At 41.7% G+C, this 109775-nt stretch overlaps 2 protein-coding genes and 1 long non-coding RNA gene across 3 annotated transcripts; 2 read left to right on the plus strand and 1 right to left on the minus strand.

Moving 5' to 3' along the window:
• Positions 1 to 8105: 8105 nt before the first annotated feature.
• Positions 8106 to 41372, minus strand: LOC147796473 (uncharacterized). The gene is made up of 4 exons (XR_015427970.1): positions 40936 to 41372; positions 39187 to 39427; positions 12539 to 12606; positions 8106 to 11653 (listed from the first exon to the last, which is right to left on the minus strand). It is a non-coding gene; the product is annotated as an uncharacterized LOC147796473 (long non-coding RNA).
• A 2913-nt stretch (positions 41373 to 44285) lies between these two features.
• On the plus strand, positions 44286 to 45649 carry LOC110982643 (trace amine-associated receptor 1-like). The gene has a single exon (XM_022241212.2). It carries the CDS (start codon positions 44483 to 44485, stop codon positions 45647 to 45649), a length of 1167 nt encoding a protein of 388 aa, XP_022096904.1. The 5' UTR covers positions 44286 to 44482.
• A 2409-nt stretch (positions 45650 to 48058) lies between these two features.
• On the plus strand, positions 48059 to 78016 carry LOC110982642 (histamine H4 receptor-like). The gene is made up of 2 exons (XM_022241211.2): positions 48059 to 58153; positions 73444 to 78016. The coding sequence occupies exon 1, from the start codon at positions 48067 to 48069 to the stop codon at positions 49306 to 49308; it is 1242 nt and encodes a 413-aa protein (XP_022096903.1). The 5' UTR covers positions 48059 to 48066; the 3' UTR covers positions 49309 to 58153; positions 73444 to 78016.
• The last annotated feature ends 31759 nt before the right edge of the window (positions 78017 to 109775 follow it).

The raw sequence follows: 109775 nt of genomic DNA on the forward strand, positions 1-109775 counted from the left end.
GAAGAGGTTCCCGTGACCGATGGATCCATTGTTTTCCACACCAAAGTAACTTTGAAGGAAAGATATTCATTACCCCCAAATGGATTAGCCAATCAGATCCATCCTTTCTGCCTGTTAATTAATGATAACTTACATAATAAAAGCAGGAGGGAATCGCCACGCTCCTGGGCGTACACAAACCCAGACTCGTTACTCTGTGATTGGCCAAGGAGTAGTATAATTCAAAATACAGACGTCTAGCAAATATGAACAACATAAACAGAGTATTCTCCAAACTTTAATTTGTGACAGAGGGTCGTAATTTCATTTAGCACTATTTTTATAATAGTGCTATAAATGTTTTGATAGCTTAGTGTTGGTGTTTTTCACTCAGTGAATTATCTTTTTGCCTTTTGTACGGACGGCCTGCCAGAGATTTACCAGTTGCCTAGTTGTATTGGGAAAAATACGACTGTCACGTAGGATGAGCAGCATTATATATGACCATGTAATTCAGGTAGGCGCGTGACTACCTTGGGACAATTTTCTTCACAGCGATTCCGCCAAGCGAACCCCGAAGAATATCGTACATTCACTGGTCTCCTGCTACGCAGAAATGGCTACCAGCATTGCACGGCGCCGGGAGTCTCGCTGCTAAGTTGCATTAATGGTCAGACAGAAACGTTTTTACAATCAGGGAGAATTATATTGTTTTGGTTCTCATTTTGTGCACTTCGTCGCCAAGCTATGTCATCGGCATTAAGTATGCTTGAAGGTATACGGTATTGTAGCATTGTTTTTTTACTGAGACAAACGCTGTCTCAGAATTTTATTAACTTGCACTTGCTGCACAGCTCAGTGCAAATCGCTGTTATTCTGCACAAGTTTTGGCGAGATGCTCTGGATGCATTTGAATTTGAGACATTGAAGAAACGACCTTCGACACTCCAGCTCCGAAGTGGCTCTGCGTTTTTGTTTGTTTGGTTGTTTGTTGGGTTGGTTGGGTTGTTTGTTTGTTAGGTGGGGTGTTTGGGTTGTTTGTTTGTTGGGGTGTTTGTTTGTTTGTTTGTTTTGGGGTTGTTTGTTTGTTTGTTGTAATCTGTGAGAGAGTTGGCATTCCCATTCCAAAATATTTTGGGTAAAAACACTGATTTTGAAAAAAAAACAACATGTTTGGAATCATTTCTATTCGCGCGCGTGTACGCTTTGGGATTGGCTATGATTACATTTCCATGTTTTGCACAGGAAGAAAATTAAACAAGACTAAAGAGGGCCCAGCTAGGCCTCTGAAGGCCAAAATAATGTCTATATTGGGCACCTTATCCTCCATAATTACGAGATTGACGTTCGTAATGGAATCCCACGCGCTTCCACGTCAGCTGAGAAGAAGCTTCCGCACCGGGCCGGAGGTTCTTCTAGGCAGCAAATCTGATTTATTCTCCCTGGGTTATTCTGCTGGCACAGTGGCATTTTTACTCAGTGCTTTTGGAACATTTCGCCACTTACCATATACGCTTTCCACATAAAATATGTCAGCAGCGGCGTGGCTAAGGGGCGTAAATTATTTATATGACACTTCATCATTGTTGCATTTCGTTTGTGTCAGCCCTAATGTCGAATGGTTTTGTTGAGATTTTTGTACTGTCCAGTTCCTTTAACCGATACGTTTACATTTAGTGCTTCACGAAAACTAATTTTCTGTGTCATTTGTGTGTCTGGAATTTCACATCACGCAACACATTTTTTACCAATAATGCATGACTGATTTTTACACATTTTAGACGGGCCCCTTTCTCTGGCCAGTCCAAAACAAGACAAATCAAGTAGGAACTCTTTTGCAAATAGGTGAGCTGCTCTATTTTTACCCTTCCTCTCTTGAAGTAATGTTCTGGCTTTAGAGAAAATACAGAACACGAAAGGTGAGTGCACAGCAGCCTACAGTGATGAATCATTGCATGTTGATTTGGCTTACGGGCCATTGAGACCATTTTTGTATTTAAACATAAATAGCAAGGAGCATGTTCATTATTTTCATCCAAACTCAAACGGCCCAGTCTACGTTTGCTGTTAGTAAACCAGGTATTACGGAAAAGCACTTAGCCACCAACCAGTAATTCTGTACTAGTTTACTTTCCTCAGGAACGAGGTATTAGTAGTGCAATGATAACTGGAGCCGAAACCACGTGTGCCACATTATTATTGTCCTTGGTAGAATCCATTAAGTAGAGGAGAGGCCGCTATACATCTTGCATACACACGTGTAAGAGATTATGTAATATTACCACACACGACTCCGTGTGTGATCCGCTGTGTGTGATTCGCGTTTGACCCCAGGCGCGGTTAATGACTTCAGTGTACTGCAGAGTTGTCTTATGTTTTCTAGTGCACGTTAAGGAAGTCTGTTGTCAGCATACGTCCTGCTATTTTTGTTACGTAATAATAAGAAGTTTGTACAAACTAAGAAATTTCTAGAAGAGTTGGAGACTATAAAATTCGGGTTGTTGCAGGCAAAGCGAGAGAGAAACACGCACACCTAGAAAGGCAATAGAGACGCAATTGTACGGTACGTGGGCTGTGAGAAGTCGTCGACTCGTTTATGTTATGCGCGTGTACGAGATCTGGTTAGACTGTCCCCGGTCCCTTGACTGTCCTTATGAAACCAAAAAGATATGGAGGCGGGATGGAACTTTCTTTCAGGACAAATCTATCGTTCATTTGCTAGAGTCGTGCTTGTAGCCCCAGATCAGTGGTCCCTGGTTGACCTCACGCAGCCGAATGCAGTATGGGTTTGTGCATAAAAACTGCGGAACATCTCAGTTAGGATTCTGTTTGCGAGTGCGGTCTATGACTTCTGGTATCTCATTACGGGAGATAATAACAATGGAAGAGCCGGTCACTCACATCAGTGCCCGGGAGATCGGAAAGTGTAATGTTAAACTATACCTGTTTCAATTTGTAACGGCCAAACTATCAATTTCTTCTCTTTAGTTTCATTTGCAGTTTGGAGGTTTTAGCTGCATGGCCCAGAGTGTTTTACCATCATGTCCTGCCTGGGTTTCAATTAAGAGAAACATTGGCAATTTGAAACCGAGACCCCACAAAGAGAGTAAAATACACAAACAGGTTGTAAGTGAAGATTAATCGTCAGGGCAGCAGCGGTTTCAGATCTACCCGTGTCGAGTTTCCCCGATCCTTTCCGCCCCATGTCTCGTTCTCGTCCGCTGTTTCTCAAGTAAGCACATTGTCCATGATCAGGTCCCATCCAACTATCTGACAGCTCAGAAAGTTTCAGCCGCGTCGGCGCGCTCGGCCCCGGTTTACCGATACGTGCCTGAGGATGCATATTCATTACCAGGTATAGATGTTGCGAGCGTGTATACGCCATAGAGCCCGAGGGTCGTCTCTGTTTAATCTAGCCGAAGCTGACGAAGAATTTCCCCCGTCCACGCCCCCACTTTGCCGCTGTTTGTCTCCACGAATACCGCCCGCGCCAAGCTGACTGCAAGATTAGGCGGCTGATGATCCGAGCTGGAAGTTAAACTGTTGCTGCAAGGTGCTTCCTCACAAGAGAATAATAAATCCGAGCAATATATCGGCCTGTTTTTACAGGAACACGAGGAAGGTTTGTGTAAGCAGGCTGGACTCACCTGGCGCCTCACTAATAGGAGTTTGGAAGGAGGGAATACTTTCAATATACCGTAGTCCAGACGTCCTGGACCATAGGATGACACTGCACGGCTTTGTTGCCTACATGTATATACTTCTTTTTGTAGCAATTGATCATCACCAAGTTCTGCGGTAGGTAGCCAAAGACAGAAAATGAATAGATGTGTCCACGAAGTGACACGCGGCTTTTTCGAAATTTGATAGGTTTTTTTATCACAAAGGCACGAGGGAAAGGCCAACATAAGCATAAGCTGTGTCCCCAAAGCGGAAAGATATCTCGGGGCTATTTTGTACACGTGCGTGCAATCACCGATTTGGGTGCCAATAGCGTCTTACAACTTTCTCTATTGGTGTAAACACCCCTGCCAGTAAAGTACCTATAAAGGAATTGGAGTCGGTGTCGGCCCATCACCAGGCGTCTTTACGTTAGCTTTTGCGCAGCCGCGGTTGATATACTGCGAACCTTAAGAGAGACTTAAATTATGAAAATTGCCAAACGCTTTCGCCAATTTCAACCCAACTTCCAATTGGCCGCACCAACAACTGATCCAAGCTCGATATGTGGTGCACTCTGACTGAGGTCACAGGCCACTCATGGCCATTTCACTGAAAATTACAAAATGCGTCTTCATCTGATGTAGACCGAACTTGGTTGCTACCCCGAACTGAGCCTCATATACATCAATTTTGATCAACGCTCGCCAAGGAACGGACGCTAGTGGTCATTTCATCAAAATAAATGCGCTTCTTCTGCCGCATTCTTCAGTCGATTGTAGTCATGTGGTTAACTGCGTCCATATGGAAGCCTGCATTAGGTTACTGCAAGGTTGGAGCAGGAAGATCCCAAAGACGGGGGCTGAAATGTTAAACAGTTGCCTGGCAGCTGGATTGGAGTCAGTAGATACACTCGTCATCACTGTTTTCACCGCATCTAAAGGTCTATCCTTCGGTCAAGTGTCCGAAGTCCTAAGGACAAAATAGAATACGCGCACATGTTTCATTTTGGCATATTGTGAATCACAAGGCCTGTGTACTAATCCAAAGGGCTTTCTAGACTTGACTCTACCTTTCTTCTGCCTCCACCTTTCAGAGTTTAAAATTATAGGGTCTAGGAAAAAGCTCACGTCTGTAACTAACTCCTCACAGGCTGGTTATGAAACTCGCCTTATTTCACCTCAGCTACAGCGTCATGTTTAAACGGAGTGAGTGAAATGACATTCTGTCAGGTTTCTAATCCATTTCCATTTACCTTCACCTTGTCATCCATTCCCTGCTCAATCATCTCCCAGATAAGCAACGGTGGATGGTGCGCATCAAGCCTGGTGAAGATGGACGGGGGTAATAATTGGCCGTGTTTTATGAGTAGTGGCAGCGGGCAATGCGCTGCGCTCACCTGGTAACTTAGGCCTCTGCGCTTCCAGGGAGAAGTAAATTTGTAAAGGGATCAACTTATGGGCAGAGTAACACAGCGAGACAGCGTCTCCGAGGCGATTAGCTGTCCGCTACGTCACCTTCATCTCTTAGTGCCGGACTAAACAGAGTTACCTAAGAGGCCAAATGTCGTTGACTTATTGCACCCGGCGGTGCACATCCCACCTGATGTAATTACACTCTGTCGGGTCAAACTGACATGTCTCAGTGCACCAGCCGACTATGGAATACACAAGATTGTTTTCCTGAGCGGATTATTTAGGCGCGCTCGATTAGGCTATTCTTTTGGCCCTCCTCTTGTATTGGTGTACCGATATTGGTTTGGTTTATGTAAGTTGCAGGCCAGGGGCTTCAGTTGAACAAGTAGATTTCTACGCCATGATTGCTGCGTATGGCCTGCCTTGTCCATGGCTGCTGCGCTTTGTAAAAAAAAACTGATCATTCTACATTTTGTGAATGAGATACAGTATTCTGAAGCTTTACCAGTAGTTTGTGTTTTTGAGTTTGAGTTTTTAGAAACAATTCAGCACGAAAGCAGAAAACAAACAAACAACCCAACACCCCCAACAACCCAACAAACAAACAAACAAACAAACAAACAAACAAACAAACAAACAAACAAAACAATTCGAGGAATTAGAAAGAAACAATTGGAAAAGTCAGCACAAAAAAGCGCACTCAGAAATATCATTTTCCTTTTAATTGCTGATATTGAACTACATGCTACCTTTTATTTGGTTATTGCTCCCAGTGATGTGTTATTCTTTCAAAGACCTTAAAACGACTTGAGGTTCAGACAGTATTCTGGTGGAGCTGAAAGAAGCAAAGTCTGATTCAAACCGCAAAACACCTGTGCTTGATTAACTATAAAATGTCGGTGACAAAATATTAATGTTACAACTTCATATCAGCTGATAAAAGTGCACCATTTACTTAGTAAAGAGTTAAAATCTAACTAGTTTTAGGCCAAAACATTCAAATAAAGCCGAATATCTCAGAATGTTTGTTGACCCATAGAAAAATAAATGTATAATTCGTTACAACTTTATTGTGACGAAGATTGGTAATTCCGTTGTACATAACCTATCGATTATGATGGAAAGTGCCAACCTGATTATATCACAACTTCACAAATCCCTCACTACAGATGTTGGGTTTTGTACTCTAGTGCCGGTTTTCTCTTCTTTAACCGAATAGTGTTTGTAATCAGTAGCCGCTTGTTTTAATAAACAGCTGGGTCTTAAAACTTTGGGAACTTTGGCTTGGGGGCTGGTGTGATTTTAGTTCTTACTAGGTAGCTGTATATCAACAGTCCCCCAAAGTGCAGACGAGCGTTTTTTACGGTTTAGATTTATCACCCAGAGTCACCTTCGCAGACCACGCAGACTGAAGCTTATTAATCTTAATCCCAGTAATAAACTTCACGGTTCGTTCCTCTGACAGGTGAGAGCAGCTGCAAATCATGTTTTAGCTGATTCCCGAATGTCTTGTTCTTGGTAGAGCTTGAAATTTGTTGAAATATATAGCGTCATGGGAAAATTGTCTGTTGTTGTCCTTACCAGAAATGACACAGCTGAGCCCAAACAAACAAGAGTATGAAAAATACAGGGAACTGACTATTTTCTTTAAAAAATTCCACACCCATTTTCATTAGGATTTCGTTGTGTTTTAGTTAGCAAATACGAGGCACCATCGTCAAAAATGCTTGACCCCTACAGGCAGGCTTTCTGTTTGGTCTGGCAATAATTTCATGTTAATTAATTAAGCGGCCTTAAATCATCGATGTGTGCGTTTTGTACCACCGTGATGTTTACCCGTTCTTTGCTGTGTCTGTCGCTGCAGCTGAAGCTCTCGAGTTTGGCACGGAATGACGTCGGTTTTGCCGGGGAAGAGCCCGTTAACGAGTGGCAGAGCAACTTTGGGGTCGGTGAATGGTTTTAATATGTCGAGGCAAAACTGGAGACGTCAGAACACTCTGTGTTCAGAGCACAGACAGGACATTGCTTATACTTCCATTGGTTTAAATTTTCTTAGAAATGCTGAGCCAAATCATTGAAATTCTACCTAGGCTACAATGGACGGACTTAAATCATACCCAAATCCTGCCGCACTCGGTTTATTTGAAGGATATGCTATTTGTCGTTTTTATTTTTTTTCACCAATCCAATCCCGCAAGTAGGATGATTGCGTTTGGCATAGTTATGAAATGTGTCTTCGGTGCCAATGTAAGCCTCCGAGTTTGTCTCATTGATGTTTTATGAGTCATTGTTGAAAGCTTCATAGAAATTCTCTTCAGAATTTTGTTTCACCAGACGAGGTACGTTATTTCTGGCTGTAGTCCAGCGGAATAAGGGACCAGACTAATTGGCATCAAAGCAAAAATATAAAATACCTCTACTTTGAGTGTCCGGCGGAAAAATGTGAAGCCAATAATGGAGACAAAAAATGAAAGAAAATAGCACTTGTGATTTAGGATGGTAAATCATTGACTTCTAATATAGGTTAAAACGTGAATGATTATTGATTGATATCCAGCCCCCTGACTGGCAGTCCTCGTTCTTTGAAATAAGGACAATGCTCAGTTCAATAAGGGATTTCCTTACTCCTTTAACGAAACTTTTCCCCATACGATGACGTCAGTCAATCAAGCGGAGTGCCACATTTGGTCGTCTCCGTTGTCCCTACAAGGCACCGGGAAGGAACATTATTTCAGAGGAAACTTGGTGTCACTATTGTCTAGCACTTGTTGGACATGGTTCAGTAATTAAATGCTGGTTAGCACTTCGATAGGCACTTGATACGTGCTCCCACAATAAGGCAGCCAGTCAACCAAGTATACATGGGCGTAAATCCAGGGGGATGGGGGTTATATATCCTCCCCACCGCTTTTTGAGGTGGGGATGGGGCTATTGAAGATCCCCCACACACATTTTTTGATGGACAAAACATTAATTAAACCGAATTGTGAAAAATTTTTTAAAAGCCATAAATATACCAGTCTGATGTAAGAAAATGCATCAATTTGATTCACATTACAAACGTACCTTTTTAATCAAGAGCATTACCCCTTAATATCGTGTATAATTATGGTGTCGCTCCCCTCCCGCCTTTCAAATTTCCATGGTCGGGCAAGTCATCCCCCAACATGCATTTTCGTGCTGGAGCAGTCATTGCATCAGCTATTGTTCAACATGCAGCTTATAAGTGTTAAGGAGAAAGAACAAAACAGTGGGTTGTTTAAAATGTACGCTAGTATACCACTGACACGATAGGGGATGTAAAAATGGAATGTAATGGAATTCCCTTTGTTGTGGTTAATTTTACTGACCCCTTAAAATGTTCTAATCCTGAAAATGATGGCGTTATGTGTGACGCGCATTTGAATCAAGCACTCTTTCGGTACATGAACATGTAAACGTTTACGTTGAATTGCATAACGTGTTGGTGTCGTGGTGTACATTAATGGGGCACCACAACTCAAACACACGAGTACATTAAGTGGAGTAGCCCGGGCCGATTTAATTTTAAGCATGTTTTATCCATTATTGTTGGCGTTTTATTAAAGCTCCAGCGTTCGGTATCTATTGTCCATCGATCAGTGCCTGTACATAAAAGATATACCCCTGACTCTAAGCTATTAATAAGCCACTTGCAAGTTAAATTTGAATAAAATCCGGTACACTGTGTTATCGGATTGCACAGGAACGTAACAATGTGAATTCCCCAGACTAAAGACACTGTTGCTATACCTCGTGATTCGGGGCAAGCTTTTGCATAGCGACCGCCATCTCTGGAATAGACTGGCTCCTTTGTGCCTTTCTTAGCCATTGAGAACAGTGTATTGTTGCAATGCGTCTCTTATGTAACTAAGAAAAAACTTGCCCCGAATCACAACGTATAGCAACAGTGGTTTTAGTATTCAAGCTGTTATGTTCACGTGAATTTAAAGAACTAAGTGCATCAGATTTCATTCAAATTTAACTCGCAAATGGCTTATTGTGCAACCTTTGGCTGGTTGCGCAACTAGGTTTTTCTTATTCACATGTATAATGCCTGCAAATCAAGTTAAACACAACGATATGCAGTCAGGTCGTACGGCTCGTACCGCTGTCTTCATTACTTCACAGTTCCAAATGGATTCATGCGTCTGTGTTAACTGCAGAAATACAGTTGATTCAAGTTATCAAATGCTGTCGAAATGACTGTCCAAAGTTGGTGACTTTTTACACCACAGACTGTAAAAGAAAGTTTGATGAGCGACAAATTTGGGAGCCACGGTTCATTGTCTCTTCAAATGAAGACAACGTTTACAACCTTGGAATTACATGCTTACTCACCGAAATCCCTCAGTTGCCGATGGATATTTGTTTGTTTGGAAATATAGGCATTTGGAATATCACCTGGAAGTATTAACGGGTAAGTCTCTAAATCTGTTTTGTAAATTTAAACGAGAATTGTCGTCGTGGAAAGTGAATTGGCTAAATGCAAATTTTAAATTAAAAAGAAAAAATACAAAAAGACAAAAATACTAAAAAAATAATCACTACAATTAACATATAAATATCAATAAATAAAAAGACACAAAACGATAAAAGAGAAATAAATGGAAAGTGTATATATGTATATATGAATAAAAACGACACGTTACAGGATAACTTTAATGAAAGGAGTGGAACCTGAAAATCTGTTACTGCCACCAAACTATTACAGGCATTTCTCAGTGTGCCAGACTTGTAATAAATTAAATTCTAGGTCACAATTGTTACTCCGTGGCTATCAAGTCAGTTATGAGCTGCCAGTTTAAACAATGTACACACTGTACATTTTTAAAAAGAATGCACAACTATTAACATTCTTATAATAAGCATAATCAACACTTTTTTGAAAAGGGTAATGTCACCAGATTAGTATACTACACGTAGGGTACACATCAGGGATGGTGAGGAACTCCTAATTATCATAGTATGCATGCTTTATGCATTGTTAAGCACTAGCTATTTCCCGGCTTTAAGTTATACCGGGGAAAATGGGTTTCTAAACACTACCAAGCCTGGATATCACTGAGGTTTTCATGAGAACTTGTTCACTAAACTGCAAGATTGATAGATCTCTTAGTTTTAAAAATGCTATAATGCATTGTGAATTGGGAATTGATACTCTGTGGTACGATGTGACACTTATTTTCATTGGTTGAATACCAACGTGCCTATCATGATCCCTTGTCGTTCATTTATTGTTTGTAATCTCTTAACTTCAGAAACAACCTTGAGTGCTACTTTGGCGTCAATTCATGTGCTATATAGGTGAGAAAGTCCAATATTATAATGCAAAGTCTCATGATTAGAGATTCATGGATGTGCTGTTTCAGTTAGGTGTTTCGCTAACTTAAACGGCACACTCATGTATCTCCAATCGTGACCATTTTCTAAGCATTTTAATGGAACGTGGGCGAGGGTTGTACCCCTTGGACATCTTCATGTTTCAGTGGTTGTGCCAATTAGAGTCGGCCTAGTACTTAACCGCACCATTTAGCAGGACTGCGATGATTTAGCGTTCTGATTAAAGAATCAGGCGGTACAAAATCTGATTTAAACCGAGGAAGATCCTTGCTTGACAGGTGCATGAAGTCAGGCATGCTGGAAAATTGATGAGTTTGTCCCCGTCCACCCGATAGCTTGCACTTCGGCGAGATCGGCAAAATTCATCAGATTCAACAAAGCAGGAAAGATTTCATGGCAAAGCGTCTTCAAAGCTGGTTGTCCCCTTGGTGCATGACGGAGCCATCCACAAATTTGGGGTGGGAAGTGTTTTAGTTCTGAACTATGAGCCCTTTAGTTTCCCTTCCCTCTGTGTGTAAACAAAAACGCCTGAAACTTTAGCCTCACTCCTCATGCATGAAGAAACTCCAAAGTATTTCCTCCAAAGCAACACCAATAAGGATCCTGAAAATTGGTTCTGGATCCACCCTTGCAGACAAATAATTGGGAAAACCACACATGAAGCATTTCGGTCAAGCAAGTAACTATTTTATGAGCAATGTTGGACTAAAATCAGATGCAGCTGCTTTTGAGACTATAGGCAGTTATGTTCTAAACAAAGCTCATTTTGTGCACGAAACCTGCTATCCAGCGTATAGGCTAAAGTCTTGCATTTCGATATACGCCTTTCTGTCTCTTGATTGGTGGCAGGACATCAATGATTATGTTTTCTCTTTCCAGTCCTTTCCCCAAAGGCAGCATGTACCCAGGGTTTCTGTTTAATTTTCTGCGTTCCATCCCGCGATCTGCATAATGGAAGACAATTTGTGCCAGCCGTTGGCAAAATCTGTTGCACAAGAGGAGAGACAGAAAGGGGGCGGTTGTAAAGCTGCTGCAGCACAATCAGCAATCTTTGATCCCCCTCTTCCACCTTCCGATGCAAAGGTTTGGCAGGAACGCTGCAGGTGTCGAGTTAACGTGATATCATCTCATCACCCTCCGAAACTGGAGGTTCATCCCCGCATCCTTCCGGGGCTCATCATTCAGTATCTGACCCAGAAATGTTGGCTGAGAATTCGTCGTCCTGGATTCTCCATGATCTATCAGACCAAAAAAGGGCAATGTATCTGTTGAACGCAATCGATCGGTATGCGCGATCACCCGGTCGCTCTGCGCGATCAGTCGATCTTATTGCACAATTTTTCAATAATTACACCATGAACATGTCGCTTTTTTCAAATTTACGCTTGGGAAAGATTGCTTCAAAAAAGTAAAATTAATGACGAGATTTCATGCAGGACGACCGATCACTCAGAGCGACCAGGAGATTTCCTTTACAGTTGACCCTTTGTCATTAATTCGATGGAATCAAAGAGTCCGACCATGTAAAAGGTGTGCTTTGAAAAAAAAAGGTATTTTCTTGGTGTGGGACATTGAAAATCTCAAGAGGAAAGTAAATTAATATCAAAGATTGAAATGTGATACAGATTTTCCAATTCGACTAATTAACCGCCACAGGCCATTTAGAACCGTCCCTGGAGACTGATATTTTTGTTTCTTTTCACTTTTTCATTCGGACATCCAAACATGTCGGAGTGAGTGCGACTGCAGCAGAGCCAAATTGAGCCAAGTCATCGGTTCAAAGGATGATGTAAGTGGCCGGGATGTGCCGGGATGGATAGTTACGATATATATAGTTGCCAGCGGTATTCTGGTCGCAAGAGACTTCTACAAGGCGTAGGGCCCGCTGTTTCTTGCTGACAACAAGCTACTCAATGTAGGAGAGAGCTTTTACCTCAAAATAAAATGCCCAACCCTAAAACTTGTACTTTTTTACCAGTTCTAACATAAAGGATGTTGACACATGATACTGGTGCGAGGGTAAAGGTATTATATTCCAAAGAAGTTTTCATCCGTCGCGTCAGAGCAACCGTAGGATTTGAACAAACACTGGCCCATGTATAAATCAATTTTGAATGACTTACTATTGTGACTGCAAACAGAAGGTTCATTTTCCACGGGAATCGAAATAGAGTTTTCTCACGTTTGTGCTCTGCGAGAAAAAAAAAATGAAGCGACATTTGAATTAAAAAGGGGAAAAATAGAAACGCACACAATAAAAACAGCAACGAATATTGCTTGTTCAGTGTTAGCTTTCCACTATCATGTTGTCTGTATTAATCCTAGAAAACTTTTCCTCAGCCGTTAAGTTCACGGAGCTATAAAAGCAGGGTAAGATTATTCGCGATGGGGACATGATATGCGCTCGTGAAAAAAAAATAGTACAATGAAACCGAATCTTGTCTTGATTTCCCGTGTGGCCGCCTTTGCTGCTTCTTCCCTATATGAAAACCAAGAAAGTAACCAAATGATATGACGGGGTTGTAGTATTCAGGTGTCTTCAGGATACGAGAATAGTTCTTCGATTTCACTCCAATCATGTTGCCAACAATCCTGCCAGAGCAGGTTTGCTCATTGAAGGGGCCCCTGATTTTAGCGCGTGCCCGTCCACGCCCCTCTGGGAATGGAGTCACAAACACTTCGCCGGTGACGTTCATGATTTTAGGAGGCCATTTTCCCCCGTCTATCCTGTGTGCTATGTCAAGCTCTACCCTTCGGTTCGAATGGTTTGTATAACCTAGGTTATATAATTTAGTTCTTTAATCTAGTCATCAGCGCTGAAAGCGTCTGTGAAATAAACTTTATTAGACCTGTTTTGATTGAGCATTACTTTGAGCAAGACAGTCTGTACACAGATCATAACTAAAATGTAGCAACTGTTGCACAGAGTTCTAACGAGGAAACTTTCACATTAATGCCTCCCACACAAAAAATTATAATGTACATACACTGTGTATTACATTTTTATAAATAAAAAACACGGGAAGCAGCGGCATCATGGCTTGAACGAAGTGAAGATGTTTCTTGTGAGAAGGGACAGTTTTTTCAACACTTTCTACTTCCAATATCCCAACATGCATGTCCACCTTTAGCTTTAGAATAAGACATTTAAAAAGAAACCACTAATTTCTAACCTTGTGATCCACCAGTTTGTCTTTTCATATGTTTTATTTAAAACATTATTGTAAATAACGACCTCTTATGATTCTTATGGTACCACTAGACTACATAAATCCTTGAACAAGTTGCGTCAAGACGCCTTTAAGTCTGCAGCCTTGGTGGAGGGTAAATTTGCCCAGACGCGCTATATTCTTATCACTATTCTTTGTATTCCGCCTTATTCAGTTCCTTCTCAAAGCTTTTGTGAGGGAATTAAACGGCTGGAAATGAATCAGGAGGGAAAAACACCCGCGTCCCCGGGGACCCACGACGGACACAGACGGAGAAACACGATGCTTGGATTTGCACAGAGCCTGTGATCACGGAGAGACCTTTTTTGGCTAAATTGGAGAGTTGACGAACTGGCGCGAAATTGAGAACAAAACCTCCATAGAATCAGTCACACTATGGGCTAGTATATAACCTTACTTGATTCGAAGCAGAAAGAAAGGAGAAAGAAAAAAATCCTAAGACCATCCCCGGCACCGGGGTTGCTAGTGAACCAAAACTCTTTGAAAGTGTTTTAAAAATTGACTACGGTTGGGAAAATCCAAGGAAGCCATGTAGCAAAAATGTCCACATCAAGTGAAATTTTTAAGATGTATTTTTTTTGTTCGTTGGCTACAGAAAGCACACTAAAGCGACTAATAAAATCATTTATCATCATCATTCCTGGATTAGTAAGTTAAATACATTGGAACTGTGCTTTGTATACTGAAGCAAAGGCTATCGCCTTTACGTGGATGCAGTTATAAATTGACACATGCGCTTAATTCCCCGCACTTCTTACCGCTCATTTTGTTCATTCTAAGGGCTGGTCGCGATATCGAGTATCACTTTTCCCCGTGCTTCCCAAAAATAAATGGTTTCAGCTGGGAAACCCAGAGCCGGCTGAGTACCCACTCAAACAGCCTTTGGTCGATTCAATACCTTGGACGTAAGTATGGGATTTGGTTTCGCCTATCTTTCCTCTTTCCCCTTTGCTATTAACATTGTATGCAAGTTAGGGTGAATTTGAAAATGTATTGATCTCGGGGTGTTGCCCCATGTTAGAAATCCCCCAGCCCCGGTCTGAGATGAAAAGGCGTCTATATCTCGTCTCCTTTTTGTTCCTTCACAGGAAAAAAAAATCTCAGGACTTTAAATGCTCGAAAATAAAAGGTGACGGACTTTCTCTTTCTCTGCTTGGATAACAGGGTGGGTGGAATATTATTTCCATGAACTAATTTGATAATAACAGAGACGTACAGACCATGTTATGACGCTTGCTGTCTCATTTGCCCTCAATAAAGGGATTCTATTTACCCCAGGGCCATACTTAGGTGTTATTAAGCTAAGAGGGTTTTTTTTAGCAGAAAAGAGAGGCTTATAGTCAGCAGTTTATGAATGTACCAAAGAAACAATATGTAAGGAGGCCTTTGCTTTCGGGGCCAACAGTTCGTAGTTGTGGAAAATCGTTACCTTTGCTTTCAGGGTTATGTCTCCCAATCTGTCTAGCAACTAATTTCAATAACAGTAACTGTGCATGCTGACGACACGGTGTGTATCTCAAGGTCTATAATACAGTAACTATGGCATGGCGTCTTGAATTTTGTTGCGCGAGTCGGAAGCCCGAGTAGGATAGCTTCCTGCTGTGGAAACGTACAAAAGGTTTTGAAGCTCTCCCAAACTATTAGGGAGGTATTGAGGGCCCGGGATCTATACTGGCTTCAAAAGAGACCTGTTGAACAGTGGCGTAACTAGGGGGTTAATTTTCCGAGGAGGGGACCCGGGGTGAAAACGTTTTTTGAAGGGGCACCAGAAGAAAATAAGATGCAGTTGCATAGCTATATAAACTCAATGGAAGTTATTTACACTCTTCGTATTGGGAGCGTAGGAGGGCACTGACAAAGCCCTAACTGCCTGGTGATGAAGTCTTATTTGGAGAATACCCTGAATTTTGGTCCCTGCCGCAACTCAATAGACTGCAATAAAACAAGAGATTAGTTTAGACTGGTCTTTTCTAGTCTACGCGTTTAATCGGTGTGTTTCTCAATGGTTTCCAGACTTCTGTTCAGTATCTCCTGTTTATTGTATATGACGTTCCTTCATCTTCTGCATCAGCATTTCACAGCAGTCTACAGTCTACATGGGAGAGAAAAAAGGTATTGACATTCTCATCGGAATTGGATAACTGAAAACCACAGATTTTATGCAAGGACTTAGAGAAGTTACCCAGGATAAACGCAGGGTAAATGTGTTTTAAAGTCTGATTTCTAATGATTGTCGGGACCAAATCATTGGCAAGCACGGTCAAAGTACAAAGCAGAAACTGGTGAACATAGAAAGGGTTCCTCAAACTTCCCTTTTCTGGTGTGCCTTAACATTCGGTTCTCTTGCATAAATCTATTCAAAATCTTCAAATCAACATTATTCTGAAACGGCAATGACTCGATTGAGGTGTAAACCGATCCTTTTTTTCTGGTCGATCTTTTCCACCGAGATGTTGCATAAAAGATTGCCAGATTGTCACACGGTCCCACGATGCAATTTCAATGTCGACAAATTTAGGCTCGTAGGAAACAGATTCCACGCATGGGTTGAAGTTTCCGTACTGGAAACCCACCACAGTCCTGTACGCTTTCTGAATTACCCTCATTCCGGCGCTTTGTTTGAGGAATGCCATCCGCCCTTCCTCCAATTAACGTGCGCCGGAGTCTGTGAAGCCCAATATACACAGGTGTGGTAGTGTTTGACTGACCCCATTTCTGCTCTGCAGGGAGACCAACAATACACACTCCTACCTATCTCGCAAGTGTCACCGCTTTATACTGCCAAGGAAGTCTCTTGTTGAATGTGGGAACTACCAGACTAGGTGGTGACACCCACCACCTCATATTACACCCGAGTGTAAGAAAACACGATCTCTATTACCCACTGGTACCCACTCAGGATCCCTCCTTCCTTGAGAAATTGAGTTACTCCATATTGATTACCCTTTGAAGGTACAAAGGCAAACTGGCAGTCTTTGTAGGATTTCCTCTTTTGAGGGGTCTAATTTGATGCTGGCCAGTGTGTAATTGTTTGTGAAAAACCCTGAGGGGTTTTTCTTTACTTTTTTTTCCAGCGGTGAATAGATGTTTTCCTTTCGAGACTCTTCTGGGAAATTGATCTGGTAGCACTTTGTGCGGCTCAGCAAAGCAAGCTGTTGGTTCTTGGAATTTCTTGTGACAAAATGTATACCTCCTAAAATTAAGCTTTTGAAAAAATATAGCTCATTAAAACCAACTTGGAAAAACATATACTTCACTTTTGAGAATGTATGCTTGATGGTTCCACGGGGCTTTTGTAGAAGTGAAAACAAAATCAAACAGATATTTTATCTATAATTTGCAATGAAGTGTGTGAATTTGTGATCATCCACAAACTTATGTGAGGTGAAATATCAATCGAGCAGTCGCTTTAATTGTGATGCTTTCAGCCGTTGTTGATTGATACGTTCCTGGGAGCTTGTTTAATTAAGCTCCCAATTACTGCCACTTAACGCGTCGAATCGTTGCATCATCTCACCGTCGTGCCTTGGCATGATGGCATCTGTTGTATTAATGGATTCTTTCTACCCAGCAAGTGGGACAAAAGGAACGGACTCACCAAACGTTGGTTTAGCTTTTCATGGGGGCTGCCATCTTCTATCTCTTAATTCCCCCTGCAGTCACTGTTTTAATATAAAACGTGTAGTTGGTGCCTGGGTACACGTCAACATCGTCGCATTTGACATCTGTAGCCTAAAATGAAATGTTTCTTTTATTTCGACCACAAAATGCACAAAAATTATTTGAAATAATAAAAAATTCATGTCTCACTGTAAATTGAGATTAAGTTGAAAAAGTTAGAACGAAAACGAGAAAGCGGTGGGAAGTTACACTATGGCGAATAATAGCCTTTTTGTGGGCTTTTTTTAGTTTACTTCACCACTTTCCTACTTGTATTTTTTTGGGTAGACCTGTGTGGCCAGTGATAGATCAACAATTCACAAGAAAGAGTTGTGGTTGCAACGCCTATGTTGCGACGTTGGGGTGACCCAAGAAGATATGGGACGTATCTTTTGTGAGACTTTCTCTTTGAAAATATAAAATCACTCTGCAAGATGAAAGCAAACGAAATTGGTGGTTATAACAAATGATCCGTCACCGCATGTATTGGCCAATAGTAAACATGCACTATACACCTCACCGCTTTTATACTTTTTTAAATGAAGCTTAATCAGCATCAATCCTTTAGCTTACTTAGCCAACCTAAAACATTGCCTTGTGGGTTCTATGCCCAGGGTCATGGAAAAAATGTGAGGGAAAAATCCAAAAGTTATGCGGTGTTGACCAAGCATTCTGGTTCACAGTCTCCTGAAATTCGCAAGGAATCGCAGTTACCGGCTTTCATATAGGACTCTTCTAGGGTCACGACCCACCACACTTCCTCCCTGCCCATCCATTTAAACCCCCAAAGGGTTCGAGTGACCATGCAAGGGAGGAAACGAGGCAAGCCCCTAAGCCCTGGCCGCCAAGTCGGCCATACGTCTCAAACCTGTACAAAGTCGCAGACAGTCCCAAGAGAAGAGCTTACCTGGTCAGCTATTACTGTTGGTATTGGACGGGGGTGAATTAGAGTCTTTATAACTACTGACCGGGAGCAAGCGTTTGGGGAAAAAAGCCACCCGCTGGGATTCGAATGATCTGATAACGGCAAGCTTAACCAATCGGCCTTTTCAGAGATACTGCTTTCGTGGTTCATATTGAGCTTTATACCCGTTTATTTTATACGGCTTGCAATAAACTGCCATAGCCAACATGGATAAAATACCCGAATAAAAAAAAAAGGACAAATACTCACGACCAAGGAACAAAAAAAGTCTGCAGGCCTTAGGAGCATTCCTCTCAAACACTTATGGGAGCAATTTCATTCAATACCTACAATGCAAACCATGTCGAATCTCCAGAATGCTACAAATTTCAGGATAGGTGTAATCTGCTCCATAATAATGACAGAGCAGCTCAGCTTCTGACAATTAAGTCAAGGTGAACAGTTAAATTATATGCAAATTAAAAAAAATCTGTGAACGTGAAGTGGGGGAAAATTACACGACAAGCTAATTCATAAAATCGAAGCCATGAACTGCTCAGGAACTATTACATGGATATAGTACTAGAAGAGATCGTTTAGTTTGGAACGTCTGCAACATTCGAGTTTTAATGATTAAAGGGCAAATGCCGGCCAGATCCATGCAATCCAAGTAAATGGGTACTCCTTTCCCTATAGCATTTTAAGGTTTTATCTGTATCACATCATACACAAAAGAGTATCATAAACAGAGCAAAACTAATGTTTAATTTTCAGGCAAATGGAAAGCACCCAGCAGCCAAGTTGGTCGGATAGGCACCGAAGAACGTCATGCGTAAAGTCAAAAAAGTATACTGTCAAGTTGCCAGCGCGAAGAAGGGTTCATTAATGTGTAATCTGTCTGATGAAGTTGTGTTTATCCCTGTCAAGCAAAACGAGTTCTAACACGACAAAATAGTACTAAAAACACTCAATAAAGTATTGCAAGAGACTTGAATCTTTCCACTACGTGCGAAATTGCACGGATTTATATAAATAGTTTACATTGGGTCATCAAGTCTGTGGCTGCTATCAAAATAGTACCCCTTACATACTAGCGAAAGAGAATCATAGAAATGTTGAAGCGACGATGTGACGGCACGATAATGCGGTCGCACGACGATGCAACTGTACCGTCACGGCACGACGCGATTTTGCGCCGTTGATGGCGCATAAGGCTACAGACTCAAGCAACAACGCCAAACATGCAACACGTAAAATAGCAGAAATGGAGTTCCATTTTATGGCCCATAGCATGTGGCACCGTTGTGTTCCTGACAGGCTCCATGTCTCACAGGCCGAGCAAAGGCCTTGATGTTTGAAAAAGACGCGGGATTGTTCTAAGAACCTGTCCCCGTCCATGTTAGCTGGTTTAGTTGACCTTGCGCCTCGTGGTAATAGGCAAATGATTGTTTGCTAGTATCCATGGGCATATCAAGAATCATACCCTGGGGAGAGGGCTATGACCCCACCCCCAGTTATCGACCTAATAGGTTTCTTTAGGGCGGGGTGGGGGGTAAATTTGGGGCTTAATAAACGCTTTGGGGAGGAAATGAAGTATGATGGTCCAAAATATTTCCTTTCTCTTTTTTTTTCGTTTTTTAAACTTCAACAAAATTCCCCGTTTTTCCGGTAGAGGGTGTGACCTCTGCTGCCTTTCCCCTATCGAGAAATTTACCCCGTACATGTGAGAGTTTCTATGCTACAGAAACTGCAGGGTCTAACGTAACATCCTTGTTATATTTCTTACACTCGACAGTCTGTCTTCGATACCAAGGGTGTTGCCTCGATGCAACTGGATTATAGAATGAAACACACTGATCGGTTTAGTGTCAACGTGTTAGAAACACTGCCTTCCTGACTTCTATGCACGTTATCGGTCACTATCCAATCAAGGCAAACCATAGTCATGCCATTGATACATTCTGAAAAATCGGTGTCAGGCGTTAATTAGGCCTACATGCCTTTCGTTACTTATGAATGTCAGAAAAATAACGAGTGATTCCAGACATCGCCGACGGTCATACATAAACTAAGTGAGCCACCGACAAATATTGGTGAACCAATTCATATCTAGACGCATTTAGGCCCATGCAAGTAGACCTTGGCTGATTCAGACATGAACACTAATTTCCCTGGAGTGAAAAATATATATAGGCCCTACTATCATAGTTCTTGTTCTTTGGTTCCTTTGAACCCTTTACGCTATAATGGATGCATGACAGGGAAATTACCACAGCAGTTTTGGTGCAAGTGTGATAGGACAAGATGTATACATGAAGTTAAAACGAGCCACGAGGGTTTTGGTCCTGTTTGGAAAGACAGTGTATTTTTATGAGAAAGCTTTGCACTTGTTTTTAGAGCAAGAAAATGATTAAGACAATTTTTGAGTCTTCAAAATACACGATACCCTCTTTGAGTGAATTTCTCAACCACTCCGTGTCTTTTAATGAATTTCCCAACCACTTCATTTCTTTTTCAACTTAAACCATTCATAAACAACATCGACGCATCACCTACCAAAAAGTTTACCTGCGTGAAAACTCAAACTAAAAAACAAAACCCCAACACCACAGTCCCACTTTAGGATGGATAATGGAAGCGGACCAGCCAACGACTCAATTAAGCCAGCCCTGCTGTATGTGGCCATGCATATATTTGCACAGTTACTGTCCCCCGTTATTTGGTTGAGTCTGGCGTTTTAATTAACCGACCAAAGCAAACACCATATTATCCAACTACCGTTGTTTATTTCAACCTGTTGTGTCACTCCACGCGTGGCCGACCGTTGTCCTGCGTACAGGCGGGTCGTTAGCACGCCGATGTATCGTACATAATTTGATCTACGTTGGACGCTTCCTGGTCGAAAGCGACTTCGACCCATTTCCAACCATTTACTCGTAAACAACATCAAGACGTACATGATGCCCTACCTGCCAAGCTCCTCGAGATCACAGGACGTTGTCCAACTTGTCTGTACAACCGGACATGTATGAAAATTAACTTAAGTTTTCATAAGTCCCTGTTTTTCCCCAAGCCACTCAATTTATTGGTGTGCTAAGAACGAGCCTGTCTCCGCATGCCGAGGGCCCCGCATGTGTAGCTTGCCCAAGAGACAAGTTTCTCTCTTAATTTAATACCGACCTGCTGATGCACGCACAAAAAAAGGGCCGCTGCGAATTTTCCAGTTGGTTTGTAGGCCACACGGTGGCATCCGGACCAGGGGGGCTTGACGACAAACACCCCACGCTGGCTAGCACCTTATAAACCGCGTGAGCCTGCCTCCCTGTCGCTGCGATGATACCCGTCTTCCTTCCTTGCAATGCCCCCCCCCCGACGACGGCGCGAGGCAACCGTTCACTTAATGAAGGCTGGTCGTCGCGTTCCCTTAGCAGCCCTGGGGTTTCTCTGTCTCTTGCTGCCTGAACAGATGCGTCAAGGGAAATCATACCAATAGCTTAATTTGTTTCCCTAAGATGCCTGAATGACGGTTGGAGGGTGGCCAAGCTGGCATGGCTGACCACGCGTCATGTCTTCATCCAATTTGCAACGTCATACAGCGAAAGACATTTAATATTGTGCATTTACATCACTGTAAAAGGCACAGGCTGTCATTCAGATTCACAAATATTACGGTATTACGTAATGTAGCACTCTGTCATATTGGATAATCATAAAGTTTATTATCTAAGTTTATTATATATTATTTTATAACAGACCAGCGGTTTCCATATTCTCTCATAAATCTAAAATGCAACAAATCCGTCCATGTAGGATCCAAATTACATAAAACATACTCCATTTTTAAAATATATCTTTTAATGTTTATACACAGTACTAAGGAATTCACTCAGTCTTGTTCAAAAAGGAATTACCAAGGGCATGTTACCCAAATGTCCTTTTTGCCGCTCAGCAAAACTAGACAAGTGCGCAAAACTGTCGTATTTTACGCAAAAGATTATGCGAGCGCTGAATCTAGGGTGGCTTCACTTTTCGGCGAAAGTCTTGCTACGAGGAAGCAAACATCTCAACAGATTGAAATTACTTTCTAAGGCGAATACGGAGGAAAGTTCTCAACCGCATTCCAAATTGGCCAAGATGCCTGTCAATCACCTCCAATAATTTACATTTCCTATTGTCAAAATGTTACGTCTTGTACGCTACATTACGAATAGCCACCATTAGCTCATGTTGGTCCACATTCTTGGAGTAAAACGTTATCAGACCTCAACCAAAACCAGTCCTCTTCTTGATTTTGAAAAGCAGTCTGGCTAATATCCCTCTACATGATTAAAAGTATTTCGATTGTTTGTTTCCCTTGTAAGGACGTAAAACGGACACCTCTGACGATCACTCGCGACCTAGATCTAGGACTCTTGGACCTTACGATAAATCTAGGGCTCAACCAAATCTATCACTTCGGTGTTAAGCCGGTGGGGCCTGATCAATCTGTGTTGCAGGAAAAGTAAAGAGAGGCAGAGAGAGAGAGAGAGAGAGAGAAATCGGGTTACCATGGCAGGGCGTTCTAGGGACTTAATCCCGCTGTCTTGTGAACGAGACAAATTGAAATCTGCTAAAGCTCCCGCGTGTAATCAATAGAAACTTGTCTAGGTTGACTGCAGACAATGAAGCCGTGGGAGACAAGCAGCGACTGGATTTTATATTAGCGTGATTGATTTTGAACTGAGCACCATGTTCTTTTTTTTTACAACCAACATCTGTCTCTTCACACGCTCATAGGCAGAATAATGCACATTGGCTAACCGTGCTGATTTTCCGCACGCTTTATGTAGAAAGGCTCTCCCCAAGAGTTTGAGTGTGTCCATGAAGCCACGGGGAAAAAATAAACATGATTCTCCTTATAGAGAAGGAGCAACGCAATTCAACCGCTTGGAATATCATCGTATGAGAACTTAAAGAAATTGAAACCCTGAGTGCGTCTAACAGGTGACCGTTCATTGAAATAGGCAGACTCTATTTTGATAAATTTGAACATTCAAAACTTATGAGATTCTCAGAGAATGGAATTAGAAGTCAGTCGTTATTGCTAGTTTCAACTGGCTGTTTGTCAGTTTTTATTCGTTTGTTACAAGTGAAATAACCTTTTTCTTTTGCTGCAGTGTCCAATCTGTCGATTGGCAGCTAATATGGAATCTCCTCAGATCTGAATCTCAAACAGACATGTTGAACAAAATTGCTTCCTGGTTTCGAAAATTGCATTTGCCCCCCCCCCTTCTAACTCAGAAGAAAATTATTTTGAAATATCAACATACGTCAAACATGCACCTTACTACCCCGAGGGGTCATTTCTTACCCATTAAGGCACCACCAGTTATGGCCGTTCGTCATACATCGATGGTATCGAATCAAGCTATTTATTCATTTCCCGTCAACTGCTACACCCAGGGACCCTCCTTTCAGTCGGGAAATTAAATTTCTCTTTTTCCTCACTTTTTTTTAGCTTTTCAAAAAGCCGTAGTTTTCCGGTCGAGAAATGTCTCCCAAGGGATCACTACGCGCAATACCAGCATAAGCCTCACTTGGCATACCCCCCAATGGCAGACACACTTTTCGAAAATTAAACCTGGAATATTTTAGACATCTTTGGCATTTGAAGGCGACCACAGAGCAGGCATGACGCACGAAGGTAAAGGGAAATAATCCAACAGACGGGCCACATATCTCGTTGAAACCGCTCGCCAATATTGGACAGGTTGAGGGGCACGTACTCCGACTGTCATGTGGCGGAGCTGCAACATGATTCTACGCGGAGGTTACGCGAAAAAGCGCCACTGGTCCAACTCTCACTGACTGATAAAAAATCTGGACAAGCGCCTCGAGGCTGGAGTTATTTGAGAAGTGGGGGAATTATTCCGACTTTAATGATCTTCAGGCAATAATCTTGTAAGTGCAGATATACGGGGGGGAGGGACTGAAGCCCGTCGAGACATAGTTATCAGACGAAGTATTGCAGAAAACTGCTTCTTTCTTGGAAACATCTCTTTTTTTATTATTTCTTTAGAGCAAGAAAGGACAGAAGATTAGTGTCAGTTTTTCTGTCGGCTTTTCGTATTAATTAACTATGCAATGTCGAAGTTTGAAAAAAGACAGCAACAGCACACAAAAATATTTGAAAACTATACGCAACAACAGCCAATTTAGTTGCAGAACTGATCTGAAATTTCAGACAGGGCACACCCAAATCAGATGCTTCATCTCAGTTGGTGTTTTCCCCTTTGCCCTTCTTTCGGTTTTCTATCTCTTTTTGTCAAAAAAATTACCATTTTAACCTTACATAATTCCATCGTAATGCATTTTATAGAAGTCGATAGAATTATCATTGTATGCGCGATATTCTCAGCTCTGAGTTCGTAAAATATCTGAGGTTATAATGCCAACACAGACCAGATACACATTTCCACTGATTTGTTGACATTTGTCGATAAGTCCAGATGTTTACTGAACAGGAAGATACTCCCTTCGCCGGAAAATGATCCCCAGCAAGCAGTAGGCCTTATTTAGCCACTCCGTTGCATTAAAACTGGGACATGTTTGATCGCCACGCAGCACACCACTCGGCTGTATATATGTATATATTTTAATATATGTCCACAATGTAATTACCAGGCCTGGCCTGGACAGCTTCGACATGTCAAAGCAGGACTTACGCTCAGTGCAAACTGATAGACTCGTGGGCGTTTCTGGTAGAAGTGCCACAAACCATCCGACCTAACAGGTCTCAATCATCCCATTTTTTACGTTTAATTTTTGACACAAAAGCGTCGAGATAAGCTTTGATGGCGTGAGTTCTCTCTCTTGACCCCGAAACATAATATCCAAAGGTTTGTTATCCCAATGCATTTAAAACAGCATGCAAAGTACGTAACTTGATCTTATCAATTCGTTTCTATTCAGAAAAGACACGTTATGAATTAAACTTTACTGTTATAAATAGAGAATAATTAACACCATACGATGCAAAATCGACGTACAGATTTATCTGTCACTTCCAGAGGATTCTAAATCAACAGTATGGATGCCACTGTGTATGTTAACAGGTCTATACAGAGTGTAACAACAACAACAACAACAACAACAACAACAACAACAACGACGACGACAACAACAACAACAACAACAACAACAAACAACAACAACAAACAACGACAACAACAAACAACAACGACAACAACAACAAACATGCTATTTATTACTCCCCACGTGTTCCTGCGAACAGATAGAGGTTGGACCAAGGAGTAAATGCCGTTGGTACCTTTACCTACAGCGGACGAACTTACACGCGTTCATACAAAATCGGACGTTGTTCATGCGTGCTCTACCGTGCGCCATGTTGTGCGTACCTTAGTGCGTACGCAATACGTTAGCCAATGGGGCATAAGCCGTTGCTTGTTAGTATTAGGGATCTCCCGTTCTCCGTTCTTGCTCAGCATTCATATTGTTCCATTAGCTCCATTGCAATTTCCGATGTCGACATGTATTCCTCTATCGTTTCAGCTGTCATGATTTTGATTTTTGATGATCCGAGATCATTTTGACACTAATTATATGAAAATTGGGCATGCTTTTCTTCCGAGATTCACTATCAACGCGTACTGGCAGATTGAAATGAAACTTCATGGAAGTAGAAAACGAAATGAAACACCCGGAATCAGGGTTGAGACCTTCGACTCTGAGAAGATCAAAGAAACCCAGAATCTCTTTACGGCATTCGACCATAATTATAAGACACAGGAACGTGCCTGATTTGAAAAATCCGCATATCATAAGCAGGTTACTACGTCAATTTTTTTAATTTATTTTTTTCAAGCTACTGGCCGATCTCTGCGAATGGCCGAGCAGTAATCTGATGCATGATGTACGACATTGACAAAATATAATGATTATCCCGGGTCAATTGTGACTCGTCCATGTATGCGAGAGTGTGCAATTTGCAGAAACATTGGTTGATTTTTGTCTGCGATAGCAGAGGCAGAAGCAGACAGCTGGAGGCAAGATTGAGTCAGCGGTCATCTCAAATCACGATGAATTGTTTCCACTGGAGTGCAGGAGTACCTAAAGGAGAAAAGAAATGTCTTCAGAAAAAAAGACTTATGGTAGAACTTATGTTCATTTTGAACTACAGATATGGCGCATCAAATGAACTGACCCGCAATAACCACGTCCTGATGCCCCAGCTCTTACAATAACACGTTTATTTTATTCTTTAGAAGCCCTGGGCCCCTCCATACAAAAATTATAAAATTACCGAATATCACTGGAGTTGCAGACGAGAGTCATCTATGTTTTCCACCAAAGCTCAAAAGAAAATGCCTCTGTCCCCGTTGTTTCACAGTCGAACACTATACAAAATGTACCCATTTCACGCACGCCAGGCACTTGTGGCTTTGTATGTTTGTTGTACCTGCATGAGTCTGATGCGAAAGTGACAACATATGGACACCTTAATTGCATAAGGGGATATGAAAGATTTAATCTGTAGCAATTCATGGGCTTGGAGAATTATTAAGCACACATGAAATGTGCCCTCCTCATACATCTATATGTACATGGGACTTTTTACCTGTTCCATGTGACATACACAATTAAGAACAGTTGACGCGTTGCCCGCCTTCTGCTTGAAGCAACAGTATTCTTGGAATAATTTTTCTTTTACCTTGTGTGTGGGTGCACGTGTGCGTCAGTACCTGCTGCTTGTATAATGTGTAATTCAATACGAAGAAGCATTACGCAGATTTTGAAAAAAAAAAGTTCTCATCCTCGAGTCAACTTGCATGTACCAGTTACATCTCGTGCTTATACGAAATACGAATACGTACACATTATGGTTTAAAAGTCGCACGGACAGGATAAAGGCCTCAGTTGTAGAAAGGACATATAAAAAGTATACGTAACACAACTCGAGTGTAGTGTAAAACTCTGTGACTGACATTTCGTTTACATGTAGGTGCTCTGAATTTTTTTAAATCAAGGCTCACGGGAGATCATTTCAATTTGAAATTTAATTTGCGCCTCGTAGCTGAATTTGCTTTTTATAGCGAGGATGAGGCACTTGTTTATCTGCCTTGCATATCCAGTGTTTTCTTGAATTTAATAAACATGTAACATAAAGCAGATTAACGTCAAATAGGCTATACAAACCAATAGCCAACGTCGGCACGGAGTTGGCATGCCGACGTCAAGGTGCATACTGGACGCTAAACGTCGGCGCAAAGTTGGCAAGTCAACGTCAAATATTCAAACCAATAGCCAACGTCGACTGAACGTTGGCAGGCCAACGTCGAAATTTTGACCATTTACCAAGGTGAGAACAACGCTGGAAATACGAGTGCGACGGATCTGACGATTGCCGACGTCGGCCCAACGTATCAGGGCTAGGTGGGCAATTTGAATTTTATAGCACAGAACCCTTATACAACCACGAGGGACACCAGCGTGTTTGGAGATATAAATTGGAGGCAACATCTAGATGGCGAAAATGCAGCCAGCTGCTTCAGAAATCTTAAAAGAGATATGATTCATTGTCTGTCTTGATTGTAACAAGCTTTAGAAAAGTTTGTTGTGGAAATGTGTCCCCGTATAAAAAATACGTGGCGGAGAAATAATCAGCGTCATGAAAAACACGTCGGAATAACGACAGATCTGTGGCAAAAACTGTGGGGCCAACATCTCAAGACGACGTTGTAACGATGCCGGAAAACGAAGGTTGGCCCAATGTTTGCATCAAGTACGCCGGGCCTTTTTAAATCGTCAGGCCAACGTTGAAATAATCTGTTGGGTCGACGTCCAGCCAACGCACCGGCATAACGATGGTCCAATGGAGAAAAAAAATACGTCGGACCGATGTTCCTAATTAATTGTCTGCCCAACATCGATATAATTTGTCGGGTCGACGTCCAGCCAACGCGTCGGTATTACGAAGGCCCGATGGAGAAACTTACGTCGGGCAACGTTGCCTGACAACGTCACACTGACGGCTCGACGGTTGTCACGCCAACGTCGGCCGACGTTGGTCCAACGTAAGCATGCTATCTAGGTAAGATTGAATTGAAGATTGAGCTTGAATCATTCAGGACAATACCGACTGAATCCAGTCAAATGTACTTGATGGTCCCACTCAACCCCAAATTTATTTCAAGACATGCTTGTGAATTATTCTTCATGCACGGGCCCCCTTTCCGGCACCACTAAAATGTTTATGAAACCGCAGCCCTGCTCACAGTAAAGTGCCATGGGTACCGTGAAATACAGGCCAGTGTCAAATATGGAGATGCATCTATTGTGTCGTACTACGGTTCGTCTCACTGAGGTACCAAACTTTCTCCATGCCAACAGTACTTCGTGTGGGTTTCTATTAGCAGGTTTCATTTGTCTACCCCGAGAACAACAATAGCGTTAACGGCGATGGTGCCAATCCATGCATGCCAAGGACTTGACTAAGCATATAGTTGATTAAGGTGTTAACACTTGTTGGAAAATAATAAATTGTTCATTTGGGCACAGATAGAGTGGGTACTATGTGCAGACATCAGCTTTTCACAACTGCAATAAATATTTATTTCCAGAGCAGCATTGTGTTCCCATTCCGATTGTTTTCCAAAGGGTAAGTACTCACTAAGCTCATGAAAAACAAGGCCTTTCCTGCCTATCTTCTAGTTGCCAGCATACCCATCCCATGAATGATCAGGTGTATCAAATAACTACACTAACATTTTTTCGGGGTTGATATCAGGCGGTGTCCCACTCCAAGAAAGAATACTTGATTCGCTGTGACAGCACACCTTACCTCGGACCCTGTATTTGGCAGATATTTGTATATTTGGTTGAAAAAGAAAATTTGATTTTCAGTTAAACCTTTTTGTAAAGATGTGTGGACGTTGTACAATCAATTCGACAGTATCAGAGAGGCTTATTTCAACAGGGTTTACAAGGTATAGCGTCAAACACATAAATACTTTCCTATATTAGTTTCATGAAACGGTTATTTTCGAATCAAAGTGTACTAATTGTCTTTCCAGCATCCCGTAGCCAAAGTGTGATTTATTACTTATCACAGACTAATCATACTAACATTGTTACTGATTGTTAAACCTGGAATTGCCTTTGTTGTTGAAATAAGCTGTTTGTCGGATCATAGAGCAACGAAAATATATAAATCCAACATACGGGCCTTGGAGATTTTTTCTGTGAAAGCTGTTGCGTTCCCCATTATTGTCGTTTGATCACGATGGATGCATTTACATTTTATATGCTTAAAATCGATGCGAAAATTAGGTCTCTTGGCCGAAGTCATTCAACTATGTTTGGGTCTGCATATTGTCCGCATTTAACTGTATTTACATTTTAAAAATGCAATCAATCAGGAATATGTGAAATCTATCAAAAAACTTGCTAAAATTTACTATATCAACAACCTGTAATTTCTGACCATATTCCTTTTAATTCTTATATTTGCAGGTTATTATGATATGCATAATTTCATTTCAAAGTAGGTCCCTAATGATGTGTCTTAATTTCCAGTAATAAAGTTTGTTGTGATTTCGTGATTCGATATTTGTGTGATTTGATATTAGTTAGATTCATTTCAGGTATGAATACAACTGCCACTCCACCTAACACGAAGGTAGACTCTTTTAAACGTTATCTGTTAGTACATTGATGAATAATTTGTTTTTTACTATCTGTGCATGTACTATCGCAAGTGCTGGTCAGTACGTGTGATCAAATCTCTTTAGTGCTGCCTCGTGTGTCATTCATTTGAAGTGACAAAACTACTTCAAGTGTTTCTTTATTCACAATCTAAGGCAAAGATGGTGCCAGTCATAACAGGCGCTTGTTGAGTAAACTAGCACGAGACGCACAAAATAAGTAGCTCAAGTGGCCATTAATATGAGACTAATATTTGCTAGTCTGTGCTTGTAAACCCGCTGGTCGAGTAAGCTGGCACCTACCCGTGCATTGTAATGTGCCTCAAGTGATTATATTTGGGGGGGCAATGTGCTCGTAGTGAGGTGGTAGTGAACATGTGCTAACAGAGTCATCAGGCACACACGGTGCATGAAAGAAGTGTCTTGAGTGTTTTCAGGATGCGGGGGAAGATATCCGTAAGCGCACAAGTGCATGGTGTGGTGTGCATTTTTAGTGTAGAACGGTGAGGTCAGCTTAATTAAGTCTGCTCTTCAAGAAGAGTTGATTATCGGTTGTAATTGTCATTGGCAGGCAACAAAGATGTAATCTTGGTTACCTGCTCCACTGTACAAATTTAAATAAATTCATAACGATACAGAAAAAAAGTTGTTCGAATTATTACCAATTCTCCTTATGGATCTCACGGTCAACTGCTCTTACGTAAACTAAAATAACTTAAGCCTCACAAATTGGAATAAATATCAACAAGCATTGTTCGTGTATATTTTTTATTACAAATTACTTTCCAGTACCAACTCAGACATGTCTACGCTGAACTGTAACGTACATAGCTATAATATTCGCGCGTCCGCTGACCTAAACTTCATTACATCACCTCAACATAAAACGTTTACATTTAAATACAATATCAAATATTCCCGACCTAAACTATGTAACAGTTTACCGATTTCTCTCAGATGTTTGAGGTCTTTAAACACTTTCAAGCAGAAACATAAATTAACTCAGGCAATAATTCTTTTGCGTATTAGTATCTAAGGTCCCAGTTAGATGTGCCATCAATTATATGTAACCCCCTCCCGTAGCCCTGTCGTTCATTATGTTTATTTGATGTTCATTATTTTTGAATATATGTAATGTTTTTCCTGTTTGCGTTTTGTTGTTTCTTTTGTGTTGTCTTTGTTTCTTGTAATGACATGCCTGACACAAGCTTTGCTTTTAAGGTTTTGTCACACCTAGAGGCATTTTTACCTCATACATTGTTTCTACTTGTATTTTGCCACGAGGAAAGAAGTGTAATTGGATTGAATTGAAACATTGCATTGTTTGAAATGTCATCTTTGAGTCTCAAATACATCAAATGCGATTTGATTTTTCAAGGCTTGTTTGGACACTACTTTGAATACAACGCGCTGCGGACACTGAAACCACAACAGATATCATGCGTATTTTTAATACTCATTAATTGCGCCTCAAAGAGCCTATCGTGAATTACCGTTACAATGCCGAAACGCCCTTCCCCCCCCAAAAAAAAATAATAATAATAAAAATGGCTGACCTGCATGGAAGACTAAAGAAAAATACCGGTATGGAATTGTGCACGCCATTGCTGAAACAGATTTTATACCCAGGGGTGGCACATACATGGGAAGTCGGACAGATGAAGTATTGATCTGTATCGTATTCGGTTGACGTTTCGAGGATACAAGGCAAATATATGATTTATATCGGGTTTTTGATGACTGTCTATTGCACATATATACCGAGTGTGTCGCAAGGGTGTTTACTATTGTCATGCTGTTCCTCGTTTGTGCAATTCCCCTACACACGTTGGGTCCATTACTATAATGAAAATCGTCAGCGGGGTTATTAGTTGGCGCAGCGAAGCACTCGTGGGTGCTTCTGCAGTACTTGTACGCGATTCCCAGACGTGAATGGAGGGCCTGAGAGTGGCTGCCTCCGGGACCGCACTGAGAGGCTTTTTATGGCCAAATCCATGAACGAGTTTTGTGCCTCGACGAGAACATTGGGCGACGACCCAGGGCCTTACCCTGGAAAATGTCAGTTTCGAAATTGCACCAGTGGTGTTTGGAAGGGAGAATGATGTGTTGCGTTTCGTCTGTATTTTCAACTTTGCTCGTTTAACCTAAAAACAGACAAAACCAATAAAATTTACCTGATGATCAAATACTGCCTACAATGGTGACTCAAAATCCTGATCGTTGTTTATATGTTGTCTGTATTTACATTTTCATTTTGATAAGTACTAACTGGATTTAATCCAAAGATTCTTAGAACTAACCTCCCTCCTCCAAAACCCTGTATGTGATCACCTAAATGCATTAAAGTTTAAAATTTACATAGCTTATGCAGAAATCTACGATTTTCCGTCTCTTTGCTGAAAGTCTAAATAATTAATAGATTAACGTACATTTTCCGGCCACAAATCATTATGAGTAAGTCAATCTTTTGATTTTTTTTCCAGCCTTAGACGTTTTTACCCCTAAATGGAAAAGACAATGTAATTACGTGTTGTTTAGCACCATTTTAAGCGGCACGTAGTCTTTACTTACAATTTATATTAGAACTTATAATTTAACAGTACAGTGAGAACTTTGGAGGATCCCAAAACATCCATTTTTTGTGCAAATGAGACTTCTGTGCAAATGGACCCGTGTTTGTGAGAAAATTGCAAAGTTTAAAGGTTCGCCCTTCCAGGAAACACGATCTGGTACTGAGTGTCCTGTTGGTACTTATGGATTGTGCCGACCTCATGAAATATTATCGTTTATAAGTATACCAGCGATTCCTATGCCTCTAGTTCCCACTTTTTGCTCCAGCACCATCTTTATTGACCACTGGCTAAGATTACCGACAGTTGACGGTCGAAAAAGAACTACAATTTAATTCAAACTCCCAGCATTTGCCGAGCTATGTTTCCCTCATCTCCAAATGCCCTGTGTGTAATTGATTAAGAACTCTTCAAAGCCTATTGAGCAACTTTGCGTTGACGCAGGCCTATTTTTCCCTCTTACATTGCACCAATTGTCTGAGACATCACAAAACTCACCTAGAGCGAAGCTGTCGTGCGCACAAGCTTCTGCACTTGCAATTTCTCCCACACACGACCTCACATATGAGCGATCTCTCTCCCTCCCTCTGTAACTCTATTTAGTGTTAAATTGAATCACAGTTCCAGACCTACCACCCGCTTAAAAGGGCAGAATCAACTCAAACGTGTGGATATCAGTTTTGGCGGGAAAAGATCAACGGTTTTGGGCTGCCGATGTTGTCACTTACAAGGTGCTCTGTAATTATTCAGCCATCCGTAAACTGTTGACGCACTCTTCGGCCAACGGGCTGTGACACAGAGCAGCGCCAGCGATGTGATAGGCATCTGTCAGAAAAGCACGGGTCTAGGTGTAAAGTCAACCAATGGCGAAGAAAAGTACATTTCCATTAACCTTTTATCTTCATGGTCAACAAAAGGTCTCCAGGTGGAGAAAACATTTAGATTGGCGTTTGACTGATATTTGTTCAATTTACAATAATGTTGATGAAAAGATGTCTGGGGTGCACATGCTGGAGAGTATTTCATGAAATACGTCTGCATTGTTGAACATAATTGTGTTTGTATTCCCGGTTTCTTGTTGGTTGAAAAAAAATTGGTTTGTTTAAGGAATATTTTCGCTATTTCAAGTCGTTACATTTTACTTTGATATATCGCTTACTGACTAGTGTTGTTTTTGGAAGCCCTAGATGTGGCCATTCTTGTCACTTGTTATTTTCTAATTATTTCAGTTGTTAGTATTCTTTGTTATCGTCATCGGTCCGTTTGTTGTTGTTAGGCCCTATTTGTTGTTATTGGTGTTGTTGTTTGTTGTTTTTATTTTGTTTTCCCAGTGGTTTATACTGCCTTTTGTGTTTTCAATGGAATTGACTTTCTCAAAATTTCAGCTGGACAGGTCCCTGTCAATCAATTTTGCTGAAGTGACTGAAATTGTTTTGACAACGAGTGTAAACTGTGCCGTTATGCCAACCATGTACTTACTACCTAACACTACGCTTGTTTCATCCGGGAAGCCAATCAAAACGATTCCTTTTCTCATCTTTTAGTTTCACCAGGTTTGTCTAAACCGACCTGCTGGCGTCAAACGAATTTCCATAGCTGTGTTGTCTATTTCATGACACGCTCTTCATCTGTATCAGTTAGAAGAAAAAATGTAATAAAGAAAGTAGTCACCGACCCTTGGGTCTACGCTGTGTCACTTTAATGAAATTTTGATTGATAATTAACTGCGTGGCGACCGGAGTTTGTTTAAGCGGACAGTGTAACCGTTTTACTCAGAATGATGAAAAGACGCAACATGATGGCACATATGAGTTAATTGAGACAGTTTGACACAACCCTTACAAGAAATTAAATGAAAAATATCGAGCAGGCTTGGAAAGATTAGCGCAGTGAATAACTTGCCCGATGACGTACACAGATTATTCTGTCTATTATCAGCACCATTGTCGGGATGTGTAGCATTCAGAAAACACTTGCCTTTCGCAAGTTCTCTGTTCCCAGGAGGAATTAGCTGTCCGTTTCCTGTAGCATTTCACTTTTCAGAATTTTATGTCTTTGAAATCACATGGGTCAATAACAAACCACCTAAAAACGAATTGGATAATAAAATAATGAACCACATTACAAACTACTGAAGGAGCTTAAATGATTTTATTATAAAACTGATGCACGTTGAGAAGTATGCTCTATACCAATTTTAAAGGATTGCTGAATATCAGCATGAGATTTTAAATGTAAATAATGTTTTAAAAATGTAAAACTTGTGGTTTGATTAATGCTGAAACTTATTTTTCTAACATCTAAGAACAAACTTTTCAGTTGTCAGGTAGAAATTGAACAAAAATGTATAAAAAGAAAAAGAAATTGCGAGAAGCATTCTGTAGAATAGCTGGAACAATTTTCACTACAGATAGTTTGTATCTGCATCGCTTTTTCCCTCAATAGACAGCTTGCGCTTTTTAATTAATTTCGCCAAGATATTGTTTGGCAGCTCGTGGTAGACTTTGCTCCCAGTTCGTACTTTCAGCAAGATGTAAGGAGATAGCAGCAAGACGGCAGAAGTGTGACGTGGAAAAAAGAAAGGGAAGAAATACACAGCATTCTGCTGTCACCTGAACGGAAATGAGCCGTAAAAAATACTGGATACCTGAGTGCATATACATGTGACAAGCTGAAGCCGCAGTCGGCAGTGCAACTGACGACAGTTGACATAGGTACACAAACATGTGTCATGTTATACTTAATTGTCACAAAAAATGTTGTCTTCCATATAACAACCCATTAAAATAATACAAAAATACTGAAATAGCCCCATGGTCACACCCTGCAATGCACATGGGGACCTAAGATATTTTTTGTTATTATGTACTTTGGAATTTTAAACTTGTCTCTTGTCATAAAATTTCATCACTAGTAATTTTATTTTACTAGTATTTTAACAAATTATAGTGCTATGGCAGGGTCTTATAGTTCAAACGTAGTGGTTGCATGTAGATTTTGAATTCTTCGTAGGTGTTATTTATATCAGAGTATACAATCAAGCGTGCAATGACGACATATCAAGTGCATCCAGTACTTTTAAGCTCTCGACACGAAAGGATGGAAAAGGTTTAAAAGGCCGGTCCAAACTTAAGGTCAATGAGAAAGAAAGCCAGAAGTGAACAGCATCAGTCCCGAGAGTCGAAATGTGTTCAACGCGAATATTTGTTTGACGTCATTGAATCGCGTTCGTGTTTGCATTCGTGTAAAGGCCGTTGTCATTCAATGCATAGAAACGAGCACTTTTTCGACAATAATGATTGTCGAAATACTAAGCGAAACGGCTTCTCATCTTTGCAGACTGAATAGTCCATCCAATTAAAATTTTACCTCTGGTAGGTAATCTTGGTTCTTTCCTGTCTTACATAGTGGACAGTGGAATCATCACACATTCGAATTTGACAGGTTGCTAACCCACCGACATGTACATGGTAAGAACGCCTTTGTACCCATGCAGCCAGAGGGCTTGGCATCGCCGACTGAGATGCATGGCCTATACTGCACGTCCATTTCTTCATTTTCTGTTTATAATTTATGCCTTTAAGGCTTCACAGTGTAAGGATTCCAGCTATTAGTTAATCGTGTTTAAATCAGCTTTCGAGCGGTTTTCATTCAGTTACAAATCCCGTTGAATTTGGCTTTGCTTTTCCCCAAATTACTCTGTGTCTGTTCCTGTGCAGTAAAAATGTTTTAATCCTTAAGGAGCCCATGAACATGTGCGTATAAATTTCACAAAAGTCACGTATGCAATTTTTCATTCATGTCTGTGCATTAGCATGACCTGAAGACCTCTGTCATCATTGTTTCCTATGGGCGACCAACGTTTGCAGAAATATCATCCTTGTTTGGTTTTAAAAAAATACATAACCATGTCCAATTATTGCATCGTCATTAAGTATAAACTGTGGTGTTATCATTTGGGATTCTGATGACTGCCTGAGATGCTTAAGCATTTAGTTATTCACTTACTTGTGCATTTACTTAACGGCCAACCGTAGTTTTACCAGCCAATGGTATTTAAGCAAAATTTTTGGCAAGTTTATTCATCATAATCGATCCGCCCCAAGGATATGCCTAAAACTGTATCAGATGTATCTTGTTTACATTTGAGCAAACTTAGAGATATGAGTTTAATTTCGCTTTAAAAAAATAATAGTAGCACATGACAGCCATCTTTCCTGTAACTGCTTTTCAGAGGGATAACACAACGGGTCTACTCATTTGTATCTTTGTGGAACAAATGGCTGCCGTGCACAACCTCTATACGTTTGCGCATAGGCATTTGCATTGATATTGAAAGAGTACAAAAAAGAATTCACTACAATTAAGTTGAGCCCTAAACCACTACGTTTTATGCGGAAGTCTAGCAACTCTGCCTGAACCAACAAGCTCTGTCTGAAAGACACGTTTCTGCCACGTGTAGCCCGAAAAATCGATCTGATTCAATTAAGCCATCAGATTGTTTTGTACCATGTATCTTTTTCCAGGACTTACTTCCCTTGGGCGAAGATAACAATTGAACTTAAGAGCCAACAAGACATTAAACCAGGTCAACGACCAGAGGAAAATAGGCCAAAGACAAGAGAGAGAAGAATTGTTTAGCCTTTTTCCTCAACTCAGATTTTCCCATCACCCATTATCTCTTTTGAGGCCACTGGACCTATTTTGCACTATTTGTTACGTCGCGAATGACATGTTATAATGCGTGTGGAAGAGGTTTGTGCTTAATCACAAGGCTTAAAAGGCAAACAAAGGTGAATGTATTCACAACCCTTGATAAAAACTTGCCAGCTCGTTATACTTGCATAACGTGCGCAGAACAAGATGTGCTGTCATTTCTCTATACAATATTAAGCAAATTCGTCCATATTCTGGGTCTGTTTGAATATTAGCTACTTTTCATATGCTACTGAAATATATTCTGCACCTGACATTGGTTGGTCGCTTCTTTACTACTTTACTATTACATTCTGCAAAACAAATGGCCCCATACTGCTTGCAAAACTTGACCAAAAAAATACCAGTTGCGCCTACTACATGTGGCCAAATTGTTAAACTCACATGTCCCGTTTTCTCAAACCTTAAAATGGATCAATTAACCAACTACAGCATATTCTTGTATTTCCTCTCGAGTTGCGTGACAAGAAAAAAAGCAACTGCCCGGGAACAGGTTACAAATTAACACCTTTAAATCACTCAACAATGCAACTGTTTTCGTTCCCTGCTCATAGTGAATGGCTTTTCCCCTTGGACCAAAGACTTACGTTCAGGTTGGTGAGACACATAGCGGTAGACACAGCAGGTACCGAGACATCTATTAACAATATACAGTCTTGATTTAGCTCTTGGAGGTCGTCAGATTGCTTGGAATGCGTTTACACGGCTCTTATATGGCGCAAAAGATACAAAAAATGAGACTGCACCTCTCTCACTCCTATTTGCTACACGTATCTCGTTGCTAAAATATGAAAGCTTTTTTGTTGTTATCTTAAGCAAGGCACACTCTATCCTAAAAGCAAGACTGTCTCTGATCATTGAGACACCTAACCAGCATAGGCGGCCAACACACCCGCCACTAATATGCCATCGCTGTTTGTGCATATAACTCAATTTTGTCCTGAGCTTGTCTCATCAAAAACACAGATATCTCAAAATAAAAGAAAGATAAGAGTGCTTACGCAGCAAAACACGTAGACAAAATTAGGACTAGCAAATTCCATAGGGCAGTAGGCTTAATCCCTTTCTCTTCTTGAACATATGGCAATTACTGTGTCACTTCAGTATAAATTGCAACGTTTTGCACACTGGTTGGTTATTGTCCGCTTGAAAATATACTTCTTTCCTTCCGAGAGCACCTGAGCCCATTTTAAATTTCGGCTTTTTTGGACCTTACATATTTCATGTTTGTGTGAAGTATCATAGGCCCTATGCATGCGCTCGGCAAATAGTTATACACCCAGCACGGGCTCCAAACGCGTGCACGCGAGAGCATGTGTTTAGACCTGCTTTTAAAACAGATTCTCCAGCTTTCTTTTCTATACATGAATAAGCGGATTGATCCTAAACCATATCCTTATCTTCTCACTTTACCTGCTCGTTTTGTTAGGCCGGTAACAAATGCATAACGTGCAACCAAAATGCTGACGTCTGACTCTCACAGAAGCCTTTTTTTACTTATTGTAGCCTGGGGAGCAAGATGTCTTTAAAGATATTTTTAGCAGTTGCCCCCAAATTCTTTGAAATGAAGTCTTTTCAAGCATGAAAAGGAGTTGAATCGTCAGTGGTGTATCCAGCAGGGAGGGGGGACTTACTGAGTAAAGCCTATTTCATACGTGAGTAGGAAAGAAAGTAATCGGTATATTTATTTATCAAATATTAGCACCAAAACCCCGAGAAGACAACACCAGCAAACAAAGGCAAGGGTGTCGGGACCGCAAGTAACATCATGTTGAATGACTCTGAAGCAGCATTCGCTTTTGAATTTGGCCCTGGCACCAAAAGCTGGATATGCCGCTGCGCATTGAATTTATACTCAGTACATGCGTTCGGCACGTGTATGGAGACTGAATGGCACATGCAGTGACGGACATCTTTACCAAACAACTTCTGTGTTTTGGGGTTTTCCCTGTACCATTCTAAACATCGTGAGTATCCAGGGTCACTCACCCGAGTCGACCAGCGAGCAGTCCCGCCAACGCCGGTAACACTCCTATATTCTGCCTATAATATTGTTGTAAATGATGTCGTTGTGGACCGGAGCGTGCTAAATGACCGAAACAGCACAGCTTGGTTGGGGGGAAGACATGGCGACCGGTGAAAGCCGTGGGTAAATCCTGGTTTGCAGGGGGGGGGGGCGTGAAGGCCTCGGCCCCGGTGTTTGTTCCGCTGTTCTTCGCCAGTATTGACACTGCAGTGAGATTGCGCATTGACAAATTAGGTTTTGTTACATCGATTCACGCATGCAGTTTTGGTTTTCTACGGAAGCAATTGGGCAACATCTTGGGGAGAAAAAGAGGTAGAAAAACAAGAGAGATGAGTAAATGGAGAAGACAGGAAGATCCCATGGTTCACATTTGTTGACGTAGCAAAAGGTGTTTTTTATGGTGGGGTGGCTATGCTTTTCGTGGTAACACTATTTTCAATAGAAAAAGAAAGAGAGAAGACAGAACAAACTTTGTTGTCATTTAACAAACATCAATCAGTTAAATGATCGAATTTTCGCGCACAGTCACGTATAACCGGTTCTGCACGAAGGTCAGGCCGACCAGCCAGCAAGACTGCCGAACCGAGCAATTAACCAGCGTGTCAGCCAACTGGAAAGTCGGTAAATCGGCCCTTTAGCAGCTCTCCAGCTAACCGTCTCCATCTCCACCCCAAGAGACAACTCATGCACTAGACTCATTGGCGTCATGCTCTTGGGGGGAAAAGAAAAAGGGGAAGGGAAAGAAAAGGAAACTACATTGTCTAGGAAAGGATACGAGAATTGTAACAAGATTTTTCTCGCAATTGTCCCTACTTCACTTCTTCATGGAATGTCAGCATGCCTTGGCTCCTTCCGCATAAGTTGAACATTAACCACTTGTCTGTAGACGCTCCTGAGTAGAGTGAATTCTATTCGTCATTGTGTTTATGCCAACCATTCTTCTGAGTGTTCCAAAAAGTTAGCGGCTACCATTGCTTTCGGCATGGGTGACGGTCTCGAGTGAAGTAGCAAGCGAGCCACTCCAGAAGCTTTATTCGGTCAACTTGCAGAAATTCGTGACCAGTTCACGGTCCTCGTCCATTAAGGAGGCCTTTTAACAAATGACACACTCCTGCCATTTTCCTGCTTTGAGAAGGAAAAGGACGCGTCCAGCCTCCACCAACTCTTTTTCTTTCAAGTACATGCCTTTTTTGCTCTTTTAATTACACGCACGTCATTAAGTAGGGAAAGTAAGGAGTTTTAAGTTAAAAAAGTGTCAAATTTACAGAGCCTTTTGTTATGTGTGGGCCTAGAACGTCCAGTTTATAACCATGGTTGGCAGAAATTTAAAGCTTAGTCTAGCACGTGAGTTCGGGAAGAGCACATCCACTGTGGAGGGCGTGGCCTTCCGCACCCGTAGATTTGGAAAGAACATGAAGATATACAGTATCTACAGTTTTACTAAAGTGAAGCAATTGCCTTTACTCTCGTTTTTCAGTCTCAGCCTCTGGTTTTCTGTTCTTTACGTACCACTCACTTTACCACTCACTTTTTCTAACTGGTTTGCCTACAATCTCAGCGGCTGTGAAAAGGTAATCATTTTAATTGTTAACAATGTCTAAGACATATGTTATCAATTTTAGTATTGAAAGCATTGTCATCTTCTGGTTAATCTTTGCAGTCCGTCTACGCTATAATACCACAAGGATATTAGCAAAGGCATTTTGACTTACCTGTCACTCCACGAAACACTGAAAAACCATGAACACTATGCTGACATCAACATTACCAGCTACCCAAGGTGCTCTACACTGAAAGAGACGCTTTCTATAGCACTCGTTGGGAGCGTTTAATGACTACAAACGCATGAAGCATTTTTCCCCTTATTTTGTACGACAGGCTCCAAATCAAGTTCAAAGATCAAGTTAGGCATGGTTGGTGTTAGGCTTTTCTTTCAACTGCAAATATTTGTCTTCAATATGCAACACTTTCAAGCACTGATGAGTTCGTTCCACAGAAAACCAACTGACTCCTGAAGCATGCCCAACTAAAAGGGTAAGGCCCTACGTCACATAGTCAGTACGAATTTTAACCAATATAGTGTACATTATTCCGGTAAAGGCAGCTCATGCAATCCCCCAAAACTTATGAAATGTGTCAGAGGATACGGTATCTGATGTGCACATATTTGTTGGACTTAAATGCGGTCGGTTTCAAGTGCTCATAGTAATAACATTAGTTTTATATGACGTGCCAGCCAATTTACATTGTAATTGCACATCCATGCAACCTCGGTCGCAGGGATTTTTTTTAAAGAGGCAAACTTGTAGTTATGGCTGTTTTATCTCTCCCTTCCATTTAATGTCTTAATCCAATATCATCCGGAGAAAAGCATGGTTGGAATTGATTTCTTAACGCATCACGCCCTAGGACCCAGGTAAACATCTCGAATTCGCTCTTGACTCCCGCACTTCGATCGGTGTACTTAACACCGCCTACGAAAATAATCACAGACAAATTGAAGGTGGCGGGGGAAATTACCGGCTGAAACGGAGCTGTAAACTTTTTGAAAGGCGCGCAGTCCCGTTTAGCCCAGGGCACAGCTCTAACGGCCCGGGAAGCGTGCAGGGTTTCATATTTTTTTTATTGGGAGTAGAAATGCGATATGATGGCGCGGATATGACATACACCGTCCAGTGCCACCCAAAACCTGTGACTTTATTGCAAGGAAATGTGCCTGCTGCCTCCACTGGACACAAAAGAAACCGCAACGAAGAAGAGGGAGGTAAAAAAGCCCCTCACCAACAAACCCTTTTCATTGGACTCTACACAGCCATCGCAGCATAATGTGTTTTGGTACATCGTATATTTTCGGTAGGTGCCTGAACTCTCTCATTCACAACTCTGAATGGGTAGAGGGGTCGCATTTCATGGGCAGTGGCAGTTCGACCAAAGGGAAGGGTTAGCTTGCTGCTTCAGAGTCCCCACCGGATTTCCTGTTGAAGGGAAGGGCAGAGCACAGAAACCAGTGTGAAATACTGAAGCTTCGAAAAGTGGCGGCTAGAGCAAAATGTGATTTATATAGTTATCCCCTTGAGGGATGTTTTGCCAAATACCAAAAACACTCAATCTATAGGCTTTACCGGTAAAGCTGGGGGTGGATATGGATGCATGAGTCTGAGTATCTGCCACCAGACATGCAATAAGGCTAAGCTTGTTTGTGAACAATCCAGCAACCAGCGGACTGAAGCGCACTTTTACCCTCTAGTTAACCGGCGTAAGGCTTCGTGCTTAAGTAATACCCCGGGACGTTGCTTTGGTTTACAGCCGGAGGCTCAGCTACTACTGGTACCCGTCGAAATCCTCAGGGATTTTGTCTTAAATTAATTATCTCGTCGGCAACACGTATTCCTGGCATCTCCAAGAGCAGATGGCGGTGATTAAATCCGCACATCAGCACCGAGCAGTCGATGAAAATAAACCTTGCCGAGGCTCCAACATTTTAGAGTTGTTGAAAATTAATAAAATGTTTATCTGGTCGAGCTTCCCCCAGCGCCAAATTCCTAAATAGATAGCCTGGCCGAGGATGGGCCAGAGATTTTAATTTAGTGACAGTTTCGGCTCATTTGAAATATTATTGGTCTCTGAATACTCTGAAGTATGTACTCTTGAGCAAACCGACGCATGAAAGTGTGCGTAGGTGATTTAGGTACGCAGTATTAGCAATGACAATTGTATAGCAAACAACTCAGGGAACAGTTAACTGACAAATTAGGGCACAACTCAAGCAAAAAAAAAACAAGAATGAAAAAAAGCCACTCACGTTTATACGAGGGGAGGAAAAGAACATTGGCAAAACAATTCATTGCTGTAAGAGTCCAAGTCTTTAAAATTGACCCTTTCTTTTCTTTATATTAATCAATGATTGTTTAATCGATGAAACAAAATTAACACTGAGATTCGATTTATTAAGTGAGCCATAAACAGCATGTCTGCTGTAAGCTGACGCCAGTCAGAAATTGGATTGTTTGGTCAAAAACATACAAAACTTTTCAAGTTTTCGAGCAAACCAAAATAATATCTGATACACAAGCTTGTAGTAAAAAGACACTTATTAGAAATAATTTTATCGCGCCGTAAAAGACATGAAGGTTTTAGAAATATTTCAGAGATTAACACAGAATACGACAGATTTGATGACACTAAATGGCATTAACAATGCACGCAGAGAAAACAATTCTTCAATCACACTGCACATTTCCATGGATATTACATAAGTGCGAAATCAGTTTCCGTATGGGGTGTATGAAGTAGAATATTTCCTCTGACAACTTAAGGATAAACTTGAACGCAGGCGTACAATGTTTATCGTTGGTATAAGGTTGTATAAAGGATAGACACGGTAAAGACACTGGAAATGTTTCAATTCTCTACAATGACAGAAAATTTGTAATTAGAATAAGTTGGTCAGAATCCTGTGTGCAGTCAACATATTCCTTTCAGCAATCTCTACTGATAGTTAATTACCAAAAAGGAAGGCCCACGAGTTATCAGCAAGAAATCTACTGGCGTCGTTGAGATATCGTGTACACTTGATGTTAGTATTAGTTTCAAAACATATTGCACATGTGTGGTACTGAATTTAAATGAATGTAGTAACATAATTTCAAATTCGTATCATCTCTACAAAATATTATCTCGATTTACATTGAATTGAAAGACTAAGGATGCTTGACTCGTGAAAGAACATTGCAGCAGCATCTGTACCCTGTCGCTGCAACATTAGTTTTCCAACTCTCCACTAAGAGGACGGTTGATTAACCGCTTAATGAAACAAAATCCCGAAGCATGTGGACATATGCGCACTTCCAGCTCACACAGGGGCCACTTTTGACCTACACGTGCAATTTCCAGCAGCATTTTCCGAGTCACGTCCAACCTCGCAACCATCCCAGCTGGAAAGGGTCCCAATGTTAGCAGGGTAACTCGTTGCACGCACCAGTCACTTCTATTTGCGAGCTATCATCACTCCCGACTCTTTTACGCTCGTGTCAGGATACCCCCCCCCACCGCTGCAACCTGTCTATCAATCAGTCAGTCGGCCGTTCTATTGGCTGCCAGGCGCTCACTGCTCTATTCGCTAATGCCCATGATAGCGCCTCGGGACGCCCTCTTCCGTCTAGCACGCACCCCGTCGTTGCTGTATAAAGACGTACGGTAGCTCAAACGGCCCCATCACACTGAATACGTCGCTACTCCACTCAGCTTGCACAGCGGGAAATGGCAGTGACCATGGGGTGCAACGCCACGGAGGAAGCTTCTGGTTGCCAACGCATTGCCCTGGCCAACGAATCAGGGTACGAATTCAACCTATCGTACGGGCCAACACTGCTGTCCAACTACTCCGGATGGTCAGATTCTTTCGAAACGAACGCAGTGGAAAACCTGATCAACTTCATCCTGTGGTTACTGTTGGCACTGACAGTATTTGGCAATGTCTTAGTCATTGTTGTCATCACAAGGGACAAGGAGCTTCTCCTGAAGCCCGCCAATATTTTCATTTTGAACCTGTCCGCCTGCGACCTGCTTGTGGGGCTCGTCTCCATGATGTTCCAGAACATTTGGCGGCTAAGGGGTCAGTGGATCTTTGGCGAGATCATGTGCAAGGCTTGGTTCATCATCGACTTCTCGTCCACCACCCAGTCGGCCTTTGCCATCGCACTGATCAGCTTTGATCGCTTCATGCTGGTCTCCACGGGTCTGAAGTACAAACAGTACATCACCATTCCCATCACCTGTGTCCTTATTGTTGTGACGTGGCTGTGCGCCTTGACTATCAACGCGGTGCCCATCCTGCTGTCGGATGGACTCTTCATCCGCTGGGTAGAATATAACTACGACTGTGACCTGGCCGTCATGTACGAGTTTCCCTACCACCTTGCCACGTCGATACTGTCCTTTATCGCACCGGGAATACTGGTTGTGTTTTTCAATCTCACTGTGTACAACAACATCCGCCAGAGGTCCAGACGGTTCCACAGTACTCGTTCCAGGACTTTTAATAGTAGCAAGCGCGGTAGCCAGGGACGCAGTACGAGTGACTATAGGAAACATCGCAAAGCAGCTGTCACCCTTGCTTTGATTGTTGGCGTGTTTCTAGTGTGTTGGGTGCCGTACTGGATTCAGCAACTGGTTTTGCTGTCCTACTTGACGCAGGACAACCCCGTGTTGGCGACTGATGCCTTGGCGTACTTGCTCTGGTCCAACAGTGCCGTTAATCCAGTGCTCTACGCTGTCACCAACCCGCGTATTCGCTCGGGGATGCTCCACGTTCTACGTAAGCCCTTGCCGAGAAGGTTTGCCCGACGTGCCCGACAGCAGCGAACCACGGAATACAACCTAGGGGAGACGAACATGACCAAGATTACCCGGCAAGATGGTGATTAAGGAAAGCTGAAGCAAGCTGCCGCCGGCCCTCCAGACGAGGTCATCCCGCACCTACAGGATCGCCAGACCCCCTTGCCCGGCGGTGGTTCACGTTAATGCGTTTCGGTTGAGGACCAGCACACGTCTCCAAAGAGCAAATTGAGCTGCACAGGTAGAGTGTCAAAGGAACCTGTTTATGTAAGGGTGCAGAGACGGGGAGAGGTATGTCTTTTCTTAAAAGAAGGCATGCATGGGTGCCTTGAAAAAGAATGAAATAATTGTCACTTTCCCTTTCCTCACATTCTCAACCCTCTTTGACCACCCGTCGAATCAGGGCCCACATCACCAACCTGATACTCCTGAAAAAAACTGCATAAGCTCGTTATCTGACTAAACCCAGATGTTTTTACTACAATATCATGCTTGTGGGTGTGTTAGCATATTTAATTCAATTTAATTCAAAGATTTCTTTTGGTCTTAGTATGTGTATATGTGTGTATATGTACACAAAGCGTCAGTTACACTTTTCCCTTGCATCTTTGAAAGGGGGAATATTGGTGACTGTCTTCTTAAGACTTAGTTTCTTCGTTCCTGTACTTGTGCTTTAGATTTCGACAAACCTCTCGAATACACAGTCAAAGCGTCAGGTCAACGCATGCATCAATACACACTGTTGAAAAAGAGTATTTTCCACTTAGTGCAGACACAGTACAGATAAGCATACCGTCGAGTGGCAATGCAGTACCACCCACCGCTGTGGCATACACGGTGATGATACAACCTTTCCTCTGCTCAGTTCCTCGATTGTTAATAACAAAAAAGCCTATGCCATCTAAAGCTACACGAGTGAAGCTGCCTACACCGGCGGTGTCAGTAGAAAGTTATATTTTCATTTGCTTTTAAGTAGCCCCAAAGGAAGTGGTTATTGTGCATCATGTGATATAAGGCTGCAATGAATATCACTATATGTAATAAGCTGATTAACCTAGCGTAGAGCAGATTTGATACACTCGGGATCCAATTTTTCCTAATTACGTAATTAAAAAACATTTTCGGAAGGGCAAACAAGGTTGCAAGAAGCCTCGTTTGTGTTAATATGAGACCTATTTTTATTCATTTTCAGTCTTTCAGAGGGTTTGTTTCTTTCAAATATTACATTGTTATTTTTGTTTTCGATCAAGAAAAACCTGGCAAATCTTATTTAAAGCCATATATGGCTTCTCCCACTGTATACGCCGATTTCAACCCACATGTAAGACAGAAGACGTGGGCTTCATTAATTTGATGCAGCTCCAATGTCCGACTCACTACACTTCAATATGGAACTCCCTTAAAAGCGAAATGTAAGGTTAAATTTGAATTTTACAGATAAGAAACGTAAAAAGAAAATGAACCTGCGATAATATCTGAACCCTGAAATCTCAGCGTCCAGCATTCGAGATATACAGTAGTCGACAGGGGAGAAATCAGTTCTTGTTCACATAGATAGGGTTACCAGTGTACACAAGGGAGCCAGCTGCTCAAATAGAGAACTCGATGTGAGACTGGACGTCTATCACGCTGCGTGCGATACTGTAATGGTGTGACCCAGCTTCAGATTTCTTTCAACGAGTCTCCTGGCATTGAAGATCTCCCTCCCCGACCCCGACTGTTTGTATTCCCTGACACACTTAGTCCATCATAATTTCGTAACGAACGGGTCTCTGAGTATTGAATTCCGTGGTAAAATCTGTCTTTTTTGCACTGGGAATGAGCTTGTGTTTACTTCCCCCATACACCCAGCTCCATGCTTTGGGCATTGTTGTCTGGTAGCTTAGTAAAATAATCAGAAAAGTATATTTCTTGTGGAAGAGGTAACCTTTTGAACAGGGTAGACATTATGAAAGCGTTTTTGAGTTGTGGGGAAAAAAATAAAGTCTAGGAGCCAGCGCTGACGACCTGACGTGTTCGAATCAAATATCAGTGCTGTATTTCCATTTGCCTTCAGTCGATGGCATAATGGAACACAATGCAGGCTGTCGTCAGGATATTTTAATTGATGTCTTCAGAGAGCGAGCATAAGTGTTTGATGTTGCCTATATGTATTACTAATTGCAAATAAGTACTAGAGCGTAGGTGAATATGAAAGAAAATTGGCAGATAGTAATAAGGTAAACACGTCCTGGTAACAAACCTTGCACCGTCCTTTTATTGGTCGGTTTTTGCTGACGCGGCTTGTCGGTTAGTGTACGACATGTAACGTATCATATTATAATAAAGAAGGCAAAGAAATTAGCAGATGACAGAAGTCATCCGGCAAGATGGGGATGATGATTAAAACAGACCGCCCTCTTCCGTTGATTAACGCCACGCTCTTGTGACCGCGACCGGCCAGCGGATCCAGGTTTTAAAAAGGCGCAAGAAAATGATGTGCTGTCATTTGAGGTCGGAACGTCGCAATGAACAGCGCGTTGATGGTTACACCACGCTGGGGCAGATCGGCAATGAACGCTTCGCCGGCAGCAATTCCTTGGCCACTGACGACCGTGGACAATTCCAACTGGCTGCAAGGGGAAAACGCCGAGAACGGGGGATGGTACGAGAGCGAGCAATCGCCAGGGGTGGAGTACTTGATCTCCGTTATACTTTGGCTCATCTGCTCGGTGACAGTCGTGGGCAACGTCCTGGTGGTATTGGCCTTCATACGAGACAGGGAGTTGCGGCTCAAGCCGGCCAACTTGTTCATCTTGAACCTCTCCGTATCTGACCTCTTGATCGGCTTAATTTCAATCCCCTTCTTCAATATCTGGCGGCACACGGTGGTGTGGGTAGCGGGCGAAGTGGCTTGCAAATTGTGGAGCATCATCGATTACACAGCGACGACACAGTCAACGCTGGCCATCGTCCTGATCAGTTTCGATCGGTTCATGCTGGTGTCCAAAGGTCTGCAGTATAGAAGGTACATCACACTCAGGTTAACTCACATCCTGGTTGTAGCCTCCTGGGTCTTCTCTTTCAGTCTCAACTCCATTCCCATCCTTTGCTCCGATATCGTCTTGGAGCCCTGGGTGGATTACGGCCAAGACTGCGACTTCGCCATCCTGTACCACTTTGCCTACAAGCTGACCACCGCTGTCTTCTCGTTCGTCATCCCCTTCATCTGTCTGTCCGTTTTCAATGTCATTGTGTACAACAACATCCGTCGGCGGTCCTCGGGCTTCCATATGGGCCGGTCCTTCAGACTCAATGGCAGCACTGTGGCCCGTAACGTAGCTCCCCAAAGCAGGGGGAGCAGCGAATACCGGAAGCATCGAAAGGCGGCCATCACCCTTGCCCTCATCGTAGGGGTGTTCCTGATCTGCTGGTTACCCTGGTACGTCTATAAGCTTGTGGTACTGATTGCACTGAATGAGACAATAAATAACGACCTCATGAATGCTTTTGTCTGCCTCCTGTGGGCAAATAGTGCCATCAACCCGTTCCTGTACGCTGTCACCCACCCCCGGATCCGTGCCGGCCTGATCGCCTGCATACTGTTCTGTATTCCGAAAACCTGCACACCTCTTCATGTGAGGGGCGGGTTACGTTCCAACTCGTACGACCATAACCCACAGGCAGACAGAGGTCGAAACAGGCCGGCAACAGCCTTGACGAGATGCAATGAAGAGCTGCAGTGCAATAACCAGGGATCATTGGTCTGAACAGGGTTAGTCAAGTTTATATGAGTATGATTCGAATTTAACAAAATAGCCATTCTAGCCCAGAGCGCCAGAGAGACTCAGCGTCTTTAAATAAAGAACTTTGTCGGAAACTTGGCACCTAAAAGCACCGCTATTATTGGACATAATAGCCAGTCTGTTCAGTTTTATCCAACCCAATGGCCGTCAATCAACTCACTGACACATGATGTATTTTTGAAACGTGGATTTAAAATTTTTTTCTGAATATTAAAGCCCCAGCTCTTCCAATAAAGCGCCGTAAATTTATCGTTTTGCAATAGTTAATATATATTATAAGGTAAACTATGTCGCATGAATCCTTATCTTCTTCAACTAGTTTAAACTAGTAAACGTATGGTAGTAATAAAATAAACCAACAAAAAGCAATGAATGTAGCCACGTCCATACCCTGGCTTTCTAATGGAGCTGCACTGATTCTTGGGAAACAATTTTGTCCAACAAAAAAGTTCTGTAAATATACCAGCTGGTTTTGGGTGTGCTTTGAAGACCATTTTTGGTGCGTTCTGGCACAGAAGGCTGTGTGAAACTGATATGGTGTTCTGATGAAAAATCTTTCAAAATTTGTTTTTAGCATTTACCTGTCACTCAACGAGAGCGTGCCAAGGCTTCTAGTTAGTGCGTAAAGGAAAAACGCCAACCTGAACTTAATTGATAGCGAATTCTACGCACGGATTTGATTTTTTGTTTCTATCCTGGGTTGCTAGGCATTGTTTTTGGTTGGCAGTTTGTTTCTTTGTATATTTATTTGTTTGTCTCTTTATTTTTCCTTTGCTATAACAATCATTCTGTGCAATTACATGTAACTGCATATTACTGTGGCTCTTTTAGTTATGTATGGTTCCCAGTCTGACAGGCGTTGAAACAAAATAAAGACACTGACTTTAATGTCGGTTCAAACAGGTTGGTGCCTTATCCAACTTGCACATTAGGTGAGATAATCTGGATCAAATGAACTCAAATCTCGTAGATGACTTATATGACCAAATCACACGATGACATATGAGACCAGTCACAACAAATGAGTTGAGAATTGCACACTGCGACAATCCAAAGTCAAAACTTGAAGGGAAAGCCAATTTTTCGGGTTTTGTTTGTATTAGGAAAGTGTTACCTTTCTATTCATTTCCAAATTTTAGCTGAAACAACATTTAAAAAGTCAGTTTCTTACCATTCTTACCATTCATTCATTCATGTTTGGTAAGAAATGTTTAAACAATGTGGGAAACGAAGACACAAAGCCGCTGGAGTAATGTCACATTGTCACTATTTTACCGAGGCGTTAGACACCATTGGAAACCTACTTTGCTGCTGAATCAAAAAATACCACTATCACAGTTTTAAAAGAATCGACTTTCACCACATTTTGTGGTCATTGGTCGCCTAGGTTCGTGCTTTGGCTTAAAGAATTCCTTTAGTCTTGACTGTGTACAGCAGAACTGCTAATGAGCTACGTATCCTCTTTATACGTGATAAGGAGACACGTTGTCATCGATGATTATGCAAATTATCTCCAAATATAGCTCAGCAGATTAAATTATCTCTCAGCTGAATTACTTGACATTTCGTGTATTCTTCGCCTGGCGTCGCTTTAAAAACAGCAATCTGATTACAATGCCGACTCGGCGTTGGGTGAAGTTATTGCACCATAAATATGTTTCTTTCCTACCAAAATATTGATAGTGTCATTCGCCAGCTTTTGCTCTTGTTAGTGCCAACACCATAACAAAACGGGCTTCATATGCGCGTTATGTGTCAACACAATGTAGTTCAGTAGTAGCGCGGGTATGGTGTTGCTATGCATGAATTCTTCCCTGGCATTTGGGTTGGCTCTTACTTCCGAACAAGTTTAGGCGATTTTGTGTACTTGTCGCCTTGAATTTATGCCTTCAGCGTTACTCATTAACGGGCCAGTCCACGTTATTGCAGTCAGCTGCCGCTCGTAAACTGAACAAAGTTCAGCGTTGACTTCAATATTTCTGTGCTCATATCCGTCACCTCCACGGCGTTGTTTCGAAGCCATTTCCGCGGTTTGTGTATTTAGGTTTTTTCCACCGTCGTTAAGCGAAAGGACATAACAGCCAGTGTTGGCGTTTATGGTTCACCTGTGCATCTGAAGACGGAGAGTACTTGAAACACTGAGTGCAGGCAGTGCGTCTGTGAGCAGCTTCTCGCACGAAAATTAAGGCTTGAAAAGGACAGCAGGAGGTCAGGTTGTCGAGCCCATTCCTGATTTTCCGAATGCAATGGCACTACATGTGCACTGAGACAGAGGAGCTTGTAACGTTCAGCGTAATACTTCAAGTCTTTCGTTCGGACGCCTATGTTTTCAACCGGGACGTTCTTTCGATTGAACGTTCTTCACTGGAGGTGCATGTTGCACTCATTCAATAAGTGCCTTTGTGTGCCTTTGTTTGCGCCACTTCCTCTTTTCCTGGCGGTAAAATCTAATTTTAGTCCCCCGAAGTAAACCACTCCCTTCACAATTCCACGTGAAAATGCTAGGAAAAGGTAGAGTGCTGTAGGACTAACCCTGTCTGGTATGATACTCGTTGACACTATGAACTTTCAACACCGTGAAAATGCAGTTTTACTATTAAATCACCGTGAAATTTTTGTCAAGGCAATGTAAGCCCGTTTTCACGGTGGAAAGTTGATCAGCTTGGGAGCGGATTAGCTCACAGCAGTTTCACGGACTTTTCACGTAAACATCTTCGTAGCTTATGGTCCTATTGTTATTCATAACGGTACACCAGTCCAGTTTCCCACCGTGGAAAACAGCAGTTTAACTGTCAAAGCGTAATAAAAGATTAGTGTGATAGACAGCCAGGAATTAGCGTAGCAGTTACCAACAAAAGGAGCGATTGAATACCCCTGTTTAGGTCTGGGCCTCTGGGAACCAGCGGAAACCTTGCATGAAGCAATATTGCGTGCGTGTTTTCGAAACCGTGATTAGCGGAATGCGAAGGGAACTTGTGAAAACCACAAAACTTTCTTTCCACATGTTGTGAATGTTAAGCAGGTGTTTTGTGAACACAGGATCCTGTCTTTCCTAGAAAAGACAGGATTTATTTTTCCTTTTTTGAGCTGTGAGAAGAGATGGATACACGTACGATGGCTCAAATTTGCCGGATGCAGCTGAACAGTTGATAAGCACATTTTGCTTATGTAGAACCATGGAGGAAGGACACAAGTTTTTTTTCCCCAGCTCTAAACTGTGACACGATTCATAAAATTCCACGAAACTTGGTGTTAGATGTCACAACACCCCCCCTTGACCACATACCAGAAGACATATGAATATTTCTAACTTTTGTGGGCAAAAGGCACATTGAGTGGTGAAGTTGTGAAGTTACCACATCGAATTATGGAATTGCCAAAAGACTGTGAAACTGTATACAAAGTGGTGGAATAACAAGCAGCAGTGATGGCTTTTTACTAGTCCATAAGCAGAATTTTCACTAATCCGCGTCTTCCCCCAAATTTCAACACTCTTTTTGGCACTAGTGTTTTCTGCTCCAACATCATGCATAACAGTGTGCACTCGGTGCTGACTGTTGTTTAATTGTCGATGGGTAATCATAAATGGTCATGGGAATTATGAATTTCCAGAATATTCATGAGTATAACTCTACTCAAGCAAATTAAATATAAATCACAGATATGCCACAAAATTGAAATAAATGTTTCTGTGAGGTGACATAATTTGTGGGGAGTCGTTTTGCTGAAGTCCCTACAATGTTCTCATTCAGCTACAGGACATGATGTAGTGTATGAACAACCAAGCCGGGATTACATGTACGTTGCAAGGATGCGAACATTGTGATTGGGGTGTTCAGTGTACATTTACACCTGTCACCACCACAGTAAGAAGACAGATAATGGTACTTTTTATGAGACAATGGGTCCTTAAAGAATTTAAAGGATTAGCCCCACCGCAAAGTTAATGAGGAAAAAACACTATGAACTTTCAACACCGTGAAAATGCAGTTTTACTATTAAATCACCGTGAAATTTTTGTCAAGGCAATGTAAGCCCGTTTTCACGGTGGAAAGTTGATCAGCTTGGGAGCGGATTAGCTCACAGCAGTTTCACGGACTTTTCACGTCAACATCTTCGTAGCTTATGGTCCTATTGTTATTCATAACGGTACACCAGTCCAGCTTCCCACCGTGGAAAACAGCGGTTTAACTGTCAAAGCGTAATAAAAGATTAGTGTGATAGACAGCCAGGAATTAGCGTAGCAGTTACCAACAAAAGGAGCGATTGAATACCCCTGTTTAGGTCTGGGCCTCTGGGAACCAGCGGAAACCTTGCATGAAACAATATTGCGTGCGTGTTTTCGAAACCGTGATTAGCGGAATGCGAAGGGAACTTGTGAAAACCACAAAACTTTCTTTCCACATGTTGTGAATGTAAAGCAGGTGTTTTGTGAACACAGGATCCTGTCTTTCCTAGAAAAGACAGGATTTATTTTTCCTTTTTTGAGCTGTGAGAAGAGATGGATACACGTACGATGGCTCAAATTTGCCGGATGCAGCTGAACAGTTGATAAGCACATTTTGCTTATGTAGAACCATGGAGGAAGGACACAAGTTTTTTTTCCCCAGCTCTAAACTGTGACACGATTCATAAAATTCCACGAAACTTGGTGTTAGATGTCACAACACCCCCCCTTGACCACATACCAGAAGACATATGAATATTTCTAACTTTTGTGGGCAAAAGGCACATTGAGTGGTGAAGTTGTGAAGTTACCACATCGAATTATGGAATTGCCAAAAGACTGTGAAACTGTATACAAAGTGGTGGAATAACAAGCAGCAGTGATGGCTTTTTACTAGTCCATAAGCAGAATTTTCACTAATCCGCGTCTTCCCCCAAATTTCAACACTCTTTTTGGCACTAGTGTTTTCTGCTCCAACATCATGCATAACAGTGTGCACTCGGTGCTGACTGTTGCTTAATTGTCGATGGGTAATCATAAATGGTCATGGGAATTATGAATTTCCAGAATATTCATGAGTATAACTCTACTCAAGCAAATTAAATATAAATCACAGATATGCCACAAAATTGAAATAAATGTTTCTGTGAGGTGACATAATTTGTGGGGAGTCGTTTTGCTGAAGTCCCTACAATGTTCTCATTCAGCTACAGGACATGATGTAGTGTATGAACAACCAGGCCGGGATTACATGTACATTGCAAGGATGCGAACATTGTGATTGGGGTGTTCAGTGTACATTTACACCTGTCACCACCACAGTAAGAAGACAGATAATGGTACTTTTTATGAGACAATGGGTCCTTAAAGAATTTAAAGGATTAGCCCCACCGCAAAGTTAATGAGGAAAAAACACTATGAACTTTCAACACCGTGAAAATGCAGTTTTACTATTAAATCACCGTGAAATTTTTGTCAAGGCAATGTAAGCCCGTTTTCACGGTGGAAAGTTGATCAGCTTGGGAGCGGATTAGCTCACAGCAGTTTCACGGACTTTTCACGTCAACATCTTCGTAGCTTATGGTCCTATTGTTATTCATAACGGTACACCAGTCCAGCTTCCCACCGTGGAAAACAGCGGTTTAACTGTCAAAGCGTAATAAAAGATTAGTGTGATAGACAGCCAGGAATTAGCGTAGCAGTTACCAACAAAAGGAGCGATTGAATACCCCTGTTTAGGTCTGGGCCTCTGGGAACCAGCGGAAACCTTGCATGAAACAATATTGCGTGCGTGTTTTCGAAACCGTGATTAGCGGAATGCGAAGGGAACTTGTGAAAACCACAAAACTTTCTTTCCACATGTTGTGAATGTAAAGCAGGTGTTTTGTGAACACAGGATCCTGTCTTTCCTAGAAAAGACAGGATTTATTTTTCCTTTTTTGACCTGTGAGAAGAGATGGATACACGTACGATGGCTCAAATTTGCCGGATGCAGCTGAACAGTTGATAAGCACATTTTGCTTATGTAGAACCATGGAGGAAGGACACAAGTTTTTTTTCCCCAGCTCTAAACTGTGACACGATAAATAAATGGCCATGGGAATTATGAATTTCCAGAATATTCATGAGTATAACTCTACTCAAGCAAATTAAATATAAATCACAGATATGCCACAAAATTGAAATAAATGTTTCTGTGAGGTGACATAATTTGTGGGGAGTCGTTTTGCTGAAGTCCCTACAATGTTCTCATTCAGCTACAGGACATGATGTAGTGTATGAACAACCTGACCGGGGTTACATGTACATTGCAAGGATGCGAACATTGTGATTGGGGTGTTCATGTGTACATTTACACCTGTCACCACCACAGTAAGAAGACAGATAATGGTACTTTTTATGAGACAATGGGTCCTTAAAGAATTTAAAGGATTAGCCCCACCGCAAAGTTAATGAGGAAGGCCCCCTAGATGGGCTCACTGCATTTTCATGGTGTTTTCACTTGACCTCAAGGTGTCGGCAAGGGGTCATATCCGGGATTATTTTCACGATGTTTTCACCACGTGAACTGCCATGAAGTTGCAGTGAAAAAACAATTTCACAGTGAAACTGCAAATTAACTGCAAGTTCATGGTGCTGAAATTCATAGTGTGATGAGATTATAAAGCGCTCAGTTATAATGGGCAGGAATGATATTGCATGAGTAGAAACACTGTAATGGTACTGACGCGCCTCATTCTTGCAGACCACGAGCACATTGACTCAACATGACCAAAAATTAAAACTGTAAATGGACAGTCTTAGTCCCTGCAGTCAGTGTTTGCTCCTGTCATCGATGAACAAAACGATTTTTATACTGCAAAACGTGTGGTGTTCACAAATTTATCACGTTTGTTTATTTGTTTTGCTTTTATTTTCCACGCAAACAAGCGCTGCGATTAATTATGCATTCCAATTCGATATTTTCACTTGACCTTTCATATCCCCCGGCATCCCTACAACATTGCGTGTTCACTGAGAATCTATTGTAATAATTCTTTTCATCAGGGTGACCTTTTCTTGGCAAGAAGCTTATCCAGCGAGGCGTGACGAGAACGTTTCGCCCGACTTGTTTAATAATCGCCCAATCTGTGACTGTGACGACGCACGTTATGATACCGGACCTTGATCGCGTGGACTCGCGTTGCCGTTCGATACCCGCGGCGCCTTCTCCTGGGCACGCCCCCCCCGTTCGATCCACTGGGACCCCGTCAGCCAACCGGGTCTAGCTGCAGTCTTGCAGACCCGCCGTCTGGAAGTCATAATTCTTCATAACCGCACGCAGTCTCCTCCCCCTCCATTCTTTCATAAGCTTCATAATTGATTTTGCTCTTGACTTGTAGGGTGAGAAACTGTCGCATATAAGGAGGCCACTCCAGCAACATATTCAGTGATTTTTTTAATATCTCCTTCTGAGGCCTCCCCCCCCCCAAAAAAAACCCTAAAACCGAAAGAAAACAAAAAATATGAACATTGCTGACGTTAGGAGTGCGTGTTACTGGATTCATCACATCACGTCATCGCAAAGAGTCAAATTAAGTTATTTTATTTGAGGGATATTTATTAACGACCAGCCTGCACGCGATACATGTTCAGACACGTCGCCGTTACCTTTGCGCATTCCTTGCTTTAATATTGATTCGCTTTACACATGGGATTTTCAAAGGCAATGCATAATTTATAAACTAAATCGTAGGCGGTGCGGCTTTTGTTGTTTTTTCTTTATTATTATTATTGTTTTTTTCATTTCGCTTGTGGGCTTAGTCATGTTGATTTAAAGTACACTAAAATTTAACAACAATAATGTGTGCTGTATACGAACAGCTCCATGTTACATTGTCGAAGTAACCGAGACATTATAATTGAAAATGAGCATGAACATGATTCATAGTAAATTACTTGTATTATTCATTACAGTGTAATAAAGGGGTAGCCCCGCCCCCCAGCCGCCAAGAAGCTCGTGGCATGTGACTTTTATTACACCACTGTAGTAAAATTACAGAGGAAAAAATAACGAGGAAATGCATAAAGAGAAGGGATGTACCGGTACGCGTGCTGATCTCCACGTCGGACTGGGGTTTTTAGACAGCTTGGAATAATTAGCAAAATTTATTGCGGAGGATGTGTATCTCCCGGCAGATAATTGAAAAGTAACAGACAGTCACGGTCGGAAATCCCCCACCCATTGGAGCAGTTCGGTTGTTGGACTGAAGTACGCTCGCATCCGCCGACCACCCGTCGGATGGGTGGAGGCTTTAGCGCAAGGCAATCAACCGTAAATAAAACGTTGTCACGGAATCGTGCCAAAAATATTACAAGGTGTGAAGTTGTACTGTAAAATTAGCATCTTGGCGTCCGCAGGTCCTGTAGCATTTTTTTTTTGAGAGAGATAGATTTGCAGAAATACGCGCATGCTTCCTCTCGGCGGCTGTCCAGTTTTTTTGCCTTAAGACTGGTTCTTTTTTTTTTCTCCCCAAGCTGCTAAGACACGGGTGGTCTTAGCTTTCCTGTTGTTGCCACTTCGCTTCTGGGTGTTGCACCACGGTGTGAAATGTTCTGCCGATCGATCCTAATGGTGTTAAAGTGTTCGCAGACGCTGAGATGATCTCTTTGAGACCCAAGGGTGGCCATCTCCAGAAGCAACATGATCAGTCTCCTGGTGATGATAGCTCTTCGCTCACCTGTAACCAGGATGTGTCGACGGTTTGGTCGTTGTGCTGCCACGGTATAGCGTCGTCCATGGTCACGGGCTTGTTTGACGTCGGGTATCGCTAGCCTGTAACTGATAACGCCATTCAGCGGCTGTTACTGCAAGATGTATAGGTAGGCATCCCATACCAAGCGTAATACCCTAAAGCGTTTATGCATGCACTGAATGATGATTTGTTATCACACAGCTAGGACCTGTGGCCCATTTACAATGCTTGGGCCTTCTGATGTGTTTAACCATGGAGCTATTAAACACAGCCGGTGTCTCAGAGGCAGACATTTCCTGACATTATGCGCTCATAGTAGTTGACTAACCAGGGAAAAAAATCCAAACTAAAAACTAAATAAATTTAGAGTCCTGGGCAGGCAGGAAAACGTAGCTTTTATATTGTCACGTGAACTTCGCAGGGGATTGACATATATACATTAACATTCCAACTTTTCCAATGGTTTTAAAAGGAGCTAACGACAACCACTCTCGAGTGGAAACGTTTTAAACGTATCCAGTCGCATGTTTGGCCATGTCTTGTCACTTCGCTTCCTTTGTTGACATGTTGAGTACACTATTACCAGAGATGTGGTCTCGTCTCGTTCCAAGAGCGGAGCCGTCATTGTACACTCGAGGACGGACAAGCAGCTTGACTATTTAGGTGACGGATTTGTCAACATGAAGTGATGGACAAGTACATATTGACGTCCACCGACCCGAGCTACACACACGGCATTTTAAAAAAGTGCGACTGCTCTGCTTCGTTCGTGCAAACGTCTTGCTTTGAATGCCCTACGGTGTGTGCAGTGGACATTTAATTTAACTGTGCAACTGTCGTCCCTACAAAAATTAGATAATTAGAAACTGAACACAAAAGCTTTTTCACTGAGGACTTGGGAAAAAAATCCCACTCCTACATTAAGTTGGTTTTAATTACATCCTTAGATTTCTGTACCGGTACGTGATTTCTTTATATCTATTCATCCTTTGTTGCAGCTCGGAGGGCGGCGCTGTTTACTTTCTTTCCCTAAATTTGCACTGCGGTTGCACCTCCGACAAAAACTTAAACCAAGGCGTGAATGAGCACTGCCTTTTCGTATTATTTGAAAACATAGCACTATCAGACGGAATGTTAGATTATAACAGCCATCAGTATTGCACACTGTCCTCGTAAATCGGCAAAATTTGGGCACATTGTGTGCGCCGTCAAAGAGCCACTTCCGATTTTCAGCACCGCAAGCTTTTTACGGGACATCTACCGTATTCGTCTTTTTTACCTCTTTTTGTCAGGTTCTAGCCATCAATTCACACAAGACATCACTTTACACATTTTTACAAAATACGGCAGAGAAACGAAGAAATGTAAATTATGATTTCGGGAAAAAGGAGTTCAAACGCTCTCCCTGATCATTTACTTCTTACACTTCAGCATACCGTTTCTTTGATAAAAGACAGCACGCCTTGTCGATGCATAACGACTCCGCAGACCTATAGTTTCTCACTGTCGATGCGCCGCTGTAATTATACACATTCTTACAGATCCACCAACAGTCTGCAAATATTGACAGGGCATGTTCCTTTGCAAGATTCCAGCCGTTCCTGGAAGCTTGATTCGCACGTAGGAGACGCAGGGTGTGCACAGAGTTATTAAAGAGGTTGCCGTGCAACTTATGCCGTAAATGACACGAATGACCACGAATGCGATAAAAAATCTCTACAAACATGAGACGACAAAATTTCCATAACAAGCATAGGGACCTCATGAGAAAATGAACACTAATAGAGGGTTACAAATGGATTTAAAAGCCGTTCAATTTCAACTTGTAGTGCAGGCTGCACCGTGAAGTCACACCTTTGTGTCTCATTTGACGAACATTTTTTTCTAGTTTGCAATCGGCCACTTTCAGGTCATTTTGTGCCCTTCGTACTTCTGGCAGCTGGAAATTTCCCTAAGCAAAGTTTCTACAAAAAAGTTTCCAATGGCAAATCTTGGGCTCACTCGCATTGCTATCGTAGACAACTTTGTCTTCCTGAGATTCCATCACGGCCATACCTTTGGCTCTCAGTTGTCAAAATATAGCCTGGAAAATGTTTAATATTTGCGAAGTGAAATTTCAAAAAAGATAAACCATACAAGGACGACAGATTTTTTTCCATGCATTTATAAACCTTGCATAAAATACTGTCTCAGGTAATATTCATGTCTTAGGTCTTGTAGGCAAAATTGTGGCTTATTCTATATCTTCTTTTTTATAAACATCGTATATTGAACTTTTATATACATAAATTGTCTAGTGTACTCCGGCCGACAGATGTGGGCTCTTGTTTTCATTGCTATGTTACTGCATCGTTTTACTTTAGTGTAGGAACTCGTCTGGAAACACGACGCCTCTTCTCTGATTTCATCAATTCCACACAAGGCAACACAAAACGATATAAAGAACACGAAAAAAGTGAAGTAAGCAGAAATTCAGTTATATTGTAACTGGTGCCACGGGGCTGTAATGCATACATCGTTACGGCCTCATTGGGTTAGTGTGTCAAAATGTTTCTAACGGTCAACGGCTGAAGCGGGAAAAGCTTTGTTTTAATTTCATGGTACAAAACTGCTGTTCCTAAGTGTTGGCTAATTTTGGACTTAATTTAATAAAACAAATCTGGTCTGTCTGCCTGTGTTTTTAACCCATCTTCTCAGCTCACAGGACAACTTGCCGTCTTTTGGCCCCAAGGAGCGTAAAACTATGAACAAAACCTGATAGAAGAAGAGACGGAGCGGTCGGCAAATACTTTGCCCGGGAATTAATTTGCAAGCCCGACAGATATCATTAAAGCCAGTCGCGTGCGGACGTTGTGCCGGTACCCTCGTTTGTGTTTGCACCTTAAACACCATTACCGGGCTTTGCTATCACCAATTTGCAAAAGTAATTTTGCCCAAGCAAAATCGGCACGGACAGTATTTACCGAGGTTCGTCGATGGGAATGACGGGATCGATAGCGAAAGGTTTTTCGTCTCGGGCGAGACAACAGAAAATTTCCCTGCTGTTTGGATGGGGGAGGAAGTCACGTATGTAAGTTGTACTGACATTCACGTTCGGGAATAAATATGTTTTAATCGAGACTGGTTTCTTAAAGCATGCATTTCGTCACTTCTGTTCTGGTTAAAAAATGAATGGGAATTCAAAAGCTGCGATTGTACTGTCCGTGTTGTTGATAACGATGAAGAGTAAAGTGCGATTTCCGAAGTTTGCGTTAAGTCTCATATGGATCCCCTACACAAACAAAACAAAAAATAATCACAGGAACAAGGAATAATCACATGCAGGAACTGTCATTTTTTTCACCCAAGTGGTGTCTGAAACCTTTGTTGTCGTTTCACTGTTTCTGAAAACATTTGCATATTAAAAATGGAGCAAGACTGGACACGCTGTTGCGATTCATAAAGAAACGATTAAAGAAATGCATACGTGGGCCTATCAAACTCTATCGGCGGACTCCCGGAAGACTCAATCCGCCAGTATCCCTTGGACAGACAGTAAAATTGAAAGGCTTTATGGTCTTGGGAACGGGAATTTTCGTGAAAGACACTTCGAATCGAATTCTAAGCCGGAAATTGCAAGCATCATGTTATCCAGGACCGACGTCATAAGGCTTACCTTGAATACAGACAGGCAATACAAATAAAAGGAAATAAAACCTCGTCGTTTCCGCATGCATCATGTCCTTTCTCAATCTGAACTCATAGCAATTATTTTCTCGTGATTAACTCTTGGTTTATAAATATCTAAACTAAGGCTCGTTTTAGTCGAAGCGTTTGTGACATAAAAAGTGTCCTTGCCAGGTACATTTGTGCATGGCAAGTTGATACATTTCGACGTCAGAAGTGTCAAACTGAAGGGGCAGTTTTCACCCTATCCAGTCCATTGATATAAACCGTTGGTACCCATAGTGTTTTCGACTTAACAGGCAGGTTTCATAATACAAGTTATCCTTTGAAAACCACCGAAGGCCGTTGGGAAATTACGGACAGGAACGAACAGCGTGACAAACAATTTTACAGACAGAGAAGAAAAGACTCAATCTAGATTCGAACTCAGGGGCTTCTAAGCGTGCGGACCCTGTGCGTTGTAGTGGTACATGTATATGCCCGTATTCTGTTTGGTATCAGACGGAACACTCACCGGAACTGTTTAATTCACTTCCAGACCTAGGGGTATGACTGGCCTTACAGCGCCGCAGTGAATGAATGGTTTTACTATGCAGACGCTTTCTTTGTAGCAAGAGAGAAAAGGGGGAATGCAGACACTTTCTCTGTAGCAAGAGAGAAAAGGGGGAATGCAGACGCTTTCTTTGTAGCAAGAGAGAAAAGGGGGATCAGTTGCTTCTTTTCCAGTTTGCTCATTTCTTCTGGAATTTCAGATTCACTGTTATTGGACGCGCTCTTGACCTCTCGCGAGGATTATGTGCGCGTATTCACTATTTTGAATAGAGACTTGTGAAAAACACGTTCAAGAAACCGTTTTGTTTTTGAATCCAAACTACAAAGCGTTTTTCAGTATGTGCTTGTTTCGAGGTATGAGTTTCAAAACTGTTCTCGTGTCATTGTAACTAGTACTCTAATACATAAAGAAACGGGGGAATGATTGATGAGTTAGACTGTAAATGGTTGTGTCTCTAATCTGAGAAAAATGTAATGCCGGCGAAGGACCCATGTTGAAACCCTTGGGGTAGCTAATACCGGACCTGGTTGGTAAGCGAATCTCTCTGTGTGCTTTTGGGAGACGCCCATGGGTTGTAAACGTAAGGATACGCCAATCCCAGACAAAAAAAGACGACATTGAGCAATCCCGAATGGAAATTCTATCCAAAGTAAGCAATCTAACACGTCCTTGCATATGTTGACAGAGTGTGTTTCACTTGCGCAATATAAATGGCCCGGAGCCAGAAATCGAACCTACCAACTTGTGCAGTCTTGGCAACACAGCATCGAGTTTGCACCTCAGTGTCAGTTTGCTCTGCGCAAATGCTACATGTAAGTGCATATATCAGAGGGGATCAGTAGAGCTGATGACGAGGCACTGCGAGTTCCAGTTGCTTGTTCGGCCAAATCCCATAGTATCAAGGAAATCCGATTTTGTTCACAGAAGACGCGCTGTGAATCAGTTAAGTCTCACAAAATCCCTATCAGCTCCACTGAAGGCTTGAAACCCTATCAAGGAATCCATCGAGGTTTGATTTGCTTTTTGTAATGGACGAACTGCAACAGTAGTATTCCCAGTTCTAAGGTTTATACTTGGCGCGAGGGTTACGAGGAACGTGAATTTGTGCCGTCAGATCAAATATTTGCGCTGCGACAATTCGCAAAAAACTGAACGTAGTCCAGCGAATTTCGCTGCAAATGCTTCGTGGCGTGAAATTCGCTTGGCTGTCGCATTCGTCTTAAAGTATGAAACGACCTCGGATCTTGACATAAACTGGAAACTGAAAGAAGACATCGCATGGTTAAAAAAATATCGATGTAAGGATGGAATGTTTTGAAGTTATGACAGTGTACAGTTGATTTGCTTTAACTGATTGTTCCTTGGCAGAAACTTTGATGCAAGCTAAAAGAGATAATGAAAAGTACCAGCCAAATCTTACTTATTCTTTTTTATTTGATTATATAAGAGCAGAAGAGTAGAGACAAAGTGTGGCGACAAGTTAGACCACTTTAAATTAAAACCGAAGTTAAACAAGGAGGTTGTTTCAATGGAAGTGCTTATAATGCCAAATTAAATAACACTCTGCTTTCAACAGTCAAAACCAGACACTACTGTAAGGAAGCGTGGACAATCACACCAAGTGATCAAACACAGCTATCAGTAATCCTCTTTTCCATTTGGAACATTCGCAAAGAAGAAGCCAGCAACACTCATCGGCAATTCGGTACTTAATGTATTCACAGCTTTTGAAAATGATTTATTCAGAAGGTAAGGAGGAACAACTACTGCGGGGAAAATTTCTTTCCTCTTGACTGAAGATAATCTTCTTGTATTTTTTATAACTTGGAGCGATGGTTAGTTCACACCTGATAGAACGGGTACTCAACGAGTAATTATATCAGTTAAAAAACCCTTCGTATATTTGATGCATATCACGTCCGTAGAGACTGCGTAATCATTGCACAAAGCCAAATTGTTTTGCTACCCGGCCCGTGCAATCTACAGTTTGAAGATTTTGTTCCCTGCTAAATTCCTTACCATACAGCATTTGCACCATGAGTTCTCTGTAAAAAAAATCAAAGACAAAATTAATTGAAACCTTGCAGATTCTCTCCCTGCACTTTGCAGGATTGTCTTCTGTTTAAAAACAGGAAACCCATACCGTAACTATGTGTGGTTAATGGTAACATAAAAAATCTCCATGAAAATTTAGACTATTTGACGACCCATTACGGTTTGTGCCAGGACCTACTGTACCTTTTTGACTGATATTCGATCCACAAAGGCCTGACCATGGCCAAAGAGTTGTTGAAACTTAAAAATTGTTGAACCTCTTCTTTTACATTACTTCCTCGTAACAATGCTCGTCTTATCAAATGAACTGGGACCGCTGAACTGCACTCTATTGCAGCATCACCAAGTGCTGTCTTCAGTCATGTTTGCTTCCAACGTCGTGATCAAGTAATGCAATTCAATCTCGTCCTGCGGGGATAAAAACCCTTGAAATCGCATTCTGATTTCATGTGTTCTCATGACATGCTGATCCTTTAAGTCTCAAAAAATACTCTTGCTTTTTGGATCGCTCGTTGAAACTATCTTTGGATAGAGAATGACTGCATGCAGTCACTGACAAATTTATCGCCTTACCCCCTCCCCCGCGATAATGCTCGAGTTATCAAAAGTACATGGACGACCAGGCTTTAATCCACTGTAACACCGCCAAGTGTTGTGTTCACCCCAAGCCTGCTTTGTGTTTGAGAAGTGCAATCCTCACTCGTCCGGAGAGAAAAGGTAGATATCAAATGCACTTGAGTTTAAGTTTCTTCAGATAACTTAATATTTCAAGGTTCAGCGAGATCATTCCTCCTTTGCGGATATAGTCATTGATACAACATTTGGACAAGACATTTTAGAGTGAAACCGCCCTGAACTTAGATGTAAATTTCACTCTGGATTTTAGTGAGTGGGTTCAAGCACTTCCCGGAGAGGGGCACGATGATTTTTCTTTCTTTCTTTTTTCAGTTCTTATTTTGAAATACATGCGAATTGCAGAGTCTTGTAGGACAGAGCGCCTTCTGTGCAAAAACGTAATTTCCCTCAAGTTCATTAATATTCTTGTAAGATATATTATAATCTAAATGAAATGAGCAGTATAACTGCAAAGTGAGTATTATTTCATATTTCGTTGACGTGTGGTGGAAATTTGGTGAGATACAAATGAAACAAGCCGCAGGTAACATTTTAACGTGACACAATACGAATATATTATAAACAGCCTATATTATTGACTGCTAAATCACAACATTTCAATTTATTTGTACTTTTGTTAATTTGAATCAAAGTAACGCTGTAAAAAAGTTGAATAAAGTAGAAACACACAAGAATTGATCAACTACAACAGCACCCCTTATAATTATTTTGTAAGAACTTTTTATGCAATATTAATCGTCAGCTGTGTAATAAAACTGTTTGAATTTATTTCTCCGAAATGAAAAATCAATGGTAAAATTGCGGCCTTGAAACTCGAAAGTATAAGTATTGAAACATTTTCCATCTTAATTAATGGTTCTACTCCACTCAGCATTGCAATTAAGTTATGCATGCCTAATAGAATAACAAATCGGTTGTTAAATATCTCGCGTCAAACCCTTCGGATTTTCTGTTACCCTGTCAGTCAGGGACGAAAACCGCTCCAAACCAGTACAGTTTCTGCTTTGCAATAATGTGTGATTTCTGGTTGATTATTCTTGTCCAGCGAAACGGCAGTCAGGGCTTGCGGGTGGGTAACGTGTAATAATTAGACCCAGTAAGACCGGCGGCACCGCACGAATGGCGGCGAGACATTCTCTACAGGGGGACACACTCCGCAAAGACTTATTAATCGTCGCGGACACTTCGGTTGGACTATGCGCGATTGGTACCTGCAATGCGTATTTGGATACAAAACAATATCTACCACGGATCTTCTTGAGGGGGTCGTCTAATCTTCATAATTTGTGCAGGTCGCTTTGAAAGGAAATAGCATCGAAGTCGTTGCGTACTGGCACTGAATTATTAGTGTAATCGTTTGGCAAATTTTATTTAATTTTATTTGAAGCATTCCCTCCAGAGATTTATTAATTCCTCCCTGCTGTTGAAGAGTACGATGAATTCTTCTCCCTTGCATCTCCCTTTCTCGATGTTTCGTCTGTCGTAATCATTCATTCATCACTAATTTCTGGCTATTGTCGGATACCCTTCAGCGAAATCAGAACTTCATCGGTATACCATATATAAAGGCTCGTGTGTCTTGGAGATAAACATGAGAATGAACGTCCATTTGATTTCGTTTTAGCCAGCGCCATTAACAGAAACTAAACCTGGAGTATAACTGCCAGCAGCAAGAAACGCTTGTATTTAGTATTCCACAAAGCGCTACAAAACACGTGCAAAGCGTGTGGACTGCTATGGGTGTGCGTTTCTTTCAAAGATGGGCAGCAGAGCAGACTGGACGCCTCTTCCCGCCTTAAGTGTGTTCAGGTGTCCCTCCTTAAAGCTTGATTATTGAATCTGATTCAGAACGCGACCACTCGTATGAGCAGCTGTTTACAGTTGTAACTGTAAGCAAGGCAGCGACTGCTTGATTACGGAGTGGTGTGCCTGGAAAAGGCCGGCTTGTGTCATTATGAGCTCCCCATATTAATCACTGCTGAGGACTCTGTGTTCCTTTTAACAGTAAGAGTAGCTTTCAGGGATGTCCGGTTTTCTAAATGTATGTGTTGCGCACAATACTCCAACCTTTGACTGGAGTTTCTTCTCGGTTTTTTTTCTTATGTTTTCAGTCAGCATGATTTACAGGAAGGTCTTTTATTCGTTCTTGACGACCATAATTATGCTACTGCATAAACAAATGAACAAAATACGTTGGGTTTCAATTGACTGTGCGCACACTCCTTGGAAATGCAACCCTTCGGATCTTTAAATCCACATTCAGCAATGTCGAATGCAGAAGATGCGCTACAAAACCAAATTATCCCTTTGTGGGCCTTAGGCAGTTTCCGTCTTTGTTACAATTGGTGGAATGGAGTGGTGAAACATCGAGTCCGAGTCCAGGTCTGAGACACACCTGTCCTTGCCAAAATAAGAAAAAGAATGCATTTATTGATTTGCTGTTCTCAATTCAAATCATAGCACCTCTTTAGATATTATTATTCACAATAATAGGGCCCATAGGCCTTGCTGGCTTTTACTGAGTGGACTTCATGGAACGAAAATAATATGATTTTTATATCCTTGCATACTATCAAATGAGACCATGTTTCAATACTCGTGCGTTGTTGTCGTTCACCAACGACCTTGTCACAAACGCCGTCTAGGGTGAAACCATGCAGTGACTGTGCAATTCTCTTGCTTTGGCAATGATACCCTTTAAAGATCGACTGAATAGACAAGTTGGCGTTGTGGCACTTGTTTTCGTCTTCCATGCTCTTCGCCATGGAGTTCAAATCGAGTCTAGGTCGGGATACGGAATGGGGTTTCCCCTGGTGGATCTGTGCTGGCTTTCCTGCCATGTTTGAAAAAAAAGTTTTGTTGGGGTGTTGGGGTGTTTGTTTGTTTGTTTGTTGGGTTGTTAGGGTGTTGGGGTGTTGGGTTATTTGTTTGTTTCTTGGGGTGTTTGTTTTGTTTGTTGTTTGTTTGTTGGTTTTGTTTGTTGGTTGGTTGGTTTGTTTGTTGTGGTGTTTGTTGGGGGTGTTTGTTGGGTTGTTTGTTTGTTTGTTTGTTTTTGGCGCTGACGCTACTGGGTGCATACAAACTAAGATAAATGAACAGAGACTGCGCGCTCTGAGTGCTCAGTAGACATTATCCTGTCTTCCGCTTTTTCTAACAACCCATATTCGAAATTATTAATTTACGACCCCTGCCTACGCTTCAGCTCACAGAAGCTGTCCATGCTGATGGAGGCCGTCTTAAACTTGCCGGTGGTCTGATTCATCAAGATTGTAAAGTTTCCTGTAAGTGAGAAAACCGGTTTGTCTAAAACGCTACACGCTTAACACTACACTACCCGCTATTTATTTCGATTAAAAATGGGCTGCTATGAAAATGGACACCGGCTAAAAATAAAGCGCAAGCGAGTCTTCACAATGCGAGCAGGCGTAATGCATCATTGTCCCGAACTACTGTTCCAATAATTCAGAATTTGTGCACGCTCCCGCCCTGAGTAATAATGTGTCCGGCTCTGACCATTGTTGACGTATGTGACAACCACTGGTATCCCGAGCCTTTTCATTGACGCAAAAGCCACATGGCGAAAGGGCTGCAACAGCGTAGTACTAACTGTACTTAGTAGTTGGAGTGTTCGTTGTGGCACAAAGACAACAACTCTGTGAAGATCTTTTCAAAACGTAAGCTGGATGTATTGTCTTGTATTTCATCCAAACCACATGTACAAGACAATACCTGAATATCCTTTTGAAGACTACCAAAACCAAAAACAAGCAACCAAACACCCCAACAAAAAAAAAACAAATAAACAAACAAACAAAAAAACACCAAAGCAACAAAAACGACAAAATAACTAAACAAACAAGAAAACAAAAACAGAAACAAATAAACAAAATGAAAGGTACAAAAAAGACAAAAGAAAAAGCAGTAAAAGGATGAGTCATCCAGTTCATAATCACCAAGACATCATTGGAAGGAGCCACTGCGTATCTTCGGCTTTTGTTAACTTTGAATGACTAAGCAAAATCTCACATGAGCCAATTTTACCACGCCTAGTCGCTGTAAATTTCTTTATTGCATGGTAACACACGTTCAGTTACTATTGAAGAGCATTACAGTCAAATATTTTGTAATAGATGGCTTGATTACTTTTTTCTCCCAGTGTATTTCTAAATTGAAACACGATGTCAGGAAGGTTGATATCTCAATGTCTGAGTCAGTAATTTTTTTTTGACAACCAAAACGTGGAGGCCTTTGTTTCCATTCCAAATATGTACATCCAAATGCCAGGCCTGACACACAACACCGTTTCGATAAGCGTGAATACTCACGCACAGATATCCAACCCTGGTGACAAACTGAAGTGGTTCGTGCAACACCGTACATAATTTATCTTCATTCATCCGCAACTGTTTTGCGTCTTGGAGATGTCCGATACAGCCGGCGACATCGTTTTTCTTTCGTTTTTTTTTTTTTTTGATTCCGGAGATTCGGCGCCCACTGTCTTAAATGAACCTCCACAGATTTCATTTCGAGATTGGAGGTTGGCACTGCCGACTTGCATGCTCAGCCACGGGCTCTTGGCCTCTTGAGCGGCGGGGGCAAATCACAGGAACGAGACATCTGATCTCGTTAAATTATTTTCCGTGTCGGGGGACCTCGGAGGAATGAAATTCCAAAGTTTGATTTACCTGTAATCTCATTTGCTTTCACATGTGTCAATGTTGTGCTCAAAAAGCAAATAGGCCTTCCTTAAGTGAAGGAGGGCGGCAAGTAAACCATACATAACTACTCTCGCAATTCTTGTATTCTCTGTTTACTTGCTAGTAAACGGTCTATGCTGATGAATCAATCAGAAAATAAATTTAACATATCTGCAGAAACGTGATAGTGCTAAATGCTATGCTGTGTACAGAAATGGGGTCAAGCAAATGATGTGACAATTCCTTGTGTCTTGTAATAAGTGAGTCAAGAAGACAGAAACTAAGACCGCGCTCCGCAATAAAGTAATGAAAGGATTCAACACGAAGTTCTGAACGCGACTCTAGTCAAGGCGGGTGCCAAATGTTGACATAAACAGCAACAAAAATGGCAGGATAAAAATCTTGCGTGTCACATTAACCAGTGTGTGGTTTTTGCCATGAACTTTGACCTAAGGGCCAAGCCATTTACACAAACTTTAGACGCACCATAGGAATATTTAAATATTTTTTTTTATTCTATATCAGTGAGGCGCATGTCCTGCAGCCTGACTTTCCAACCCCGTGTTCAACCTGGCAAGTCTTGTTTCATGCAAGCCGAGCTTATCAGGGCAATTTCAATCCGGAGATGAACACACACGATTTTCAACACGGGTTCAAAAAAAATCTCAACCCTGGTCTAGAGCAAGGTTGAGTTGAACCCAGATTGAAATCAGTCTAGGGGTCTGCGCAGGGTTGAAAATTTCTAGTGTGAATCGTCACCAGTTTTAACCCTACACCAACCCCGAGGTTTCTGCAGTGTTAGAAGGCTTGAAGTCAGCAACTTTTAATAATAGCACCGCTGCAATTTCGGAAGGGTCGAAAGCGCTTTGGTTGTCCTCGCAGCCGTGTGCGCGATGAGATTGGATCCCCAGCCAAAGGCTTCCTTGAACTCTCATACTCGAGAGATTCATGTGTATACCGAGGTGCGAATAACACTAGAACAGCTTTGCCGCCCAAAGCAATGAGGGAAAGAGAGTTTATTTCCATCTTACCAGATAACAGACAAGGGACGTATCACTGCTAAGGCCCTGAGCCCCAAGTCACCTCAACATTGTCATATGCCGGGCGTTGCAGCACCGCTTCTAGGGCGGGGATTCTGGATTGCATCCCTTACCCGCGAGAAACGAGGACTGAGGGTCTGAAGATGCCAATACCAAGATACGCATTGAACGAAGACTGCACTTCGGTAGACAAAATTAGGTCGAGTGATCTTGGTCGAGAGATATCGATGCGCAGGTGAATCATGTTCTCCAACGTCCGGCCAATGTGGAACATTGACGGAGTATCCTTAGGGGGACCACAATTTACGCATTAGGTTGGCAAAAAACAGTGAGCACAACCACTTTACCAAGTTATTATATTTTCCTCCTCTTTTCTATTTAACGTAATAATATGTCGTTGCTCATGTAGACCTATAAATATCGTTTGACGGAAGACTTGAAAAAGAAGTCTCTGTTAAAAAAAAGTGTGAGCAGTGAGTGTAAAAAAAAGGTGCGTTGTAAGGCTAAATGATGTTGATTCCACGCAGTTTTACTGTCAGACTTAAATATAACCACTCTTATGCTGCAAACTTGAGTGCATCCGCAGTTAATGTTTCAATCAACACGGCACGCCACCATCCTCGAACTCGGTTTATCACAATTTGTAGGCCAGGGAATTAAAGTTGGCCGACGTCACGCCATACGATGATGTCGGCCCGACGTCTGTCCGTCACTTTCCACGGCGTTGCTATGTCAAGCCTTAAAGGAAGAACTTCGAGTGTTGCAGAGTGTCTCAGATATACAGTTGAATTCTGAAAGCAGTCTTTCATTAGTTGGCCTGATTTTATATTGCCGGGGTAGTTCTAAACTGCGGCCGTTCATGACCGTGTTTGCAGGATGTGCAGATGGTAATGTCGGTCAAAAACGTCTCGAAGCACGTCAAAGCCGCGATCGTGTGAAAACGGCACCGTGACTACAATGACATGTACCACCGCTCCGGAGAGATATTTACCCGGGCAAGTTTGAACAGCTTTCCCCTCGAGTTTAACATGAACAGGAACGCATGCGACGGATTTCCTCACGCTAGTGTGATGTATATCCCTAGGTTTTATGCCTGGCGGCGCCACGATCACAATCGCAGAGCCTGGCCGACCTTTCCGGGCAGGGCCTAGCTGACATCTCAAGTCTCATTTAGTGCTGCGGTCTGGTCCTGCAAGCCGCAAATTTGCGGCTGAAATGAGAAATCTAATTAGTAATTATCTCATTGGCATACATATGTGAAAGAGCCGTTAATACGATCTATAAATATACTTTACGAGACTATGGCGGCGCCTTCAATTTGATGAAGTGATTGTGCTATACATAAAGCATCAGCTTTCAACATGATGTATCTCTTCTGTCTACACAACTGTGACACTTTAGCCTAGTCCATTAGTAAAACCATAATAATTTGTTGAAATGGATTCTTTAAAATGAACGACCTGAGCTACAGTAGGCTATAGATGCGTAGACGGACCGACTGTATGAACGGTGCTTTGATAAGGACATAGACGGACACACACTGACGTTAACCTTCACGAGACGACTTCATTCCTCTAACATTCCTATTTTTCCTGTTTTTAAGTAGCTGATATAAGAAGTGCTTTCCCTCATTACTCTTTACTTTCAACCTTTTTTCCTTTCTTTAATTTTTGTTGTTGTTGTTCAATTATTTTTAAGGCTTTATCTTTATTTTAAAGGGATAATGTTTTATATGAAAGCCCTATATGTGTTGTTCCAATCTGTCGACTTAGCTGACTGCTGTTGATGCTTTCACTCTGTACGAGAGCAAAACTCGAGCTGTCATGTCAAACATTCCATGTAGCACTTGCAATTTAACTTAATATCTTCAGATCCCTTTTAACGGTTCTAGAACTAAATTGGATTCCAGGCTCCTGTACCACCCAATGATATTTCTTGCAGTCCAACGACCTCTTCCCTTGAGTACTTTACAGAATAAATACGATTTCATGTCCCTTGAGGTTGTCAGCCAAATCGCGTGTCAAGCTGCGCGGCGAACGTGGGCACGATAAACGCCTCGTGAGTGCCCGAGACGCAGAGCAAAAGATACATCAGATAAGACATTAACTGATGGGGCGAAGAGGGGATGGCAGAATCGGTTACAATTTCCTGACACCTACCGACTGACTCGGTGACGATTTGCCAAGTTTAACCATGGAAAAGCTGGGGTCTCTTAAATTGGACAAACTCCCTCAGTGCAAGTGTCATTACCCAATATACCTGGACTCGCCGAAGTTAACAGTAACTGATTTTTTTTTATTCCACCATAACTTTAATGCACGCTAGAGAGAGAGAGAGCATGCACATTTTGCACGTTTCCCATTAGCTGTGGGAAAATGATGGTTGGCCATTATAAATTTCTTATGTTCTCTTTTGGAATGGGGAAGGATCAGAGTAACAGAGTTTCAATGGGAACGCTCTTGAACATGATGAAGAAGTGGATGAACCTAAAGTAGTTTTTGCTGTCTCAAAGGGTTATCCTATGATTTTTGGAGAGGCACTCTTCTTATAAAAAACGTTACCTAGGAAGCCACATTTTAAGAACCACAACGAAAAGCTATAGATTGTTTTCAAACCATAGGAGTATTTCAAAGTGCACCGAATCGTTCGGAGGGGGGGTTGAATTCAGGCCCAATGTGGTTTACTCGGGACGCGTGAGTTACACACATATACCTAAAGCCAAGGTAACGCGCCCTCAATTTATTTTGGTCGTTCATTATTCTTTGTATAGGAACTACTTGCGGCTCATTAATGTTCCGACTAATTTCCAAGATCTGACAGAAGTGAAGACACCCGTAACGGACAGACAGACGGACGCATCCAAGTCTTCTACACGAAGCCGAGTTTGATTTTGTAATGCACATGCCCTCATTGTGGTCTTATCTCTCTCTGCAGCTGTCCGCATGTTTCAGTTACCCATTTCTGGAGAACTATGTTAGAATAGTGATCATCATTCTTAATCCGACACGGTCTGCCGGCGACAGCTCATTTCGGTGTAACATCTCTTAAATATTGAAGTCCTAATAGAATAGGCCTAAAGATTAAAATTACAGCAACCTTCATTCATGCAGGCACCCATGCAGCAGATAAATCTTAAATTAGATGTGCTTGGCAATCTTGAATGCACAATAGGAAATAGGTTTTGTCATGTTTAGGAAGCATTATGCAAATGGACGTTGGGTTTGAATTTTCCAACAGGGATGGTCAATGGGGTGACATGGGACAATATCAATCTTTGCAATCAGTGGGTATTTAATAAACTAAAAAAACCTTCGTCCTTCAATCGGCTAAGCTCTTTGCGCAAGACAAAGAAATTTATATGCACATCAACGAGGGCAGATTGCAGCTGGATAAATTGACTCCGAATATTCGGGGAAATGCTAAATACAAAATCAAGCAGTTAAGTTTCAACGGCCTTCGGTATTGGCGTTTCATCTTCCATTGTGTTCACGCTCTTCCAAAAATAATTCCCATATCAGAGAAATGGCAAAGGAAAGTTGATCGCTAACAAAAAATGGAATGAATAATCAATAGGTAAAACTGGCGAAACAGTACTGCCGCGGATGACGCTGTTTGATAAGGGATTATGGTTTTCACTGTGACACACAGTGATGGTTCACTGGATAGTCGCAGGAAATCGTCAAGTTTAACATTAAAAAGACCATTTTCAGGGAGACAGCTTCTCGCTCACAAAACGTTTGGCACATTATCTGTATAATATCACATATTTAACACTGTATTGAAGGAATCCATGTATGTCTAGCTAGAGATGTCTGATAAGCATTGAATTGGAGATGATTGTCATTATGATAGCTATGGACATTGTAAATATCAGTAGGCTGATGCATTTTCTCAAGCAAGCGAGAAATACAAGCGTTGATTGAGTTTGCATCTGAGCGCATAGCAGTGATATAAGTTCGTCCGCTGCCTAGCAGAGGTCATAATTATAGACCATATGTTTCCATTGTAGTTGTTGTAAACGAACTGACTGAATGCCCTGTTGCGAGGCTCGGGACGAGTGTCGGTGCATCTTTAAATTTATCATTTTAAACACCTGTAGCTCAGGCTAAAGATAAAAGGAGTGAATATCAGTAATACTGGGACAGTGTGCTGGCTCCCTATTTATAAAGAGCTAAGAGAATAAGTACATTATGTAAACCGCGCTGATAGCACCAAATCAAATTTAAATCAGAATATGCCGGTTACTGGGAACCAAACAAGTGACATTCCGCAGGACCGAGAAAAAAAGTGGCAAGTCGATAGAAGCTGTTTTGGTATTAGAGACACACGTGTTTGTGCAATTTAATTGTCCATTGCGCATGCCTTATAGTTCGTGACCAGTTTCATAATATCCGAAGCAGTGAGGCCTACGATACACTCCGCAGTGGGGGATTCGCATGGTAAGGTGGCTTGGGGTCATTTGAATATATCATTTAATTTTATAGCCTTTATCGCCCAAGGACATTGGGCTGTGTATATGGAAACAAACAGTCATTTGCTTCACATTGCTGCTACCAGCACCCTTTCTTGAACAATGACTGTCGTGTATCATATCGCTGTGGCGCTGGTTCCCCATATGTACATCATTATAAGCCAAGTATCCATAAAATACCGGTTTAGGTTTCCGACCTTGTGACGGGTACAATGGATTATTGCCAGTATAAGTTTGGAACCGAATTGATTTCCCGTTTGAATAGATTTGAAATTTTAACACACGTGGCCGGCAGTGCAGCCATTTTCTAAAATAATTCGAGTTGAACTGATGAATTGTGAATATTTTCAAATATGGTAATAATTGTGTTAGCTATTAAGAGATACGTTATTAAGGGATACGTTTCATGGTTCTGCTTGATACAAGGATTAAAAGTTAATACCATTCTAATTCATTTAAAGGGTATAATTCCGTTTAGAAAATTGAAAAAAAAATAAGTATGAATTATCAGAGCCAGAGGGAGGCGAAATGCAAAGAAATTTGTCGGGTATTAGCTGTTTATTCAGTTGAATTTTACTGTGCTCAGCAGATGTGTCCCAGTGCGGTTTAGGCTGGACCAATGAAAGTTAACAATAAAACCCGACGACCGCTCAACGATGATGCACAAATTTGGCACCGAAAGTAAATACCCCTTCTCCAGCCATTGTACGGCATGCAGTATAAATTGCGAACCGGTGCTGATATTTGGCACCGGCATGGTCAGATTCAATTTTCGTTTGAAACACCTTGCCGGATCTGGCTGATGCTACCAGTCACAGCCAGGCAGGGTTTATGAGGAGGCATGAAAAATCGTTCCCGTGGAGGCTCCAATCTGTAAATCACGAACTCGTATTATAATTATTTACACCCACTTGGTGCAACTGCCCACACAAGAGCGAAATTCGCTATATACGGGTTGCTGTGTGTGTCCACGACAGAACAGAAAACAACACTTAGCCACAAAAAGTCTGTACAGATAAAAATCAATCCAAGAAAAGACAGAATCAGGGCAATTACAGCATTGATCATGCGTAAATATGATCACATGATATCCCATTAATATGGTATATAATATAATAGGCCTTGTTATGTAGTGAAAAGTTATATCCCTGCCGGTTCATCATTAGCCCAATGATGGTTTCTGCTGTCACTGGACAACTGTAAATTGCTTTTAAAGTAGCGTTGAAAGAAATTTCTTGCTAAGCAAGATGTATTTATGATATATACAAGTGTACTTTATATTGCAAACTCTTCATAGTTTTATGACTAGGGTGGATCCAGGTGGCCAACGGGGCCATAGTCTTCCCCAAAAGGAACAAAAACATGTTCTGCAAATAACGGGAAAAGGCAATTTTCTGCTGTACATTATTCTCACTTCCAAATGTGTGTAAAAAATCCCACAAAGAAGTCTCACCCCTCCGAAAGGTCACAAAAGCTGACATGAAAGAAAAATACTTGCATTTTCGCGCACCCAAAACAATATTGCCCCCCCCCCGCGCCATGCTTTTGGATCCGCCCAATCCTTAAGGCCGGTTCATACTTGGCGTGGGAGCGAATACCAACGTAATTTGGCGCGTTGCACAGCAAATCTTCAAAAGTTGAGAAAATCCCAACTCACTCAAATTTTGTTTGAAACAATTTTTAATGTCAAATTAGCTTTGCACTGTCACTCGTCTGAAGTATGAGTCGGCCTTTTGCTCAGTTTGCAGGCAATGTAAAAATATATTGCTTCGATTTTGTGTGCAATGAAATATTAAACAGAATACATTTTTATTTATATAATGCTAAATGTTAGTGACTAAGTGATTAATTAACAAAGTATGTCTCCAGTATTGATGTTTTTTATATGTACACTACCAAATATTGTATATTAAAGACTGAAGCTTTCCTGTTGTACAACATGACAGAACAGAATTTTTGTTAGTTATTGGAAATACGACGTCAAATCCTTTCATAGTACAAGAATACTATTTCACCACTAAGCTTTTGCAGTTTAACTTAAACCACGGTTTTGCAATAAAACTCTAATACACTCAGATGTAATGGGTAAAGAAACACATTTCCAATAAACCATAAAATAGATCCAATTGCATTGATCAGCTGTAAAATACAGCAAGTTTGATGGCACTCAACTGCATTACACACACAATGAAATCCATGGGGGTTCGTGACATTTATTGAGACTAAGCTTGGTCTGTTGCATTGCTTTCCACAACCAGTTTGTTTCCTTACCTACATTACATTCCAACGACGCGTGTATATTTAAATCGTATAATTTTAACCGGCAGGTCCGATCACAATAGCCTCTTTCTGCCAAGTTACTGAGGATTTCATTTCCTTGTTTTCTTCGTTTTAATACCAGCTGCAGGTTGAAATACTAGCTACGGTTTTACAAGAACCTATGTATAAAATTGTACAAAGTAAAGGTAAAACATCTCAAACAGAAATAACGAAAGAGATATATATCATTTTAGCAAGACAGTTTCCTGAGTATTCTGGGTAAAGACGCGTTATATGTTATTGAATCTGGTGCAGTTCCATTTGTCTTGTAACGTTTTAATAATGATTGAAAACCGTTTAATATCTCGCTCTTGCCTAGGAAGTATCGTTTCGTAGCCGTAAATTTAACCAGGATCGTATCTGAATGCAGCTGTAGCCAGAAAAAATAAGATTTTATGATAAATGTGCATGTACACGTCACTGTAAAAGTGTTGTAGAAAAATCGTTGTTTGCAACTATTTAACAATGTAATTTGTGTCGATTGTAGATAGCAGGCGGTTAAAGATTGAGAAAAGATAAAATTATGTAAATAAATTTTGAGGTTGCCAACTGATGTGTCGTACTATAGTTTGTACTCTTCTGTTGGAGGTCTGAAGTTGTATTTTCTTAGTTATTGATGTGGATGGTGCGTTTTAATCGGGGTTCATTTGATGAACGCCCTTTGCTGTTATTAGCACGAAACTAAAGGCGTGTCCCGTCCACAGTCCTCATTGGACCTTCGGTGCCGATACCGGATTCATATGCGACTCGGATCATTTGGTACGATCATGTCCAGAAAACTATTTATGTATACACAAACATTTGAATTTGAGTTTTTTGTTGTTGTTATGTTTTGTTTCTGCCACAGAAAAGTTGATGTAGTGGGCTTTTTCCCAAAATGTATACCGATACTGTAATACCTATGACGGGTATTTATGCATGGGGTCGTGTTTGATGTGGATATGTTGAATTGTACATAGTCATTGTGTCATTTTTGTTTGTTTGTTTGTTTGTTTGTTTGTTTTGCTGCAGTTTTTATCAAGGCCGACATATTATGTTTACAGAAAGATAGTGCTATACCAAAACACAGCACCTTTGCTGTAAAACACAGATTTTCATTTGAAAAAGATTCTTTCTGCAATAATAAAAGATTCGGGAAGTTACTTTTTAAAAAGCTATATAGTTTTACAACAATCTGATAACACCTGATCTTGGTCGGGATTTCTCATTTGACTTCTTGGAAACTATGTAGACGGCTTTTTCTTTACTCAAAGCAATGTGCTAGGAAACACCATTATAATTACAATGACCACCTTCGACACAACCGGCAAAAGTTGCAGACGCACTTTACTGTCAAGCCCATGGTGCAGTTCGATCGCCCACCAGCAGCGATGCATTTTATACAGTCCTACAAAAAAAGACCGCTCGCAATACCGGTCAAATGGTCCTGCTGCACGCATGAGCGGTAATGCGCCCGATTTAGGCCCCAAGCACCACTCAAATAATTACAATCAAATTGAGAGGGGTTGGCAAGAGGGTGCGTTTCATGCTTTGCAAGGCAAATGCAGTCCTCCCCCGTGGCATGAACCGAATGTATGCGATCTATTTCGGTTAGCAGGCCTTGCGATTTTTTAATGGTATCGATCAATCCGAGCTCTAGAGGGGAACGTTTTGTAATGTACTATACCAAGCATACACATCGACTTGTCCTGCTCCATATGGGCATTTAGATCAGCCGACGACGTCGTGAACACCAACGTTTGTTCGGGGGACTCTTGGAGGAATTCACTAGGGCTCATGAATGTGCTGCGAAGGCGAATGCCTCCTCGGTGAATTACAGATATCTCAGCTAATCAATTTGGGGTTGCTAAGCGAATTCGGGTGCTCGTCTAGTGTCCATTCTAGCTGCATAATTCAGTGTCATGTCCCTTGCGGTACCTGTATACCATGTTGCGCGAGAAACATACATTTCAGTACCGGCTTAATGGTGATCGTGTTCCCGTAGGTTCCAAAGACTTCCTTTGTTTGTTTGGAGACCTTTCTCGCATGTGGTGATGAGATTGCTCTGACTCTTCGATAAATGTTTTTGCGCAATGTGGTGTTTCGGACTGCCACCTAGATGCAAAAAAAATACAACTGGCTATATTAGAGTATAGAAAACATGATTCTGTTCAAAGCAAAGAAGATTTTACATTCTTTGGGGGAAAAAAAACGGTTCCAAGCAAAAAAAAAATCACATTATAGGGGGCGTGGCCCCTGTTAACTCCCTCCCCCACACCTTGTGCCACTGACGCATGTGCAGTCGCATGACCCACAACGAACATAGGGGTAAGTATACTCGCTATACCGCTCGCTCTACGCCCAGCGCCCTGTTCGGGCGCTGGAAATGGCTGGTGGCTCTGCACTGTGATTGGCTACATTGTGCACGACCTGCGACCGCGAGGTTATCACTTCCTGTTTGCGAAACGTTATTCAATTTGTTTGGTTTGGCAATGGCAATGCTTTGGAACGGGTAAACTGTCGGCTAAATAAAACATGGCCTTTGTACCATCACTGCATGGTAATTTATCTTCTCCACTCTCACTGATCACGTGTCTTTTGGCAATATATTTCGCGATATAATATATGAATGTCAATAACGTTTTTTTGGGGGGGGTTGAAGTGTTTTAGACATGATAATTATTATATATGCATTTGTGCAAAAACATATTTGTGAAGAATTACCAAGCTGTTCTTATTAACGGGTCAATTAAAACGTTTCACTTCCACTTGTATCATAATAAATGTATTCCCGGGAAAAGGGCCATGTTAATCTGTTTAGGTATACCTGTAGTAATCTGAAAATGGTGCTTGTGCATTGCAACTCATAATTGAAACGGCTTTCTTTTGAAAGCCAAGCATCACATTGTGGGCCACTGCCACTGATCCCATCTCGAGCTTTTCCTATTTTTTTTTACAATCTCGATAGGATGAGTATCTTAACAAAATCCATTTTTTATGGCAAGCAGTTTCTTCTTCAATGCAGGCTATTGTGTTCGTGCCATGGCACTGCAGGCCCCTAAATTAGTTCATTTACCTTTAATTCTTTAATTTCACTGTAAAGCCCTGGTCTGGCTCTGTGAGCCCAGAAATGCTAGTCTGGGTTGTTCACTGCAGTCTTAGGAATTCCTGTCTTTTTATTTGAGTAGTTGTGCTACCTTCTTTTTGGATAACTCTTCTGCACGCTTTAATTAAGCTGCTGGCAGCATAGTCAGGGTGTGGTCTTGCGGCCAGGGTGTGGTAATGGAAGGTGGTGTTTAATTTTGTCTCATATTTTCAGCACAGTGGTATCTATGCATCTTTAGTTATTTGAATGTTTGTGTTGCTATAATTACACCACCACTATTTATTTATTTGTTTGGAAGGGGTTCAGTGATCTGTGCAGTCTTTCTGTGAGCATTTTCCAATTTCTTTTCATTTAGTTTTGCCTTGTTTCCGCCCTTGCCACGCCCAGAGTACGGTGTTTCACCCTAGTCATCCCGTACCTTCGTGATATGAGCTCTGCCAATAACTGCATGTACCTGTATGTTCTTTTTATTTCTTTGATATACCATGTGTAATTTCCTCCGATTTATAACCTATCCAGCCCTTCCCTGGAGCTCTAATCATGTTGTCTGAAGGTGAAGAAATGCCTACTAAATTAGTTGTTCCAGTTGTTAAAAGGTAGGCCTACACGGATTTCTTGTATTTTCATTTTTGTTTGGTTTTTGACCATTAAACTAAATGTAAAACAGCTGGTCCCCCTCACTGGCGGTTGGCCCCTTGTGGGTTGCTGTTACAGTATGTACGTTAAAACATGGTTGGTCCCAATTCTGCCTTTAACATTGACATTGAGGACGCTCCCAAAATGTCAAAGCTCTGCCAGTTTCGGGACAAAATTTCAGAAATCGTATTTATTCTCAAGAGACAAGCTTTCTTTTCGATCAGAAAAATGTCTCATTACATCAAGCGCCATTATTGTAATGGTGGATGCATCGTTCTGCATTTCAAATTGGGTTCGCTAGTGTCACAAAGGAGCACCATGTCGGATGTCCCAGTTCTTCGACAGATTATGATTATTTTTTTTTCAAATGTATGGGACAATCCAAGGGACAACAGTATATTCTTCTCATAGCGTAAGCTTTAAATAATTATTTATTGGTACTTCTCGAAAGGTTACTCCCGGGAATATTTGAAAAGAGGGTTTGCATAGCTGCCATATTGCAGGCCAATGTTTTTGTTGCAGAGGATGTACACAGAGAAGGCTTCCCGTGAAAGAAAAGAACTGCCCTGCAGGATGGCTACCGACCAAAGTCTCTATAGGCTATCCATTTGGACCCGCCCTGTTGTAAGTAACCACAGGCACAGAAGTAGTTTGCGTGTAACAATGAGTTTGCTATTAACTATATAGCCTCGGGATACCCAAATAGCAACAAATAATAATTTGGAAATAAAAATTAGACGTTTCAAAAGAAATTTACTTCACAGTTTCAAAAATACCAGACTGGACTTCGACCTTCAAAAAGACCATGAATTTCCTGTCAGACTCACCTGTTTTGTTATTGATCTAGCATGGGAGGCCGCAGTGACAAAAAAGGTCCATGAAATACTTGGCTAGCCGACTGTTCATCGGGCTTAGAGTGACGACTCCGTTCAAAAATAGTTTGACGCTGCTCACCTTGATGGCTGAGATAAATGTTTCACAGGTTATCAATTTTTAGTGATTTACTGACATTTCCCTTTTGTCCATGATTAATCTCAACTATAATGATGTTTTGAAAACAACCGCCTTGGTAAGAGTCAAGGTGTAAACTGTTAAAGCGAATATGCCGACCGGTTGTGATTTGTGCTTCGTGGAAAATTTGACATTTGATGTACTACGTGATCAAAATGAAAGTGAACAACACCGGGTTATCTTTCAACGATCCCTCCGTGGCCCAGTTTATAGGTGACTGAGCAAGTAGCGTACCTTATCGAGATTAACTACGATATACGAAATGAACTCGACTGACGTCGAGTGCAGTGACCATGCAAAGTAGGTAGACTGCACGTTACTTCTAAGCTGCCTTGGAGTCGGTGATAAAATGGCCCAATTTGAAATTTAACCCACCCACCCTACTCCCCCCAAAAAAGAAATCGTCAGGCTCTTGTAAAAGCCAAAACCCCGAAGAAAGACATTACGGTACTTTCATGTTCGTTTAACCCCTGAAAAGAGCCAATGTTTTGGGGGAAATCTATTTTGAACGCAAAGCCTCTCCTCCTAAAACTTACCCCAGCGTGGAATGCGCAGTCTTTCTACAAAACCCATCCAACGGAGGGTTCAAAATCGGCGGCAAACTTGCTGACTAGAGTCACACAACCAACCAAGTTCTTACAACTTCAAGAGATGACGTTCTTCGACCTCAAATAGTATTCAATGGCTGCGGTAATGATGCAACCCAACAAATTATTCCGCCAACGTTGGAGCACAATGCATCATTCGTTCGCCAAAGTCAACAAGGATCTTATCGAACAGTAGAGCGAATTGGCCTATTTCTTAAGGGATGAGTTTTACGGTAACACAGTCGACCGTATGGAAATTTACCGTACTGTAATAAAAGATCGCGGCGTGACTGGGCAATCTAATTGTTACTACAGCTTCTGAGCGCGCACTTCCCGCTTGTTTCATGTTGTCAAAGAAAATTCCTTCGCTCGATGCTGCCTCTGCAAATATTAACCAAACGAGGACAAGGCAAGGCTATTTTCGTCCGTATTAACGACGGGCTTATTGTGGGAAAGAGGTGAATTTTGGATCGAATTCGGCGAGGGATTTTTATGGAACTGCACTGCCCATTGTGAAGACATTGGAGCCAAGTGCCAGAGCGGCTGACGCGTGGCGTTTCATACCCCGGCTCTCGATTGTGAGGGCCAGAGCCCATGAATAGACTGGGAACCACTGTGACCTTTTGGATGACGAGTGGGGTGAGAGGCACTCTGCCAGGGTTCCGTGGAAACCTGAGAGCGACAACAGATCGAATCCAGAATGTGCCTCCTCTTATCCCAGGTTTTTTTAGTGTACGGAACGGGGGAAATTGAATTGGGAGCTGCGCTGACGTCGAGGCGACACGTTACAGAAAGATTACATGTAGGACAAGTTGAGAGAGACAGAACTGCATGGGACAAAAACACAGAGCATCCACGTTTTGTTACATTTTTTTCACTTAACTTTTCTGCGTAAATCCCGGTGGATGAGAAAAATATGGCTGATTTTGAGGAAGTTCTAGACTTTCCAACATCCAAATGTATTTGGTAGCAATGAATAGGAACACGTTTTTAAAAAAACTATACAATTTATATGCGTTGTTTTGATGTAGCCTTCACGCAGCAACGGTGTAAGCTTGTGAGGTTTTTTCGCAAGCTCTCGGACAAGCACTGAGCATACAGTGCTTATTTATATAGGCATATACGTTGGGTACGGGCAAACCGTTATATATAATTAATACAGGAAGTTATAAATCTGTATCATAGACAGCGCCCTCTTATGTTAATGGTGTCATCCCCACCCCTCTTTCAAACTGTCGGGCATTGGTTTGATTAACGCCATCCACTCTCCCCTGCTCCTGGGCATGCATATGAGCAACTGCTTTTCTGTGTTTTATGCTATTCTTTTTTTTCGGAAAGACAGTTGACGACTCCAACCCCGAACGTTTATCTCTTACACTCTATTGCGATATATATGAGGCTGTTTGTCATACATAACGGACAAACCTAAGGAAGCATGTCACACCAACTTTGAGACGGGTTAGGTCTTTAAAAAAGAGTTGAATGGACCAGACAATCTGTTTGTGATCATCTGTTACCAAGAACATGTAACCTTCCAGTGCATTTGTCAGAATAATCTAACAGCTCAAACAAAAAGTCGACAGCAGCTTAAACTTCCAAAGCCAGATATTCAGGAGAAAGAGCACGGAGAAAGCTAATGCGACATGGTCAGTGGGTCCCTGGCGTGCCTCAAGGTGAGTTGGACTATAAGGAGCTTTGAGGCTGCTCTCAGCGGGTCGATCGTGGTACTCGCGCGGGGGGGGGTTCGTCAGAGGCTATACCGTCTTTTTTGCCATTCTCCATTCATGTGAGTGCACGAAAGTGTTTCTTGCGCATCACTCTCAGATCTGCAGAGCTCTGGAAGTGCCATCCCACATGTTTAGATCTGCCTATATATTTTTTTAACTTCATGAGGACGACATTATCACAGGCAGAGTGTTGACATACTCAGTCAATTTATCAAAATTTGACGACATCTTGAAACTGAATAAGATGATGGCTTTCGGAAAAATATAGTCTGGAATGACAAAATCATCTGGATATGATGTCAACATCTTTTTTAAAGTTAGATAACATATCACTTTTGGGGGGATAGCGCCAACTCCAGGAAAATTATTCATCGATGTCGGCATGCCAAGCGTGGAATATCAATATGCTAAAGTAAATCATCTCAGAATTTTGGCTTTTATTTCAGGATGTCGTCACCATCTTATAAGTTAACACAAGTTGTCCACATGCTGCCTGCAATATGTCGTCATTCTATGATAAAATAAGTCAAGGTCTCAACAGTCTAATTTTCAGAGTTCCAAACAGAAAACGTTCGCATTTAGCATGAGTAAAACGGCTGCCGAAAGCTCCAGTTTTCGCGGTGCAACATTTTAAGCTTTATATTTAAATAAAAAACCTTACTATTTTGATTTTGTTACATTATTGTCTCTTTTCGTCTTGTCCTGTTTGTTAATCAGTGTATTCGATAGAGCTTCCATACAAATTCTCTGAGGAGAGGATTGTTGGTTTGCTTTGTAGTACTGAGTGCAGATGTGTTCATGCGGAGAATACATGCTGTAGTGGGCGGTCTCATCCTAACATCGTTCTCACGATTTAAAAGCACAGACAGACAATTGGGCTGAGCAAACAGCCATCGCATCCGGATGGCAAGGAAATTGCCAATTATAGTCCTGAGTCCCAAAGGCGAACTCAGGTTACTCGCCATCGGGCAAAGAGAGGAAGGTGGGGGTAGGATGCAGTGACCAGACCGCAGCGACGGGAGAATGGGACCTGTGAACCTGATGGTTGCATTTTGTTCAGCTGCAGGATAGCAAATAGTTACACGTGGGCGAGACGATATTACCACGGGATGTGCCCAAGCTGACTGGCTTTTTGGGATAAGCTACCGCCCCCCCCCAAAAAAAAAACCAACAACAACAAAACAAAACAAAAAGAAAAAAATAGTTAAACCCGCTCCAGTAGCCGCTCGTGTAGTGATGACGAAAAGCAGTATGCTAACTTTACCAATTTGTTCCGGTCAAATCCAAGGCCATAGTTTGCATACTAATATCCAGTTGAAGCCAGAACTTGAGATAGGACGATATATAGAGTGGAGCAGGTCCGCGTTTTTTGTCTAAGATTTGTTTGTGCGTTTTGTGTTGTTTTGTTTTGATATTGTTGTTGTTTTGTTTTTGGATAATTGCGCGTGATTATGTGAGCCGTGTGTTGCTCGGATTTGTGGCCTTGTTTAGAAAACATCGATAATCCCGAAGGATTAAACAAAAACAGTGTTTGGACTCGACCATTTTACATCATTAATCTATGCACTGTAAAACTTTAGCGTTTAACTTCTAAACGCAAATTAAGCGCAAATCATCTGTAACACATTTTGACATGTTTATCAATAAAGACACACATGTTTATACGCTGAACACACTATTTTATTGAATTAAATGCAACGTGTGTTTATGATTAAATAAATGGATGTGTTTAGCACATGTTAAGTTTCTAAAACATGAAACAAACTACATAGGGAAACTGACTAGGTGCTTAAAAACGATTATCAGGATAAACAAAGAAATTGACTGGAGCGTGATTTTCAACCTGCGACCCGCGGAATACCCTACTGGTTGTTCCAGCAACTAAGCTATCCAGTCCTATGTTGGTGGCTTTTCCCAGTTGTTGATATATCTTTGTTCGAGGGCGCTAGCCAGGAGCCATTAAACCTGAAACACCATGCAGCCATGGATCACAACCCAATAACACGAGACAACCCGGGAAGTGGTGAACAGGGGTCATTCAGAGAGGATAGGCTTTTTGAACATAAATCATGAAGCAAACTGTTCACCACTTCCAGGTTGTATCGAATGCTTGATGAAATGTTTAATGTATTTAGTTAATAAACGGGTCAAAACGCTCTTGGGTTTTACAGTGTGCACGCGGAAATAATCAATGAGCACAAGGTGGCAGGTTTCTATGAAACAAATTTTCAAATTTTCTCCAGTTTGAAAATTCAAGACTAAACACTGGCCGTATCCTCTGCGCCTTTTTGTCACTGTGAGCGACAAGCGTAAAATTGACGCCGCCCACGGTAACGCGTCTTAGGTGTGCGTTACGTTGCTTCTACGAACCTTGCAGCAAGCGCTGAAACCCGAGCCGAGCAGGCTGGAAGGAGTTTTCACTAATTACACAGAAGTCTTCTTCATGTCCTGAGAATTTCAAATCAGCAGACTGCACGGACCAAGCCAATTGGTAAGGACCCCTGCTCGTTCAATGAATAAACAGAGCTTCTGCTGTCACTACAAACATACACAGTGCTCTAACAATGACCACCCATTGTTATTGCACCGTGCTTCTTTTGTTAGATGTTCATATAGTGCGTACATATTTCCGACGGCGAATAAGGGATTTAAATTTGAAGTGGATTTCAAGTCAACTTCCTTTGCATGCCTTGATGTGAGGTGACCAAGCAGCTTCGAATTACATGAAAAGTACATTTATGGCCAGGTTAGGCGTTTGACATTTCCAGGTTCAAATAACTGAACACCTGTTGAACGTATTAGACATATAAAAAATATTTTTAAAAAATTGTTATTATATTCATGAGTTTATTAAGCGCATATATCAATAAGTACTCGGGCTCGAGGCGCTTCCTTATTATTAGGTCTGATCCTTAAGTCTTTAAATGTTCCTTAACCTATTGCTTCCTACATTGAAAGTACATGGCATGAAGCTGCCATTTCAGGTGCATACGTCCAGTCATACATACAACAGCCGTTCATGCCCAGGTTGGAAGAGGCAGACATAGGCGAAGTCTTGCGATAACCCAAAACTCGAGCCCAAACCGACATCCTCGGGATCACCCAAAAGATTATTAGCTGGACTCTCCAGACTACGATGCCACGCCCATTCCGCGTGGAAACCAAACAGATGCGCCACTGTGTATCGCTTTCTTGTTTTTTTTTCTGTGTTGTTGTTTTTTTCCGTGATATGAGAGGCGCTGATGACATTAGACAACGGATACTTTGTGGAAGGATAATGCTTCAGGTTACAAAGCCCGAATATATGCGTAAAGTGACGGGAAAGTGTCCTACACAATATTGGAATCCATTTTAGGCTGTTAATCAACTAAGCCCTTGATTCATTGGAGATGCATATTTTTTCAACTCAGTCTTGTTGCAAATACCCCTCACCACAACCTCCAAAGCCAAACACACCAAGCCATATGCGGTATTCTAATCGCGCACAGGGTTTGTACTCGTTACATAAACATTATGAGATAAACGCACACATTTATGGTCACAGGCCCTGCATGAGCCCCAATCTTGCTCCACCGACTGGACCCAGACCGAGTTTGTTTGCCTTCATCACCGCAACTTGAGAATTCCGTGGCCGAAACACGTGCGGGTTGGTTGAATCCACAGAGTCACGGCTCTCCGTTAGATGGTGAAATTTGTATAACCGGGATGGGCTTCATGCCTTATGGAGCCGGGTAGGTGGCTCTATGGGGTAATGGAGTGACTTGGAGCTAAGGGATCATTAATTCTTCCAAAATAGCGACGGGCTTGTGGGTTTTGAAGGGGTGATCATCTCTACCAGTAAATTTCTTCCAAACAACATCAGAATTACTCTCGTCCCCAAATGTTGTTTGTTTCTTCAATGGGTTTGAAATACAGTCGTCTTTGGCAGTTCGCTCAAATCATTGTGATATAACTTGTCGTGTAGTTGAAAAGGCATTTTTCGGAGATATATCTGCATCCACAAGTATGAAGCCAAAGCGCGGTGGTTGTGTTTGTATTGCACATGCCCAATGTATATTAGACTCGCGTTGCTTTTTTTTTAAAGGAAAATAAAATTCGACAGTTAAACGAGCCTAATTTCACACGTGGCATTTTTATGGTTGGTTGAGCATCTAGATGTCATTCATTGCACATGGTTGTGAACCGTGGTTTGGCTTCATATGTGTGATTGCATATGTAGCTCATTTTTCGACCTTATTTTCAAAAAGTTGAGCTTCAAAGAATGTGGCAGTTTTAAATTTTGAGAAATGCTTCAATCGATGTATGCAGGAAGGAGGGCATTGACTTCTACTGTTATAAAATCAAATAAACAGCTAAAACAGTGGGGGAAGTAAATAAAGTTGTAAACATCTCCTGGCGGGATACACTTTCGTAAGCAAGCCTCTTGGGACATTCTTGTCCAGACATAAGGAACAGACACTTGGCTGTGTGGAAATCAACGATACACTGGGGAGCCTAAATTGAATAATAATACCTGTCTCGTTTTCTCCTTATAGCAACTGAAGTTTAATCAAAGAAATTACTTTCACCAGGGGTACCACTCTTTGCTTTAGATATTTTTATTTCCCGTGTTTCTTTTGAAACTTTAACAAAATCGATAAAAGAAAAATTCGCTCTTTAATTATAGATTAATGCCCCCTGTTCGTAGGATTGGTCTGAGATATTATTTTTGAAAGCGCCCCCTGGAGGTTGGACCGCTGACAAGCACTTCTATATCTCAGCCGCAAAGTGCTTGGTTTTTCTCTCTCATTCTCTGCACAATTCGTTTCTTTAATGCCGCTTAAAATGTTTACTGCAGGGGATTTCTTTTCCCCCGGTAATCCTTCAGCCCGTCGATGAAGTAAATCAGTTTGAGAAATAAGAAACAAAGAGATGTATCAGTTTGAGTGAGCGCTAGTAAAAAAAAAACTGACACTTAAGATGTCACTTCTTTCAAGCGCTGAAAAGGCGATTGTGTGTGGCAAATGGCGCAAATAGACTCGAGTATCGAGCCATAAGTGCACATGCTGGGTGAGGCGACAGGCTTTCGGAGACTGCATATATTGCAGAGAAGGTAAAGTGTCTCTGTTTTGTACTTTAAATAATAATCCTTCGTCAGTACATCTACCTATAACCACGTTTCACGCGCGCATGCAAGCGTAAGTGAAAAGCATGGCGCTTGTGGCACAGTTGAAAGGAAAGCGGGTGTGCGTGATGAATATATGATTGATTTAAGAAACAACCCAGAAAGTTATGACTTTGTCAAGCATGCAGCTTCCAACCGAACAACATGCCCAGCTTAAAGCGTGGTATCCGAGTGGATCTGACAAATACTGCCTGTGTTCTTTCATTTTGCTGAAGTTCAAACTGATTAGGCTCATGTGGTGTTTGGCATAATCTCCTTATTGCTTCATTTTACTTAGATATCTATTTAAAACAGACCTTTGCTGTCGTTAATAACTTGATGTTTGCACATATCATCAATGAGACATTATGGGAGACGCGTGTGTTCAAAATAATGAATGGACTTTTTACGAAACAAGATTTGGCCTTTCAACTGGTGACGATAAAGCCGGTACTTGGTGTCGACTGAGCAAACAGACGGAGGCACATCGGATGCTTGCTTCATTTGGACTGTGGACATTACCTGATCACGGGTTTCCACCTCTCCGGAATTTACCTGGGCCATATTTGCGGGCTGCTTGAGTGCCTTCCGGTCCCTGCTGCTCTGAAGAAGTTAAGAGACATTCTGTGGGGAGCTCGGAGTGTGCCATAAGCGGAACCCGGCCTGGCATGTTTTACCTTGTTCCTTGTACTTGTCCTCCCTCCCTCGGCTACACTTTCCCCCTTCTTTCTTTTTTTTGTTTAAGCTGGCTTTCCGCTGGCTTTGCCAGGCGAAAAGGAGGGTGTTTGCTCATTGGCGAGGGCTTCCGTTGAACTTCAATACTCCCTTTATATTGCACGAGTTTCTCTAGGGGAAACTTGGGTTAACGCTCGTCAAATTATCGGTCAGTTGTAATTAAAACAAACAGACCCTTCACAGAAGTGGGTTCTGCCTTCTGGAATTTGATTTTCGCCCAGTAATGCCGACTTTCATTGAATAAAAGAGCAACTGACGCGGCAGTAGTAGCGACATGCGCCCCAACAACGCAGCAGGTCACAACGTACCTTACCAACCTCGCTCCCTTGACCGCGACCTTGCTGCGCCCAGTGTGTTCCCACCGTGGCATGAGCAATGGTAAACAAAGAACCAGCTACTTCAGACGCTAGACTTTAAAAGAGCCGCAGGGGCGAAATCCCTCCCCGCCCCTCATATTTTTCCCGGTATCTTCGCAGTGCATTTTTTATTCAGAAGGTGGGCCATTAGGAGTTTTAGTGTAGGTTGCTGCGCTAATTTTGATACCATTTGTTCGCACGCAGCGGGCATTTTTCCTATACAGATCAGCCAAAATGTGTAATTTTTCCACTTGGGTGTTCAATGCACGCGTACTGGCACGCATGCAACCATGGAATTTAAATGACTGTAGCAACAAAACTTTATGTCTGATTGCGTTAAAGTTTCACGTTTAAATGATAAGGATTGTTAGTTATAAGTATGGACATTTTCCATAAAATTGGGTGTGGCACAGCCTAGCTCTCGGGGATTCCTCCCCGGATGTGAGATGGGTCAAAATAACCCGGATCTCTGAGGGTTATATGAGGACTGTAGTTGATGTGGTTTTCTGTATGGGTAATCTTTATGGAATCATCCTTTTGCCCTTTACTCGAATTCATGATGTGCAAACCTCAGTCGTCCCCATTCCAACACAAGTTCTAGGTATCTTGAGTAAAAAAAAAAGAGGCTCTCAGAACGTTAAGGGATTTCAATCTGAAAACAAAAAGTGTATGCCAAGATAGAATCGCGTGTTAACCATAGTGCACTGCACTGGGCACTACTTCGAAAATATGCACGCAGCACAGTGGAAATGTACGCTCATTCATACTGGATAGCCGTTAGCCAATTTGTATTCTGCACAGCCAAGGGATGGTGAACGACGCAGACAATACAAACGGCTGCGGTGGTTTGTAGAGTAATGATGGACCGTGTCCGAAAGCTCCTCCGCCTTTAGCTAATACGTGCGCCTACGGACGTCACTGGCTAGCAGCCATTGACCTAAAAATTTAAATAAAACTATAAATAAATAAAAGCTCCGTCTGAACCTGTAAAACGTAACCGTAACGAAAGCGGCAGTGGTACTCAAACGTTTGTGCATAACGCGTTCTGGATGCTTATTTCAATAGATCGATTCATGTGACGAAAACGTGAATAACGTCACGTCAGTCTATTTTGGGTATAAATTTCAGCACACATGGTGTCCCCCATAGCAATGTGTGTTTTAATTGTTTACCAAAAATAAAGCCGATAGTCGGTGTAGCACTCAGGTTGTAGTCAACATTGCACTTGTGCTAGTCAATCATACGGCGAATGTAATAAGTCATTAAAGGGTCCCACTTGAGTCCACGTTCATTGTCATTTTACTGCCTTTGTTTTTGTTCTACAATAAACCGGAATTGCCTTGTATGTTTCGAAACTAGGTGTCCAGTCGCATTCATGTTGGTGACTTATTAAGCAGGTTCAGCAATCAATTCCTTCGGCGGTACATTTCCACCCAAACAGGCCTGCAACCCTTTGCCTTGAGGCTGCTTTGTTAGTCTCTCGTCCGAGGAAGAAACGAGGTTCGGGAGATCTCGCCACAGTACCGTACTTTATCGACCGTCAGCTTAATTTTGGTAAATGACACTGATGACACGCTTTGTTTGGGGGCACACCCATGTTTGTTGGCGTTTGATACCCACTATAGGTCAGGTGACTTGGGCACAATCGGTCCATAGCTTTGCCAGCGTTGTGCCAGGTCACGTACTGGAAGACATAAACATTTCAGCTGTAGACTGTATGTTAATTTTTTTGGCGCTTGCATGATGAGGGACCACAAAATGGCGTATGCATGCACTGCCAGTCTGGTTTTGTATTAAATATTTATACTAGTGGCTGAAGCCTAAGACCTGTGCGCTAATCCCGGTGGAAGCAAATGGAATCGATTGGGACCATACTTCCCAACTTACAAGCAAACGCTGTGAGCGTCACGATGTGACGGGTCATGCGGAAGGCTTTAGGATGCACACATGATTCACCAGAACTACATGAACTGATAGTATAGAGGTTGTGCATGGCAGCCATCTTTCGAGCGACTGCTTGGATAGGCTAGAAGGTCTACTCATGTGAATCCCTATGGAACAAAAGTTCTTACCAGATAAAATAGCTGCCATGCACAACCTCCGTGGCGATAGAAACGTATCACATAAAATAGACAAAAGGCCCACCTTGGGGGTCGTGTTTACTCGTAAGCAAAAGCAACCTACCTCGACTGGGAAAATAATGCTACACAAAAGTTGAAGTTGATCTTTCCCCCGAAATGCTACAAAAGACGACTAGCAAAACATTATAATAACAATGAGAAGGCATCGCTCTGACTAAGCATTTTTGTTAATGAATGAGACTTTTACGGTAAAATATTAAGGTGGAGGTTTTAAATTATCCTATGTTACGATAGTATGTTGCAAAATAAAATAATCCATGCAAAATTTCGATGAATTGTGCACGGTTCCCCTGCACCCTTCTGCTCAGGCCATTACGTAGTCCAGGTACCTATTATAATATTTTGCCGGCACGCTTCGTACGCTGGCATTTTGCTGTGACCTCCTCGTTCATTGACAACATGGAGTAGTCAGGTCACTTACATTTTAAATCATACTTTTCTGGAACAGCACCAGGAGAACATCCCACCCAAAAAAATGCTACCATCATTATTTGCGGCAAGTGCTTCCCTGTTGTGTATCTGCACGCAATTTATGGTGTCTTTACATCATCCTAGCTCCGTTGAAGACTGCAATCTACCCCTCCTCCCTTTTCTATAATTATAATTCCCCCAAATCTGAGAGGGAATGCACAAGGTATAACGTAAAGAACCATTCTGATCTTCAAACAGCCCTTATTCGAACTTAACCCGATCCGACAACCCACTGCGACTTATAAGTGAGGCCTGTGCAGCAAAATAGCCATGCCCGAACTGTGATGCTAATATATTATCGTATGATGCAATACAGTAGGCAAACTTATAAGTGACGTTTGTTGGAGCCTTGTGCTTGCAAATTTTCGTGAGGTGTTCGAGCCTTCTGCTGAGTCGCCTCACTTATACGTTTGCCTACTGATTTGCATCACATGAAAATATATTACCATTACAGTTCTTGTAGACTATTTTGTTGCACAGGCCTCACTTATAATTAGCGGTGGGTAGTTGGATCGGGTGGGAACTTGCTGCCATCTCCGACTGAGTTCAGTTTTATTACCACGCATTTGCTTTCATTGCGCCATTTATTGATTTCTCCCAATCGGCAAAGGGACCATCCCACCTGTAAACATGTCTTCACCTTGAACAGGTACTAGACCTGTGCTAGAGAAAAAAAATGAACTACTTTGTCAAAATAAGGCAAGAGCTGCCGTCCTGTGAGCGGTCGATGGAGTGCGGCAAATAATAAGTGTAGGGTAAAGTATAGAAGTATAGATCAAAATCAAGGACTTATGACGGCAGGACGTCACTTTTTAGGCATTGCTATGGACTTTTTATTAAACTTTTTCATTGTTTTGAAACTGGGTAGTTTAAGGAAATGCTGTTGACTTTAAATCAGGCTGTTTGAAGTTATGCAATAGAGAAATACCGTTAACGTCGCAGTCTAAGCGAAAACATAATTATAATTGAAATTAAGCTTGAAGCAGTTTCAAATAAATAAGTGTAGGTGACATCATAAATTTCAACTATAGTTTTTCCCAGCCAATTTCAGAAAATGTGCGATCACATTTCTTAAATAAAAACGCAGTTTGGCGTAGATTTTGAAGACGACTTAAACCTGGGTTTTATTTTTGCAATAACAAGCATTCCACTTCAGTTTTGCATCCTTCAAATAAATGGATGTGCATTACATTTCATTGAAGAGGTTAAAGGTACGCGATCGCGATTTGGTATTGGTGTATTCGTTGTCGATTAAAACAAATGTATTCTTATGCGCTAAAAATCTGTCTTATATGCCGTGACACTTGGAAAGTGAATATTTCTTTTTATTGTTTTGCTGTAATTTAGAATTGCCAAATACGTTCAATTTGATTAGAATATCACATAATTTTACATAAATCATAACAACACTTTGAAAACAGATGTCATGTTAATCACGAATGTTCAAAGTGTGTTTGTTATCAACTGTACAAAAAACTAAGGTTTTTATGATTGAGAGATTCCCTCAGCACCGGTGTTTATAGGTTTCCTGCAATATTTGGTATTTTTCCATTGACAACATGACCTGTTTTTTCAATCCTGAATATTCAAACATCCAATTAACTAAGCACTTCTAAGAATGTAACTTCTGTTAGCACACAAATGCATTCTAATTCTTGACCAGGCATACGTTAAATTACATTAAATAACCCCTTCGCGCGCAAAACCACCGGCACATTTTGTTCATTTTGCCTTGTTTTTATTTTGTTTAATTTTTTTTTATTTTATTTTGTTTTAATTCATTTCCGTCCACGATATAGATAACCCTAAACAAACTTTTACCCAAGGAAACGCATTGGCCTATAAGTCCCCACAAGGTCTTTGCAGTCACTGCAACGTGAACTGCTTTTGCTGGCATGTTCACACCAAATTTCATAGGTTACAAGTTTGTATTAAGTTTGTAACATGATCCTTTTTGTGGAAGAAAATGGTATATTTGTACACCATCATATATTATATCCATCCATATGCACACGCACTTTTAGGGACGTCAGGCGTGTTCAACTCAATTCCCAGTCCTACAAACTAAATTTAACGGATAGCCATAATGGCACACTGGGGTCCAATTTGTTAACAAACTATGAAATGGAATCGACGTGGCTCAGCGATCTCAGTAATTCAGTCGGGCCTTCAACAGTATGTCCTGTATAACTAGACAGTTCGCTCGAAAGTCCTCCGGTGCCATTAGGCGTAATAATGGTAAACAGTCTCCATATTTTGATTGTCCGTGGCATTTTGAACGTTCAATACAAAGATCCTGCTCATTTGGGTAGGGGATTTTTTGTTTGCTTATTTTCCTTTTTTTTTACGGTGGCTGTCGTTAACGTCATACTGGTTAAAGGCGTTGCATCGGTCCGTAAATAAAGAATTCGACGTCCGGGCTAATAACCATTTGGTATACAATGCACTGTTTGAAAAATTTTGCCTCGTTTTCTAAATTGGAATACTAGGATTATGGAACAAATCATCAATTTCATTCCATTATTGTAGCAACGTCCCCCTTTGGGGACAGAAATTAAACAGGACAGAAATTAAAGGCAAGCAGATCTTTACTTGTTTTGGTCGTCCTTTGTCGTCCACGCAGTCGGGGCTAACTCTTTGTGTGCTTTTATCTTTAAAAATCCTAAAAGAAAATAATTACATGTGAAATAAATGTGAAATAGTGAAATAAATTTCCTATAAGGATGATCAAACCCATATGTGAAAGTTTTATCCATTATAAATTGCTTTATTCCAAGAGTACTGTACTCCAACTCCAGTCCCATTTATTTTTCTTCAGCCGTAAGTTGTCAGTTGACAGTTGGAATCCATACCTGCATATAATTTATGCATAAAGGACATTACCAGTTCCACGTGGACCTTGTGAAGAAGACATCCCGGGTCCCACCGTGTAGCCATGATCATTAAATTAACCCTTATATTAAGAGCGGGCTTTCCCGAACCATCTCACGGCCGATGGGTGGACTGTACCCGCAAAGAACTCGGCATTCACATCGAGATCTTTTGCAAACTTCTTCGCAGGTACAAGTATATCCGTCAGGTTTTAACTTAATCCAAGTTACAGTTTTGTTGTTAAAGTTGTAGGTTATGGTTTTTGCCACATGAAAATTTGACACTGGTGGAAAATTTGGAACAGGTGGATTACGCCTCGGATCTTCCTGGGACAAAAATGAAATCAGTCGCTTCCGACAACGGACGTCAAAAAATCCCCTTTCGGGTAAAGGGCGTATAGCTTGCCCTTTGTTCCATGGCAAAAATGTTTACCCATGGAATCTAGAAACACTGTTCCTTTAGACTATCCCGCTTCCAAAATAATAATCAACTTCACCTTGTGTAACAGCAAAAGCTAGCACACGGGCGACTTCCAAAGATGTTATAGGCCTACGACTTGTCATTCTACGCGTCAAAAAACGCGACTGTGAGCCAAGGCGTTTCTGAAAGACTTCCCTTTTTATTTTTGGTTATATAAAACTCTTTGTTGCAGTTTAAACCAACATCATGTAGACCTCTCTTTTGCTGCGTCAAAGGTGTTGGTTTTACGTACGGATGTCTGCCTAAACTATCGCAGGCCGTGAATCCAAGGCCAAAACAATACTTCACGTAGGTTTTAACCCTAGGTTTATTATGTTGGTTTATAGTGATCTTCATTTTTCAGGAAGTAAAAAATAAAAAAATAGATTAAAAAAATTCAAATCTTGAGGGTTAATCAACTCGAGAGCCCCCACTCACTCCTGGATGCGCACTGTGATGAGCCAGAGTATTGCAAGCTGGCTGAGGCACTCGCCAATTTATTGGTTGTTTCATTGTTTTGTGTCTACGAGGAATTTGATTTTTTCCCCCTACTTTCAGACATGACTTGAATTATGTTATTGACAAATCCTGCTGTCAGAATTGAACCATAAGAAAGTTATTTGATGTGATGATTGGAATGAGACGGTCTGGCCCACGTGTGTAAGGGAAACGGCGAAAACAGCACTGATAAGCAAAGGAAGGTAATTTGATCAGAAACCTTTATAAAAAGTTCCCAAGACGGAAGAAAACAACTATAACCGTGGACGACCGCCGCCTACAATCAATTCAGCCAAGGATCAAAAGTCCCCAAAACGTTAGGCACAGTTAATCGAAGATTTGCTGCTAATGGTTTTGCGGGCAACTTTGAACTCCAGTCAACCAGAAACTGGATTTTCCTGGCCGGGCCGCAATTCCGCATCCTTCGCAGATAGTTTCCGGGGTCCAAACGAGCAATCGAGGCGCGAAGCAAGGCAAAACACGGCTGGGAGGATGGCAATTATTTCTGCCCGACCCATTTTCCCCGTAAAAAGAAAAGCTGACATCCGCAATAACAGTTATTATATCTGTTCCTTTTTCTAGCGGCGATTGAGTGTCATTTGGGGTGAGCTGATTGTGTGCTAGTAAATAGATCACCACATGTTCATGTTACTCATGTTAAATGGGCTAAGTTGGAAGAAACCGAATGTTCATTTTACGTTCGTCCTACAATTATTGATTTAGTTCGAGGCCAGCTCTTGTGTATCACCTACTCAAATCCCAAGTCTACGTCTTTGACAGATGGAAATACCTTCGGTACACGGTTGTTATTTGTAAAATGTCCACCGGCGTATCCTACTCTGGAATTCATAGGGAGTCAAATGGATCTTCCCTTGAACGACTACCCAATCTGCAAAGTGTCCTTAACATCCCCCAAAGACAGGTAGAAGTGACATTGTTGGAATGTCAGCGCTTTCTATTCTTACAAAAAGGCAACATGCCTCCAGGAGCAACCCCCCCAAAAAAGATTGAATGGGTGATGTGTGAACCGTGGACGCATGGAAACGTGACTGTGCACAACCAACTCATTGACAAAGGTGCGTTATATGCGAGCGGGTAAAAAAGGTACCGAACATGGTGCGCATCTGTCGTGCCAGCTTGCCAACAACTTCTCTTGGTAAGCATCAGGGTCAAAGTTCGGCAAGAAAACCACCATCTACTTTTCCAACCACAGAAAATAATTAAAACAACATCCTTACATCGTGTAATATGAAAGGGCTGCGTAGCACCGTGATCAGAATAATCAGTGCTCTGAACTGTGTCATAGCCCTTGGCTATCACACAGTTCCGAGCACTGATTACATATTACACCGTGTACTGCTTTACCTCGAGCTTACCGACAGAGTTGTTATTTTACGTAGGCAACGTAACTTTTATTTAGTTTTCTTCTCGCTGTATGGCATGTTCAATTACAGGAGATTTTTTATCATTACCCGCCCGACCTCTTTTGAAATGACCCGCTCTGTATAACTCAGTTCTGTCCATAGTTCAACATTTAGAAGAGGGTTGATAAAGATAGAAGGTAGGGAACACCCCATCGATTCACACTAGACAGTCCAAAGGTTGGATAGCTCGGGGAGAGGGACTTATTAGTCTCCAGGGTTGTTGTTCTTCAGTCTGCGAGTAGAATGAGGTTTAGAGCAGACAGTGCGAATGACATTAAACTACTGTTTACATTTACGAACTTTTTTCCATTTATGGACTAACGATCCCTGGGCTGAGGAACTAGGTGTAGTCGGACCATTAAACGTTGGAATTAAATCCCTTTAGCTATTAAATCTTCGGACAAAAGAGCGAAGCCTTTCTCATCGCCTGGGGAATTCATGCCACTGTCTGCGGACGCAGCGTGCATTAAATCTCCCCATATCACATTAACCATTCTTGTAGTTGCACTGCAGGCACGAATTTATTCTTTCAATCGGGTGTGAAATCGACGTTAACATTTCTGTGTGGCTAGGCTGAGTCCCAGGGATGCCTGAATGGCACGGGCCAGGGCCTTACTCACTTTGAAATTCGTGCATATTCGAGAACGGGACTAAATTACGTCCATGGCAAATGCAGATTTTGTTATAGGAGGCTGCACTTGGTTTGAATGAAACCGCGATATAGGTCCAAATTGGTCGTGACCTAAAACGCTTTAAGCTGGGGAAACGGATAGGTGAAACTGCTCATATATTGGGAACTTCAAGGAACATAGGCAAATTTGGCAAACGGGGATCAGTGATGCATGAATGCTTTTCACATGGTTCCAGAGATTGGAACTTTTGTTCTAAATGCAACTGTGCTGTTATTTAATCGATTTTGCTGTGACAGTGGCAAGGCTGGCGCCAAGTCGTATTCTTGAGAAAGCAGGGTCTATCCGAGAAACCATTGCCGCCTCAATATTTGGCGTACAACAGATCCCTCAATTGGTGAAATACAGGATATCTCTGTGATCTACCCCCCCCCCTTTCAATTTAAAAGACTTTCGATACATGTACCATACTCGTGGAAATCACTTGCATTTTTTCTTCATGATGAAATTCCACATTTGATGGGAAGCTTCAAAGTTTGCAAACTGCGTTTTGGGAATGAGGAGCGAGTCGCCCGGATTCTCGTGTGCAGATATTCCGCAAACATTCTTAATTACACAGAGCGTGCTTCTGCCTCCCCTTGTAAACACAGCGTGCCCGGACCATTTCGCTAATGGACCTCGTTACCTGTCTGCCGTGTCAGCGGGGCCGTTTTCGACTCTCTACCAAGGGAAACCCACTGTCTAGGAGCGAGAACTTACAGAAAGAAAACACTCGAAAATGTAGCTGGGCGTATCAAGGGCGGCGTCACAGAACAGAGAAAAACGAAACAAAAAAAAAAGGAAAAAGAGAATGGAGGAAAACGTTAGTGCCTTTTTTTACAACAACTTCACCGACACTGAGCGGCAAATACGACGTAACATTCAGTGGTTCGAGGTTACAAATGCCGTCTACCTTCGGTGGCTCATCTGCCAGTTGCGTGCGTAAAACCGGGTGTTTGCGGACGTCAGCAGCTTCTGATAGTGAATTCACCACACGTTTCTGCGTTGTTGGTGATCCTTGATACCCATCTTGACTGTCGTGACTGCCATGGACGTCTCGGTTTTAAAGAGTGATTTCACATTCTGAATACAAAGATGTGGAGATGCCTTTTTATCATGTTTGTGCGCCTCAGTATCCATGTAGGCTATGGTGTCATATCAGACGAATTTAGTACGCTCGGCAGCCTCACAGCTTGAAACAATGCTCAATTTCAAACTCATATTCTGTTCAAAATGTTTTTTTATCCGACATGCATTGGTTTATGAAATATTTAATTAATGTGTTTTTATCATAATAATTATAGTAAGCCATACAGTGCTTTCTATTTTGATGAAAGTTTATCTGGTATAAACACTTCAGAAAACTTCGGAAATATCCGGAAATGAATAGCCTACCTACAAAAAGATGGAAGCTTGTTGTGTCTTTCTGACCAAGCTGCCGTATTCCTAGCCAGGCCTTGAAGAGCTGAATTATTTTAAGCATTCCTTAAGGGTTGGTGATCCGATTCCAGAGATGGAACATTCTTTGTGCTCAGACGGGGTTATCTAGACAAACTTTTGAAAATGTTAAACATTTTCAAAAGTTTATCTTGTAAACCCAACATTTCAGTCATTTGGCTTTTCTGTGCAAGTCGGGAATAAATTTTTAATAGGAATTATACAAACAGACAAATAAATCAATTAGCCAACCAAGCAACAGATGGGGTCGAGTCAAGTTATGTGGATGTGCCCCCAACTCCTCCTTTGGGGCGAAGGGATCAGATACCCTCCTCCCCCGAATAACACAGCGTGCTTGAGTGCTAAATAAATACATAAATACGCTGATCCACCTCTCTGGAAACAAGAAAAGGTAGCGAGTATGAAACTTGGCCGAAGGCAAACCCCAGGGATGCATATTGGAATCTATAATGCTTGCATTCTCTGAGGCCTTCACCCGAGTAATTCCGAGGCAATATGAGATCTACTTTGCGAATTTCATCATTTCGTTCATTACTAATGACCCCCATTTAGAAAACTGTTTGACTGAACTAAGGTATTAACCCTCCTAGCAGCCTAGCAAACCCTCTTCCACCAATATTCAGTACACTAACGGCCCCTAAAGGCGTTGAAGTTAGTGATCTGTAATGTAGTAATGATTTATAACGATTGTGCCTATGTACACCAACTCTCAGCAAAGCTACATTTAAGTACCAGGCATTTCGTAGTGTAACCCAATCTTAGAGTTAGATCACAGATATTTATACAGCCTTTTTTTTTAGGTAATATGATTTTTTTCAATAAAATGAAAACTTAAACACCATAATTACGTCGACCTTCTTCCGAAGACCCTGTTCAAAGTCGTTCAAACAATGTGTGAAACCACTAAAAAGATGCCAGTATGCACGAGTGTGACTGATCGCACTTGTGTTTCCGTAAAACAGACAAAACAAACAAACAAACAAACACCCCAACAAACAAACAAACAACCCAACGCCCCCAACAAACGAACAAACAAACAAACATGAAATAAAAAAATCTACGGGAATTATAGAAATAAGACAAGAAATCAAAGTTAATTTAATGTAGAAAAGAAAAATCTTCATTTGGTAAAAATATTTATATCATTTTCTTACCTTTCAATAAATCAGGATTTTTTTAAATGGCCATAGTCCAAAAGTGAACCTAGGTTTATTTTGCCTTCATCAGGAAAACCGGGTAGGGTTTTATCATAGGGGTTGCATTTGATCCACAATCGGTTCTGGACGCAAAATACTTTTCCCTTGAGTATGTGACCTCAATAAAAGCATTGAGTGACGGAGGAAACTCGTCTGACGATTCTTGGTTCGTCCAGGCAACAGGCTCGGCTGGCGTGCATGAATCAAAGCCGACGATAATTAATTTCTCCTCAAACGTTTTGACACAGTCAGTGCGGAACCAAGACGTGCCCAATCGAGGATTTTTGGAATAGTGTGCCGGGACAAGCTTTATACAAAAAACGTGGTCGCCCACTTAATCGAGTGATAGAGCAGATTTCACTTATTTTCACTCAAATGCCTTTATGTACCACTTAGTTTTAAGGTAGCGCATGCGCACTCGATCATTTCTCTGTGGAATTGTACCTCACACGACGTCAGATACCGTTTATTTAGACTACAATTCATTTTCACAAAAGACAAACAAATGAAGTTCAAAAGGATAGTCTGATGACTAAAGATTCATTAAACGATATTAGACCACTATATTATATGAACCCACTTGCACAAGATTTGAAATTCTGAGAAGGTGATTTAAAAAAATAAACTCGTCCAGATTTGAAAGAAAATACTTCCATGGTCTTTCCCATTTTAAAATCGTTTCTCCAGTTTATAAAAAACGAAATAAACTGTGTGTGTATTAAGGGACCTCATAAAAAAAATCGGTAGTATTTTCAAGTTATAGGAATTGAGTATTTTGAACGAAAACCATTTTTCCGTAGTAGTGCACATATACGTGCGTTGATGGAGTAAGTAAACAAATGTACCTCCTAAACAAAAATTGAAATTGATCAAACTAACGAAGGAAATGTGACACACACACATACTGCTTTCAATCCATTTCCCCCCCGAAATGTCACTGATCATTAACAAGAAACACACCCAAATAAAACTTGAAGCCCGATTATATTTCTCTGGTATAAATTTAGAAACATTTCACAAAATGCGGAAGATCTCCGCGGATGATAGACGTTTGGTATATTCGTTTGCCAGCTGGCATCGCCACTGTAGGCAACAGAATATGACCACGAATTGCAGAATCTTAGCGCATGCGCTCAAACTAAGTATCTGTGACACAACATAGAAAGATTCGGTGCAATTTAATCTCGTTTCCTTTGTAAAATCCAAACCCAAGAGAAACTGTGGTTGTTTCATTCTGGGCGTTCTTAGTCGTGGGTCAGTGAAATTGTTGCCCTTCCATCGACTGTTCTGGCTCGAGATCTTTGGCATGTCGCTCCTCTCTATGTGGGTGCACGTTTTTCCCCACTTCAAAGAATGAGGCAACTTTCTTTTTCATTCACTCTTACTAAATAGAAAAAGCGCGAAATGCAACCCCGGGACCCTCCAAACCACACAAACGAAACCTAGTCACATGCACATGCACGTGGTCTGTAGTCTGAACTCGGACTACCAGGTTACTGCTCATTCGAGGCGAATGATTGAGTTTGGTATTCAGATCGAACATATGCTCTAAATGGTCATCGAGACAAATGTTAATTCAGAAATCAGTTAATTCGAAGCGTGGTCTCTCAGAAAAAAAAAATAAGTGCGCGCGAGGTGGGCCCTGTCAGCAAGCCGACCGATCTGAATTATTTTACTCAGAAAAGTAAGGGGGTACGTGGACGTCTTGATATCTATAGACCAGACTGCGCACAGCCCCATTCGGAAACACTTCACACTTCATTTTCTCTCAGGTTCTGCAGATTTTTTTTCCACTTTTTGGCTACAGAAAACACAGGAAACCCTCTCCAATTATCATAGCTATATTACTTTCCGGTCACAAAGCGATTTTTATGTATAAAATTAGTGAAGACTTCAAACATTTGTTTTGTTCCAAGGACACAAAGTTGACAGAAATTAGTAGGGCTCTCACTATATGAGTTACAAAATGAACTATGCAATACGTCGGTATATCCGCCCCAAGCATGAAGTGCACCCCCAAGCGGCAAAGAAAGACAGATTGTTTTTAGTTCTCCAAGCGGGTTCTGGCTCGCATTCTGCGTGTACGCAAAGACTATACATTAATTAAAGACTAAATTCATTACGCGTGCTAAGCGTGCTCCTCGTTAAATTCCATTATTGATCTCCAATATAAAAGGGAGCCTATGCGGTGAGAGCCTAAACAAAAAACACACCCTCATTTGTTCTGCTCGGGGCGGATACCATGCACCTTTCTCTAGCAACGTGAATCTCAGGCTAATTAGGTTTTCCAAATCTCGACTTCAACTCCGCTCACTGATCTAAGTGGTTTCTCCTCTTTGATTTAGAAGTTTTGCGCTCCAAAAAACTTAACTAGGGCCTGTATAATATTGTCCCAAAGGGGGAAGTATTTTTTCATGTCTGGTGTGACGGGGTGTCCACTATTTGCCGAAAATTTGTTATTATTTCGGTGGTGAAGCCCGAATGGCGACAAAGACGCGATTTAGATATTTGGATGGTCTTTCGTACACGCGCAAAATGTTAAATGGTGCACTGTACTCTGACTAAAAAGGCTGTTTATCGCACAGACAAGGAAAGACGCCATGTTGATTCCTTCTGACCTCGTGCATTTAGGGCGAAAGCAAATTTAGACTTTATATTTCGTGCATCGAAAAAACCCCTTGTAGACCAGAAATGTATTGCTAAAATGACATTAATAAAGGGTTTCCAAAAGAAAGCAGTGAAAACTAGAGAATCTGAGAGAAAATGATTGCGCAGTTTGTGCCCTGAACCTTTTCAAAGGGCCGCTGAAGTCTTTTGATTGTACGGCTATATATGCACATGCGTGCATAAATTTAATATAATTTTAAATTATCAGTGAACTGGTGTAAGGAAAGGGGGACACACGCCGACTTGGACGCACTGAACATGTTCCAACTGGCGTTTTGTTCTTTCTATTGACCCTTACTTTATGGAGGCCAGCTCTGGCAACTTCGAACCATGCCAACATCTGTAAGTCACATATTTCACTTGCCTTCATTTAATATAAAGACTTTTGATAGGGTATCCTCAGAACCATATGCCTTTCGGTTGTTGGAACCGGTTCCTACCAGGCGAGTTTGCAGGGCACTGATGCAAGAGGAAGGTAAAGCGCCCTCTTGAGATAATTTTCTTCGTCGTAAGAGCCTCTTCTTGTTCTGAAAGCGACCAAGCTTTAGGTCAAACGTGGCTTGTTAAAATACGGACAGGGTACAATTTCTATACTCATCCTCCCAAAAAGTCGGTGTTTAGTTCTGTCGGCACCATTATCGATGCATGACCTTTGAAAAAGGAGTAGGTAGCGAAAACGGAGTAGTGGGGGTTTGACTAGGGACCCATCATCGTCACTCCCCAAATCCTGAGATAACAAGTACTGACGGAATATCGGAAATTCAATTGGTGTCAAAGGCAATACGGCACACTTAAGGAATAAGCTCGGACCGCACTACGTGCCTTAATCCTCAGGTCGTTAATTGTAGCCTCCGATTCTGACTGATTGAAATTCCTGCCATTTTGATTCTCTCAGTTTCCTGCTCCTTATCAATTTGCGATTACGTGTCGGGGGGGAGGGCTGCTGACTTGCTCGCGATGATGAAAGAGAGGTGCGCCCTACCTGCCTTCGTCCCCAAACGGCCTGCCAAGAACGCTCTTGATATAAGGAACGTGCTGACAATGATGAAGAAAGAGGCTGTTTGCAGCCACCACCAGACTAATCTGCGCTCCACCTTTCAACGCAGCTGCGGTGTCTCGTCTCAAGGGAACCGAGCGGCACGGGAAGTATTCCGAGGAGGTGATACGACGACATTCTGGAGGGTCCGATACCCCTCCGCCGATTATTTGCGTTTATTGCTTTTGGGCCACGTGCTACTTACACGAGGGAATTGGCACGTTCCGCGTGTAAGCGCTCTGCGAATTGGAATGGAAGAACACAAGTCTGAGCGCAAGATGAGAATCGGACTTCTCACTTTCATTTCTCCCAGCCTTTATTTTGAAAGATGCTACAATTGTAGACTGTAATTGTAACTGACTGAACCCAGCGAGCGCTTTATGAAGATAAAATTCATGAGCACCAGACGACGATGAAATACAGGTGTTGTCGGCAGGAGCGTTAATCTTTAAATAAAACAATACAGACTGACTTCTCAGAGAGGCAAATTTTGTGTTGTTACATGGAGATCTCATTTCACAGAGTTGTCCAGAGGTGCAATCGTGTCAAATTATATGGATACGATAGTGGCTCAGTACAATACTTTTCGGCTGGCCGGTCTTGGGTGTTTTTTTTTCTTTCCTCGCCAAAAACCCTGCCTGTCACTAATTCACTTTAGTGCTCTTTTTATTGACGCAAATTGTCTCTCGTCCCCGTTTCCGAGTGGGTCGACCGGATATTACCAAAGCTCGTCTGCAGGACAGTTAGTCCAGACAGTCGCAAGAGAGTTATTCGCATGCCACACTTCATTAACTCTCCTGAGTTTTTGAACTGAACAGAAATGTTTAGGTCTAGATTTTGATCTTTATGAAACCATTGGAAGTGCAGCTGCAATTACTTGTTTTTCTTGGATACATTTTTTGCAACTTTACAGCCTTCATTTGTGTGTGAGAATACTTTTCTATCTGGTTAAATACATTGAAAAGTGTACTTTTTAAATTTGTAAAGTTATCCATGCTATCCTGGGGGTGCCGTTCCTGTGAGGGCGCAGTTCCCGTGATGTCATCCAGGGAAGATGTCATAGTCCTTTGTCTGACAAAGGGACTGCCGCTCGCTAATAGCTACGCACATGACCACAATGAATTAACAAAGAAGAGAAGATTTCCTCAAGCAAACTCTACAAAACTGCAGTACTCGTTTGTGGAGAAACCAATGTAATACTGAAACTTTCTTCCTAGGATGACATCACAGTTCTGCTAAAGAATATGGAAATACTTATTAGCATAAAATCAAACAGGCTGAAAAGGCACCCTTTAAAATAATAACACAGAAGTTGAATTAAGACACAAAGCTACAGTTAAGACGTCTTTATAAGAACAAATGGCTGCAGCTACCCTTTAAAAGTATTGCATTTGTGTTTCGGGTTTGGCTGATTGTTGTGTTTTACGTTGCTTTGTATATAGATTTTGTTTTGGTTCTTCTTTTTTTCCTGGGGTAAATGGTGTGTTTCATTTATACCAACCAGCAGGCTGACTAATTAGCAGTTCGCAATGTCTGTTTTTCTGCTTTCAGTGTCCCTTATAATTAGAGACAAATTGCCTAACGACCGTAGCGTATGCACTGTAAATCTAGGAATTTGGGGATAGTTTTTGTCTTTGTTCATCAGTCAAGTAGCCATAACAACGACGACGACAACACCACCACCACCTCCAACAACAGCAACAACAACACCAACTCTTATACCTGTTCAGGCAAAAGAAAAACACTGCAAGCCCAGCAGATGTGTGTTGGTGTTAATGTCCAGCATGCTTTGCAAGTGAGGACAGGGGCAATATCAACACGCTTATTAGTACCTGTCTCCAGTGTCCGTCTTGGTTATCCCAGCGCTTTATCATTCGCCGCCCCCCCCCCGGTCATGAATCTAACGCAGCATCTCGGCTAGCGGCGCATTGGGAATGGCCGTCTTTGTTGATTAGTGCTGTAATCGTGCGTTTATATCCCTTCACTATGACAGCAAAAGCAATGGGACACCTCGCTCGATTTTTGGCCCCAGTTTATTATCGTCTTGCATCCGGCGATATACGTGGATATTGGGCCAGCAATGCCGTGGGCATCTTCTGCACATGGTTTAATTGAAGGCAGGTATACTTGTAGCGCTTATTGTCAAGGCGTTTAACTGGGAATATCAAAGAGAGTTTTACAACCACACGATCCTTCTAATAATAACAGTCAGTCAAGCTCAAGTAAGAACAGGCCATTGCATCCCGATATTGCCGATACCTGAATGTAACCGTACGGTATAGATATTTTGTTGTGGAGTGACTAATACCACCCACACCAAAATAAAATCCCAAATGAAGGTGAATGCCGACATTCATGATTGGAATACGTTCATTTAGATTTCAAATAGAGAGTGGTGAAAATGGATGAGGCTTGATTTTATGGTAGACATATTTGAAAAAATTGCCAATTTGAATTGAGTGAGAGAATTTGACTACAGTGGTCATTAACTAGTGGTGCAAGACTCAAAGACGTTGGTGATGTTTTCTTGAAGGTTGCGTGGCTTTCTACGTGATCTCTGTCTGACGCCCACACGTACTTCAGCTGCGTTGCCATTAAAAGTAAAGAATACAAGAAAACAAAAACTTTCAGCACGTTTGCCCTTATAGAATTTCAGGCTGGGGATTGCCAGGAACAAAGGATTTGTCAATTCTCCAACGGGACCCTCTCACCAATGGATCACAACTCATACCCAGCGGGTACGTTGTCAGCTTCAAGCCGGCTCACACCATGCTCCAACAGAGGCTTCTTTGCAGTGTTGAAAGCCAACACACGGAGCATTAAACCCCATGGGCTATGCGTGAGTAGCGCGGTAGCGCGCTGATGAAAAAAAATTGTCTTCAGGTGCAAATCTGAGCCCATATGAGCACGTATCTTACCGTCGTCTAACCTGTGCAGGAGGGGATAAACAGCTGATGCCTCCCCGTAGTCTAACAATGGCTAAAAAGCTCTGACCATGTTTGAGTTCGACAGAATTATTGTCAGCATCTGCACTTTGCATTAAAGATTAAATGCAGAAGTTCACAGCTCCCCAAGTTGTTCGTGCGGTCTATTATACTCGGAAAGAAATGAGACAGACGGGAACAACCCCAAACGTGTCCAATCCCTGTTCACACTTTGAACTATTGTTACCCAATACAGCCCCCTAGGTGTCTGAAAGGAATTCTTTATTGAGATTTTAGTTAAACGATAACCAACACAAAGTCGGCTGGGGGAGGGGTTCTGTCTATCCCATATCTTGCTTCATAAATGGTCCCCGCAGAGTTTGGGAAAATTGGCGAAGTTGTGAGTCAGCCCGAGCTTGATGATGATTAAATAGACACCAAATTGCTCGCGTGCCAACCGCCGTTTATTACATTTCTATAATAGGTTCATTTTTCCCCGACACTTTTGAGAGAGAGAGAGAGTGTGTGTATTGGGATTTGAAGAAGCCAATATTTCATTCCCTACCAGAAGTGACGAGTTTTGATTTCGATGAAACATAAGTCCAAAAGTGGCTCAAAGAGGTGCATAGTTGTAATGAGGGTCACAGGCGCTGCTTCCACAACGCTTTCGTCTGTCCTGTTTGGATAGCCACATAAACCAACTGACGTCCATAGTACCAGTACTTTCAAACTGTTTGTTTGTTTTGTTTGTTTGTTTGTTTGTTTGTTGGGGTGTTGGGGTGTTTGTTTGTTTGTTTGTTTGTTTATTCTAGCATAATTTGAGTACACGGTATGGTGATGGGTGAAAATCTAATTTCTCGGACGGAGGGTGATCTGAAAAGTACGGAGCTCTGGAAGTGCCATCCGAATTGTTGAGATCCTGACATACAATTTCTTGAGATGACGACATTGTAGAGGTAAGATGTCGACATACTGATAATAATTACTTACAGAATGATGACAACCCGAGTTAAATTATCAGGGAATGAGGACATCCTAAAAGTTTGATGAGACATCCCGAGATAAATCATAACGGAATAACGACATCATAAAAGTTGGATGATGACATCCTGATATAATTTGTCATAGATGACAACACCTTAAAAGTGGAATAATGACATTATTTTGTCAATTGGTGCATTGCCAAACTGCCTTGAAACCGCACAGGTGGCCTGAGGTG

The sequence above is a fragment of the Acanthaster planci genome, linkage group LG16, assembly GCF_054643075.1.
Source record: "Acanthaster planci isolate LZ-2023a linkage group LG16, COTS_SCS, whole genome shotgun sequence".
NCBI classification, from domain to species: Eukaryota; Metazoa; Echinodermata; class Asteroidea; order Valvatida; family Acanthasteridae; genus Acanthaster; species Acanthaster planci.

Bases quoted from the DNA above. Each gene is read 5' to 3' on its own strand.
- LOC110982643 (XM_022241212.2), top strand. From the start codon at position 44,483: ATGGCAGTGACCATGGGGTGCAACGCCACGGAGGAAGCTTCTGGTTGC.
- LOC110982642 (XM_022241211.2), top strand. From the start codon at position 48,067: ATGAACAGCGCGTTGATGGTTACACCACGCTGGGGCAGATCGGCAATG.